This window comes from Ixodes scapularis, unplaced genomic scaffold (genome assembly GCF_016920785.2).
Source record: "Ixodes scapularis isolate PalLabHiFi unplaced genomic scaffold, ASM1692078v2 PGA_scaffold2__306_contigs__length_199485367, whole genome shotgun sequence".
Lineage (NCBI taxonomy): Eukaryota > Metazoa > Arthropoda > Arachnida > Ixodida > Ixodidae > Ixodes > Ixodes scapularis.
The window spans coordinates 61917051-62061229 of NW_024609857.1; the positions used below are offsets into that span (position 1 = coordinate 61917051).

Sequence of the window (144179 nt, forward strand, 5' to 3'; positions counted from 1 at the left end):
GATCGGCGTGAGCCTTTTTAGAACTGTTTTTTCATAAAATTAAGTCTCAACTTCACGTCTCTATGACCTTTCCGGGTTCCTGTGACGTCTCTCCTAAGCCTTGAGCTTCCCCAAAAATAAACGCCGCTATTGCTGCGTGAAAGACTGCCACGGTCGTGCAGGTGACCCAAGCGTCAGACTTTACCGCTTCCTTTTAAGACCTTGGGAAGCGACACGGCGACAAAGTGGATTACTGGAGTGCGATGCATCAAGTAAGTGAATTTTACATTAATTGTTGAAGTGAACGAAAATAGATGTGCAGGCTTGAAAAGTGGTCTGACAGACTCCTTTTTGCAAAATAAGTTATAACGTATTCATACTAGTTTTTTTACGAGTCTCTGAGACAAACCATTTAGAGAAATACAGTAGGAAAAATTGGGCCGATTGTTGCTTCGCTTTGACGTCGAGAATCAGGCGATCAGGTCTTCAAGCGAGATGCCCTTCGACCTGTTCCGGCACTCGTAGTTGTAATTTGGTTGCGACCGCGCGCGCCGTTCGGCACGCGCGGTCGCAACCAAAACCTTTTAAGCATGCAAGTTTTTAAATAGTGGATTTTCGTAGAACAAATTTTTGTTTCGGCTACCAAATTTAATGCTGAGTCTGGTAACAAATGTGACGGCGTGCAGAAAACAGTATGCAATTTTTTTTTTTCTAGAAAAAGCTCATGCGAAGCGTAAATATCCTTCTCACACGCACACTTTTTTGCCTGTCGCCAGACTTGTGCACTGTTCTCTAGCATGGAGAGTTTGGTTCTAATTACCCACATTTTATTCTAGTGTCGCGGGGGCGCCGGGAGAAGAAGAAGACGGTCGAGCAAAGCGCGAGCGGGGGCCAGCCGGCGAGGAAAGAGGAAGAGCGTGCTGCACGAGGCTGGGACCGGGCAGGAACGATAGAGCCGTTCTGGCTGGTCCGGCCCATGTCGGTCCCCGGAGCGTTCCACCAGCGTGCTTCGGATCAGGACCGGCGGAAACGGCGAGCCTGGCCTTATCGGCCTAGTCCATTGCGATGCAGGAGTGGTTCTGCAGCGAAACTCTGGCTGTGATAGCCCGGAACAGCTAGCGTACGCAGTGCGTGGGAAGGACGATCCGCAGGCGTGGACACGGACTCCGACTGCCAGCTATGAACGACGGGCGACAACTAGGGTCGGCGGGTCCGGACTGCCGGCTCTCGAAGACGGGCAACCGGGAAGTACAGTAAACCCATTCGCTGCCTTCTCGTTGCGTTGTGTCACTTCCTGGGAGACGAGCGAAGCACAGACCGATCGGGCGGCGATTATTATAGAGCGACGCCGCAAGCGCACGAAGACAGTTCAAACAGGTGTCCAAATGACAGCTCCAGATTATGCTCTCAACAATTGGACCTGTCAAGGCTCCCGATGGTCTTAAAAAACCGCATAAAATAAAAAGGGACATGGCGCGCACGTGCACACGGGGACTGCTGAAATTGGGTTCGTCGCCGCTCGCCACGGCCCGACGGGCAGGCTAGCCCGTCGGGCCGTGGCGGCAGCACTCTCGTGGCGCCGCCTGGCCATTGCCGGCTGGCTTTCATGCACTTGGCCCATCTTGCCCCAAACGACACTTAAAAGCATGATATCGCACAATGTGAAAGACCTCACTCGAAGCTTCGATCGATCATGACACCGCCTTTGTCGCACTTCCTGAGTGATGACTCATTGCGAAAGGTACGTTGAGGTGCGCGGAGAAATGAAATTCCGGGTGCTGATGAGGATCATGCGAGTCATTTAATTTTATTGCAGCTGTGCGAACGTTATAGTTGACGCAATCGTAAAATTATGTGCCCACTGACACCAACTTGACAACAGGAACCGAAATACACACGAACCTTTCTAGGCCACAGAGAGAGGAGCGCTAGCCGTTTGGAGCGCTTCCCCAACTCCGACGTTACCGCGCCGCCTCGAGGCGCCGTCAGTCCGTTGGCGTCTCGCAGTCTACCGTGAAGCGAAGAGCGAACGCCGAACAGAAACGAAAGCGACCCCCCCCCCCCCCTTTCCTCATACCCCCTCTGCCCTCTACAGCTGGTTGAGACATTGCGGAGGGCGCTGGCAAGGAGGAGCCTGCAAGAACAAGCACCCCCCCCCCCTCCTCCGCCCTCGACAGGAACCGGCGCGTTCACATGGCGAAGGAGCAGGCGAGCGACACCCAAACCAACCCTGAAGGCCCGAACCTCACGCAGTAGTTGCGAAGCGAGAGTCTCCTCGACCACTAAGACGGCCTGGGAGCTCACGTGACCAACCCAGCTATGAATATAGACCTTTTCCACAAGGGCGCCGCCATCTTGAATTGACGTCACTTCCAGTATGGGCGAAAACGTAACTTTGCCGTTGCCACGCCAATAGAAGACATTTAGGATATAAGCCTAACCGTCACACAATCTCGTTTTGGCTCGCCTCTATTTTTTTACTAGTTACAGGTTGAAACGTTTTACTTTTTTTTCGTCGCCCATACTGGAAGTGACGACAATTCAAGATGGCGGCGCCCTTGTGGAAAAGGTCTATACCAGCGCTCACCGCGACTCATCATGGCCATGGTCCTCAGGCTCACGCCATCACGCAGACTAATGCGATCACCGGACTCATATCCACCCAAAGACTCACGTCTTGATTCAGGCTCATGCTCATGAGCCTCGAAACTCACAATCACACTCATGAGTACTTCACTTAGCGCTCAAGCTCACACTCACACTCAAGAGTTTTAAGAACTAACAATCACACTCACGGTCAAACTCACGTTCATGAGTTCGTAGGGCTCACACTCGCACTCACACTCAAAGAGTTTTAAGAACTCACAATCACACTCACGATCAAACTCACGCTCATGAGTTCGCAGGGCTCACACTCGCACTCGCACTCATTAGTTCTCAGAACTCGCGATCGCACTCGCGATCAGACTCACGCTCATCAGTTCTCAGGACTCACACTCACACTCACACTCATAAGTTCACGTAACTCGCGATCACACTCACACTCACACTCACAATTTTTAGAGACTCGCGGCCTCACTCACGATCACCTCAAATCTGATGGTGAGCGTGAGTGATCGTGAGTGATCGCACTCATGAGTGAGAATGCCGAGGTATGCCCACACCGTTGCCTACCCAGATAGTTCTACTGACAGAACCAGCCTGTATTTCGAGCTTTAAGCCGCTAGACGGCGTCGTCGGCGCCGCAATTCTTAAGGTGGCGGCGCCCTTCAGAAAAAGGTGTATGCACCCCCTATTTCTAAGAGTGTACCCGTTATTTTTACCCAGATGAGCGTTCGTCATACCTGGTCAGTTTTCTAGAACGTATGTTGGATCTAGCCATTCGATTGCTTAGCGCAATGTCTAGAGGTTAGTCGGATATGTTTGATAAGGTATAGAGGTAGTCTCTGCACGGACAATGCCAGAACCCTCATGATGAATGTTATGCTGAAGTGTTAATCTCAGTGGCTACATTAGAGCTACATATATTTCAGTGTAACTTGGCAAAGAGGAAACGCTGCGGCCCCTTCAAGTAAATCAGAGCAACGGAGCAAAGCAGGCGACAGCTGTCCGCAGGAGCTTACTCCGACGGTTGTCACGTGCCTCAGCCAAATGTTCCGATTGACTCCCTGGTGCTGTAGCTTTCGCTGTTCACCAGGTTATGGGGAAATACAGTATTTTAGTTTTGTAAAGCATTGTAAGCTGCAGAGCCCGGATGGTGTATGATGAGTCTACCTAGTTACAGTTACAGTTCAATAGTTGGTAGCAAAAGTTTGCGGGGCAGGGGAGCGCCAGCCATATAAACTGGCTGCACCTTCTGACGGCGCCTTACCGCTCTCAAGACTCACAATTTGCGCATGCGCTTCCTTCCTTGTTCGTGGTCATGCTTTTTTCGCTCGCTTCCGTTCGACGCCGACGAGATAACAGGGACTGGAGCAAGCTGAAGCGAAACGTTATCTGTAGCATGCGAGATCCGTCACCCATCGCGGTGGCTGAGGCAGACGCGATATGACGGCTGGCAAAGCGCCACTTTGAGCCGGTGCCGGTTATCTTGTGCTTTTCAGACGGAAGTAAGTAAAAAAGGTAGGACTGTGAGCACGAATGGAAGCACATTGTCGAAGCGTCAGTCTGGAGGGCGGCCGCGCGCCGTCGAAAGGCGCCACCATTCCCTTCGGCTGGTGCTCCCGCGCCCCGCAAATTTGGCTGCAGATTGTACAAATATAAGAAAATGCCCATGCCAACCAAGGATGAAGCTGTATGTCGACAGATTTCCCAGCATTTGGTCTTCGCTTTTCTTCTTGTGGCTCAGATGACGAGCTGGCTCTTGAGTTTTCTCTCCTTATCCCCCTGGTTACTGATGGTCCTTGTCTTGTGTGTCCAGTCCTTGTAGCTTGCCTTCACAATTGCGTGGCTCTCACAGTCTTCTCTGTATTTAATTTTCTTAGGAACCATCATACGGGAACAAAAAAATGTAGCAACATACAGTGAATGTACGAGGTTAGGCTCCTTGCAAATCTGAAAACGAGAAGTAATGTGGATCTTACCACACGACGTGACCACCAAAGAAAAATGACGTCTGAAGCATGTCGACGTAGAGACTCGACCCATGTTGAAAGACCGCTGTGAGACTCCACCATACCCAGAACTTATCCTCATGACAGGGAGAAGGCAAGCGTGAGTCTCAGAATCTGACACGTTCGAGCAACGCGGTTCTGGGGCATTCACTGGATGCCGTATTTGAGTGCGCTGTTTAGAGTGCATGCTTAGAACGAGTTCCCATTAATAGGTTGCCAAGACCAGCAATCTTGAAGGTGTGGAATGCACGTTGCAAAAGAAATGCGGAAGCTTCCATCAGAACGTGCTCAGCGGTCGCGCACACAGCTATAGACCCTTTTCATGGCAAACGCCACCAGGCGGTGCTGTACTCTTTGACGTCCCAGAAAACATAAAAATAATGAACAAGCCCAGCTTAAAGGGGAACTGAAGTCAACACTGAGATCGTCCTTTTGTGGTGACAAGTCAATCTATACGCTCTAAGCATCCCAACAAACCTGAAATAACAATCGTGCGTACCTTATTTGCTCGGTAAAAGAGTGTCCAAAGATCGCGACACGCCCTTTTTGGGAAGAAATTTCTTCCGAGTGAAGTGGTCGACGAAGGGAGCTTGTCGGTGAGTTGCAAGCGATGACTTCGCCAGCGGTAAAAAAGAGGAGTCTTATCCAAACATGTACCTATCAGACACTCTTCGAAGCGAGTTATAATAAAATCATTCGGAATCTCTACGTATTGTAGGGCTTTAATTGGTCCACACAATGTAGTCCGCGAGAAAAAAAGAGTCCATATGTTTTAGAGCGCAGCTCTTAGGGGCCCGTTCCCGGCTTGAGCGGCGTCGGCGTCGCCGTCGCCGTCGCCGTCGGCGTAACCAAGGTCACCCCAAGGTCACGCGACCCCCAAGGTCATCCCAAGGTCACGCGACCCCCAAGGTCACCGCAAGGTCACGTGACCCCCAAGGTGTGACCCCCAGAGGTCAATGTGACGTCACTGATTACCTCACCGGCATCCGCATCGTCATCGTCATAATCGCTGATGACGTCATCAGTGACGTCACTGATGACGTCACCGGCATCCGCATCGTCATCATCACTGATGACGTCATCAGTGACGTCACTGATTACCTCACCGGCATCCGCATCGTCATCGTCATCAGTGACGTCACTGATCACGTCACCGGCATCCGCATCGTCATCGTCATCATCACGAATGACGTCATCAGTGACGTCACTGATGACGTCACCGGCATCCGCATCGTCATCGTCATCGTCGGTGATGACGTCATCGGAGTCCGCATCGTCATCGTCACTGATGTCATCAGTGACGTCACTGATGACATCATCGGCATCGTCACGTGACCCCCCCCCAGGTCACTTCACCCCCCCAGTACCCTTCCCTCCTCCTCCTTCTCAAGAGCTGCGCTCTAATTCGGTGTTACAGGGAGTTGTAAACAGCTATCACTTTTTCTCTTGCCCTGAGATGAATAGGCGGTTTTGTAATATATGACTTGGTATATGTTGGAATTAACACCCTTTAAACAATATAAGATCAAAAACAACCTTTTTCAAAAATGACTTCAGTGCCCCTCAGCGCTGCTTGAAAGGGCGATGAAACGTTCAACCACCAATTCTCCAGGTGAACGCCAAAAGAACGAAGAAGCGCGAGATCTCTTAAAACGTTTCGAATGTTCTTGTAAACCAACTTGCCTCCTCCATGACGTCAAATTGTACAACCGAAACCCCTCATTAAATCTCCAACTTTGTTGTCCGTGTAGCATTTGTGCTTCGTATCACTGGTGACATACGCAAGCTCCACAGGTTGCAAAGACGGAGCGACCGGAAGTCGCTTGGGACGCAAGCGGCGGTTCGTGTTTGTAAACAGCAAAAGGGTCTATAGACCTTACCAAAAAAGGGCCCCTGGCCGGTTCAATTTTCAGGTTTTGTGCGTATGGAGCGTGATTTGCTGGCTTTCCGAAGCAACAAACATGCACGTGCTGGGCTGTGGAGATCGGGCACGCTAGGTTGTTGGATTTGCAAAACATTGGAATGATTACAGCCGCCAGTGGATACACCCTATTTCCTTAGAGCTACATAGTTCCGTCTATCTAATCAATTAAGAGGTACGTTCAATGTACCCAGTCAACGTCCTTACCCTGTATGTAAATACAAGAACTGATAAGTTAACTTTTTATAGTTGTTCTGATTTTTTCAAGTTTTTATTTAATCATTTTAATTTTAATGTATGCTCTTACTTTGATGCTAACTTTCCTTTTATGGTTTGACAGACTGGCAAACCTCAGGTTCGTTCCTGATTTGCGTGATTTGCCACGATATTTCTGATTTCCCCAGTATATTGGCGTGAAACCTTCAATGCGTGCAAGTTGCGCAAAAATAAATAAGCTTGAAGAAGCAACTTATTACGTTCGACCGTTTTAACAATCATGTCTGGCGTATGCCTAAGAAATTAGCCGGGTCATCCCGACGTACAATGCATTCGTTTCGACAAAACACGTTCGTGTCTAGCCGAGCATGAAGGAAAGCACGAACACTTCAAGAAATATTTGCACCCACCGATGATGAACTTAAAGCGGATTCCCGAGGGGCCAAGTGTGCCATCGGCTTCTTGGATTCTTGCACTTCTCGCCTCAGTAAGCCTATTTATAACGCATTAGGCAACTCCCGTGAAACTCACGTGAAACTCACCTGTAACTCACGTGAAATCCAAACACCGAGCGAGGTTCAAACCGAAACAGAAATCACTTGCAAAGAGACATTCACAGAACGACAACACCGACAACGCGAACGGCGAATTTTAAAAACATGTGGCTTCAATTTACGACACCTTCCTTCGGATACGGGGAATGAACTTCTAAAAGCTAACGGTCTCTACCCGATTTCTCTTTCCATATTGGTTCCCCTCTACAAGCGGGCTTCTTATGTATTGTATAAATAACAATATTAGCGTACTCTATTAATTATATTGCGATTGATTTTACATTGTCTTTTTTGTTTATTTTTGTATTGTTTTTCCCATCCAGTTCAACGGGTACAACTTGAGGGGTGCTGTCTATGCGCGATTACCGGGGTTAGCCTTAAGGGGAACCACTGTAAGTCATTTCACTGGCTGCAACCTATTTTTTTGTAGCTACTTACGACCAGAGAACACGCTGGCGCCATCTATCGTCAACGTTGTTTACCAGGAAGCCTTGAAACACTTCCGGTGTGCGCAGATTTTTCCTAATTTTGTTTGATACCATTCTTTCCCTGTGGGCTTAATATATGACAACGTTAAACGCAACCATTTCTTATAGGTACCGCGTAGATTTAATCTCGCAAATGCTGCATAACTTTCAGTCCAGTTCAATACCGGAAGCGTTCAGGTGCTACTTGCACACTGGCGCCACCGTGTTTTAACTCCGCGCAACTCGTCGCAGGGCAACGCAAGGAGTCCTGGCGCAGTCGGTCACGGTCAAGCGTAAGTGTGTGAACCAGCCTCAACGGAACACGTGAACTGTGTCTTATATCTGATGGAAGCGCAACCTTTGATCGCACATATGGCGAAGTGAAGTTATCTAGACCCGGAAAATCGACCTTCAGCACTTATAAGGTTACATGTGTGAACATTTTACTATCATTGCGTGGTACAGATGCACAAAAGCATATTTAAACTTTTTTTTTTTTTTTCAGCACAGAATGTATTTAAGGCCGGGTCCCTGATCAAAGCGTGACGGAACGCCACGGCAATTGTTACGTGCTTCGGAGGGCAATCTGTGCAGAAGACTGGTAAATGGAGAAGGAAGAACAAAATTTTAAACGCGCCCCATCCGAAATCGAGTCAACGGCCACATCATTGCGAGCTCGGCATTTTACTCCTGCGCCAATTAGTAGAGTATTTTTTATTGCGTTAATTAGGGGGTACGCGCAAAGCTAACTTGGTTTGTCTCTACCACGGTGGTCTCTATAACTGTTCGAACTCGAACGCCGATCGCAATCGTTTCGCCGGCGTCCGATGTTACAGCGTTAATCCAGGATGGGATTCCCATTACATACAAAAAGGACAAATTTTCGATTAAAACAGCATGTTATAACCAAAGAAATAAACAACTACAACGTTCACCGCAAACCTCAAGGAATGCATGCCGTGGAAACTTATACTGTGTGACGAAAGTAATCCCTCGAGAAGGGGAACAAGGGAGACAAAGGACAAACACAAATCTCCAAACACAGCTAGGTGACTGGTGCGCGACCGGAAAAATCCGCCTAGTCCTGGTACCTAGGCCAGGCGGATTTTTTTTCGGTTGCGCACCAGTCACCTAGCTGTGTCTGGAGATTTATGTTTGTCCTTTGTCCCCCTTGTTCCCCTTGTCCAGGAATTATTTTCGCAATTCTTGTCCAGCTCGCAGCACCTTTGCATTTAATTGCATTATAAATCATAACATACTGTGTATCCTAATATTATTCGTAGGATCAAGGCAAATTATTTTTTTCTTCTTCCGCACATTTTTTTTTTTTTTTTATAATTCTGAACTTTGTACGGCAACACACAGTATTGCAAATGACGCTTTGCGTCACCAAGAACGAAAATACGCTAATTCCGGCCATGGACTTCTAACCTGCGCATTCGTGCGTATCCGGAAAGAGATTACGGCACACGCGGGACAGCAGCGCGAGCGTAGCGTGAGGCTATACGGGCGTAGTGTGTAAACGCCGTCCATTTGCGTGCCCATGGCCCGCGGCCGTTAGGCCCCTCGCTTTCCCACGCATCAATTTCAGCGCACGCAACGCGTCTGCGCACGATGCCACAGCTTTTTGTTCATTGCCCCGCGACAGCAGCAAGTGGGCCGCAACGAGCCATCGACTGAGTGATCACACAGGCAGCTAAACCGCACGGTAGGGTTCGACCGTCGGGCGTTCCGGTGACGTCGACTGCCCCCGAGGGCTGTGGTCGACCCGGAGCACGTGACCTAGAGCACGTGACCTGAAGTCGCACACCTGTGGGCAGGATGGCCAACGGACTTTTGTGTCCTCGCTGCTGCTGAGCTCGCGGCTGTGGGGGAGAATTGCTCGTGCTGGTTTTGCTGTTTCTCGATTTTTCCCACGGTCAGTGGGTTGTGACACGCCGACTCCATGATACCGGGTGGCGGAGGCTGTTTGACGAGGATGTATACTGCGCGGAAAATACCGTAACGCCAAGTGGGTGTCGATATGGCTGTCATTCCGATGTCTTTTGACGTATTGTTTTAATTCAGCTTCTGAGGTTTTAATTCAAGCTACTCTGAAACAGATCCCTCTTCAACTTCTTCAGTTATTTGTTGTTGCAACGTCCTCTAATAGGTCTAAGTAAACAAACAAAATTATTGTAAAATATTTTTTTTGTTGTTGTTGCAAATTTATTAGACGAGACAATTTCAGTGTTACCCAGGGCTACACGCTTTGCGAGCGACCTTAATTAGAAGCTGTCGTGGCACGGAATCGAGGAAGAAAAACAAAATGAAGGTTACTTTGATTGCACCGCTATCAAGCTCGCAGCTGCCTTTGGCAGCAACCGCACGGGAAAAAAAAAAAAAAAAAGAAACGTAACGCACGCGTTATTTCCCATGAATTTTCCGTAATAAGCATAATTACTTTATGTCAAGTTAAACAACAAAGCATTTATTTCAGAGCCTCCTCCCCCCTCCCGGAAAATTCTTATCTGTAGTCGGTGACAGGTTAAGAATCACGTACTACAAGCTCCTCGACCTCTCTCTAGCGTTCGCTCTGCTAACGTGGAAGAAGATGGGAGGAGCTTCCGCATGTTTTAACCTGTCACCGACTATAACACAAAACGGCCTGCTTTCTCCTCTATCCTCTCCTTCTCGCACGGCTCACTGGATGAGCCGCAGTCTTCACGATGCAATGCAGGAAGAAACAGGGGACTGAAGAGATAGGTGAACAGAAGCAGCGTCGCGCTAAGTATAACCCTGCTCGAGGTACCAGAGACGCCGGAGGAAAGTTGGCTAGTGGAATGTAGCCTTCACATTAGACAAGCAATGTGCATTTCGACGCAATATGCAGTAAAGCACCGCAGAAACACCGCCCGCTTTCAGACCAACCGTCTTCCTAGGCCGGCTTGCTAGAGTCAGCGTCTTAGCTTAATCGCGGCGAGAAGTCTGTGTATCGCCGCCTGGTGGAATTATTTCACAACCCAGAGTGAGAATACTTCAACTTTCTCTGCTGTGCAAGCACGTGCAATGCCAAGCTTCTATGCACTATGAAAATTAAAACATAACCGTGTAGGTAGCACGTGCACTACCCAGGGTGAGGAAAACAGAAACGCCCCTAGAGAGGTTCTCACCGCGAAGGGTCTCTGTGTGAAGGACGGCCTGCTAACTTCCCTACCTGCATGGGACGCGCGATTACTTGAGACTAGATTTAACGTGCCACTCCGCTCGTGCACTAGCTTTGGCGCGATGCTTTCTTTCAGTCTGAAGGTACGTACGTTTATACTCCAACGTAACGTCGACGGGCGCGGCGTAGCGCAGCGCGCACAGATATTGATTGGTCGCAGATATCGAGTTCCTGGTTACCGGCCAATGAAAGGCGCGCGTTCTGCGCTACGCTGCGTTCACTGCGCTCAATGTCGGAGTATAAACAGCCCTTTAGCCGAGACGTTGATTCCAACAAGCCGGTCCTGATGTCCAGGTGAAAGAAACAAATGCTGCCAAAGCTTTCCATCACTGATGAGAGAAGGTCGGGGGCTCATCTATTAATTTCTCGTTTATACCAAATAAACTTGTATAAAACGCAATCAGAAGAGTTCTAAAACAAATCGTGATCTCTCTCTTTTTCTATCAACCTTTTTTTTTTTTTTTTCTCTCTTGTAGCTTGCTTAAGCTTTCGTTGCACACTCATTATCGTGTTTCCCGCCTTCTTCATCGTCTCCATTCATCGCGTATAGTCCAAGTCATGTCTCGAAGCGGTTCCAGCTCCGTTTGCGTTCCCCCGGCGGAGCCTGCCCCAACGGGAGCTGCGTTCTTCTTCCCACCCAGAAAGCCGTCTTTGCGTCAGACCTTCGCTCCTGATAAATCTTCACACGGCCGAGACAGGCGCCGCAACGCTGGGCGGTACAGGTCAGAACTCGAAAAACCGACACCACCGCCAGGCTGCCTTGCCGCCGCCACTCTCACGAAAAGCGGTCCGGTAATTAATTTAAGACGTCTCCTCTGAGAAAACGGAACGGTTACACTTCCCGATTCACCTCACGATGGAGCACAGCGGACGCTCGAGCGCCGTGACCTTGTGGTCACGTGACTGCGCTCCTCGTGCGACGCTGCACCCCCTACAGGATGCCACGTGACGCTCACACTGCATTGGATTGGCTTTAATTACTCGTTGCGTCCTCTGCCGTCCGTAGTGAGATGAAACAGAGCGCACAGGTACCGCAGGTCCGTGCCACTGAGTTTCACGCCACGCCGCAGCGGTTTCGGCCGAAAAGATCGAAGCAATCAGGCCTGGGGAGGAAGCACGGAGGCAGAGCATCTGCTGCCACCTATTGAGCAACCGCCGCAACGGAGACTGGATGCCGTGCGGCATCTCTGCATGTTCGCGCTCGCTCGGGTGTGGCGGCGGCTCGCATGCTAATAGTTCTGGTTGAGGCTCTTTCGCTTTCAAGTACGCCTTTCACGCCGCACATATGGCTCTTAATTTCGCAGCCTTATTAATAATCGATGGAAAGGGTGATTTCAGAGGCTAGGGAAGGGGGGGAGAGAGAGAAAGGGGGAGGCGCCGTTTGGAGGGCGATTTTAGAGTGTCGAAAGGCCGCTCGCTTCTAATCTCAAATCTGCCGGGGCGGCAAAATAAAAATAAAATAGTAGAGCGTAATATTTTGTTCCCACGATTCCCAAATCATTGAAAAAGGTGCGTTACCTGGGTCGGCTAGTGACAAAGGCATGAAGCGAGACAAGCGCATCTATGTTAACTATAATTAAAGTATTTACGTGGTACTATGCTACCCATTTGGTGGGATTGAGCACTAACGGAGCACGAACAAAATAACGGGTGGTGACGGCACTGCTCATATAGTCGTGCGCTCATCTTCCCACTGTCCTTGATCGGACTGTCCCATGCGAGAATTTGGCTCACGCGCATTTTATGCCGAGGTTACGGGATATCTTGTGACATACTCTGGGAGTATCGCATGTACGCTGCGCAGCAAAATAAACGTGAAACTGAGGCTTTTTTCTCGTTTTTTTAATTTTTATTTTTGACGCTCCGTGTTTATTAGACATTTCGAATCAGTTTGTACGCTACATTTAAGCACTTGCGACTTCGCGTTCACCATTACTGTGTTGACCTGTATAATTTCGAATGTCCGCGCTAGTCTGTGAACCGTGTAACCAACTGGCGTGATACATGCTGTCCTTTCTCCCATGGAACTCTCACTGGTGTTCTCACTGTTGCAGTTCGAATCTATTATAGCTATTCAATTCGCTCATTATTTCGAAACTAAATATTTATTAAAGGCCTACCGAAGTAGTGGAATCAGAAACTTGAGTCAATATGACCGCACCGCAAAACAGAAATTTTATTTATGTAAATGAAGCCAGAAAGATCATCCATTTCTTTTGCTGTATTTAATTTATTTTTTTAACTCAAAGAGTGAAATATGTAATATGGAAAAGCAATTCCTTCTGAGTGCATTGATTTATTATAAAAATATATCCCATGAACTTCTAAGAAAATTGACAGAACTTCAGGGATGTGTTGCCCGAGCATTGAAGCCCAGTTGCATTTCATTAAGATCGGTCGTTCAAATTTTTTTTCAGCTGCGATGTAGTTGAAATCCGCTTTATGGAAATTAGTAAACATCATAACGCACGCGTAATTTATTTACAACTGCTTCGTTTTCGTTTCATTTTATTGGCCGTGTTTCTTCTGCTCGCCAATCCCCCATAATGTTGGCCCTTTCAATCACCGTCTTGGGTGCATCCAAAATAAAAACAAAAATCAATGTAGGTACGAGTAAGGTAAACAAACTTGCTCTTCACTTTTAAGCATGAAGCCTCATAAGCCCCTTCCCTGGCTACGCCACTGACTGAAATGGATATTCGAAAAACTCAAGCGAAGTTCTGACAAACGCAAGATACCTTTCCTGCATTGCACCGGAGTGCGGCGGAGCAGTTGCTTTCTAAACGCGACTCTTATTTTTAGTTATATTTTATTTTTTTTTTTTATCATGCGAGAATAAAGGTTAAGATTAGTAATAAGTTCGACTTGACAAGTGGCGCCGTCTTATGGGGAAGCTTTGAAACTGAGACGGCCCGCGGCCGCATAATTTAACCCGACCTCGAGCTCGAGTCTCCGAGCGCTGTTCCGAACTGTGATGTAGCGTTCGAGTCCAATCGCTCCGTTACATCGCCTTCCCAAAGTTGCTCTCTTTGGTCACCATCCGCGCTGACTGGCAATCGACCGAGGCGCCACCTGTTCACTGCAGTGAGACTATTTCAAAGCTTTATTTGAACACCCGTTACATAGCTCGTTCAATAAACTAATCTTGGCTACAATTTTAGCCTTTGAAGTTTGACAGAAGCATAATCGGTATCCCATAACTGCCGACAGTTCCGTACATTTTTTTTATATTTATTTTTTAATCCAGCATTGATCTGAAAGTGGTCCACGAAGAGTGCATTCCTCGTAGCTATGCGGGCAGAAATTGAGGGAGAGGGAGGGACAAAAGCGCGCGTAGACGTCAGAACGTGGAGCTCGTTAGAACGCAGAACTCCGGCCTCCGGCGTTTGGCCTTCGCCTTCAAATGCATTCGAGCATTGCAGTGGAGACAAAGGCAGCCAGATTTGCGTCTACCCACTATTCGTTCCAACCAGAGCTCGGTGTATACCTTCACTCTTTCTTTTCTAGACCCGAGCTTCGACATAACGTTAGCTCAACGTCAGGTAATTCTTCATTACATAACCACCAGTTGCCCAATGAAATATTAGCTAACTCGTGAATTCTAGGATGTGTATTTGTAAAAAAGAAACTATTTAATCAGCAAAAACAATGACTAATGACTAACCTCACATTAGTTCGCGACGCTTGATGAGCCACCAATATTGTACTCTCTCTTTCTCTCTTACACACACGCACACGTACACACAATCTACGTTCACCCTCCTTCTGTTCCAGGTTTATGGCCACGGTTAACGCCGTCGAATTCACACCACGAGGAGCGTCGTTCGCACGCGGGCCTCCTTAACGAGCGTCGTGTGCCGTACGCCGGAACAACCCCAAAAAGAGGACCCGAGCGTGAAGAAAAAGAAATAGAAACTGCGGTCTAGAATTATTGATAACTAAAGTGCGCTAAGAGGCTTTCCATCTGCCGTTCCTTCTGGCGCCGCAAGCAGCAGCAGCCCGGAGGTGGTGGTCTGCGAGATGTCGAAAGAGCACCGTCTGTGTAATGAGTCACGATAGAGAGGGGGGGGGGGGGGGGGGGGGGAAGCAACAACCCTGGGAAAGCAAAAACGACGTTAATTAATTTTGGTCGGTTAGTTGTAACCCAGAAACGTCTGACGCAACGATAACGAACGCTCGTATAGGTACGAGCTCGGGCGTCGGGCATGAAGCCAGGAAATCGGAAGCGAGTATAGCGAGCGTATCCTTCGAGGAAAGCAAGCCCGTTGATGTTTCCACGCCGGCTTGGTTCCTTCTACTCCGTGCACGTTAGCTAACTTCTGCCTCCCCGGTTCTGCGTACACGAGAAGCGCCTCGCTGTGAATCGGTTTTCTTGGGAGCTGATGGCGGGGCCCTCGTTGAGGGTGTCGTTATTTACGAGGTGAAAGAATCTGGAGTGAAGAAGTGCAGCTCGCTGGTCGACCATTATCGGATGGGCCTGAAGACTGATTTGATCGACGATCGATGGAGGCCGTCTGGCAGCCCTATATCACCCTCCACTCAGTTTCGGCCCCCGACATGATGCATCGTCATCGCAATCATCGTGATGTCATCACGTTGTCGCACTCGCATTCATCCGTCGCCATTGGGCAATTCATACCAGCCGCCGCTGTAGTGTGCATACTCCGCTCAGTACTGGGTGCGAAGCATACGTAATAGATCACGGTCTGTCACACTTCTGCGTTAGAAAGTACGTAATCATACAAACGATGCCGGCTCCATCGTGGTACCACATATTGTTTGCGTTGTTGATTTCATTTTGTGAAGAACAATTGGAGTCTCATATCACAAAGCATCCAGGCATCCTTCTGCTTTATGCCCAAAAAAGCGAAATTTGGCCCTCTGATGCTTTCATCGCTAAGTCAGCGCGAGTGTTCGATTTTTACCGCTAGGCATAATAAATTAATTATTTATAACCACCCCGCGCATTGCTTCAAACCATTGTTTTCCAACCGTGGGTCGCCTTGGGAGTAGATCACTACGATAATCTTGACCGCTAAAACATAGTTTCTATGTTATAAACAATTGATTGAGATTTGAGAACATATATTTTTACAAAAGTACGAATGCGTGCATGGTTATTCGATGCCACACACAGCGATGACTTCTCATCTTGTCATCTTGATTCGCCCGTCTTGGCTATATCAGTTTTCATTTTGATAAAGCCTGGTATAAAAAAATATTTTTTTTTTTACTAGATGCGAATCACTGTTGCGAGCAAAATATATATAGTAGCGTCGCAATCATATTTTTATTGGTTCATTCGATCAAGTGCGGTTCATACATCGCCATATTGTTTTATTATTTCCTCTTTGGAGACCAACGATGATGAGAAGTGCCCGTGATACATTCAGAAACGCTGCTCTTGATTCTCGCGGCTAATGATAACGTGTCTCTAAAGCTCATAAACAGAAATACATGTACACGTGACGAGACAAACAATGATAGGAATTCTGGAGCACAGCGAGCGCGTACCATGTGCCAGTAAGCGTCGTACCTCGTTCCACACGGTACGACGCTCGCTCTCAGTGGCATTAAATCCCATGAAATTCTAGATTCTTCTAAAAAAAAAAAGCTGTCAGGTTTTCGTGCTTTTTTTAAATGGCAATTTCTTTCACAAAGAAAGTGAGCTATCAGATTTTTTTTTTCTAAAGTTGTTTAGTATATTTGGTGTGTTTTGTAAACATAAAATAAAATCACCCAAAGAAAAAAGTAATTAAAACAAATAAACTTTCTTCAAGCATCCCACACAAGTTCTGAAAACTGATAAGACTATGCGTTTTTTTTTGTTTTTTTTTTTACTTTTATTGTAATTGTGATTGTGATTTCAAGGCAGTGTCTAATCTTTGCGATTAACTAAATAATTTTTGAATAGTCGAGATATAAATATCTTAAAACTTCAGATTGGGCGAGTTGGTTGTTCATGTTGGTCGACGTTACATCGCGGTCCGAAAACTGTCGCTCAGGCTTTCAAACACACAAAGAACAAAACTCTCATACGGCGCCGCACTCACAACTCTGCATTGCGTCATAAAGTTCTGCTTCTACTTCTACTTCAATTTAAGACCATTTTTAAATAAAAAGACGAAACTAAAAGGCACATATTTTCTTCTAACGCCTAGACAAACTTGTCGCTAAATAAGCAATATCTTTTTGTGATAATATTATAGACGGCGTACTAACACATTTTCCTCCAGTTGTATAATGTTTTCGGCTTCTATAACTTCCCTTATTAGGCTGGTTGACACTTTCGCCTAATACGGTGCTGTTGTCGAAATTCGCCAAACAACCACAATCCCAAGAGTGAATTCCTAAGTGGCGAGAGTTGGCGTTGAGGATGTTGTTGTTATGTTTATGAAGGCGGTCATTAAGACACGGCCCAGTTTTTCCTGCATATTTTCTTCCACAGGAAAACGGGAATAAATAGCCCCCCCCCCCCCCCCACACCCTCTTTTAACGCAAGGCACAAAGTTCGTTCTATGCTTCTGGAGCAGCAGGTTGCTTGATTTCAGAGTGCAGTCACGTTTTTGGACAGGCTGGAAAGTTTCTTGGGAGCTGAAAACACGACATCAAAATTCACACATTCACTCTGTTCGCTGTTTTCTTGAGGCCGTGAGAAAACTTGTATACCGGACAATGAGAGGTCTTCTTGTCCTATAGCTGTGGGTTTGCTTGACACAGCCTCCTTGTTTCACTCCTTTGAGGATATTTTCAACCACTGACACCAATAAGAAAACAGGGTACCCTGCGGATTCAGCCTTGCGATTTGCCCGTCGAAACTCTTTTGTACTAAATCTGAGCATGATTTTGTGATTGAGTTTTTAAGACATCACCGCACTATGCCTCTCTCGACGAGTTCCGAGTTCGCAGAGTTGAAAAGAAGGAGTGTTTTTTTCCCCTCTGGGTTCATAGAACCAGCAGACGTGGTGGGGTAGCTCTACCAGTCGGAGATCCAAGAATCTTAAGGATCCTTCCACCGGCAGGTCATGGATGATTTCTAAGGGATTCATATAATGTTTAAATATGGAGAGAACGTCGTTCACCATGTTGGAAAATTGTTTTCGTCGGCGGCTACGACAATAAAAAAATTGTCAACGCATCGAAACACTGGCACTCCTTTTGTTGCATCTAACCTGTGGTGTAAAATCCTATCGAGGTGTGCGAGATCACTGAATACAAGTGCAAGACACGATTCTATGCACACTCCTTTTTTCTGTAAGTAAGTGTTCCCATCCCAAGCAGCGGAGGTGGATCTTAGATAGATGATGAACAAGTCCAAAAACTTACTTTGGGGCACGCCAGACGCATTCTCAAAGGCAATAGCACCAGAGGTGTCGGTGCTGTCTTCAATACTTGTTAAGAGACGGCCTTAGGGTGGTTTAGAACTTGTTTTTGTTTTTTTAAGTTGCAACGAGACGATGCGCATTTTGAGGGGAGAAAGTAATGGCGCGTGCATGACCGAGAAGGAGCGCTTCTTCTCCATACGAAGATTCGTGTTAACTCCTCCCCCGACTGTAATAGATAAGGAAGCCAACGTGACCTCGCCGAGTCAGTCTCCCCAGAGCTCGACGCTCAAACATTGTAGGCGGAATGTTCGAGATGCCGAGTGTATACTTAGATAAAGGAGCCCAGCGTGGACTTGCCGACTTACACTCTTGACGATGAGGCACTCTCGCGCGAGCCAGCTCAGCTGTCACGCCGACACTGCGACGCTCGTCATTGCTTCCTCCACGCTCGTTCTCTCTTGTTTCTGGCACAAGATCGCCGATTAAACCTCTATTTTTAGTTTTACGTTTGTCTATACCTTTTTCTATCCCGCTATAGTATTACTGACTTCTTTTTAGAGTTGCAGTGTAAAGAGCTGAGAGCGAACATTAATTCTGCGTCAAACTGAGCAAATCTGGAACATACACTTTCGAAATGAACCATCATGCTAATGGGAAAACAGCAGTGAGTCGTGCGAGGTGTTTTGAGTGCCCGCCCTTCAAGAAGGTAGAACATCACTAGAAGAAGAAGAGAATTTGGGGAAGGTCCGTTATGCACCCCTTTCTCTTCCAGTAATGGTCTGCCATTCTTGAAGTGCGGACGCCGCTCAAAACACCTCGTACAACCCTCTGCATTTTGCCATATGCCTGCTGGATCATTTAAAAAGTGCCTGCTCCAAATTTGCCGAGTTTGACGCAGAACTAATGTTCGCTCTAGCTCTGGCTTTCAGTCCATGCTAAAATCGCCATTACTCGTGCATGTGGTCACAAAATATCGCGTAGAGAAGCTCCAAATATGCACAGAACAACGCCCTCTAGCATAATGGCACATGTGTCAAGGTCCCTGCCTTCGACTACTGCGAGCGCATCACCGTGCTACCTTCTCTTTTTACGTTACAAAATTAGTCTAGGTACGTTTTGATCGCACCTTGTACTAACGTATTCTATAAGTAAAGCCTCAATTACTAACATCTTAACTATATCAATTACTATTTTACGGTTTCGCCTGCCAAATTCTTTACTCGTTTGCTGCGTGCGTGGAGGAGCGGAAAGCGCACGCGGCTGCCATGCGTAGGAACGGGGTTCGAAACCCGCTCGGCATGGTTCTTTTGTTTTATCTATCAATGTTCTTCTGAAAAGGTCCAGCTCAATTTCAGGTGCCATCGTGCTTTCTGGTTCAGAACATTTCTGAACGTATACCGCGTTTATATAGCACGCGGTGTTTACAAACAAGACCCCACAAGGTGGGGCCAAACGCGCAGTTCCCCGGTGTGGGCACTAGCTGCGCCCGCGTAGCTGGAAACAGATTCCCGTGTCCGCATGCACCATGGCGATACCACCGCCACCGCAGCAGCAGTTGTGGCGTATAAGAGCAATTACAATACGCTGCTTGGGAACAGGAGCCCGTCCGTCGCTGGCGCAAGGTGGAACTTTTCATTTTAGTTTGTTTATTAACTGTTCATTTTCAGTTACACATTTATCTCCTATTCCTATTCGTGTCAATGTTGATATAAAGTAGTCCTATTTTTGTTTTAAAACATATTATTTCTTATTGTTACGAGCGCACAAAAAGTGGGAAGCTGCTTTATATGTAAAGCACATGAGGCATATATATATATATATACATTAATATGCCTTACATATATGCGACGCAGATGATGTCGAAATAGTGCCAATTAATGATTTAACGTTCCAGGGCATGGCCCCAAAACAAGTCTCAATGCTGCTTTCTGACGGAAGGTATGCAGCTTACCTCGGTATCTGTTTTGTACACGGAACTTTCTAACAAGAAGAACCTCATCCTTCTCGAAGATGACTGCCGTTATACCATAAAGACGCAATCGCCTCCCTGTGAAGAGAGGCATCTGCGCACAGACCGCGGGAAACAACGTGTCGCCGCGCATGTGATTTCTCTCCGTGGTAACCAGTTCTTGTTTAAATATAACAAGGATTATTGCTGCCTCCCATAGTCGCGCGTGTACGTCACTGAGTCATTAAATAAATAGTGGTGTTATTCAAATTATAACTATGTTCAATATATATATTTTAGAACCCTGCAAACGTTTCATTGTTGTTGGAGCTCGTATACCCATGGCTTAGCGTTACCAAATATGAGAGAGTTTTAGGGAATAGTTTTTGCACTTCCGATACTGTACTCCGGTACGAACTGCGCATGCGCTACAACAGAAGACTCGCACATGCGCAGTGCGTACCGGAAAGTCCATCTTACCGTATCGGACGTGCAAAAACGGTTCCTTAAAGGGATACTACAACGAAATTTCGGCGCTCATTTTTTGGTCCATATGTGTTCAAAAAAGCACCATCAAATCGAACATACCAATATCTTGTTAAAAAAGTCACGAAAAGGAATTTTAAAACGAATTAAACGATTAGCAAAGAGCACCTGGTGGATGTCGCTAACGCCTCGCTTCTAATGCCCGTCTAGCAACCCTGGCAGCTAGTGACGGAGGTTGTCTCGCCTCCGGCCATGACGAGAGAAGAGGGGCAGGAGGAACTCCCCTCTTCCCGAGAATGCCTTTTGTGTGTCGCAGAAGTCGCTATTGTCCCCCTACAAGATTATAGAAGATTAACCCGTCGTTCAAAATTTGTACAAAAGCAGCCGCTTCGGTGGCTGGAACGACTAGGCCATCCTCTCGACGTCAGCCTCGCCGTAGCTTTGCTCGTCTTGAGACGACCTACTTCACGATTGCGTTGGATGTCACGTGGTCTCCGCTGGGCCTTCTCCGAGCGCTTGCCAGAGTGGGCCGTTTATAACGAAAAATACAGCCACCAGGCTCAAAATACAAACGTGCAATTGTCATTTACGGATATTGTGGATCATGTTCAACCTATTTTTGAACACGACGGGAATATTTCAAATTTCGTTGAAGTATCCCTTTAAAATGCTTCAATACTTAAATCCAAAGTAACGTACCAGCAACGCAAACCTTTGTTTCGTTACTGCCAGAAAGTAACGATGACGGTAATTTCTTACATTTGCAGGACGGTATGCGATTCCTCCGTAACGCGTTAGGTTTGAACGGAAGAGCTAGTAATTTTATCTCGTTACTTATTTTTCCGTATCTGCAGATTACTGATTAAAGTAGAAGTTTGGGCTAGTTGGTATTTCATGATTAAAGATTAAAACAGCGCAAGGACACGGACAAGAACAAGAAGGTAGACAAACAAGGCGCTGACTTACAACTGAAGTTTATTCGTTCTAACAGCGAGTATAAATACTGTATTGTCACAACAAACAAACATGAATAAAAAGCTTGACCTGGATGCCACGTGCTCACTAGCCATCGCTATACACTGTCACTGTTTGTCTAAATAGGAACGTTCCTTATCTGATAAAGATAATGACGGAATGCTGACACAGTTTTGCCCCAATCTTCCAATTTCCCGCGCCTCAATGATTTCCCGAGTGAGTTTGTCTTTATTTTTCCTAATCACTTCACATTTGTCAAAGACGGGAGCGCAGCAACAGTCTCGGCAGTGCAGGCCAAGGGGACCTGACACAACTCTAAACACGTTATACTTGTGCTCCCGCAGCCGATCATTGAGGCATCGCCCCGTTTGCGCAGCGCAGCAACAGTCCCGGCAGGAGATACGTCGGGCAAACGGGGCGATGCCTCAATGATCGGCTGCGGGAGCACAAGTATAACGTGTTTAGAGTTGTGTCAGGTCCCCTTGGCCTGCACTGCCGAGACTGTTGCTGCGCTCCCGTCTTTGACAAATGTGACGTGATTAGGAAAAATAAAGACAAACTCACTCGGGAAATCATTGAGGCGCGGGAAATTGGAAGATTGGGGCAAAACTGTGTCAGCATTCCGTCATTATCTTTATCAGATAAGGAACGTTCCTATTTAGACAAACAGTGACAGTGTATAGCGATGGCTAGTGAGCACGTGGCATCCAGGTCAAGCTTTTTATTCATGTTTGTTTGTTGTGACAATACAGTATTTATACTCGCTGTTAGAACGAATAAACGTCAGTTGTAAGTCAGCGCCTTGTTTGTCTACCTTCTTGTTCTTGTCCGTGTCCTTGCGCTGTTTTAATCTTTAAGCAGATTACTGCTTCATCATACCCAAGATTCTGGGACATCCGCTCCTTGCTGTTTTCAGGAAACCATTGTGAAAATTTTATTTCATTCGAAGAACTGCAATCATCGTTATATTTCCCGGAAGAAACACGGACGACAATATTGTTATATTAATTAATACTAATTAGAACACTAGGATCTTTTTTTATTATTCTTATGCTCGATATATTTGCTTTTGCGTTGTCTTCTGGAAACTTTTTAGAAGAACTTGAAATTCTGCCCACCATGATAAATAACCGTTATATTCCTGAGCAATGTATAATAGTGTCGGTCTCATACTACGTATGTAAAAAAATATTGTTTCCATATAAACTTTTTGTTACCCTGAAAATGACGTGATGTACAGTGATTTTGCCTAAGCTGAAGCGGGGTTTAAATAATTCCCAAGACTATCCGAACAGCGACAATTCACTATGTAGTCCCGCAGAGTCGCGTTGGGCGACTATACGTGCACACATTTTCTTCGACGACTCGTTTTAGGTGTGCCAAGGGTCATAAAAGTCATTTCGTGGATTTTACTATAATTTTACTAATTAATATGTTCTTCAGATGGCCTGCTGCCCTACCAATATTTCGTACAAAATTACTTTAACGCGGATATTGAGCACCTGATTTTCGAGCAATAGATGCGGTTTCAGTAAAAATCTCACCAAGCATAAGTACCTTGTAAGTGTCCTTCCAATCCCTTCCTGTCCCGGAATCTCCTCTCAATTTTGTTTTCTTTCGATGAACTGTATAATTCCCCCTCCGCTCCCTTTCTAACCTTCCACACGGGAATACGAACAAACTGAAGCGGGGACATCGGAGGAAACGACAGCAGCTACCGTGCATGGCGGGCGAGACTGCCCTCGTGCCCGCGCACTGGAGCACACGCCAGGTGTGTACAGAAGCCTCAAGAGCCCTCGGGGGCGGGAGTGGGCGGGAGGGATCACGTGTACGCTATAGATACTTCAGTTTCTGCCTCGTATGCCTGAACGGAGATAGGTGAAGGAGGGGGGTAGCTCTTCTCCGCTTCATCGCCCCCCCCCCCCCCCCTTACTTGTTTCGTGCCACCCGCACGTCCGGAAGAAGCGGCCCGACGTAGGTGAGCGCCACCTATGATTTCTCGCTTCCGGCGACGTCCTCTGCCGGCACGTGGCACCCCACGCGACCGGAAGGAAGCTCCCGGCGTCTGCACTTCCGGGCTGCGCACAGCGACGTACGCTCGTGGCGAGCTTCCGTCCATCTACCGAGCGACGCGCTCCATCGGAAGTAGAGCGGTGGCTGTAATGGTGGCGGCCGTAATCTGTCCCCCCTAACGACGGACCGCTACGTACGCTATGAGTTACGGGATCCAATCCGTAGCTCGGAGCATGTCACGTGACTCACGCTCCAGGGTCGCTTCGCCTAGATAGAACGCCACGTGACGCATCCCGAGCTACGGTTTGGCCTTGCTGGTTCGTAGCGTCCGTTGCAGTTCATTGCAGATAGGTGAAGCGGAGAGAAGCGTTCTCTTTGAAAAGCGGCCAGCGCTGTGTGGACGCCGTCCATTGATGGTCGTTTCCTTCCTCCCACGTGTACGTACGTATGTAGCGCGGAAAGCTCGTTCTCGCGGCGGAACCGGCTGATGGATCCGAGAAGACGCGGTGACTTCTTAGCGCTGCACTTCCTCTGGCCGAGGATGCGCTCTTTGCCGAGACCGGATGGGGTCCATCGCTCGCTTCGTTTTCCGAGAGGAAGCCGGCAGCGTGGGTCGCGATTTGGGATGGCCCCCTTCCCTTGCAAGAAGACCCCCTCCTAATTGATCGAGCTAATGGGGCTGTTTGGGAGAATAGCTACGCGGAGATCGTCCCGCTCGGCGTCCTATTCTTCGTTAACGTGGTGTCATCTTCAGTGTAAAATCAAGCAGATAGATCATCTTTCCTGTTTTTTTTATTGTTTTTTTTTCTTTTTACTTGGGACAAGAAAGGACAGTAGTCGTTTCCAAGACCACTCCGTTGTCCTGACGGTTCGCTCAGGGAATCTGGTTGTTTAGAGATTTGGTGGTTTGTGTATATTAAAAAAAATAGATGATATTCGAAGGCACTACCAAGACGTGCTTACATCCGACGAATACAAAAGAATTAGACTGTGTAAGAATATAGAGCATAAAAAGTAATTTTAATTTATGTTTTCACTTTAATCTAAGGCGAAACGAATTCGTGTGTGGCAGTGATTCCACGAGACATCTGCCGCCATCTCAGGGTATAGTCCTACTATTACAAACAACCAGCGCGCCTCACTGACATAATGAAAACAAATATGTACCGTTTGTTCCTGAATATGTTCTTTCTTAATTGGTCAAACTCGGGCGTAAACAGAAGGTTGGTAACGAGGTGTCTTGCCATGTCCGCGTACACTGTTGATGTGCAGTTATCGTAGAACGACGAAGTCACCAGTGTGACGTAAAGTCCCCAAAGGGGCGCCTGAACTCAGAACGGCTTTCAAGTAGGATGCCTCTTCACAGCAGGTTATCTGGCCAAACCCAGGGACTCTCAAGGCAGCCTTCTAAGCAATCGTTGTTTCTGTGCCTTATGTTGAGCATATTTTCCATCAAAGTTCATTCGAGATGGACTAATTCCTGTTGTCGAGTGTAAGGCGAGAAAGGGGAATATTTTCATTAATGATGAACTTTCTGGAGGCCGACCTTGAAAGGCGCTGTCACACTTAGGAAACAGTTGGACAACTGGGACCACCAACACGTGGGAAACATGCTTTCCGCGACCTTTCACATTGCGGCACACAACAACTGTCGGGAGACATGTTTTTTGTCGCCAAGTAACCGTGTTCGCCGATTTGTTGTTCGACAGTGAAAGAACACCCTGTCACACTGCGCTGACGGTGCTGCCAACACGGGGAACACTCCGCCATCTTGACTATTTACCTTCGTTCGTGTCCGGTGCGGCGGTTCTGGAAATGTTACTCTGCAAAGTGCTATAGTGCCTTCGAAGAGCCGGATATGACCACGGAATGACATCAACCAGTGACTGTGATTAGAGAACATGACAGGGGGGGGCACTTTCCGCTCTTTATTTTATCAAAATGTTTTTCGGTCGCTGACGAGGCCTTTAGGCCTTAACCGAGGAATATGTGATCGGTGCTATATGTTCGTGATTTACGCCATCGTATGAAGTGTTTCTGTGCAGATTTGTTTTTCTTGCAGTTCCTATTTCTAGTGTAAAATCGAGTTAGCACCAACAGTACCCCCCCCCCCCCCCCCCCCCCCCCCGATGTCTTTTGTAGCGTGGTTTCGAACTGACCAGGAAGTGTTTAAAAACTGCGACACCGACGGCCTGCAGCACTGGAATAAATATTTTTCAACACCGTTTATTTGCCTTTACCGCCTGCTATGCGATCGCCCCATTGCCCAACACGTCCTGAGGATTTTTAAAACAATTCAGGTATCTGGCACAGGTTGTTTTCAAGTTCATCAACAATCATGTTCAGAGGGGTCGTTTTCATGCTTTAATTTTCGAATTGTTTGCTTTCATGGGTGATTTGTATTACATTTTATGAACGGCTGAGTTGGCGTGTCATTTTATTTTTATTTCACAAGCAGTAATCTGAGCTGGTCTCCTCTGCAGTTCGAATTTCAACAACCGTTTGAGGGTTCATGACCACAGCTGTGACCATATAGACAAGCGCTTTCCGAATTTACGCGGTAAAAACATTAATAAAATTATTTTACCTGTCCGCCAGCGTTAATTGTTAAATAGCGTTTTCCAGGCCTTTATTTGAGTAAACTCTTTAAACAAAGACACATTATTGATAGGGAACTCTGCCATCGAAGCTATGTGTGTGTTGTCGTGTCGACGGCACAAAATTCACTTGACGCGTGTTGCCAAGATCGATGGTTATAACTATCGATCTGGGCAACACGCGTCGTCCAACACAAGTTGCTGCTCTTTTGTCGCCGAAAGCTGTCATACCAAGACAACATTGTTGCTGGCGCCTGCCTTTTTGCTGATGATCCCGTGATGTGAAAGGTGTGTCATTCAACAGGGCCACCGAGAACAAAGTTGATCAACTGCTGATTAACTTCTTTTTGTTCCCAAATCTCGAGCTTTTAAGATGTTGAATGTTTACCTGCACGCCCTCATTTCCTCTGTCAGTTATACGTCACCGTTCGATGTAAACTACGTTTGAGGCTGGTAATTTCTCTGAGTTTTAATTCAAGCTTTTATTCAATAAGTCGATAAAACATCTCAAAGTTCAGAAGGGCTCCAGAAACCCTCATACATCAGATTTATGCAGAGTCGTCTTGCTGAGAAGCTGTAGTTTAGAGCTTCATATTCAGTTGTCTTCAGAGTGCGGCACGGTTAACACCAGCAAGTTATCAGCGATGTGATTCCCCCAAAACACAGTGATAGTCAAATCTACTGCTTTGGTAAAGTCTGCTTATCCGATGCCTTAACGCAGCCTAAAATCTGTGGGTCGTCACTGCTCCGTCAAGATAAATAATTTAGGAACGGTAGCATCCGGTTCGCACCCAAGCATTGCGCAAAACTTTCTTCTTTTTTTTTTTTTTTTTTTTTGTAAATTATCACATAATCTTAGGCGTTTTCTAGCTGGTTTTGATCGCTCTTTTTTTATGGGTGCTTTCATTTGAATTCGACCAAACTTGTGGGGGGTGGGAAAGGGTTATTTTTAAATAAATATATGTCTTTGCTCAAGTCCTGTGATAAATAAAACTGTGCTTTAAATATAATAAAACTAGAAAGTTTTATATAGAAAACGTTCTAGTCTATTTTTATAAAGAAAAATATTCTTTTTTTTTTCAACGTTTATGGTTACTTCTGTTCAAAATCGCAAACTTGCTACCCCGAGCAATATTGCTTCTCATTTAGATTGTCACAGAACTAAACGGATAAGAACTATGACATAAAACAACCATCAGTGCGTTACTTCAAACATAAGCTATCTGCAGATATATTGTTCCTGTAGGTGAGTTTTAATAAATTAATTATATCTTGCTCCCAATTTGCTCAAAAGAAAAGGAAAAATGATATTCGAAACTTTTCTTCAGGGACATTTTTTTTGTGTGTGTCAGTTGCCCATGGCGTTAACATTCCCGGGATATAATTATTGTAGTTTTGACGTAGTTAAATAGGCGACCATTTTGCTACGAACTTTTAGAGATCTTACAATAGTCAGTTATTTGTGTCGATTTTTTAATACAATATATACTTATTTTAATATTTTCGTGGATTGTCCGCAAGGTACATAATCATCACTTCATATAAATGTTAGTTTACCTTTTGATATGTTCTCGGAGCAACCAGCAAAACAAGCCGCCTTTTCACTGGACATTCTAGCTCGGGAATGCTGGCTTCACCGCGACGTTCTTGGTAAGCTAAAAAATAGCATAATTAATTGCAATAAAAAACAAACAATTTATTATGATGTATTTTTATTAAATCTTTCTCACAATACCAGGTGTAAGCCCAAAACATCATCCCCTGCTACAATGAAGCACTTCGCCTCAATTAGGTCGCCCTTAATGACAGACCGCGTGGCGAGTCGGTTTTCAGGCATTTGACTCTGCAGGAAAGTATTTTTCTTATTAGAGTAATCGCTGAAGTATCACGCGACAAGAGGTAATGCATAAAATGGAGTAAACATTAATCAATCAATCACCATTGCAGTAGGTTAGCAGCAGTGTAATGACCGTGCGCCACTTACGTGCGTCGGATTGAGCGTTGAATGTGAACTTGCTTGAATAACAAACATGATAACCCGTTTTCTGAGATAAATGACATCAAAGTTATGTATCATATGGTAAGCCGTAGAAGAAAATAACATTCTCCTTAGTTGCGTAGGACAAACTTTAATCTGAGAAAGAAATTCACATTAAATTTGAATAGCCAGAGGAAACAACACACTAAGTTCCATCAACCATGTCATCGGATATATCGTTGTACAGCAGTAAGTGAAAGCCATTTGGCCGTATTTGGTTCCTGCAGGTAAACAAGTTAACAAATGCTTATATATTGATTTGAAGTTTCCAAGCATTTCTTCTCTTTGAACTTTTTCCATCTACGGCCCACTTTGTTTAAATCAGGGGCTATAAATATTGCTTTATAATTTTGTTTCATTTTTTTTTCTAATGGATATTTAAAACAGACTGCCGCATGTAAGCCTCAGGCTCTAGCATAATCGCTTCAGTGCAGCGTTGCGAATAATCACAGGAAATAAATATTAGAAGCACCACAAAAAGCTGGTAAAAGCACATCGGAATTTTGAAATTAGCGTGTTTTTACATCAATTGGAAAAAGTTTATTCATACAATATCCTGTGCCTGCTTCACACCAAAGCTTTTATTAAAAACAATATTTTCTCAAGGGCCACAATTGCTCGGAATAGAATGCAATGTGTGATTTATGTTGCGGAAGAACCCCTGAGATCAACTTCCGGGAAGTTTTCTTTATAGTTGAATACATGTTTCAACGATTATGTCACAAAATAGTATAAAAATAGATCACGAAGATGATTAAAAAAATCACGAACATGGTAAAAAGAAATGATAAATTTAGTGACTGTAAAATTGTAACACCAAAGCAAGGTCTGGAAGGACTAAGCTGTGGGGAAAGTTACATATCTGAATCTGTGAGTCAATGAGCCTCTCAACTGCATTCCATAAAACACATGGGGGTATTCGAATAAAAAATGTTATCGCAACCATTCAACGATTCGGGAGTGGATAATCAGTGAATAAAAAAGCGTGTTGTTTTTCTTATTTTTTTTTTTTCGAGGTTTGTTTGGGATTTCATGAACTGCTCGCAGAAAGAGGTTTTGTGGAACTCATTCGAACCGATATAAAAAGTTACGCTAATTTAAAACACAAACAACAGAAAAGAAAGGGGAAAAAACGCCGGCGAGCTGGTGAATGACATTTATAGTACATCCGAAACAGAGAAATAATAACAAGCATTAAAAAAAGAAAAAAAAAACAGACAGAGAAACGAGGTTTCAAGCATAGCTTTGAAGTTTATTCAACAAAATTCGTCTCATATATACGCCCACTCCTCCTTCACAGATTCAAAACATATCCTCGCCCAAACTACATAGTTTGACCTTGCCAAGTCTGGTGAAAATTTCTTAATTCGAGGTTTAATATTTTTCGTTATTTTACGGGTGGGCGTCGATTAAAATTTTAAACCCGATTAATCGATATTATTTGTTTGGTTAATTAATCGGTTATTCGGTTGTGTTAAACTCCAGACAAAATATCTCATAGAGTGTAAAAACTCCACCTTTCCCTTTTGACTAATTTTTATTAAATATTTTTAATTATTAATTTAATTACCATCGCTCTGGCTGACATTTTAGGGAATGCTAAAGAGATTTACCGTGAAAGATAACAGCCTCTTAAAAAGATATGACTTAAACTTAATAAGATATAAATTGTTGGCACCACTAACTCAACCAACTAACTAACCGGTTCAAGAATGGCTCGCGATTAAAGCATTAATTGAATAGTTGGTAGGTTAATCGACCAATTGAGGAGATCTAGATTTTTTTTTTTTTTTGCACTTTTTATGTGTTGGGGTTTTAGTGTGTGCTCTATCCGTATTGCTTGGAGGTTAGGTCCGCTGTTAGGTTTGGGCCAGGTGGTGTTTTGAATTTGTGATGAAGGCATGAACGTGCATATAAGGCAATTTCTCTTAAATAAACCTCAATGCTGTGTTTAAACGTCGTTGTTCTGTCTTTTTTTTTAAATTATTTCTTTGTCTCGGATTAAATATGATTGATGTACTATAACTAGATCTTTGCTTCAATTGTTTTCTTTTTCTTTATATTGATTTCAACGCTGTGTTGAAGTTATTATGCCGGAGCCTGAGGTTCACAGACGGCACCGTAGAGCTGAATTTAGATGCCCCTTAGAACGAAAAAAAAAGGTTCAAATAATATTTACAGCTCGTTAACGACAACGTGGGCAATAAATTGAAAAAGTTCAATCAAAAGTTGTTTTTCGAGGAACAATACTTCAAAAGGCTTATTTTAAAATGATTTTTAGGAATTTATAAGCAGTATTTACCTCATACTGCCCTGTTTACTTCATAAACAAAATAATAAAAAATAACCTTAATTCACAGCTGCGCACCGACGTTTCATGGCAATGGGCTTAGCCGTTAGCTTCCTGTCGCCATTCAAATTTAATGCAGTCTTTACACCTGTAATGCAAGTAAGCTTGACGTACGCAACTAAGGGGTACATTATAATTTTTTTAACAGGGTAACGAATAGTATTTAAGATATTAAGTTATTTATATCACAAATCGCGTTATCCTACGTGTTCACCTAAGTGCCGCACTTAAATGCCGCTGCATAGGTGATTTAAATGAGTTGATTCTTGCTTCTTCTACGCATTTCTTGTCGTCACGAAATATGTTGCCGCTTAATATAATAAATAAAAAAACCTCTCGTCAGAGTTAGAAGTATAAAGAGTGGCTCGCCATGGCTTGTGATTACATGCATGCAACCTAAGTGAACAAAGCTTTGCTTCATTTCAGCTACGGGTGATATTTTGAGGTTACACCTGATATTGTGAGAAAAACATAATAAAGAATATATTACAGCAAGTGGAACATAGCGAGTCAAGTCAAAAGGCGACTTATTTCAATGGTCGTCCCTAAAACACCAAAAAAACAAATAGAACCAATATTTATATTCAGTAATTTTGTATCTGTGCAATCAAGAAAAGGAAATTACTTAAATATTGAATTTTTGTTTTAATGTCGTGTTAAATAATTTAAAACTTTATGTTCTAAGTTTGGAGAGAGAAAGCCTTAACTGGTCGTCTCAAAAATACAGCAAAAGACTTAAACCGATATTTATATCCGGTGAATTTTAACGTCATAGGAAACCAACACAAACCTTAAAAGAAATTAAAAAAAGAATCACCTAGAGGATCTCAGAATTTTATATTTGTAGCCTTTTTGGTGCAAGATATGATAAATATAATAGATCTCACCTACACAAGTATTTATCTTTAGATATTTTAAGTTTGAAGCTACTCACTTATGTTTCATACCATGGTCCTTACTGGTTGATCAATTTCTAGGACAATCTGAACTTGAAGCGGAATTGCTCGACGTAACAAGTTCGCGATTTTGAGAAAAATAACATAAAAGATAGCAATAAGCTTTTTCTCTGCAAACATAGCTCGTATTTGTTTTTAAATGTTTAGAAAATAACAATAGCGTGAATTAACTCTACAGTCTCTAAACCACGGCCAAATTTGCACAAACATGAAATCGAGTTTCTGACGCATTCCACCAGGCGGCGCTTTGAAATATTTTCTACAACACTTTTGAGTTCTATGTTTTTAAAGCGTGGTTCCCCCCGCGCGGGTTAGGTCGAATTCAGATGAAACCAGCCTTATACATATACTTGCGAAAAGGTTTCGAGTTCTCAGTGCCACAGGATGCTCAGATTATGCAAACCTTTTCAAATTTCAATTTTAATGTTGCCCGATCTCGAAATAAACACGCAAGCACCCAAATCGTTTTCTAAAAAAAAAAAAAATACTTAGCTGGGTCATTATGAACGGCCCAACCTCTGTCACTCCCTCCGCAACCCACCGTCCGCACCGAAGCAGTTTGACCCTTTCACTTAGCACGCAGACACACTTCACTCAAAGCCTTTCCCTCCCGATAGTTAACATCCACTTTGTGTCCCTGCCCTTCCTTACCACGGAGACAGCCCCATCCCCAAAGATTGCTGTCTCTAGTGCACCTCGACGGCGGGTCGCCCGCCCTAACCCTTCACCCGCTCAAAGCCACCCAGCCTCCCGAAGAACAATTTTCTAAACCACGCGCTGGGACTGCAGCAAAAAGCACAGCCCCTAGTCCACGCGGTTCCACACACGGCCGACGCACCAAGCACGCGTTACAGCCTGGTATAGTACATACAGTGCGTTTACGGTCGTTGGCTAAACTACACATAGGTGTGCGTGCGTGCGCGTTGGCGGCTGTTGCGTCCGGTGAAGCGTGGCCGAATCACGCCGGGCGCATCTGCCCCATAGTCGTTGGTCTGCTTCCGGCGCTGGGAAATCTCGGATGGCCCAGCACGTTGGTCCACAGCACCGGTGGCCTGATGAATGGGTCGTCCCGCTGCGAGGACACCGGCCTCTCTTCGGTGGCAGGGTACGGCACGCGGTGCGGTAGCCGCGTGTGTAGACAGCTTCGGGAGTTACCGCTGCCGCGCGGACTGCAGCGTGCGATTGCTGTTCCGCTAGTTCGACGCAACACGTGCGCGGACGGAAGTGGAGACGCATTGATGAGCCGGCGGCAACTGTCACGGAGCACCGTCACGGGCGGCCTCTTTGCTCGTCTACGGACTGCATTGTCTTTGGGGGGTTTGTTACGAATAGCTTACGAGAATACTGTGCCAGACGGACCGCGTTCTGGATGTGACAATACATTTATTCGCGAATGTTCGTGCCTTTGTTCATGGCCGATTTACATTTACGAACAGGGATGATCAATTGTACGTACTGGAAGTGTTGATTCGCTTCATATCAATTTAAAAGATAAACTAAACACTCACCCTTCAGCAAATTTGTGTAACCTTAGCGCAGGGGTGTATTTAGGGGTGGGGGGTTGCGCAAAAAGATGTAACGTCACGGACGGATATGACATAAGGAACAAAGGTAATGGACCTTTTCCGAGAAGCGTTCTGCGCACGCGCGAGCGCCCGATGCCAAGCGGCGGAAGTCGGAACGAAAAATCGAGGAAATTCGGAACGAGCCTGTGGATAAGCGAGTAGAACAGGTAATAGCAGCATATATATAATTGGGTTACACAAAAAAAGAAAGTGGACGGAAGGATAAACACAACGTTTGGGCGGACGCCACGGATGCCCATCTTTAAGCTCGCGTTGGGCACGCGACGCAGCTCGGAGGGCGAAGAAACTGGTAGCGTGGCTCCCGGTATCGATTGGTAGTGCAGGTAGGTCACTTCCTCGATTTTTAGTTCGTGCAGCCACCGCCTGGTGGTGCCGTCGGTATATGGAAAAGGTCCATTGACATTTCACCGAGGACGGCGGATTTCTTCTTAAAAACAAGAAGCATATATACCACATGTTCTTCTTTTCAATATAGAAACAAAATCGCCTCAAGGTCGCCGTCCCCACCCATCCCTTTCCTCAATGCCACCACTGTCTATGCGCGGGAAGACAGACTGAAAGCTCGAGTAATAGCCGCACCTTTTATGAACGAGGCCCTTTTGTGTACTTGCGTGCAGAGCACACACACAGCCAAAAGTCGCATTCTGTGTAAAAAATGCAGCGAATACCGAGGTCGAGAACACGATTCTCCGCAAAATTCCGATCTGAGCAGATATCATTTCCTCGTAAAGACGTTTTCTCTGTATCGTAAATCGCTGCCACTTTTCTGCCTATCGCGGTTATTCGCTATTCCCGCACTCCGCGGGAAAGCAGACCAAAGGCTTTGTTCATAAAGAGCGCGGCTATTACTCGAGTAAATACGGTGATTGCACTCGAATTTTGAACGAAAACAAAATGGCTGATATTGTCTCGGTGGGCTCCGTCACAAAAGAAGCTTGTACCCCTACTAAAAATCGCCTTAAAATGCTATCATCAGCTCTTCTGATTGCCGTCAGCGGCAATCGGAAGGGTAATTTAAAATTTTTGTGCAACTTTTAGGTGACCAGAGTTAGGGATATAAGGGTGCATTCCATGTCTGGTAACCTGTTCTTTTGTTGTAACTGTAGAAGTGTTTTTCTTTTTTCTTTTTTTTTTAGTGAAGTTTAGTGATAGCAGTAGTCGGCCTTACATTTCCGGGTATATGAGGATTTGTGGAAGCAAAGAAAGTGACTGAGTTTGAGACGTCCCTCTTTCTGTGTCTTTTCCTTCGACTAAAAATTTTGCTTTTTGTACCACAGTCTCGGACAGTGAAAAAAGAATCAATGTCCATTAGCTCTCTTGCACCCGACAGTTACCAGGCGAAGATGCCACAACATAAACCCTAAGATAAATAACAACAAAGTTAACGAGATCCTGCTCTACATAAAGGTATTGTTTTTATACTTTTTAGAATTTCTCTCTTAGAAATAAAATAAAAATAACCCCATTGGTCGAAAAAAAGGAACGCCTTTCCTGTTTTCGTTCCCGTAAAAATGTAACAAGTTCCCGTTCCAGTTCCAGCTATCCAAAATAAACGACGGCGTTCCTTCGTTCCTCCTAGAAGGAACGCGCTCCTGGAACGCCGTTCCTTGGAACGCCGTTTCGTACAACACTGCTGTTTCTAAGGGAGCCTCGAAGAAGTGCCGAAACAGACTGGCTCTTCTACACATCGGAGTATGTTTACGAGAGGTGTCGGGCACACGTTTCCTCGGGCCTCGTGGTTGTTGCGGCGGGCTCTTCGATGCATTGTTTATCTTGTTGATCGGGGAAAGGAATTAAATGCGTGCGATTTCTTCAGATCTCTTGACCCTCGGACGTCATCCAGTAAGATCCTGGCGTATGGGCCTCCTGCGCTGAAGCTTTGAACAAACTGTAGCGCCCTCATTTTTAATAGTACAAGCTCACCTGATTGAGCCTCGCACTACTTATGGCACGTTGATTGAGCTTTTTTTTAATTCTGTGTTGTGCTGAAGAACGAAAAAACACCTTTGGACGCCAGAAATGGGCCTGACTCAACGTTGCAAGACAATTGAAAGTGCCAAATTCATGACACCACCGCTAGGGCACGCGTCTCTTTTCTCTGGGTGGTGACGTCAGAACACCTGTGTCGTGACGCTTTCATTTTGTTTTCATTTTCATGTCTACTTTGGAACGCGTGAAACGGCATCTCTTGACTCGCTCTTAGCGTCTTAGCTTTGACGGCGTTCGAATTTTTGTTGTTTCTTTGTATTTTCATCGCGATCTTGCGCTCCGCAACAGAGCAGGCACGCTTCTGCATGCGTGACAGTTTGAGACTCTTAAATGTGTACTACCCAAAACAAGTCCTAACAAGTCCCTTTTCGCAGCACCCCCTGGGCAACGCAAGAGGCCTATGGGCCTTGTTCCGAACAACTCCGGTTCGCTTTAGGTTGATGACCCAAACTCGCTCTAGAGCCGAGTGAATCTAGTTGACGCACTCGGTGTCGCCGGTCGAAGTATTGCTTTTGTCAGTTTCTGTTTTCTTGCTCATAGTGACGCAGTTCTTTTTGGTCGGGTAGCTTTGGTTCCAGGAGCTGAGTGACGATCGGCACGGTTGTACGCATCCTTCTCCCCATGAGAAGTTCTGTCGGACTCTATCCGTTGAGCAGAGGCGTTGAACGGTAGATCATAAGTGTCTCCGACGGATCTTCAGTTTTGCTGAGTGATCTCTTTATGATCTTCAACGCAGCCTCCGCCATCCCATTGCCCTGCGCGTAGCGAGGGCTTGATGTGATGTGCTTGAATCCGTAGGTTTGTGAGAACTTTGTGAAGGCTGAACCTCTGGTTCCCGCAAACTGAGGACCATTATCAGACAGCACTACTTTTTGGATGCCATGCCTCGCAAATATCGATTTGCAGTGCATTATTACGCACGCTGCTGTGAGGCTTTCCAGTCGGGCGATTTCGGGGTAGCGAGAGCAGCAGTATAAACGACCAGCCACCATTTTCCGTGAATGAAGAAGAGGTCCATCGCCACTCTCTCCCACGGTCGACTAAGAAACTCTGACGGGATGAGGGGAAGCTTTCGGTTCTGGCCAGTTTGAATGCACTTTCCGCAGTTCTTGATGCAGGCGATCGATATGATCGTTTATCCTCGGCCACCACACCGATACATTTGCCCGTGCCTTGCATTTTCCTATGCCCATGTGTCCTTCATGAAGTTGTTGCAGGATATGTGGACGGCAGGATTCTAGTACCACTATTCTAGAACCATTCATGAGAAAGCACGGCAATGTGAGGACGGTACTCGTATACTTTCAGGTCTGTTCCGAGATCTTGACGATTTGGCCAACCTTTATTGCTGTAGCTGGCGAATCTTTGGCAAACATGGTCTTCTTTCCTGTTCTGCCGATAGCCATTGGAGACTCGTTTGCGTTGCGGGTAGGGACGTCTCTATTTGTCGAGTGAATTCGCAATCGATTTCTTCTTGCATCTCTTTGTCTTGCCGCTGTGGCAGAGGGCTTCTTGACAACGAGTCAGTGGCTTCGAGTTCCTTGCCCGGAACGTGGACAACTTCGAATGAGTAGCGCATTAGACACATGCGCAGTCTCTGAAGACGTGGGGTTATAGGTTGTCCAATGACTTTGATCCGAACAAAGAAATGAGAGGCTTGGGGTCGGTTTCCAGTACAAAGTGCGTTCACACGATGTAATCTCGGAATTTTTCGCATGCCCACATGAGTGCCAAACCTTCTTTTTCGATTTGGGCGTACCTCTTCTCTGTTTCGGTGGGTGTTCTGGACGCTCACCGAGGGTTGGAACTTCTGACGTTGATGTGTAGCCGAAGGGGAAGTACTTTGAAATATACTTCAAATACTCCGAATGACCCGCCGTGGCCCGTGAGTAGGTTCTCTTTTAGAAAATAGTTAGTTTTCGTAGATCGTTAGCGCCACCCCGCAACGCTCTCGGCAACCCGCTACGATAATCGGAACTCTGCAATCACGGACATCGGCGCGCAGGCACAGTAGCGGCTTCTTCGTTGCGGAGGGCTTAGCAGAGGGGAAAACGCGGTCTTCGAAAACTCCTTAATCACGTCATACACCGATTACATTTTGTCCGGTCGCGCGCTCTACTGACGTTGTTAGGGAGTTTTCGTAGACCGCGCTACCCCCTCCGCTAAGCGTTCCGCAACGAAGAAGTCGCTACTGCGCCTGCGCGCCGATAGCCTTGACTGTGGAGTTCCCGCTATCGTAGCGGATTGCGGAGGGCCTTGCGGGACGGCGAAAACGATCTACGAAAACTCCCTGTTTACTCGACATGTACCGATTCATGCAAAATTAGCGTAACTTCCTGCGCGTACTCGGGAAACCCTTGTCCATGTGTACAGCACTTCCTGAATGGCGAAGACGATGCGGAGTTATTCGCGAGATAGTAGAGAGTTTTAGTAGATCGTTCCGATGACTCCCAATAATGACACCCGATACTTCCCCGCAACCTTAGCTGATGCATCGCATCGTTATCGGGTATTGTTATGGGTAGTCTTGGAGGTATCGGAACGTCTGCTAAAACTCTCTAGTGAATGACTAAGCATCAACATACACCCCCATCGAGCACAACACGGAAGAAGGGTTTGAAAGGTTGACAGGAGCAGGCACGAAACCTGTGACGCGGGGGGGGGGGGGGGGGGGGGGGTTGTTGACTGGCACACGGAGGGAGCCAGCCAAAACGGGGCTGAACTTGACCACAAGATAGCGCAGCTCGAGATAGACAAAAACCGTGGGCATAATCGGCCCCAAGCGCAGCATCTCGCAAAACGGTCCCCTTCCGCTATGGTCCGAGCTGCATGGTCTGCACCAGGGAGCGGCCCGAGGGTAATCCCAGCTCGACAGACTAATCTCCGCTCAGTGTGACCCGTGGGGTAATTTGTCAAAGGGGAAAGGACTCCAGGCTCGGGGATTAACGAAAATATGGGGGGTCAAGGGGCTTCCAAAGCTGGCAACAGAAGAAGCCATACCGGCTGACACACCTCCGAGCTGGGCAAGGAGCGCGGCTTGAGCGGCCACAATGGGTCGAAGTCATTAGACGGGGGGGCCAAGCCGCGCGGGAAGACTCGGTAGTTATGCGCTCTGCGGACTTCTAATGGACTGGTCAGTGGTTCTGTCCAGGGGGTTCGAACGGGGGCGAGTTCGTGGCTGTTGTGGTCGCGTCACGTTGGGGGTGGGGGGCTGAGTGACCAGAGGACAGGGTAATCGGGGCGCAGATGGCTCTCGGGGTCTGCGCGAGAAGATCGGCCGAGATTCCGCGACATCGGCGCCGTCGTTGACGGGGAACCATGGAGCGTGTTTGTAGGGAATTTTAGTAGTTCCGATACCTCCGATAACGATAAACGATAGGACGCACATCTAGAGGCGTCGGCGCTGTATCGAAAATTGTTATCAGAGTTATCAGGACGACTTACGAAAACTTCATAGTGGAGATACAGTATGCTGCAATCCGCCGTTCGCTCTATAAGCTGGTATGGAGTTGGGTTTAATGGAATTCGGTTCAACAGGTAGCGCCTCGAGACAGCCCTCTGCCGCATTGGTCCGTTCACAAGCTCGAACATCCGAGTGTCCCGCCGAACTGTCACACAGCAGACCTGCGCGGGTGTTCGGTATAGCACGGCCTGCCCATAGTTGTCCTTTTTGGCCACCTGCCGCGCCTCCCCGTGTTCTGGGGCGCTAAGGAGGTGCAGAGTTGCCATTCATACGAAAATAAACAGTCGGTCTTCAGGCGCTCCATAGTGACGTCATTATGGAAAGGTGGTCATGGCAGCTGGCGCGCCTCATTTAGCTTTTTACCCCGTTTGGTATACATGGAAGTGCGCACGCACGCCGCCACGACCACCGCTTCATGACGCTGTCAGTACGAAGCGGCCAATCGATCGCACGTTGAACTTGCTATGAATCGCGACTGAGCGCATATGGGCGTCCTATGCATCCTAACAACCGGACGAGTCGACCGTTCGTGGCCGATTTCGCTCGTCGGTTGAAGTGACTTCACTTATGATTACAAGTTACGTGAGAGTGAGGCATCGTTAGGAAGTAAACAAAATACTTTAGAAATTAATAAATATTTTGTTAAATGAATATATGTTTTAGTTTACTAGAATTGGTGAAAGTTTAAAAATGCAGCAGATGCTCCGCCTCCAATGCGATTTTTCTCTTTTTGATATCACTTCGTCGCAAGTGCAGCCCAAGCCCGGCGAATGGCAACGTGTGCTTACCGAAGGCAGATTTTTCGTTCTAAGCATGTCACCGACTACAGAGAAGCCTGATTCTACCCTAGAAGTGCAACAAAGTTAGCCTCCTATAACTTTCAGTCCGATATGCAAAGTCGAAGATGCTATCGGTGGTTTGAAGGAATAAAAACCGGCTATGTTGTTTGATATTCAAATGGTTTGCTGTATGATAAAAATAATACACGCACGGCATGGAGAGAGAACTCACAGAAATGACACGTTAAAACTGAAAGTCGCCTATAAGTAAAAATTCTGGATTTTAAAATATACACAAAAAAAAAACACACACATTTAACTTTTGTCAAAAATGAGACTGTTCTCTAAAAGACAAAAACGCATAAAAAGTTAAAAACTGATGCTGCCTTTTGGCGTCCTTTCTTCTTCATACCGCTTGTTCAGGTTCAGAAAAGTAGACGAACGTATAAAGAGTTCCTTTTTGGCGTTATGAAATTCGAAACAAACTTGAAAAAACTATTGCAATAAAAAAAATGTCGTAGTGAGAATAGATCTCGAGAGTTGTTTGTCTCGCCCCTCACAGACAGACTCTTCGGTACTCAAGAACGTTTCGACATGCACATGTTTCGGCGTACGGCGTTTCAGTGCAATGGTCTGTCGGAACACGAACGTTTCGGTGCAGACGATTATTCCGAAGCAAGAGAGATTATTGCTCAATGTAGCAAGTGTGGTAGACACCTGGGACTCAGTCTTGTACGCTTTACTGAAAAAAACTAACCGATTACGAATACAATTACTTTATTGAAAAATGTAACTAAATACAGTATTCAATTACCCCATCACATAAGTAATGAAAAATTATCATAAATTAATTTATTACGTTTTACGTTGCTTGTTTTTAATTTCTTATTCCGAAATCAAAAATGCATACTTTCATACGTTCAAAGTGGTTAAATTTTGCTTTTTTTTTTTTTTTGTCGCTCACACATTGTTATGCTTTAACAGCAGTTTTCGTTCAAAGTTCTCGTCAGTCATCATCCCAAGTTTCCTGGTGAAGACACCTGCCGCGACGCCGAAGAGCCTCTCTACGGATGCGCTTGAGGGAAGAGCGGTGTTATAGCGCACAAAACAGTTTGCGTTCCAGTTCGTGGTTGCGCAGTGCAGCGACGGACGCTTCCGAGACCTCTAGGAAGCGAATCGCATTACTGTTGCGACCCCCCTGTTGAAAGCGTTTCAGGGGAGGGGGGGGGGGGGGGGAGTGAAAAAAATTGTACATAGGAAACAAGGCACTCTCGACAGCTCGGCAGTCAAAACGTTGCTGATTCCGTTAACGTTCTAATCTTTCTGCTATTTTGGTATCTTCTTTTAGTTGTGTAGGGGTCAAAAAGTGTCCATCGTTGGTGCAACAGAGGGGCGACGCACGGGCCGACAGAGTGATTTTTTACGTAAAAAGCTCAACTGAATCATTTTAGCTCTCCCGGAAACATATAATTGACTACTCCTAACTGATTACAAAAAATAGTCATTAAATTACACCAAACGTTACCACAAAAAAAATAATTGAAGCGTTACAAAGTTACAATAAAACGTAATTGGTTATAAGCGAGCGGTCCAAGTTTCAAGGGTGAGTTTCCCAACTGAGAGTTTTAGTGACGTTGGGCTGCACTCATCGTAGTTTGGCCGTTTATCGTGTCCTTGCGTTTCTTCTAAAGTTTTCTCGATCACAGAATGACGAGTGAACTCTTCCTACATAGCGTCATAGATTCTTTGAATCACCGGCAAAGGAGAAGAAGAATACCCGCCATGGCGTGTAAACACGGCTTGCGCGTGAACCCGTCCCAGCATGCGGGTGGTCATCCATACTTGTTTTTTCTGCGAAAACAAATTGTTTAGTGAAAAAGGTAACGCTGCCGTCATTACGCGCGCAGCAGAAAGGCCACCACAACGGAAGCTGATGTGACGTCAGCGCGAGCCATTTATTGAAAAGTTGTATTACGTTCCGTTCGCGATGTCGCTGCATTCGTGGCGTGCGTCTTGCATACCACTCTTACCGCCTTTCTCTTCCTATCACAGATGGCTTCACAGGGTCCTCCCGAAGTTTCGCGAACGCGGGCGGAAGTCAGCGCGGAATGATCTCACAATTCACGCAGCATTCGCCTCATGGTGCCCGAAAAGCGGCCCTCTTTGCACACCTTGAAAAGGCTTTCTTCAAAGAAAAGATCGAGGCAAAATTCCCGCTGGTTGCGCTTTAGAACAGAGCCACAAAGCCCGCTCACGCTCGTACCTTTCCTCGAAAGGCGCTTCTTCCAGGCTCGCACGTGCGTCTGATCCGCATCACCGCCGCTCGCAACTGCAGCTCCAAAAGACGACTCCCGCGAAACAGAGAACGTTACAAGCATGCAGCCTTTCGCGCGAGCCCGACCACTTGTCAGTCCGCCGTGCCGCCGCCGTCCGCAACCCCCGTAAAAACACGTCCGGAAACACTAGGCGAAGCTGGCAAAAGCCGGTCGCGCGCTCGCGATCCAGGCAGGCCGGCGCTTCAATCGCTGCCAAACGCGAATGTCATTCTCCACCTTTCCCAGATGGGTCCCCTTTTCGGACCAGTTGTGCCCCCCTCCCCTCTTTCGAAAGGGGCCCGGCCCGTTAGAAAGCATGCCCTCTCCCATTGATCCCGCGGCGGAGGGGGGCTTCAGCTGGCTTCAGTCGGGTCGGCGGCTTCGGCTTTTGGCTACTACCTTTTTGCCGCTACCTTCTGGACGGCCATTGTGTCGGCTCGGCCAATGAGAAGCGTCCGGGGGCAGCGCCCTCGGCCGGCGGAGGCGGGCGCTGGGCCGCTCCCCCCCTCATCGATGGACTCCCTTGGCTTTCGTTTTCGCGTGGGGACCTGGGGAAGTGCGGCTTTCTGGCTCGGCAGTCAGTGGCTGGGATTGTGTGTGTGCCGACGTGTGGGGAACAGCGCCGCGCGTCGTCGTCGTCAACGCCAGGTCAGCCACGGGAGACTCGGGCCGTAGCCGCGGGTGCGCCGGCGTCGGCAAGCTGTTGTTCACCGGCATGGCTGCGGGGGTCAGCAAACCGCCCGGGACGTCCAGTAAGTGCCTTTTCAACTTATCCTATTTTCGCCTCTCCGTTTGGTCGACTTTGAGCCAGTCAACCCGTTGTGCCTAGTAGCGGTCGCTGCAGTATACTGTCTATGAGCTTCGAAGACCTACAGTTCGTTTCATTTTATGGCACATACCAATACACCGAATATCTGCGGTTAACTTAAAACTTGTTGTTGGCCTAGTTGGTTCATGATGCAGTATAGAGGTTTTTTGCGCGACACAGGGGACAATTACAAGCGAGTAGACACGGACAAGCGCCAAAAACCTCTAATCTGCGGTTAACTATTCGAATCTCGCGGTTAGCCGCCATGACCAAAATTGTCTTCCCATCACCGCTTCACGTCTTTCAATCCCCTCTCCCCTGCCCGTGCAAATCTTTCTCCCGTTGTGGGAGGATAACCTTTACGCATAGACATTTCCCCTCTTCTTGTCTTCGCAACAGCAATAACTATAACCTTGAACGACGCTTGCAGAAGCGCGCGTGCTTGGCAGGTAAGCGGCGGAAAGCACGAAGCTCGCTCTCGCGCATCAAGTAAAACAGTACAAATACAGTGAGAAAAAAAATTTAAAAAAATCAGAGATGGTCAAACATATTTAAACGTGCTATTAAGAGAATTGGTAATTGGAGATTAAAATATCCGAGGAGTTCTTGGCAGAAATCGGTTGCGTTCATGAGTTTTTGTTTTAGTGGGCAAATTTATACTCCCAGCTATTTACGCTGATGTGATTTGGGTACCGTTATCACTGACAGAATGAGAATAGCAGGGTGTGTCTTACGAACGCCCGGTCTTCAGCATGCACACGCCCCATGCCTTCCGTCGTGCTTCCGCTCAGCGCACACGCTCGAGGTGGACGAGAAGCAGAAGCGTTTCAAAGGAAGGAAGCCCGCATGGAGCCTGGACAACCGAGGTTCTTCCCTGACGTGTTTACCTTGTCAGTGTCTTCCATAAGAAAAACAGTGTCCCGCGTCCAAGATCATGCATGTATAAGGCAGGAGCAAAGCCCCGTTAACTTTAGTTCGCACCCAATATGGCACATCACTCTTCAAAGCAGGCACAGTATAAGCACCAGCAGAGGATCGAGCGGCGTGTGGCACCAAACGCACGCATCCCAGTGGGACATTTCGAAATGTCTACGCAATCGGCTTATGTGCTACAATGAAAGTTCGGCTCATGCTATACACCAACTCATGCTTACAAACAAATCGGAGCGCCCGGAGCGCCTCTAGCGGATGCCACCGGCGCCGCGCATGCGCGAATGGGGTGTGGGCAAGAAGCTCGCCGTCGCCCACAAACAAACCATTAAAATGCAATGTTGTCGGCGTCGGTGTGAGTCCCCGCGCTCTTTTTCGCGTTGGAATTGTTGAATCTACGTCCTCCTAACGATGTCTGACTACTTGAGCGGCGTTAGCGAAATTAACGAGGCTCGTTACACCGCAAAACTTCGCGTGAATAATGTGACATGCGGCGGTTCATTCCGTGTGGACGCCGCAGAATGTACGCTAAAGCCTGATTCACATGATGAGATTTCGCTCGCAATTTTCAGTAGCGACGTCGCTCGGTTTGCAAATGCGTGAACGCAGTCCGTAATCCGAAATGTGAAATGCTGAGATGGTCGACGTCGATACTGAAAATCGCAAGCAGAATCTAACCAAGTGAATCAGGCATAACAAGCCGGTGATAGCTACTGGTAACAATGATCAACATCTCCTTGTATCTACTGTTTACGTCGAGCCTGCTTACCAACCTTCAAACTTAAGTCTTTTGAGGTCTGCACTTACTTCTTATCGCAGTACCCGGGCCCACGTTTGTCTACGGGCCGGTGTCCTCTAAAAGAGCAGACGACAGTTCGAACGATCAGGCGACCGTTTGAACTTGAAGACGCACTGAACGTAATCCGCAGGTGGTCCGTACCACTTGACGGTTTTCCGGCGTTCATTTTGGAACAAAACAAATAAATCTGATGGCCATAAGTATCTGTGAATTCAGCCCAAATTGCTTCTCACCCAAGCAATCGTGGTCCGACGGCGTTTGGTTTCCCCTTTCAGTCACGGCACATATCCACGTTCTCGGACGAGCCGAGCGCATGAAAACTGACCTTCAAACCTTTCTCGACCCTTTTGGTACAGCCCCAATCGCAGCATTTTGACAAGAAGGCAGGTTTTGTCTGGTTCCTTTCAAAACAACGCAGGAATACACGTATCAGATGGGCACTTCCGCCCACAACCCCGGACCGGAAGTGCGTCCGACGCGCCACCACCGCGCCGTGACGTAACAGAGATGAGTTCGTGTATAGACCAGTGGTTCTAAACCACTGAAATTTCGCGGACCCCTTGGAGATGATGGAGGACCCTGTTCTGGACGAGGGGAATAGAAAGGTATAGGTTAAGTATGATAATGATTTAATAAATGTATACAATAATGGCTAGTGTGAACTAGACTTATTAATATAAACACGAGAAAATTTACCCGAAATTTAAAACGTTTCTTCTCAATGTAAAAAAAAAAAAAAAAAAAATCTTGTATAGCTGGGCTTGATTGATAACACAGGGCTTCGCGGACCACGAGGATGCCATCGCGGACACCCCCCCCCCCCCCCCCCCCCCCCCCCCCTTCAGAACCACTGCTATTGACATTCACCGTTGAACACGTAATGGGTGCACACATTACAAGCAATCAAATTACTTGTAATCGGTTACTTTCTGGGGTAGTTTTTTTAATAATTTGGCTACCTTTATTGAGTAGCCAAATTATGCACTACCTCCGCGCCGGTAGTGCATCACTTCGAGCCCAAAGCGCGCAACTGTAATCAAAGCCACTAGAATTTTGAAATCATCACAGTAAATAAAGCGAAGACGCAGATTGGATACGAGCGCTGCATCAGTGCTCGACCGGGCCTCGCGTCATGTCAAGGGACGGACGGCATCGGACTCGGGTCTCATAGTTGAGTTAGCGCCGTCCAACTGCGGTGACGTTCCATCGGGTTGAAGAGGAAGGCGTGTAACGAGGCTAGGTGGTGATACCCTCACCGCTCTACTGTTTGCAAACGCTTCACCTCATGCGAATCCCGTCTCCGCGCACGTCCAGTGCGCACAGATTGTGCGAGCGAACGAAGGCATTGTCTTCGAACAGTGCGTAGAAAATCCTCGCTATTCGCGTATTTAAATAAAGCCCGCTCGTTACATAATTTGTTTGCGACTGCATCAACGAGGTCTCATCGAGAGGTCGACGGGCCCCAACAAAGCGTCGTGGCTCGAGGCGTGGCTCCGAGGGCCCATTCGTCACGCGGCTAATCGACTTCACGCGTGCAGCCCCGTGCACGACTTCCGCCACTCGAACGTCGTCTCTGGCGGTTGTCAGGCGGGCGCCTCGCTCGCATGTAAGGCGATAGGCCGGGCCTTCTCCAGATCGACTCGCCGCCCTGCTTTACGACGCCGGCGCCGTCTCGTAAAACACTCAGTCCGGCTCGGCCTCATTGATTGCGCGTCAGGAAGGACGTCGAGCGAATTCGCGGAGCCACGGACGCGGACTTACCTGCCCCTCGCTCAGTAATGAGAGAAATTAGAAACCAGCGAATAAGTTTAAACAGCCGGCGCCGCTGGCTCCCGGCGGAAAGGGGAAGAAAAAAAGAAAAAAAAAAGGGGGGGAGGGGGGAAGCTCCGTGTAACACTTTTTATTTACTATAAGTGATTGGAAGGCGTCGCGGATTTGTGTGGTTAGCGATATGCCTCCCCCACCCACCGAAAGTGGTCCCTAAGTCTTAACAACTGACCTCATGGGAGACTGCCTGGCATTTCGTCGGATGTCGCAATCTTTGCGGTTGGTCGAAGAAGTTGCTTAAGAAAAAGTCGGAATAAAGGCAAGTATCGCTGTCGCGGAAGGGTACCAGCTCCTGAAGCTTGTGGGGACTGCCAAGCTGGGAAGCGACCTGCGGAATAGGCGTCGGCCGCTTCCACCTCCGTTTCTCTGCCCACCACCAGGATCGCGGCAGGCATCTACATTCCACTTCAATAACGTCATCAGGTGGAAATTGGGAGAAAACATTTCAGGACGCAGTAAACACAGTTAGAAACGCTTTCGGGACACTTACAAATATTGCTGTACTACTGCTGTACGTTTATAATGTTCTTACTCGTTCGCTGCACAGTTGACAGCACATATTCCGCCCTTATTCTCGATATGAGTGAATATCGTACACCGGACTGCAGTCGTGTATCACTGACACACGTTTAAGATCCCCTGCTAGCAGTCGTACTACGCTGGCTAAATTTTTCATCTACAGGGTGTCGCAAAAGAAAATTTACAGGGTTTTTTTTCACCGCAAAAATAAACGCATCGCCGAACGCTCATTCTCAGTCCGAAGGTAGCTCTAGAGGTCACAACCAGATGCCAAAGTTTCAGCCCGATCCGATAACTTAATCAAAAGTTATAAGTGATTTTCTGAAAATTTCAATGGGAAAATGGAGCCCGTTTTGCCCGTTTTCGGTTTCTGGTGCCATAGAGCCCCATGTATTCGAAAACTCCGTCGGCCGCCATTTTCCCATTAAAATTTTCAGAAAATCACTTATGACTTTTGATTAAGTTATCGGATAGGGCTGAAACTTTGGCATCTGGTTGTGACCTCTAGCGCTACATTTAGGGGGAGAATGAGCTTTCTGCGATGCAATAAAAAAAAAACTGCAAAAGTTTTTTTTTTTTTTTTTGTGACACCCTGTACATGTGAAGACATTAGATGCCTCTTGAGGCAGACTATGTAGATCCCGGTGCAGAAACATCTATAAAGTAAGTTTGACTGTTTGACACTACCACATTTACGCGCTCGTATGTTTCTGTTTAGCTTCAGATAATGAAGCTTGCTGCATAAGTTTTCTGTGGGAAAGAAAAGCAATGCCGAATTAAATCGGAGCTCTTGAGTAGGTGGAGGGGAGGGTACGGAGGAGGAGGCATTCCTTCGTCGTGGCCTTCACGAGTGACCGTGACGTCACGCTTAACGTCAGTATGGAAAACGTCCCATGATGCAACGCGCGGGTGACGAGTGACCCGTGCTTTGCATTATTGGACGCTTTCCATAATGCAACGCGCGGGACCCTTGTGAGTCACGTGTGACATCCTTATGGGAAGTCCCATAATGCAACGCGCGGGTCACGAGTGAGCCCCGCGCGTTGCATCATGGTACGTTTCCCGAAAGGCAAAGCGCGGGACCCTTGTGACGTCACGTTTGACGTCATTATGGGAAATGTCCTATGATACAACGCGCGGGTCACAAGTGAGACCCGTGCGTTGCATTATGGGACGTTTCCCATAATGCGCCACTCGGTTACGCCGATGCCGTTGGCGAAAACATCCGCATAATTCCGGGAAGGGTGTTGTATATAAGGTGCCGCAAGTGCTTCTCTTCGAAAACCGGTGGATTGACGGCTCGTTGCATACGCGACTCCTGTGCGACGGCTCGTTTAGCGTGCACCGGTACAACCGCCCTCTGGTGAGTCCGGCCTCACGGTGCAAGTTCGGGGAATCATCGCGGCCGGCGCGCTTTGTCCGTCGGGGGCTCCTGGAACCCTCCTTCTGCTCTCGCCGGTCAGCAATATCCCCGCCTGCTGTAGACTAACACGCTGTTTGCAATACAAGACCGCGTTTACCCACACCAGGTGTGGGCAAATGCGCGTGCGCAGATGCCAGTTGAACGTGAGCTTAAGCGTTTGCTAACGCGCTGCGCCGACAGCAGCGCCATCACTGCAGAGGCGTGACGTCATCAAAGTCGGTTGTTGGTGCCCCGCAAAGGGCAAGAGCAGGCCAATGGGTGTCGGAGCGGTGCAGTTGAAAGCGGAACCGGGGGACTGAACGACCCCGGTTCGATGTCACGTGTTTTGGGTTCAACGCTTCTCTTGGCTCACTGGGCCTTGGATAGCCACCGCAGCGAAGTTATGCTCGAAGACGAAGTACCGACGCCGCACGTGATAATTGCATATACAATGAAGCTAGCGACTGAACCTGGGGCTTTGCATACTATTTTTATTTTTTGCCTTTTACCATGGCAGGTGACGCTTCATTACACTATGCAGAATGTAAGGAATTACGCCAAATCCCACTGAACAGAATGTTGCCACTAGTTTTTCAATTTGAAGAGGACGATCCGCCAACTGTGTATACGTTGTGGGAAACCATTTGTCTGTCAAAGGCTACTATATATATATATATATATAGTAGCCTTTGACAGACAAATGGTTATATATATATATATATATATATATATATATACATACGTAAAAAATATATTTTTCTAGGCTTGTAAACATTTAGTTTAGCTCGCCGTAAACCTGAAAAATATTTTTTTTATTAAAAAAATAATTATTAGGTTTGCTGGGCACAATTATCGCATCACCCCGCAGAAAATTAACTTTGCGACTGGCAACTATAGGCTTTTTATATCTATTCTATTTATAGGTTTATTCAACGCCCGATTTTCGAACGATGGTTCTTTCTGAGCGAAATCCTGTCCCCTGTATTCGTCCATATCAACACCCATATATTTATTTATTTATTTACTTGCATACTCTCAAGGCCCGGAGGCATTACAGAGAGGAGTGGTACTATACAGTATAAAATCGTTGGCTACTTTCTTGAAGTCTGTCGCTTCAGTGCGCTTTTGTAATTAAGATGTTTAACCAACTAGCCCAACAGTTAATTTTAATGCAGCAATGGGGGCAGGGAGGTGGTTCCAATCGTTAGAAGTTCTTGGAATGAAGGAGTCAAAGTATATGTTTGTTCGACATGATGGAGTCCCCACCTTAAACTGATGGTCAGTGCGACACGATATGTAGAATGCACGAAGATATAACTGGTCTCGAAGAAGCGGGTTATGATGATAAATTTTGTGGAATAGGCATAGGCGAAGATACTTGCGACGAAGGGCAAGGACAGGTAGATCCAGGGTTAATTTCATTGCGGAAACACTTGCATTACGAGAATAATTAGAAAGAATAAAACGAGCAGCACGGTTTTGGATGGACTCGAGAATGTTTGATATTGAAGCCTGGCCAGGATCTCAAATTGTACAAGCATACTCAAGTTTAGGCCTAACTAGGGATTTTTATAATTGTACTTCGTTTTAAGTTCAGACCACGGTGTGTGGTTCAGACGCAGCCGATGGTATAAGCGCGGGCATGTGGCCCCGAACAGTGCTTGCACTGTATACGAGTGCGCGTGCTTGCCGGGGGCGCTGAAAGCCCGGAACTCGCTCTTGTAGCTTTTGCTACGCTCACAATAAAACTGAGTAGCCTCGGTTTGGTCGGAGCAGTGGCGTCACATTTATGGGACCAGGTGATCGTCTTTTCACTAAATTGTTTCGGGAAGATAAGTTTTCTATTTCTCAACACCGTTTGGAAATATAAAAGTTCGTTACTAACAACTAACGTTCTGTCTAAAGAGTGCAAGATATTACAATTTTGATGATGATGATTGCAGTTTTAGCGGCTGCTGCGTGTGAACGCGAGAGGCGACGGTGTTTCCTGTGCTGCGACGCCAAGTCACCGGGAAAAATCGCCACGTCTGGAGCGGGCCTAAGAAATTAGCGCATTTGGTACGTTTTGCACTACGACCGACTTCAAGACAACCATGTTCGTTTCTTAAACAACACATTACGTCAAACAAAGAAATTCGCAGCTTTTTGGGGCACTGTGCGAAGGAGTGACAACGACAGCTGTTGTCGTGTGACACCCATTTTTACGCATATCCACTCTTTATTTACACGATAACACACGACGCTGTCTCGTGCTCGCTGAAGTATGCAGGAAAGGGAATACACTGCACAGATGCGTCAAGGTATCTGCCTTCGACCACATCGAGACAGGTACTGTTCAGCCACCGCTATGACTGTCGCCGTAATAGCGGGATGTTTGCTCCAGCTTCTCTCAGCTAAGCGTTGAATTACTCTGGTTGGATGTGGTCACGTGATTTGGTTATCGTCACGATGTTTTCGCCCTAGCACAACGCCGCCGCGAATGCAGCTGGGATATCCTTATAACAGCTGTCGCTATGGAACAAACAATACCCATTTCGTAAACACAAAAATCAACGACGACTAATCGGCGCAGCGATCGCTTAATGATTAAACGTCGAGCTCCACGGTATCCGCTCGAGCTCCTCCATGGCACCGCTGTCGGCGTTAGCGGGCTGACTCAATTAGCGTCGGGTCAGGAATCGGCAGCGAAGCTAGCGACTACAGCACCTGCGACAGCAAGCCATTCGTGGAACGTACACCACCGCGTACTGACTGCCGCCCCTCTACGTCCCAGAAAAGGCCTCCTCTGCACGTCACGCCACTGGCACGCCGCGGCAGGTTGACACCAGCCAGGATTCGGCGAACTCGTTCGCGACTCTCAGCCGAGGGATTGTTTCTGCGGTCACGAACGGCGACGATGCCGTTCGGGGAAGACTCCACCCGGGTGCCGCGACAGAAGCCCATTGTTGCTAGACGACTTCGGCGAATTCCCCGGAATAAGTTACGCATTGTTGGAGACGAGGAAAGAAAAACAGAAATAGGTGGGATGTGACACATTGGTTAGCTTGATCGTCGTCGAGCAGGCGAACAACGTTCCCAAATTGCCCCACGATAGAGACGTGCGGTCGGTGCGTGCGCGCTCATTGGCACGGATGAAAGATTGTGACACGTATCTAACTTCTGCAGGCGCGCAGACCGCTGTGGCAGATTTCCGCTAAGAATGCGGGTCGCATGATAATCAGGGAATGAGCTAAGCGCCTTCTCGGAGGCGAACGTGTGGGCCCCTGCGGTGTCAAAGAAGAGGGGCCGATTTCTTCTCGTTAAATTGTTGGTCTCCTTTTATAGTTCGGTTTTGAGGAGGAGTCTCCCGGAAGGAGTGTCAGTCAACGTGTGATACGAAACATCTCTTCTTCGTGGAAGCTTTGAAATGCTATATGTCGGTTAGTGGATGGTCGGCGGCAACTTTAATGTTTTTGAAAGGATTTTTTCGTCTTCTTTTCTTTTGTAATTTTTTTTCTACGCTAGCTTTCGCGTTTTGTTTGTAATCTGATGAACTTAGTTGTTCGATGCAACCGTGGTAACATGACAGATATATCCAGAAAACGAAAGAGAGAAAGAGTGCTCGTGCGAGCTTGGCCACACCTTTGGAGCTCTCAAGAAGTGAAGTAATTAGTTGCGTGAGGACCAAGCAACACCTTAGATAACGAGGTCGTATATAGTGTTGGCTTTTCTACTTCAGCTACCGCGCAGGTCAGCGCTGTGCACAGATTATGGACATGAGTGCTTCATTAGCGTTTGGTTGGGGGCACTCGTGGCCATACGGAATTCACACGAGTCCCAGCCAAGCGCTCATGCAGCACTCGTATATTCTTCAACCTGTGCCCCACTCTGGCCCCCGATAAGTGACGGACTTATACAAACGGCATGGCCCCTTCGACCAAAGAGAGAACCTGTCCTCTCTTTGGTCCAACAGAAAACAGGGCTGTATATTAAGTTGTAAACACCTCAAATCTTTCAGAACCAAAATGGTCTCCTATATGTCTCGCTATGAATGGTTATCGTAATCAGTGTGTCTAAGTCGGACCTTTATCACCAGCTGTTCATAGTGTAGTTTCTTGAATTGCAATATTTTTCCTTTTAAAAACAAAGGCTCTGATGAGTCAGCTCTAGATCGTCTTAATGAATGACCTCTTGCCCGGTTCTTAGAGAATGGTTACCCTGGCAGCACATCTCTCTCGTGACCTCTGGGTGGTGCTGAAGTCCACATAGGTGCCCGTTGGTTGTCTATTGGGTATATAGATGTATCTAAGGTTGTATCCAGCGTGTAAACGTGCGAAGAAGCCCACACCCCTGCAGCTTGTCTGCAAAAAGTGCAAAGGCTCAAATTTCTCCAGTCTCGTCAATTAACTCACAGTAAAATGCAAGGACTTTCAGTATAGTCTTGTCGGCTTGTTTTGAAACAATGTTAGACTTCGTGTCTTGTTCCATACTAAGTTTGTCGACGGCATCTGATTCTCGCAGGCTGAATGAAAGTCACTTTCGGGCGACCTGTAGCATCTTTCTCTGTGCTGCTTGTACACGATTCTTTTTCTTCCTTTTTTTTCAGTCAACAGATTATGTTAAATCATAGATTGCAAATAAAATATACTTCAGTTTCTTTTAAGAGTGTTTGTTTCTGCTGCTGCGTTAGAAATGCAAAAAAAAAAAAAAAAAAAGCCTGTGTGCGCATATAAATGCACCTGGGCGCGGGCACTAGAATCGCGTGACATGGGATTGAAGGTCCTTATATCGCGGAAAGAAGAGAGGGGGCTTGTGATGAGGGGAGGTCGCCAGTTTGATTATTCATAAGGCCAAATAAGAATGCTACGATTATGGAGGAAGATTAAGTGAATGAAACGTTTCATAGTGGTCGGCAGCAATCGCAGTTACTTGAGTTGAGAGACGTAATGTGAGGCCGCCGCCAGAAGAAATATAACGGAACAAAAAAGGTCTGCTCATCGTCATCTTCCAAACCGTGGTAGAAGACAACTCTTCTATGTCGCGTATATATGACGCTAATATACGACACGTGGTGTTAAGAATGAGCGTCGGGGTCAGTGGTCGTTTCAATTCAGTTCAGACATTGAGAATATGGTGTCTTCATTTCTACAACCCCAGCAAGCGTACTCGGATCTCAATTTTTAAACAAGTTTGGAGACAGTTCAACCGGGGCCGCGGGCACTGACTCACCCTCGCACATCATATATGAGAGGGGCAGTCAGTAAGCCGCCAGCGCAGTGCTTTAACGCCTTCCGTCACCCTCCTGCGTTGCTCGGAAACGAATTGTCCGTAAAATACTGGCGCCGGTTCGGAACGTGCGGCGAGAGCAGCAACTCTCTTGGCGAACGCCGCAACTCTCTTGGCGAACGCCGCGGGCAGCGACACCCGCGCTAGAGCTGTACTTTGTTCACCGTAAGCTGACAGTGTAATAGAAACTACGCCCTTGTCGGACCAATCAATCGCCTCCCTTTCATCACCAGTCCCCTCCTTCTTTCTCATGGGTATATGGCCGGGAGTATGATCATGTGACCAAAGATTGGCGTGTTACTGGTTCGACGAGCACGTAGCCTACATCTTACTGTCGGCTTAGCGTTGAACGAAGTACCAATCTGCCTCGTGTGGCGTGAAGCGGGCGTTGCGTGTCGGGCGCAGAGCTCCCCGGCGGCGCCACCGACCCGCGAACGGGCGCACCAGGAATCCGTCCGGCGTGACGAAGTCCACGTGCCACCTGACGTCACCTTCGGTGCCAATCCGCCGAGGCGTGGGAAAAAAGCAGCAGCGGGGCGGTGGCACGCCCCCGCCTCGGTGAGGGCTGGTCGCGTGAACCGCGCTCGTGATTGCCCGGGGAATCGGTTCTAACAGTGGCGGAATTACAATATGAAGCCAGCAGCCCGAAGCGTCACTTGATTACTCCTCTTAAGGCCCGTTCACACTCTTGCAACCGAGTGCGACCGAGAGAGACCAAACCGGTTTTTAAGCCTTTTGCGATCTCTTAGGACCAGCTCCGCTCAGTGCATCCGGTCCCAAGAAGTCTTTCTCGGTCGTACTCGGTTGCAAGAGTGTGAACGCGCCTTTATTGGGGAGACTATTGGCGAATTCGCGTGGTCGCCTCTCTCCTCTGACCTCGATTCAGCAGAGCGCCCCCTCCTCGCCTCCAGAGCTACTCGGGATCTTTTTCAGCCGATCACAACTGCTGGATTCAGAGCGCTCTGAGATTCTCAGACCAGTCACGCAATTCATATTTATTGACATTGGTAATGCGTTAAAAACAACACGATCTTACAGCGTACGGTGGACGATTGAGCAAAATTTACGCTCGCAACGTGATGAAATAGCTGTTGGGACGTAAATTAATTTACGCATCGGCATGTAAAAAAAAAAAAAAAAAAAAGAAAACGGCAGTATCCGAATTGATTTTCGCAGAATGGAACGAAAGCCAACGCTTGGAAAGAGTTGTCAACTCATCGCGGTTTCGTCCGTGAACGCGCAGCGATAGCGGTCATGCGTGCGACCGCATTTTTGTCACGGCGAAATATCGTGCAAGCATCGCCGTGTGGCCAAAATCACAGTGCATTATATTCGGCTCTCCCTTTATTTTACAACACAAACCTTTGAACGCACTTTTACCAAACCTGAAAATTTCTTGAAGCGACCACAAAACCCGGTAAAACAGCGGCGAGCCCTGCGAGCTGTTTCTTCGTCGGTTAGGCTTAGCGGATTCACCGCCGTGAGATGAACGATCTCGTGAAAGCACTGGGAATACTTCACACTTCGACTTTTTCTGTTACGGTCGCAAAGGAATGTCATCCCGTCCGTCGTAATCCTCGCCTCGTCGAATTCACAAGCACTTCGTAGAACCACATATCAACCGCCGTCATGCCGTACCCCGCACACCACCACCGAACCACAGACCACTGCCGGCCATCGTCAACAAAACCACGTGATCCCCGTCCAAGTACCACGTGACGCCTGCGCCACTCCGCACTCCGACGGCTACACACGGAGTGCCAAAGAGCGCTCTGAGAGGGAGAGGCGTCCTCGGAATGAACCACCCGATCAGGCCGCAGCACTCTCTTTCAACCACCCGATCTCGCGCGCTCTGGAAAGAGCGCTCGAGAGCGCGCAGAAAGAACCACGCGAATTCGCCATATGCGAGTGCGACGGTGAAACGTGATCGGTGGAGGCGTCGAGATATACTCGCCTTTTGACACAGAGCTTCGGCCTTTAGTCCGCACTTCTATTCGAGACGACTTCTATACAAGAGAGTGTTGAGAAACGGGATGGCTTGCATTTCTTTTTTAGGGGTGAAGCTCGTCTACCCTTGTCAGTCCGGCGTCCGTGCTCACATCGATATTGCTGGTGCTCGTGCTCGTGATCCTGCTCGTGAGCTCACGAGCACGTGAGCACGTGCTCGTGAGCTCACGAGCTAGTAGGGCAAAAAATAAATGTTTGCGCAGTCGACAGGATTCGAACCTGTGCGAGGAGGCCCCAATGGATTTCTAGTCCATCGCCTTAACCACTCGGCCACGACTGCGGGACGAGTAGGGGCTTTGAGATGTGGTAGTAACTCAAGAGCTGGGTTTTTTTGTCATAGATGAAACGTTGCATGTAGCCACTCAATGTCTATAAAGGAGAGGGCACTGCGGTCAAATGCGTATATAATCGCGTTAAACTTTGCATGCACTGGCTCAACGTTTATAGACGAGAGGGCGTTGCGGTCAAATGCTCAAATGCGTATATAACCACGTTCCATACCACACACTCTCTTTCTGACATGGATAAAAACGAACGAAAGGCTCGACATGCTGCGGCTCAGCGTCTACGCAGACAAGCACCACCAGAGCTTCGCCCCAATCAACATCGTTCACCACGTGAAGATGCGGTCTTTTCTTTTCTTTTTTTTTTTTTTCTTCTTTTTCTTAAAGTTGGCATACGATTTTTTGTGTCCCTCCGGGTATACGGGCGCGAAGTTAAAACTTAGCTAAAGGCGCTGACAAAATCTGTTAGCTCGTGTAAAGCACCTCGCACGACACACTTTTACAGCTCCATGTTAAGAGTTTAGGGAAAACTCCTACCACCTCTCTCCAGTTTAGCGGAGCCTCTGGAAAGGAGGTGACCTTCTCTCCAGCGTTCGCTCGGCTAATTTGGAAAGAAGTGGGAGGAGTTGCCCATGAACTGTTAACCTCATAGCTTGCAAGTGTCGCCATTGCTGCAGGCATTGACGTTTATTTTTACTTACTGGTTTCTTCTAACTACAACTTCTGCGGTGTGCAACGCACACGGCGAACCGAACGCTAGCGGCGCTTAAAATACTGGCATGGCCGCAAATGACGTCTCATGATGCAAGATATATGGGTATTGGCGCAGTGGATATATGCGGGCACGAATAAACGGTTGTACCTATAGAGTCAATGTTTATACCTATCTTTAAACCTCGCTGTATTGGTAACCTGGTGCTGCCATAGCTCTGCGCCAAAGCACGAAGATGAGAACGTACCTGCTGCCGTGACTACATTAATTTCCAAAGCGCCTGAATGCAAAAACATAAATCTCGTGAAAAGTCGTAAAAATATTTCTCCGAAGTTGACAATTACCTTCCGATCAAGAACCAGAGAATCGCCACATGCCCACAGGCCCGTAAGAAGAGATTTATTATATTATGTTCTTGGTTGAGCATTCAGGCGGTATTTTAAGTCAGTTGGTGTAAATCAATGGTTCGAAACGCAAGTGAAAGATGTCAAGAAAACCAAGAGACGACGATGGGAGCTGGATCGTGGTGGAGCGTCGGGGTGCGGTCATGTCCCAAACGCCCAGTCCTGGCTGCCGGCCGCTGGCTGATCCCGACTGTGACACTCTTGCCCTTGTACAGGTCATCTTCATCTATTCTTTTTATCTTCTTCTAATAATATCGACATTTTCCCACAACATCACACTTATACCCTCGCCGTGAGAGAGTGAAATGAACACGCGTTTATGCATGTCTAATGTGGGCACCATGCCCGCTCGGGGCCCATCGTCGCCGTTCGAGATTTTGTTGTCAGTTAGCATCATCTTTCAGCTAAAATTTAAAAAAAAAAAGAAAGAAGAAAAAATAAAAAAAGAAAGCGCGCTTTGACGCGTGTTTTTGATTTCGTCATTCCCGGTCTTGAAAGCGTCGAACGCGTCTCGCTCCATCAGTTGCGCGCGTGGATTGCGCAGATCGCCGAGGCCCGGCCAACCTCGAAGCCCCCCCGTCCATTGAGCGGACCGTCAAAAACCGCGGGAGGTTAATGAAAGGTGCTGCCGCCCAGCGAAGCGCGTCGTCTCCACCACGTGGGCCCCGTATCACGTGCCACAGCTGTTCCACGGAGCGTGGGTTCCCCCCAGGTGCGACGCATGGCCTGTGGTCGTGTTGCCCGCTGGCTATCTTCGAAGACTTCAGTTGCGTCACAACTCCACAACATCTCCTTCATTTCTCTGCGACTCGAAATAGACAGTAATCAAGCACCTAATTTTTACGTGCTCTCCTTTTTTTTTTTCGTCCTTACACTTTGTTTTTTGTTGTTGTTGTTGTTTTTCATCCAAAGAGATAGTTATTTGGAGTTTTGTTTCGGCTAGCCTCTCCTTCCGTATCAAAACTAAATCGACGTTCCGCCTCGCTACACATTCTCACACGTCACCTGCCTGCTTAAAGCTGGTTGAACCAAGCAGACAACTACGAAGCTTGCATAAAACATACCGTGGTATTTAACTAATATATATATATATATATATATATATATATATATATTGCCTCTCTTTTATCCCATGTTCTTATGTCGTCGGTGTTGTTTTGTAACAAGTCACCATCGTATTTGTATCAATAAACGAATTTTCCTGTCTCCCTCGTTTTTTATTTTATGAGCTCGGTGTGATGTTGTTTGGGATCCACAAGCACGTGAAGTAAAGAAAAAAAAATTGGTGTGTGTTTGTTTATAGAGCCGTAATTTAGTCTGCCCACAGCCGGACTATAGACGCTTTGCAGCAGCTGTGCATGGACGCCGCCATAACTGACCTTCAGTTTTTGTTTCCTCCTATTCCGTTTATTTCACTTCATCATTACCATAGAAGGCCAGGTTATTGCCACATTAGATTCAACTGTGTCCTTTTCTAAAGCATCGGCCTTTGTAGAGGATCGTCAACTACCGTTTCAGTGGCTCGGCATCTCGGTAAGACAAGAGAAGGTCACCAATGGCGGCTGTAATTTGGCGCGTGTGCAAAGCGTCTATAGACACACGCTATCGCTTCTTCTCTTGCGGCCTTTTCAGTCGCAGAAAAAAGCATGAGCACCAACGTGGGCGCGCTGCGAGCCAGCTTACTTCACAGCGCATATGCTCAGAGAAAGCTGCTGCTTATTGCATCCGAAGTGCTCAGCAGCAAGGCGTTCAGTTATGGCCGCCGCTCAGTAGTCGCAGTTCTACCCTCCTGCTCAACGGTTGCCTCAGTGATTGTCTATAGTGTTGTGTTCCGAGCTGCCATTCAAACTCGGAGAAGATTCCTGCATGTCTTTTCACCAGCTCCCCAGCGACGAATCACTAAGCAACACGTAAAACAAAAAAGAAGCCACCAAGAAATAAGTTTGTTGCCAACAAGCATCCATCTACGGTGTGTGCGTAAGGTCCTCTATTCCCTTAGCGAAGCGTTCAGCAGATAATTGATTTAATGGCAATTAAAAGAATAAAGAAGATAATGCTCATATAGCTTGCGATTTTTGTGCTGTGGCATTACCTCTGGGACAGTCAGCATTCAGGTGTTCGACCAGAGTTGTAATTATGATTTTTCTAGTGATTCTCAGAGTTCCTAATCAGAATTAACGTTCACCGCCAGTCACCGAGAATCTAGCAGCACCTTACGCATGTGTCGCATTTCCAGCACAACGTAAGGAGTATAGGGCAGAGCAGGCTTCACGATAGTTTCCAAACGATTTACGCGTTCGCTTCCTCTTTGTCGGCTTCCCTAGTTTTGCTTTGTCATGAGTTATGTACTCGTGGACTGCTTTTTGCGGCATTTCCAAAGAGGGGAAGAGAGCACGCCTGCACAGCTTTGATCACCGCTCAAGCGCGTGCTCCCGTTGTCTTCAAGCATAGCACAGTTACACAACATACGGCCACGCTGTGGCGCGGGAAATGTATGAGAGGAGAGCCCTGTGGGCGGGCGCCCCGCTGCTGCGAGACACCGAAACACATCTCTCCCGAGCGATGAAATGTCCGCTCGTGCGGTAGCACGAGCGGACGGGGTTCCTCGCGCTACCCCTTCTTTTCTCGTCGGGTTTGAAGACCATGTTTCGGGTCCTCGCCACTGCAAAAGCTGTGCGATGACGTCCAGGTTCCCCGAGAAATGCTCTGCGCTACCAGTTCCTTGCACTCCAAATCTGCGACCGGGCACTATATGGCTCCTTCGTCGAACTGCCAGGCTTTGTGAGTAGAGGAGGCTATGCCTTGACCATTCTCTGTTCACTGAGTGTGAATGCTGCGTTTCCACGTGCATTGTGGACAGAGGAAATCACGACTTGCATCATACAGAACCATGGATAAGCAAGAACACGCTTCCCCCGAATTCAGTCTGAATCTCGAGGCGAACAGCATAGATAGGATATCATTCTCGTGACTTTGATAATCCAGTGTACATATACGATGATTCAACACTTTCTCGCTGTTATCATCGTGTTAGCCTCTTATAATGCAGTGCGGAGAAAGGGTTCATCTCCCGTCCTTGATCACTCCACAATTGATGTCCAAACGGTTTCCAGCATAGAACTGCGTTTCGTCCACCGTGGCCAATTTCGACGTAGCCGTAAATAATATATCGAATTTTGTCGCGTGCTTCCCTCAATTGCTGAAGTAGCATGGAACTGATGTAAGCCGGCACCACTGGGCAGTTTGATTGTACCGAACTAGGGGTCTTATCACGTTACTTTTTGTAAGCAATTAAGGATATTATTATTTACAGTTTTATTTATTCATTGCATACTGCAGACCAATTGAATGACTCAGGCAGGAAGAGCAGAAAGGGTAAATACAGCAACTTTTTTTTATAAAATGTTCCAAGAACAAGAATTCATTTTTATGTACCACCATTATAAACAGTAGGTATGGGAAAAGGAATGTGTCCTTTGTCGAGAACAGCTTTGATCCAAGTCATGCCGATAGCTATGGCGGCCAGGGATGGAGGAGAGCATTTGGTTAAAGGGACCATGAAATGATTTTAAAATCGAATTTCATCCACCGCACGTCGTAAAAGCTGTGAAAAGGAACACAAAAACACAAGACTAGGGAGCCAAAAAAAATTATTTGCTATAGAACTTTTAAAAGAAAACTGGACTCTTTTGCGACTTCTTTCCTTCGAAAGCTCTGCCTTTTCACTACGATGCATACGCAGAAACGGTGCACGTCAGACGAATCCACATCGCCTATTGGGTAAGAGCCTACCTCACCAGCACCGCGATCGTAAACAATAAATAGCCGGCGAATGTTTCCTAAAAGTTTTGTTAAATAATATTCAGATCCACATTTTGTAGCATAATTAGAGATGTGTGGCGAAAATTGCCAAATTTGATAATGCTGAGAGCCAAGCGCCATCTATCGTGTGGTAAACGAAGCAACTACTGCGCGTGCGCAGTAGGGCAGGGCCAAGTTCAGAACGGTTATTTCCTTTGGTTTCCTTCCTCTCAAAACTCTGACTGACTGAACGTTTATTTTTCTACGTGTTCATCTCGCGCGTGCCGACTTCAAGCAGCAAGAAAGAAATGTACTTAAAACAAACCACGACGAACAAGAACGCTGGATCCACAAACACCCGAGAAGAGCGACAACAGCCGCGAATCCCGCTCCGACGAAGCTCTCACAATATAGGCCTAGCAGGCACTCCGACTTGGCGCAGCGTTGCTTCGTCGCAAGACCGTCTGTCTGCCTGCGACCGGCTGGCGTGCTGAATGGAATATGCCCGCGCTACCCTTGTGGGGTACCCTTGTGGACCCTTCCCGTATAATAGTTTGATCGCTGACCTCAATTTTAGGTTAAGAGGTGAGGTCAATCTCTTCCCCTTGTTTTCCGAGGCAGTGTTGACGAACACTCGTCGAAAAGGGACCCTCGTCGATCCTCTCCTTGTTTTGTGTGATCTAGAGCTGAAATAAACGCTGTATGGATTACCTTCGTAGCACGGTATGTACACTTTGTTATTGGTATGCCATTTTTATTCTGACAGACTGCACGTCACTGTCGAGCTGTAACAGTTCGTGGGAGGTATACGTGCAATACCGGTCCAACCTTTCTTTGCCGAGTGTCGCGTCAGTATCGAGTTGCAATTGTAAAAGATCGGTCCCGAAGCGCTTACCAACAGCGCGAATACAGCACTTCATCAAACGCGCGCGTCCGCTCCGAGTGTGAACAGGTATTTACGTGGCTCTTGCTGACAGTTCAAACGTATCTTTTTTAACGTCGGCTCGCTCCTGCATCTCCGAGACCGCGAAAAACGCCGCGGCAAATTGTTCCCATCTGCACTTCCCAACAGGCATACCGGCGTATGGGACTAGTCCCATGCTGTCGCTGTAGCGCAACGTATCTCATTGAATTTCGCTCAGCTGCGATGCGGCGATGAGAGGCGCCGATTCAGAAAATACGTCGGTGACATCGGCGCAGTAAAACCCACCGGCGCACCCCAACTCGCTAACGCTCCCATCTCCTACTGCAGAGAGAACTTCCGGTTCCGGAAACATCGTACGTCACGGCTTGTTTTGCGGTCAAGAAAAAGTCAATATTTCATTAATTTTTTGTGTAGAAGTTAATAAACCGAGAGGAAAACGGATGCCTGTTCGGCATTCAGTGAACATTGACGGTTTATTGTAAAAGTTATCTGGAAAAAGTAAAGAAGTCATTTCATGGTCCCTTTAAACCTGATTTCTTTTCAAATAAAAAAGGTTCGGGGCACGTGGCGTGACACCTTCATATAGAATGAAGCAAAAAGACCCGCATGTTTTTTCTTCTAATATTTTATGCGTTGGTACTGCAACAGTCGACAGTCACTAAAACCAAAAACCAAAAAAATAAATAAAAAAGAACGCTTACTTTTTTCACATCTAAGCTGGCATCCTATAAAAACAAAAAGACTTAAGATAACTTAAAATACTGGCAAAACATATAAGTCAGGGGCTTTGGCTCGAAACGCTAACACATAAAGGTTTAGGACGCAGGCGAGCTGTTGCAAGTCTAACACAATAACAAAACAAAAAAAAAAACACTCAAGCTTCATCATTAATATTTTTATTCGCCTAATTACGGGTTTCTTCCTTACCCCGAAATACTTTACGCAACAAGATCCAAAATTTTTTGTTAACCCCTCATGTTCTCAAGAAAAAAAAAAAAAAAAGATTTACGATTGTTTGAGAAGCATCAAAAAGTCAATAAACCAAACTCATCACCGTGTAATAGAAGAGCGTCTGGCTCCTCACAATGGCAAACAGTTTGCTCAGTTAGCGCCCCCCCCCCCCCCCCTTTTTTTTATTTTCGGCGGCCAAACGGCGCCAATATTGACCAAGCAAACCGCGGCACGACGCCCTGTCTTTGTCCGACCACTCGAAAATGCCTTTTTACAATTCCGAGCACCTGCGGCTGTTTATTCGGGAGCTGGTTCCCGTTAGCGAACGCAGTGGCGTAAATGTGGTTGGAGGAACTCGCGGCTCGTTAATTATTCGACCGCTAATTACGGAAGCGCGTTTTTAATTGCTCGCCTATCTTCGTGGAAACGAAAGACGCCCCCCGGTAAGTATCTGCCTTCCAACAACTTTTACGCGTTTTCCTTTCAATCGTTGTTAGCGTCGGACGTTTTATGACGCGCTCGGGTGCGTATATTCATTACACGGAGTATAGACCCGCGCCAAGTTGTGGAAAAAATAGACAAACAAAAAACGCGGCACACACATATATGGAGATATATATGCTTTTTTTTTATTCTCTTTCTTTTTTTTTTACTAGTAGTAATCACACGACTTGACAAAAGAGTGGGCGCTGTGTATTCGAATTTACGAGCTTAGTATAATGCGGCTTGTGGGGTGTCGAGCTTTCTTCGGTAGAGTTCGTGTCACCGGTGCTGTCTGTTTTATTTTTTTTTTCTTGCTTCTTCCGACGAATACGAAACTTCAACTTGGTGTAATATATATATATATATATATATATATATATATATCCTCGCGGTGTGAATGTGTGGGGGTGGCGGCTTAAATTGTTTTGGTGTCCTTTCACGCGCCACATTATCGTGAAAAGCCATCGTGTCGTCCTCTCTGCAGCGTGTTCGTCGTGTCTTTGAAGACGGTCCGCAGGGGTGTCGTGAGCCTCTCAATGGGAAGAGCGCGGGCGCTTGCTCTGAAGCGACTTCTGATTTACGGCCACCCCCACAACCCCGGCGCGCGTCACGCATCTTATACCTTTGATAAAAGTTTGCTTTTGAGCGGTCTGAAAGAAGAGGACCACGCGGCTCGGCTTCGATGTTCGCGTCAGTCGTTCGGCGCCTTTGCTCGCGACGAGACAGACAGTCCTTATTATCGGAGTCGTCCGAGAAGTCTTTCTTTCCCTTGCACTCCGCGGCGTCATTAAAAACCCAGCTATTTCTTCTCCTCAGTGAACGTGTTTCACGCGGCGGCGCCGACCGACCGACCGTCCTATTAACTGGGAGGTGACAGCGTCCGTAGAATGACACGAGCTCTTTAGTTCTTTGGAAGAAGTTTACGCCCGTGCTCGGAAGGATTCATCGTGACCGTGTATGCCGTTGCGGGGAATCCGCGTCAGGGCACCTGCAGTCGGTGCGTCTTTCTGGTTTTTGATGGCGAGTTTCGGGAACGACGAGACGAGAAGTGTCGTTTCGAGGGAACGCCGGTTGCTTCCGCAAGGGCGGCGGTTCTTGAGTGGAAGTCATATAGAATGTCTTTGGTGAAAGGGAAGGCCAATCATCGTTTCAACCTATACCCTTGCTAAATATGAAACAGCGTCGGTTTGTATTGCTAAGGCTGCTGAATAAATCTGGCAAGAATTAAGGAATGTTTGGAGTCTATCATATGTCTTGAATGAGCAAGATCGTTTCCAGCCGTTGCGGGAAATCAAACCTCATGTCATGGTCTTATTTTCACGTAATTGTCTCTGCATTGTCTCTGGGGCCGCGCTTTAGAGTTGCCGGGTTTCTATATACTTCCGTTATCTCTTCTCAGGTTCTCAGGGTCATCCTCACTGTGTACGCATTCAAAGATGTCTCGGGAATCGTTGGAATGTTCGCCTTCGGCCCGCGCCAGACAATTTATAACAGCGGAGGATTTAGGGGGGGAAAGGGGAGGGGTGCGCTGCCCCCCCCCCCTCCCCCCCCCCCCCCCCACCCCGCCAAGTATTATTTTTAAAATCGCCTCTGAATAATAACAACAAAACGGGGACGGAATTACGCTGGTGAATACTCACAATGAATTGGTGAATGGCATGCTCATTTCTCGATCTCCGAATATGAGAAAGGAGTTCAGCAATCTTTTTGTCTTCTCTTCTAGGCCGCATTCTGCTGGATATCCCCTGCAAGGTGTGCCTGGACCACTCGTCCGGCAAGCACTACGGCATATTCGCCTGCGACGGGTAAGCACGCTTTCAGACGTTCGGGGTGTAGCCGTATTTTTAGCTAGTCGTTTTCGGAGCACACGGTTGCGAAATTATGTACGGCGCAACTGTTCCGTTCCGTGAAACCGTACGTAAAATTTAACGTGCTTTATCATACCGTAAAACTCGCGCAACCACGTAAACGACGATGATGATTGAGTTAGACCGTGAGCGCCATCTTCTAGTAAACATCTGAAACGCACTGCAGCGTGCAAACCAGTGGCGTACGGGGCTCGAGTTTCACGGCGTACGTACGACTGATGTAAACAAGACGGCATTTACCGGTCGGAATTTCAAGAGCTCCAGATCTAGATAGGGTCAAAAGTGTGACCGCCATCTAGAACTTGAACGATCGTTCACGCTGTGTGACGTCGAACCAAATCGATTCGTATGCTCGCGGTCGCCGCGGCGGCTCGTTTGCCTGGATTACGAAAATTTACTCACATGCGTAGTCTACAGCAGTCGCGATCGCTTACCATCGAGAGCAGTTCTCGAGATGATTTAGTTCGAGCCTTAATACGCTCGGCTGGACCGGCGAAGTCAGTCGCCGATCCGACCGCCATCGTCTCTCCCGAGTCGTCAACGGTTGTAGCTGCTTCGCGGTACCGACTCCAGCGGCCGGAGGGGGAGGAACGAACAAGAAGCACATCCCGAAGCTCCCAACGAACAGCGCGCGCACGCGCAGTGGCGTCGGCGATGCGTTCGAGGACGAACCGTTCGTGTGTCAAAACGACTCGCTAAAACTCCCTCTATTCGAAATGCACACAAACCAGTTAGTAAAACATAATTCTTTTTTTTTTTATGAAATTTTGGCTAATTGTTTTGGGCTGACTGGAGGACCGCTATCGGTGTCACAACTCGGGAGTTTGCAAGCCCCAGAAGCCAGCTTCCGTCCGGAGGGGAACCTCTTTTTTTCCCACACTGTCCAAAACTGCGCCCTGCGTCCACCGCCCGCTGTCGCCGCTGCGGCAGCTGTCAAAAGCAGTCCTCGTCACGCAGACCTCTCTTCCTCCTCCCCCATTTCGTCATAACATCCCCACTTGGTCCTGCCGGGACGACGCATAATGGCCAGGACCCGACGGAGGGCCCACAATGACCAACTCCTCCCGCTCCATCACGTCCAAAACGGCGTCACTTTGCCCCCCTTTCCCATGAATGAAAGGGCGCCATATTGCCGAGTGGCCCGCATCCCGTCGTCTGCAACGACGGCGTCGCCGACATAATGAGGCTCCATGACTGCGTTTGGACGGGGAGAGGACTCTTCGGTCGCCATTTCGGGACTGGATCCCCTCCTCTTCCTCTCTTTTTCCTTCCCTCCTCTCCACACCCTGATACAACGTTTCCCTTCTCTCGGTAACCCCCTTTGGAGGCCCCACTGACTAAGCAATTTCAAGTGGGTGGAAGCTGGAGCGTCGAGGCTTGAAGGATGTGTCGTCTGCTATTCGGTCTCTGCCCTGGTCTTCTGCTGCACTGGATGCGTCAGTTGGCGGTGTGACCGGAGGTGGCGTTGAGTTTCGATGATAGCGGGTTTTGGGGGGCCTCGAGTGGACGGCTCTTTCACCTCGAATCTTTCTCTTCTTTTTCTTTCTTTTTTTTTTGTAATCCAACGAGTTGGAGCCGTACTTTGATCTGGGGGTGAAGCGACGAGGGGATAATGGGATCGAGCGCTGTAATGACATAATGCCGGGCCCCGTTTTCTGGAGGGACTCCACTCTGCCGCGGCACGTCGACGAGGCGACTGCGAGTGACATATGGCGCGAGCATTGTCCCGCTGAGTAAATTAAACTTCAAAGGCTACCGTTTTGTGATACCGCCAACATAAACGCTCCGTATCGCTTTTTTTTTTTTTTCGTTCGGCATATTTTTTTTTAGTTTTCGAGCAAAATAAAATATTTCGAACATTTTGCTTTTCAACACGCGCTGTATCTCTCCAGCCACAATGCAACGTAAAGTAAACGAAAACTTAAAAAAAAAAAGAATACAGCATAGCACCGCGTGTGCACTTACTACGAAGAAGCCTTTGAACAACAGGGAAAGCCGAGAAAGAGGCAGTTTATGTAGAGCTGCTCAGCACACGTTGTACAGAGGCACTTTATTGTTTAGAAAATAATAGGACAAAGGTCGATTCATTTCCTAATACCAACCCATGGGGGCCTGACCGAATTGAATGCTTTAAAGGGTCCATTCACGATTAATTGAGTGTAGTTATATAGCACCGCAGTGCCCGTACCTGCGGTCTGGTGACTACGGGCTCCCCGATGGCTATGCGCACCTCTCGCCAGTCCACTAACTTCCAAACTCGTAATCATTATCCCGCGCCTCATGGAACGTAGTGGCTAAAACTACCAGTCATTGGAAAAGAATTAATCGCAAATTATAACTTGTGTTTTTCTTTTGATATTTCGAATAAACGACCAAATTTATTTCAAATCGCACTATAACTACCACGGCTTTCGGGTTGTTTTGACGGCTCCTGAGGGAGTTCGTGGAGAACCCGTTTGGCGTCCCGTGCGCCGTGGGTGACCGACTCTGGTTCGCCGGAAACGATCGGCGGCGTGTCGGACGAGAAGAGTCGGGAAATTGGCGCGTGCACGTTGCGGCAGTCTGTCGAGTCGGCAGACGTCTACAAAGAACCGGCGTATAGAACGTGCCGAGAATAACTGCTCAAAGTCGCGGTGCCCCGGTTCGCGACTGTGAACGGCTACAAGTACCCACCCGTACCGGAGCACCTACCGAGGTCGGTGGAGGACCGACTATATGGCGCCTCGACTCCCGTTCATGAGCCTTCAGCGGTTGACGTGGTATAACGAAGACAACCGGGGATAATACGGTTCTCTCATAACCAATTAATTACCCAATAAGACCTTACTCCTTACATTTATAAATGCTTAATTTCCACCATAGTACAGCTTCGCTGGTTTTCCTTCTTCACGAGAGTGGAAAGGCTGAACGTTTTATGTAAAAGCCCTGGCTGTTTCTGGAAGGGCCCACAACTCACTCACCCAATTGCTTCCGCGGTAACCGAACAAAAGCTCACCGGACAAAAGCTCACCCGTTTTTTCACAGACCCAGACAAAAGCTCACCTCATTTCTTTTTTTTTTTTTTTTCTACGCGGGCGAAACACGGGCTGAAATAAAATGCGGACGCGATGGACATTTCAACATTTTTAGGTGATCTTGTACCCCATCCCACGCAAGGGTTTACCACGGTTGATCGAATGCCATTTCGTCGAAACACGTTTTAGAGAACGGGCACTTTGTATTGAAGCACGGTTTAAAGAAAGCAGAGCCTCAGTTTAGAGAAATGCCGTTTATCGAAAAAGGGGACGCTATTTAAAAAAGGCTTTTCTACTTCGCGTGTGTATCTCTGGTGCGCGCGTTAACCCAAGCCCCCTGCCGCGCTCCCGCCGCTTCGCGGTGGCAGTCTGCGGCGGCTCATTACAAAAACGTTAACTCACCTGACTTATCCATACACGCTGCTTCGCGGTGTCCGAATTCGCTAAAAAGAGGCTCATCACCTTTTTCTCTAAACTTTGTTTATCTAAACTTGGTATCCCCATAAGACAACGTGAAATTTTCTCCTGGTCAGCTTTTGTCCGGGTCTGTTAAAAAATGGGCGAGCTTTTGTCCGGTGAGCTTTTGTCCGGGATTCGCTTCCGACGACTACAAAGACGTACAGACCGTCCTTCAGGTGCACGTGGGTTGAACTGGGCGCCAAACGGGCTGGTCATGGTCCTCCTGGGGGACGATGCTCACCTCGCTCACGCCTCATGCACAGCTTAGCTCGCACTCAAGGTTGGTTATGAACACTTGTGATGAGAGACCACACTTGTGCCATCTATCAAGCAGTCCCGGAACACTTCCAATATGCATAGATTTCTAAACTTTTATGTTTTATTTGATGTCATTTTCGAAAGGCGGTCATAGAACGTATTTTATATTGACAGCGCTTCCAGATGACCTCGGCTTGCTCGTGACGGAAAAGCGCGATTACTGTGTTCGCGATGTGAACTGCGGTAATTTGATGTAATGGTTTCATCTCATACAGTAATCAGAGTTGTGACAAAAGAACCAATATCTTCGCATTGACCTTTCGTGGTCTGGGTGCGTAGAATAGACATTGAAGAAACCCGCGTTTTTTTGCCAATTCTCCTCTTTTTTTTTTTTTTTTATGATAATTGTGTGCGCGGTGGCACTCGGACGGCGTAAGAGCCCACAAGAGAAACAGCCTTTTTTTTGAGAATTAGCATCGTAGTATCGCATGGCTGCCATTGTGGTGAATTTGCTTGTATCCGTTTACTAATTGCGATAAAAGAATAAGGACAAGCAAGCCCTTCTATGTAGTATGTATACTCCTCATCTGCGTTTTCTTCGAGAAACGGTTATTCCGGTCCGAAGAAATTAATATTTATGAAAGGCGCAACGGCAACCCCAAACCCTTTCTGTATTCCTGTGAGCATGACATAAATATGAATTTATATTAATATAAAAAATATGCAAAAAATACAAATGCCCTGACTGACGAGAGCAAATCTTTTGATGACCAAAAAATTGGGTCTGAACGAATTCGACTGGCAGTACTCGAAGTTGTTCCTCTTTCCGCGGCTGCATAAAGCCTTTCTAATTTTTCTTTTCGGTTAAAGTCACACGACAGACGACTCACACAAACAAGATGACATATTAATTGAGCACGCAACCAGAGCGATGATATGTGGATCAGACGTATACTTAATCCGTTACAAGTAACGAAATTACTTGTTCTCCCTTAGAGTTCTCAGTAATTTTGTAACGGAATAATTACAAATTTGCTAGAGTAATTGGAAAGTAATTTCCTTGCATATTTACGTAACAGATTCCTTGTAAATCGTTACATTTTTAATTCAACGGCCTCCCCCAACCTCCCCCCCCTCTTTTTTTTTGTTTTTTTGTTTGGAGAGAAAACAATATTGTTTATTTTGGTAAAGTCGACTGCAGTCACGTTGTCACGCGCATTGATGACCAGCGCAAAAGGAGGCTTGGCAATCTTCAGTTCCTTAGGTGATTTCTTTACAACACCACCCAAGATCATGTTTTTTTTTTTTGTTTGCACACTTGTTTAGTGAAAACAGCAAAAAAAAAACCAAATGTATTTCTAAAAAAAAGGGAGAAAAAACAAGTGGAGTCAAGCTGCATCAGCTTTTCTTTTTAATCCCCTCTTTTTTTCTTCTTGCAATCGTAGGCAGTGGAAGGAGGACACCAAGGGATTGTGTGCCTCTTTGAGAAGCTTGAGCCCTAAGTACACATACAAGAATTACCAATGACCCCCTCGGTTATAGTGGATATGACCATTTTCATAATGTCACAACAGGAGAGGACGTTTCGTCTACCCTAAAATCCACTAATGCGATGTGATAATAAGGGAAGGTGTTATAACGACAAGCATTTTTGTTCGTTGCTGCACAAAAGGTATTAAAACGCTTCTCAACATTTCTCAGAAAACAGGATGTATTTTTTTTTTACCTTCTGTTATTTCATTAGACCAAGTTTTAAAAGCTAGCTTTTTTTTTTCAGTTTTAGTTTTAGGGCTGGCCTACCTTATTTGTGAATTGATGCCAGGCTATCTGCATCTCATTCACCCTTCTTGTGCGCCAGCTTTTTGCGAGCACTTCGGAAATAAAAATAGTCTTTTTTTTTTCCCTTTACCTTTAGCAGGCCAAATTAAATCTCAAATACAAATATAAAATAAAAAGAAAGAGAAGTTGGCGTAGTTGGAGATTGCGGGCTTGAGCAGGGAAGGAAACTCGAGAGTGGGTCTTAGATATCTCCTTTTCGCTTCCCTCTGCCTCAACGGACGTCTATCTTGAGGGTACACTGGGGTACACAACTGCCCGCATCATCAAGAAATGCACGCGTTCGCAAACGTGCGTTAACATTGATCTGTTTTAACCGACTTTTTCATTAATTGTTTTTGGGAGTGTACCTGCAGTTTTTATTTCCTTATAACTTATATTTACATCGAAAAGGTTTTATTATCATGTTCACCAGCGTCTCAACCAAGGCTCGCGACCTGTTCACAGAGGAGGAAGCATATAAATCGAAACCTTATTTATTATTTAATTATTACGTGTAACTAAACCCTGTCTTACTAAATCCGTATTCCGCCGTTTGGCAATATTTGCCGGTGTAGTTGGATGTGCAAAAATAAATTCTCATTTCAGGTTTTGCCAGTTGCACCAAAATCGCGAAACACAGTTTCGCGATTTTTGCAATATCAAGCACTGCAGCGACGAAGCTCTGCTCTTTCTTCAGGGTAAAGAGCACTCCTGTTACTTCGCTGGAAAAGCACAATGCACTGCATAAAGCATTCGTGAGGAAAAATAATAAAACATTTAAACCTGGAAATAGTAAGAAGAATAGAGGAAGACAAAACGAGACTTGGGGACGGTTACCCTTCTATCCTACACATATTCTATTGGCGTGACGATAGCAAAGCAATGTTTTCGCATGCATTCGGCTTGGATTACGGGCTACAAACAAAAGGCTAAATATTCAAGTTAAATGCTTGCCAGTCTAAAATAATTTGAAGATTTCAAAGAGCAAAAAAGAAAATATTAAAACCCGCAACCGAAGCCTAAACAAAGAGAGATAGTTTGAAAACATAATGGTTGCAATTTATTACTTTGTCACTGTCACGATAATCTGCGTATATTGTTCGAACCCTCTATTTTATAGTTATTCTCTTTCTAAGCCTGCTGGCCAACATGTCTAAAAAGATAATACATTGAAAATAAGGGGTTCTAACTGCATACACAGGTCATCGCGAGAGTAAGGAAGTAATATATTGCAATAATGATATTATGACGCAGTCTCTTTTGCCTTTGTTGTTTAACTCCCATTTCTAAACCTTATGACGTTAGGGAAAGGGAGCGCTGGAAAATTCCATTAAACCGCACGAACTATGGGTTTGAAATGTTAAGCTATAATCTTCCGCTTGTCTTAAGTAAAGTTGAAAAACAAAATTTGTCAAACATTGAAAAGCTACATCTAAATGAAATTCGAGAACTCTGTTTTCACAAATAAAAAATAAATTGTCTTTGTGAGCTGTAAATACGTCCGTTTTATATATTTTTCTTTCCTGTATACATCCAGTCACTAGATGCTGTCGTTCTTCGATCTTTGTGTAAGAGGTCAAATCCTTCCTCTAGCAGCAAATAGCGTATATAAATGTTTGTTTGTTTTTTCCATGTCGGCTGTCTGCTTGTTTTCCCTTGATTGCTGTTGTTTGTTACAGTATGCCAATTGTAAGGCTGCAGAGGCCTTGTCAAGTCAAGACTGTTTTGACTTTTTGCCTCTGCAGCCCACATCACTACTTGATGATGATGTAAATAAAAAAAATTGATTGATTGATTGTTTATGCTTCAGGTGTGAATTTACATTTTTTTTCTCTTGTACACGGTTGTCTACGGCAGCCAAATAGAAACTGAACAAATTGAAATAATTTTATAATCTAGAGATTAACTTGTTATCAATTACAACAATACAGACAAAGGAATTGTGGAAAAAAGCTGACAGTAACATTCACATTCTTTGATAATTTATCCCTTAATATATTTCAACAGTTCGCGTTGCAGTAAATGGTACTCCTCCCAGTTTCTCAAAGAAGAAAAAAAGAAAGACGCTGGTTGAGATAAGACATGAGCAACGAAAAGCAGTGCATGTCCATCTTGACTTTTATAATGTTATGCGGAATTAATGCCTTCTGCTCTCTGAGAGATGCTGAGTAAAACAAAACAGCCCACCTAAACGGTATCAGTGTCACATTTTCTTGACGACCTTGGTGCTAAACCCATTTTCGCAAACAGATTAAAGCTTGAAATCGCGATAATGGTATCCTGGCTCCTACTCTGAAAAGTACCCTTCCCTTTACCCTCCCACGTTTTTTTGTTTTTTTTTTTCTTTTTAGCAAGGATGCGTGGTGAAGAGGGAAGTAAACTGATTTGTTCGAAGGCAAGGAGGAAACTACAGCGACCATTGTATGCGTAGTGGGTGCAACGGATTGTATGACTTAGCGGTTCAAACTCGAAAAGAACTGGGTCACCGGGGGCTGGAGGCAAGATCCGCATGGAAGATATGGATCACGTGTCCTTGTCTCAAAAGACTTTTGAGTCATGAACCCTTCTTCTTTTGTCGGGAAGCGGTCAGTTCGCAGCAGCCACTCGTCGAGAGCAGACCGTGCAACATGGTTCCCACTCTAGTTCTTCTCGCCTTCGTCGCCGTGTCCACGAACGCCTGCCATGCGCCAGAGGCCCCCAAGAACGGGAGAACCACCGTTGCGCAGTCGGCGACCAACGGGACGCAATTCTCGACGGGTACCACCATCGCTTACGTCTGCCTGGAAGGATTCGACATTCTGGGACCACGAACTCAACAGTGCGGACGGGACGGCTCCTGGCATCCCAAAGACCTACCCATGTGCCTCTCAAACGTGGTAACCGACCGGCCAGCCTTCCAATCATCCGGTTCTAACGTCAGCGGCATGGCTTTCCTCGCCCTGGACGGAAACAGGTATGCAGCAAAACGGATGTCGAGGCGTCCCCCTGGTTCGCTGTTGACCTCGGGGAAACTCTTCCCATCGCCGTCGTCCAGCTGGACTTCCAGGAAAGTATCGTCCCTTCAGCCGTTCAACTGACCGTTCGCGTCGGCGATGTTGACGGGCATTACGATGCGAATCCGGTCTGCAGCGTCTTCAAGGGCGCTCTTCTGCCCGGACGTTCTCTCTACCTTCCGTGCACGCCCGGAGGCGGCGGCCGTTTCGTCAGCGTCCACTCGTCCGGCCCGGCGTCCCTACTATCGCTCTGCGAGTTTGTAGCATACTCCGAGACAGCGGCCTCAAAGGAGCCGACGACCAGCGCAGAAAGGCATACAGGGGACGCTTACGTGCCGTTCTACTCGTGCATCGGCCTGGAGGGCCTCGTCGCTGTCTGCGTGGCGGTGGCCCTCTGCCTCGTGCTCCTCTGCGTCTGTTGCTGTCTCAAGAAATTCAGGAAGTGCTGGTTCAGTGAGCGCGCCAAGGTCCGCTTCCCCACATTCCTCGACGAGACTCCGCAGGGCAAGTTCCACTACGTGGAGCGCCCGGCAAAGTGCTATGGGCCGACCTGGGCCCAAACCTCGCAGGAATTTCCCTTGCATCCCGGTGAGGAGCTCCTCAAGGGAAGTCGGCAGACTCGAATGGAGTGAACTCTGCTTCTTACTTTGCCTATCCCCGGTCCTATTCAGTGTTTTATCTTGTTTGTTACTTTCATAAGAGCTTTACTGTTTTGGTGCAAGTCTTTTATCACGGTAAAATTAATGTAATGCTTCTCATGTCCAACGTGCCCTTTGCTCATTTTTTTTTTCTTTCACGATTTAGGACATTTTTAGGACCCTTATTAATTTCACATACACGTCCGATGTATCATTGTTTTGGTTTCTATCTGCCGTCTGCTGGTCAGACTGGGTGAGTTATTTATTTTCTCGGCATTTAATGTATTCATGATTGTGATGTTTGTAAGCTGTCATTCTTTTTTTTTTTTTCGTAGTTTTATATTTGGCAATCTCTTATTTTCACCCTCTGACTTTTGCGCTGTAAAGCCATTCGATTCGTTTTGTCTGGGCTTTGTGAATGCGGTGTGATTAAAGCATTGCATATACGTCCCCAATATATTGTCATTGCTGTTTCCGAAAAAAAAAAAAATACTGAATCACCGTTTTATGGGTTTCCAACCTTTCGTAGAATCGTCGTCCAGCGTTTTGCTTTAAAGGACCCATGAAACGAATTTTGGACTGAAATAAATCAATTTACATTGGGATTTTACTATACCACATCGTTCAGTGGGCCACAAGAACAAATGTAACAGACAGAAGCCTGACCTTCGGTACGAAAATTTTGAAAACTCAGCGGACTATTCCTTACCTCCTCCCCTTCATAAGCTCTCTGCCTTTTCACTGTGATCCATCCGCGGACCCCGCTGCGTGTCACTGGGCACCCGCAGCGCGTCACCGGGCCCAAACGCACGTCACACGATACCGGACCTCACTTATTTCCTTCACCCCTAAGCTGACATTGTGGTGGAAGTTACGCGCTTTCCGGACTGATCAGCCGCCTCTTTTTTATCACCTGACCTCATTCTCTGCGGGTCGGTATGCCCGAGAGAGTGATCAGGTGGAAAAAGTGTGGCTGGCCCAACGAGCACGTAGCTTCGGGGCGATCGGGGTGGGGAAGGCAACTTGTCTGAATTTTCAGCGACGGGCTAATCTTCTAGGGGGACAATGGCTGTGTCCGGCTACACAAGCGAGATTCCGAGTGAGAGGGGACTCCCCCCTTTCCGTCTTCTTGAACTGTTTGGTAGAACGCGCAATTTATGAGTTGAGGAGGAAAGCTAAGTTCGAAAAGCGTTTCGTGATCATTTGTACAATGTTTCATTTCTGAGTTTGGCTGCAGGAGAGGGAACGTATGCGCTTGCTTATTTCGAACCACTGGGAAAGGCACTAAATGACTGCAAGCGTTCTTTCATTCTGAGATTAGCAGTGCTTGCGAAGTGTTTTCGTACCTTAACTAAACCTAGAAAGAAAAAAAAAAAAAACTGCACGGGCGCCGTCTGTAGCTCGGATAAATCGTGGTCAGCCACCGGTTTGCCTACATTGTCGCACATCGTGTGTGCTCCGGGCATTGCATATGCACGCACAACGTGGGAAACTTTGGACATCTATTAAAAAATTTGCTTAAGGTTTTTTTTTTTTTTTCGTCAGAATATTCACAAGCGTTTGGTGAACAGTACTGATATATTTCGTCACATTTGAAAATAATGAGTGGCTAACGTTACTTGTGGACCCTTTGTTACTGAAGAAGCTCGGGGTACTCCGAGTTCAACTCACGCGGCTCGCAAGAGTATGAACGGGCCTTTACGTCATCATTAGTAGAACCCCGACCACGGTGTAAGATAATACTTGACCCCAACTCGCCCCAAGCGGCAAACACCCCAACGGGCCACGTCACAACTGCGTCACATTCACCGGCGGCCACAGATGAGAGCGAGAGTTCATTGCAACGCGCACGCGACACCATCGAGATCGCCGGTCCTAGCAGCCCATTAACGTGAGCCCGTGCGACACCGTCAAGATTGCCAGTCTTAGCAGCCTAGTAGTGTGAGCTCGTTCTGAGCATGACCATTGAAGCAGGCGAAGGAGCAGGCGATGTCACTCGTCCTGGTGGGCGTTGGGGGGATCTGCTAGGGATGACGTTTAGAGGAGGAAACGCGCAGGCCATGTGTTCTACGTGGTATTGGCCAAACTGGCTGGTGATATCGGTCTATTATCAACTTCGGATAGCACGAACGCCCTTGTTTTCTCGCTGCTAGACGCGAGAAAGGCGGGCGCGAGCGTACCTGATTGCCGGCCGCTCGCCTCGTTGCCCGCCGGTGACGTCACGTTTGGATGACGGAGAAGAACTGGGGAGGGCGATGTTTCGGTTTCGACAGAGAACAAAATATCGCTTTTTTTTTTTTATTAACTCGAGTGAATCTAGGGGAAAAGGATAGCATATCGGTATCAGTAGGCCATCCGCATTCAGATGATGTCTTTGGATCAGATAGCTCAGCAATCGGCAGAGTCCCCTTTAAGTCCAGGCGTAGCCGACTCTTCGAGCTGATGGGATCAACCAGACAGCGTCAAATTAAAGCGCCCCATCATGGTGCTCACCATGTTTCTGTACGTGTTCTATCGATCATCGCTTAACCAATGATAAGCAGAGAAGGCCCAGTGACTTGCGCATTTGACGCTGCTTGATTGGCCCCATGAGCTCGTAGCGTCGGCTGCGTCTGTACTTAATCTGAATCGTCATATATTTACCAACTTAGCACCAGGAACGCGACAATTAGATTCCCCACCCTATGCCCGCCCGCAGTTGTAGCAAATACGATATAGTTGTAGCCTTTTCTGCGGTTCCTTACGGGGTCGGACGACCGTATCATGGATTCACCGGCAGTTTGATATTCCAGCGTGAGATAACACTTCGCAACATGAGCTGCGAAAGCTCTCGTCATTTATAAGAAAAAAAAAAAAAAAGAAAGCATGCAAACATGTGCGTCAGCGTCCAGGTACGGCGACGGCTTCTTTGATGTATAATACTTCATAATAGGGATGTGCGAATGCAGCTGATAATCAAATAGCGCTGCTTCATTCCCAGCTTCGACACTGCAAAATGAGGAGCCGGTACGTCGTGAATTTCCCTCACTGTGAAAAATACAATTCAAGCACTCTCTACGATACGAATACTTCGGATACGAATACTTCGGATACTTCATAACCTTTTCGATTGTCCTTGTTCTGTAACAATATGTTTCCTGAAAAAAAAAAAAAAAAAAGGGAGGGGGCTACGTAAAATTGCATATGCAAGTCAGTCTTTCCTACTTAGAAAGTGTCTTTAATAGTAAAGGGATACCGCTGATGTTTATTGGAGTTTCCATACTGTTACACAAGAAAGTACTCCATTACTTTGTAAATTAAGCGCATAATCGGGTATCCGACCCAACATGTGTCGCTAACCTTTCGTTTCTTTGCTTTTCAGGTGTGCTGGGTTCTTTAAGGTGAGTCAAAGTTCGGATTTTTATTTCTACTTTACCTTGTGCGAATTCGGAACTTTCGCGATACCTAAGCATTAAACCGAAAACTCCCTAGCTCCTGGATGACCAGCTTAGGAATGAAGATGCGTACTTGCACATTCCTGACGTGGAAATGCGACGTACGACACCTATATTGCTCGTAGTTCACAGAACTAGAAAGAAGAAAAAAAAAACAAAAAACATGCCAAATTAACTGACATGGTTTCCCAAGGTTTAGTTTCTTTTATGAATTATACGATGAAAAATATTAGGTGTGCTAGAATTTTTTACGTAATTATATCTCTGAGTAGCAGAGCTTCTCTTTTTATCAGCATAACAAGAATTGACGTTCGTTGACTAATTTGACAATTACTTCATAATTTTATATGACCCTTCACTTAGAAACATGGCCCATGACTGACTAATTTTTTTTTTTTTTTGCGCAAACTTTTTTCAAGAAGTTGCTTCCAAGCAAAAAGAAAAAAGTCGTTCGTCTAAAATCTTAGACCGATAAAATTGCGCCTAATTGATGTTTCGTAGTAAACTTCGAGAAAGAAGGAGGAACAAATGCTCGTTCGACTTTACAAATAAAACTCTGTTAAGCGGTCATTTCGGTGTTGTGCATAGCTTTTTATTGTCTATTTCTAAATTTACAATTTTTATTTTATTTAATAGTTTAATCTCTACATTTTCAAGCCTGGTATCTAAAAAAAAAAAGTAAGTTCGTTGTGGCTGTTTTTTTTTTTAATTTATTTGAACGTCGGTGCAGTAAACGAGGCTGACGTGCTTTCGTTCCTGCCTTTGCGAGGGCAGGACCGGAGTATGACTGTGCGTGTCCTTTCTTTCCGACCCTGTGGGTGCAGCGCTCGATTCGGCGCAACCGACAGTACGTGTGCAAGGCCCGCGGGGCGGCGGCCAACGGGTGCCCCGTGGATAAAACCCACCGGAACCAGTGCCGCGCCTGCAGGCTGCGCAAGTGCCTCGAGGCAGGCATGAACAAAGAAGGTACTACAGGGCACCGCGCCCCCGACCCTTACTGATACTCTCCGCCTTGCTCTGTTCCGTGGCATTATAGCTGGTTAAGTGTCTTCACCTTTCTCAGACAACCTTAGTTTTAAATCTCGCGAGTCCTCTCAGCGGCCCTACATTGCGGCGTGCGGCGCGGAAAATTCTGGGGCAGTTCCGATGTACGCTCGGGCTGACCCGTATTGGCTCCCTCCGCACGCCGTCGGCGCGATTTTTTCTCTCTTACGGTTATTAGTGCAGAACACAAAGAATACCTAACAAAGCCGAAACGTGGCCTGTTTTCTTATCGTCCTGCTTTCTCTGTGTTCTTACATTACAAAATGCTCAACAAACACGAACCACTCCTTTGTTTCACTGGTACACTTCCACCATCAGATTGTCGCACTGGACGATGAAGGGTGCTGCATATTTCCAAAATGCTCCATTACTCATCCGGAGCTAACTCAACCCATTGTTCTTTTCGAATACCGTTTTGTCGTGCCTTCGTGTGACTAATCAGTCTAGCAGACATGTACATCTTACGTTACCGCAAAAAAGTAACTAACTACCGTTACCCGTTACTCGCTCCAAAAATAACTAAGTACGTTACTCGTTACCGATTCCCAAAAGGAACGCCTGAGTTACCTCAAAAGTAGCAATTGAGTTCCTTTTCGCGTTACTTTGACGACCAAATGCACAGCTGTTTTTGTTTCATGGTTTATTGTTTTATTTTTAGTAGTCGTTGCACTTAAGAAGTAGCTGCCTCTCGAAGCTTTCATCACTTATGTTTCCCCGCTTCTTTGAAAATACATCTCCGACGACGCTGAAGAGTCGCTCTACCGACGCGCTCGAAAGAACGGCAGTATTTTGCTTCAGGAAAAACTGATGAATCTTCAGAAACTGCGCCTTCATTGAGGACAGCGTGTAATGGGCTCTGTGCCTTCCCGTATTCGCAACCTCCGGGTTTACATTCGGTCCGTAGTCGGTTTTAGAAGGGTCTAACCGACGAACCTTATTGTGTTCGCTGGGTGAAGGACACTCCTATAGCTGTAGAGTTGAGTACAGCAACGTTTATCGCTGGACACGCCAGTCGAACTGTTCGACTGACGTGTTCAGCGAGATACCTTGCTGTGCTGTCGTACTGTCTAGTTGTTTTTCTGGTTGCCCACCTACCGTTCTCGCAATAGGCGCATACTCAGGTTAAAATAAAAACAAGGCAGCTTAAGCGGTGTTGTACAGGTTTCTCCTCAAAAGAAACGAGATACACCGTTACTCGTTACTTGGCCTTAAAAGTAACTAAGTACGTTACGCGTTTCTTTTCTGGAAAATATACTAAATACTTTACTCGTTACCGAAAATAGTAGTAGAAGTAACTCGTTACTTGTAGCGTGTTACGTGCATGTCTGCAGTCTAGGAAGCACTTACAGTTCGTTGGCCTCGATATATGTGGTTTAGATCAGGGAAGCTGAATAGGTTTTTAAAAAACACCTCTTCCGATAGGCAGTTAATTCCATTATTCCACTAACGAGAGCGCAGACGATATATGTGGATGGATAGGAACATTGCAGGCGAGCAGTTCCTCAACAGCAGAGAACTTTTCTTTTCCGCTTTTGCCACTTATTTAAATTCCCGTGTTAATTGTTTTAAAACACATAGTGATATATATTTTTAATTATAAACAAACAAAAACGACCTACGATGGCAGCCACAGCGCTTTCCAACGCTTATCACTGGTTGAAAAATGCCGTGTATTCTTCAACCAATTGGCTGCGAAAACATGCGTGACGTCTGATATTCCGAGGTTATTTCTAGGCATTCTTACCGCATTCCACAGCTCATTAGACAAATATGGCGGCGCACATTGTGTCAAGAGGTCTACGAACCCGGGCAATCGGAGGTCTTCCGACCGGCCCGTGGCTGGTCGCTGTCCTTCCAAACAAGCCCGGCCTGTGGCCCCGTTCCTGTAGCAAGCCTTCTCTCACCGGCGGAAACGCGCGGGAAAAAGAAACGGAGCCGCAAAATAAATAAAGATAACAGAAAAAAAAAACACAAAAAACGAGAGAAAACTGTTTATTGTAAGGCGTGCCCTCTCGCCCTATTATATTGTTCATTGGGTGTCGTCATCAGCATCATCCTCATACTTAGTCGCCTGTTTCATGTAACTACGAATCTTAAAATTACTTTCTCGTTCCCATGTACTATATGTTATCATTAGAGATCCGTTCTATCTATTGTGCATATTTTCCGGATCAGTTCTATATTTTTCCGTTCTTTAGGAACATGCCAAAGTTCCCATGCGTTTTGATTTATTTCTCGTGTATCTTTGGGTGCCAATTATTTTATGCCATTCATAGACGATATGAAATTTTAACATAAAGTATATGTATTCACGACAGGTTTTCTTCTACTTTAGATTATAGTATGTCATTCTCCGCATTGGCCTTTGTAAAGGCTCGTCAAAGCCCGCATCAGTTGCTCGGCATCTCGGTAAGACAAGAGAAGCTCAGCAATGGCGGCGTACACTGGCGCGTATGCCGCCAGCTTGACACATCGCCAATTCCAGTATGGGCGAGAACATAGCTTTGCCGTCGGAATGCCAATAGGATAAAGCGTAGCCACCACCCATTCTCGTTTTGTCTCCCCTCTATTTTTTTTTTTTTTTTTTTTACTATTTGCAGGCTGAAATGTTTTATTATTCTTTATTATTAAACTGCCCAAAATATGCACAGCAATTGTGCCGTAATTTGGAAGGTTTATACTGTTTCCTGACATTCTTTATTCCGGCCTTGGGTATTTGGAAAATACACAGTTTAGTGTGAATTGTCATTTCCAATTAAAAGAGACACTGCTGCAGGTCCCCAAAAGCTTCCTCAGCCTCCAAACTCCCTACAGCTGAACCCTCTGACAACAGAGGAAAGCAGGAGTAAAAGCAAGCTAGCATTCGAACGGCTGTCCAGTGGTAGATGCCGCACTAGTAGCAGAAAATGTGGAACCTGTGAAGGGCGACAGTCTGCGTGAGAAAAGCTTCTGGTATTTTAGCTTCATGACAATTCGATTTATGTAAATTCTCAATTTTAGGGCTTAAGGGACTAATAACGGGTCAGACACCTTCGCTTACGCTTGTTATACGTTACTTGAGGGTTGATATAAACAAGTTCACAGATACCACCCGTGTAGTCCATTAAAGTACTATCCGAATCCAGCAAAGGTCAAATGCGAGCAATGTATGCAATAAAAGTTCCTTGTTTTTTTAGTTTGCCCCGGCACTTGGGCTGTCTTACTTGTGATTCTCTCCCCATGGCCCAGACTGTATTTAGTATGTTGCTCGAGCAGCATGCAGCTTTTCTGCTTCGGCGATCTTGTTTAAAAACAGATACAAAAAAAAATTGGTATACAAACCTGCCAATTTATTCAGACCATCAGCAGCATGTATTGTGCGAGATATAATTATATAGTGATGCTCCTGCAATTGTGGCCATATTTCTTTATTTTCATATACCAGCTGTGATTCATGCGTTGCCTGCCCTGTCAACCATGCTTAAAGGGACAATGAAGGCAATTTCGGAGATCTTTTTGGCGATTGAACTGGGTTCCAGGCACGTCTCAGGCCACGTTGCCCAAATTTCAGCCGAAACCGGCGCTTGTGTGCCGCGCAAATCAATTAAACAGTCGCGGTAACAATCGTACCGGGATCGACTGGGGCGACGCCCCAAGAGTTGCGGGAGAAGTCAGGAGAAGCGGAGCTCACGTGACCGATGCGGGGCCAAGGAGCGCGACGTCACAAGAGACGCGTCAGCGATTGGTCGAAACGGGAAACGTGCCCTCGGTCACGTTTTGGTTCGCGATTTTTAGAAATACTGTTCTACTTTCCGCTTGAATAACCATCAAAAGTATAAATCGGATCGGAAATGATTACTAAACCGTATATAAAGCAGCATCGTTGTTTTTTTTCTTTGCTACGCTGGGCACGAAACCGGCAACGAGCAACTATGGGACAACAAATAAAATTTAAAAAGAACACGGTACTCGAAAGATTTTGCAAAATGGTAGCTGTAGATGGCTGTTCTAACGGTCGACTGAAGACCAGTATTCGTTCGGGCGACGCTAGTTTTCACGTGTGGGTAGCTGTTCGTGTTCTTTGACGACGAAAAGAGGAAGTCCGCGGAGGAACCGGATCCCGGAACGGCGGGATCGCTGCCGCTTTCCCTTCGGCATCTCCCCCGCGTCCGTCCTTCGGCATGCGGGCCGCTCGTTGCCGGCTGGGCGGTCTCCGTCGGGTGATGGCAGAGGCCGCCGCACACGTACTCCCGTTCCGTTGGTGTTCGGTCACTGAACGGAAGCTCGAACTCGCTCGCGAGAGCGGCATTCGTCCATGTTGACAGAGTCGGCGCAACGACCGCGCCACCGCGCTGCTATAACCCACCGCGGTAACCAAAGTCTTGATCGCCTAAATACTACCGATACCGACTATTCACACTTGACGTCACTCCTACGTCACCTCCGTTTTCGGAGGCCCAGAAACGATACTGGAGATGGTTCAGTTTCGGTTTCTTTACTTCTTTCGTAGGCACATAAATACGCGTCATAAATGTCTACAAAAAATTGGGCGGCATGCTATGTTTCCAGAAAGCATTAAAACACCATTTAAAAAATTAAATAAAATCGTCGTCATTGTTTCTTTAAGATGTTGGTTGATGTTTCGCCTGCAGCTACAGGCCATACCTCAATAAAGGCACATATAAAAATATACACTTCCTAGGAGAAACAAGTTAAAAAAAAAAAGTTAAATAGAAACGAGCGCGCCGACAGCTAGCGTCGCCACAACCTGCACAGGGCGACCGGGGCGAGTCGGGGAAAAATTCTCTCCTCGCCGTGACATCACCCCGGTTCGCCGTAAGGGGGCGCCATGCGAACTTCTCGGGGCTAATACTTGATCGAACAAAAGAAATGTTATCAAGCCACCAAAAAGACAAAATCAGTGTCTTCGTAACCTTTGTTTCGTGCGATCAAGTCATTCATCCGCGTATTTTCGAGCGTACCCAATCACGATATATCAGCGAGCTGTTTTCTGTCGGGCGTTTCGCTCGGTGGCTCCCCCTGTGAGGCCCCCTCGATAACAGCCCAAGGCCCTCGCTGCCTTCCAGCCGTGCAGCACGAGCGGGGGCCCCGCAACTCGACCCTACGGCGCCAGGTGGCGCTCTACCTGAAGGAGGCGACGTCGGCGGCGGGACTACGTATGGCGCACTCCGCGGCCTCGTCCCAGGTCTGCGGCCCGCCCTCCGGGGCCCCGGGCCCTTCTCCGCCGGGGGCCCTGGGCAGTCCCCACGGCCACCCGATGCCCTTCGCCCTGCACCCGGCCTTCATGGGGCCCGACGGCGCGTGTGCGGCCGCGCTCTACCAGTCCTCGCTCAGGCCCCCCGCACTGACGTCGGCGGCCGCAGCCACAGCGGTGGGACTCTGCCACCCGACGCCTAAGGTGACAGCTCTTATTCTTTTCGCGCTCTCGTTCACTCCCCCCTTGTTCCGACGCCACTGGCCATGAAACTCATGCAATATGTTTGCTCTACAAATAACTCGCAGGAAAGATAACTTTGTCCATGGTCGGTGGACGGTGTTTCCTCCCGACTGAAGTTGTGGTTGATTATTTAAAATGTATTTCTTCTGTCCGCTTTGCTTCCGATATATGGAATTATGGCAGCTTTGGTGGGAGTTGACCGCTGAATTGAAACCTGGGGTGCCTATTATGGGCAACACTTGCGGTCGTCACCTATTCGAGGTGGCCCATGCGCCGATGTTTCTAAACAGAAATCGACTGCCCATCCTTCACAGATGCCCGACTTTTGCGATTCTCTTAAGCCCTTTAACTGTCCTCAGGCTTGTGTATTATCGTGGAAAATGTGAGCTAAAATAGTCTTTTCTGTGTGTGTGTGTGTGTGTGTCTGTGTGTGTGTGTGTGTGTGTTTCTGTCTCAAAAATTTACAGGAATGGAATGCGAAGTTGATGTCCCATCATCTCGGAGTATTTCACAAATTGTATATAAAGCTTCTGGGTACCACAGATGGAGAAAAAGGTCGAATCGGGCTTTCAGCTCCTATTTTCTGCGGGGTACATTTCCGAGTCAAATATCGCCGTGTGAACTTCGCCGCACGCAGCAATATCTCTAAACGTAAAAAAAAAAAAAAAAAAAAAAAAAAAAAAAAAAAAATTATAATTTGCAAAAAATAAAAAAGTTGCAGTTCACATTCAGTTGTTCATTGTTACGGTTGGCATCTGTCTTTTTTCTACGCAACATGATTCAGTTTTCATTTTCTTTCCACGAGTGTTGACTTACGAATGCCATCGGTCGTGACTCGTGGTATAGCAAACTGCAAGGTCTATTTCGTCCATAAATCTGCATAAAAAACCGTTTCACGCAACCTAGGAGAACAGCAGTGTTGTTGTTAGAGCTCCGACCTTGCCAAACCGAAAGCCCTGGCCCTGTTCGTCCCAGCCCGCGGGCCCGGCCCGGTCCCGGCCGGGTAGCTAGCGAGCATTGTCCTCGGGCCCCATACCTGCTTCGGGTTTAGCATATCTAAGGAGAAAGTACACAGAACACTATACATCTCCTTTTATTTTCACTCAATAATCTGGTTTAACATGCTTAACCCTTCTGGCTGAAACAACGGTCACGTGCCTAGGCACATAGTTCTATTTTAGGAGACGTTTCGCACGGTAACGTTAGCATCTTGTGCACGCACCTTTTGTTTTAAGTTAGAGGCCGGTAAAACAAAATGATTTTTAACAAAACCCGTCCGCCTGTCCATGTATTTTCCCGCTAAATTCAACGGGGAAGTTTACGTCACGTGACCTGACATCCTGTGACATTTTTACGAATTCAGTTTCCCCGCTACATGCAGCGGGGAAATTGAGGTCACGTAATTTATACACCAATTGGGTTTCGCCATTAAACTTGGCGGAGAAATTGACGCCACATGACCTACATGTCAACTCAACCTCCTCGCTAGATTTAACGGGGAGATTTTTAAAAGGTATTCGCGTTGAAAAGTTTGGGTATCACCGCCTGGTGGAATTTTTTCACAACCCAGAGTGAGGATAGTTCAACTTTCTCTGCAGGTGCAAGCACCTGCAATGCCAAGCTTCTATGCACTATAAAAATTAAAAGCATGACCACGTAGGTAGCACGCGCACACATAGTGTCGTGAAGGGCCATGGCCGTGAAGTGCTTTAATCGAGGCACTTTGAGCCGGGCCGGGCCCGGGTCGGGAAAGACTGAGAGTCGAGGGGCCCGGCCCAGTTCTTTCGCAATAGTGCTGCGTGAAATCTGTCCTTTGACGACAGCCAGCTAAGCGATACTGTCTGTCCGCGCATGCGCAGTACCCGCACGAGGTCCTGGCGGCCTACCCGGAGACCATCTGCGAATCGGCGGCCCGGCTGCTCTTCATGAACGTCAAGTGGATGAAGACCGTCACCGCCCTCACGGCCCTGCCAATGAGAGACCAGGTGGGCGGGGTTCCGTCTTGACTTTCCGCACCCTGGCAACCGCCCAGAAACCGGTCGATTGCTCGACGCGCTTCGCGGAAGGCAGCTCGGCCGGCCGCGAGGTTTCGGTTTCGCTCGCACGGTGTGTTGACAGAGAGGGGGCGAATAATCCTCGTAAAGGAAAGCTTTTTTTTTTTTCTTTCTTTTTAATGGAGCAAGAAGCATGATCATAGTAATCCACAGCCTGCGTTTCTTGAGCTCTAATCAACTATACGGCGAGCAAGTGTTCCAATATGAGTCTTTCGCGCATGTGAACGAAGGGAGGGCAACGCCAATCAGAGGACAACGCGCGGGGAATGCTCAGTGACCAGGCAGCCAAACCCTCGTCCTCATTGGTTGAGGTCGGGGGTAAACAAAAAGCACGTGGAAGCATTTAGCGGGTAAGCAAATGCACAAAGTGCGCAAAAACAGACAAACTAGCACCGCAGTGTGTAAATATATAAATATATATATATATATATATATATATATATATATATATATATATATATATATATATGTGTGTAAATATAAATATATATATATATATATATATATAAAAATTTAAAAAACCACCGAGGTTCAAACAAACTTGGATAGCTTAATCGGACGTTTCGGAGGGGGACCCTCCTCCTTCAAGCGTGACTTTGGTGGCTTTTTTACTTATATGCGAACGCCTCGGCTCCCCCACAACTTGAAGATGTCATATATATATATATATATAGAAGCATGTATATATATATAAATATTACATTTCAGGTGGTTTTTATTGCGCCGCTCTGTAAGGAGAAGCCCTAAGAGCATACGCTAACACAAGATAAGACGTATCGTGTTCATGTCTGGTAAAAGTGTGTGGGGGGGGGGCACATGTCTTCTATTTTCGAAGTGATAAAGGCGAGTTATGACTTGTGTTGAAAACATAAATGATATTACAAAAAAAAATAATATTCGGTGGACGCCTGAATATGGAAAATCCCTAAACAACGTGTGGTTGTGAAGGGACAGTAAATATATGAAATTCGTTCCGTGCATGACCCGGCAAATTCAGGCGATTGACTAGTTTGATCTTTTCAATTTTTACTAAGAATTGTTTACAAATTTAAAATCGCTCGCTGGGAGGCGCATCACCCATTATACGCCCATTTGGGTCCGCAAAACTAAACATACAAATGGCAGTAACTCATAGCAGATGCTCGTATACCTCATTTTTTGGGACGCTAAAGTGCCACCGACTATGTCCATGTAAGTCTAAGATCGCGAGGCGGCCTCGAACGTTTCGCGTCGACCGGGTGATTAAGAAGGCATTTAATTGAAACGACTGCGGAAGACAGCCACCGCTTCTTGCAGCCAGGTATTTTGAGTAAATATTTGTTTACTGGTTTATAAAATTAAAATTAAGAGACCAGCACTCGCACGCGCGAGACGTTCTCGAATTTCGCTTTCTTATGTTTAATTTCTTTTTTTTATTTTTAATCTTGCTTGGGCCGGATTACTGGCCTGGAGTATCTTGTAAATAAATAAATAAATTTGATGAGACATTCCTTTCTTAGCTTTATTTTGTTTGAATCACAATAAAAAATGCACCCTATTCGTTGTGGTAGTAGGGTAAAGCGCTGGATATTCTATTTTTATCATCAAGCTTTTTGTACTGAGGTATAGAGAACAGCACACGACCATCTCAACACTTCAACGCCTCAGCGCCAAATCTGTACTACGCGTGCTACGGTTTCAAACTTTGGTAAAATGTTCTACTAAATATATCACTTCACGAAATAAGCACAATGCGGAAACAGGCTTTGCCGCGCCTTACCCAAACAGCGCATGAAGCGAGCTGACAAGCCGAGGGATCCAAGATCTGTGCGGTCTGTCCCAGTCTGTCCTACCCGTGACGTCACAAACGATGATGATGATAGCTAGAGAAGCGCCCCCTGTAGTTCGCGCACGCCGCCAAGAGAAAATTGCTGTTGCAATGCAATTGCTGTCTGCTCCAAAGTCTCAAGATTGAAATGACATCGCAGCGCCACTCAGTATACATGAACACCATTTTTTGACGTCACGAGAAAAAAAAAGAAGAAAAAAAAAACAGCTAGCGTCAACACCATTTTTTTTTTTTTTTTATCGGTCCCCACCAAACAAATTTTCTCCCGTTGCTCAGTTCGCCTCGTCCCAACAAAAGGAAAATCGTTTTTTTTTTCTTTGAGGCTGATTTATTTGCATGCCCACTTCCTAAGTGGACGTGGGTCAAGGGTGTGCGTTGGAACCCACACAATTAATTGTTAAAGGAGAAGCGCTCTTTGGAAGGGGAAGGGTCCGTACACCTTTAAATTCTAAACGAATGCCCTCCCCCGAAAGATCGCCCTCCTCAGATCTTTGTCTTCACCGTGAGTTCAATGGGAATTTTGCGGTATACGTTTGCCTTTTTGCGGGAGGGCAGCTTTCCCTACTTCAAAATGTCACAAAATTAAAAAAAAAAGGATAAAAAGGGGCAAGGGGTTGTCATGTGCTGGAGTTAAGCACGTTGATAGGAAATTGCGCAAGAACGAAAAAAATACATAAAAGGGGACGACGCAGACGGTTTGCAACAAGAACGTTTACTGACTCGAAGTTGGTCGGCAATTCTAGTGGGGTGCATTTAATCTCCTTTCCTCCGTGGAACATTTCGGCCGCCAGGCCTTTTGCTATATACACTAACTCGTCTCTGTTACGTCACGGCGCGGTGGTGGCGCGTCGGACGCACTTCCGGTCTGGGGCTGTGGGCGAATGTCCCCATCATGAGATGTGTATTCCTACGTTGTTTTGAAAGGAACCAGACAAAAAACGGCCTTTTCGTCAAGACACCGTGACTGGGGCTATACCAAAAGAGTCGAGAAAAGTGTGAAGATCAGTTTTTGTGTGCTCGGTTCGCCCGAGAACGTTTCCGTGAAAAGGGAAAACCTGCAGACGCCGTCGGACTACGATTGCTTGGGCGGGAAGCACTTTGGGTTGAATTCACGGATACTTGTGGTCATCAGATTCATTTGTTTTGTTCGAACATGAACGCCGGAAAACCGTGAAGTTGTACGGACCACCTGCGGACTACGTTCAGTGCGTCTTCAAGTTCAAACGGCCGCCTGATCGTTCGAACTGTCGTCTGCTCTTTCAGACGTTTCTGTTTGTCGTCTGCTCTTTTAGACGACACCGACCCGTGGACCAAATGTTGGCCCGGTATTTGCGATAAGAAGTAAGTGCAGGCCTCAAAAGACTTAAGTATGAAGGTTGGTATCTAGGCTCGATGTAAACAGTAGATCAAGGAGATGTTCATCATTCTTACCAGTGGCCGTCACCGACTTGTTATTCCTGATTCACCTGGTCCGATTTTCAGTATTGACGTCGACCATCTCAGCTACGGTTCACAATTTTGCAGCCCGAGCAGCGTCGCTACTGAAAATTGCGAGCGAAAACTCATCATGCGAATCAGGTTTTAGCATACATTGCGGCGTCCACGCGGAATGAATCGCCACATGTCACATTATTCACGCGAAGTTTCGCGGTGTAACAAGCCTCGGTAATCTCGCTGACGCCGCTCAAGTAGTCAGACATCGCCAGGAAGACGTAGAATCAACAATTCGAACGCGAAAAAGAGCAGGGGGACTCACACCGACGCCGACAACATCGCGTTTCAATGGTTTGTTTATGGGCGACGGCGAGCTTTTTGCCCACACCCCCATCGCGCATGCGCGGCGCCGGTGGCATCCGCTAGGGGCGCTCCGGTTTGTTTGTAAACATGAGTTGGTGTATACACCTTTCCAAAAAACACTCGGCCCCAGAAGCAACAAACCGTTTTCGGGCCCAGTCACTGAGTTTGAGGCTAGACTCTCACCGGCGTCCCTCCTAACCCTAACCGAGTGGACTGTGATTTCAATACTGCTGCTGGCGGCAAAATTCGCGTCTTTTTCCGCTATATTTTGTGTTTCATTGTACATGCATTTTCCCGAGCGCCACATTTAAAGAAAACAAAAAAGCAAAAAAAAACAACAAAAAAAACTGTGAATTATTTTTGTTGGGTACGCGCACGACAGAACGAATGCGACTGGAATGTATAGTTCTAGTTATTTATTTTTCTTGCGATAAGCTTTGACGGCGCCGCGGGATTTGCCGCATGTGAAACGACAAAGCGCTTTGCTGCCAAAAATAAATTGCAACAGAAGAGGGCCGAAAGACATGCATTCTTCACGCTCACAAATGACGTGTTTACCGATGGACAGGATCCACGGACCTACAATTGAGGAAGTGTTAACATTCGAACAATATATCGTACGTACCACACGATGCAGCGTTATCTGTAAAAATTTATTTGAAAAAGGTCTAAAATAACACAGTCACAGCCGACGACAGTCACATCTTGACGATCGGACGGAATCCGAGATGACTTCGTTTTGGGGCACGTTTTGGGGAGAGCTTCCTTTTTTCACAACCGCACCAAGGCAAAGGAACGAACGCGACAGACCCGTTTCTTACCTAACCCGGAAAACTATTTTAGGAGATGACTGAGGATTCTACGCGGATTATCTCTGGGAGGGGGGAGAACAATGTTCGCAAAATCGCGTCGAGGGTTGTTCGACGTCCTTCACCTCTTTCGTTTCCCGTGAAGGTCGAGCAGAAAAGCTCGAATGGCAGGCACTTACCAGCCTTATTTCTCACAATGGAAGATAACACCAAAAAGGGTACGCAGCACGCATAAAAAAAAAAATTAAGTGGAAACTTTCAAGAAGGGCGAGAAAACGTCGAATGCAAAACCGCAAAAACGTAGGTAGAGAACCGCGCTGAGCGGGTCTTCACAGTCCGAGAGAGTGGCAGAAAATTTCTAGCTGATAGAGGGCGCGAGTCGCACCAGCCGCATCAGCATCAGCAACATGTTGCTGATGCTGATGCTGATGGCCTAGGAGCGTTTTTTTTTTTTTTTTGGGGGGGGGGGGGGGGGGGGGGAAGGTGTTGGCCGCACCTCCCCGCTTCTCTGCTTCACGTCTTTTCCACTAGGCGGCGTCGCCTCCTCCGGAGTCGTGAACAGCGCCGCTTTCTTCGGGTGAACTGATGCCGCAACTGAAAGGAGAACTATTCAGTTTATGATGAGTCAACAAAATTCTCTCGCAATTCCCTTCCAATTTTACGAGACGTGCGCGTGAATCTGTGTGATAATTGATTGTTCGCCCGTTCTCTTCGCAGCTCACGCTTCTGGAAGAAGGCTGGCGAGAGCTGTTTGTGCTGTCAGCGGCGCAGTTCATGTTGCCCCTCGAGGTGGCCCCTCTACTGGCCGCCGCAGGTAAGCCAGTATTTCTGCAGTCTTTTACAGCCTCGAGCAACCTTCCACAGCATCGATTGTTGACACTAATGTTCCGTTGATGCTCGGGGTTCTAACAAGGTGTCCACACCCCAGCGTTGTTTACAAACAAGTTAGCGTTTGTAAATGTTTCGCGTGAAGCCTCCGCGCATGCGCCGTGCCGAAAGCAGCACTACCGCAGCGGCTTGACATCAGAGCCGCGAATTGGTGTACAGACGCTTCCCGGTATCCTCTGAGCGACGCCATCTTGCTGCTGGTGTATGCACTATTCTTAGTCAAGTCTTGCTAAGGCGTGCACCTTGCTGGCAAGAGTGGCGCCCAAAACAAAGATGGATGATAAAGGCTTTTTGATACCGGGAAATAGCTTGCGCTAACTGTATCGTATAGAAACCAAAAGCAGGATTCCTCTCCTCGCCCGCTTCAGCCAATTTCCTTCCCATCAGCATTTTTGTACAATTATCACAAGACAGTATGGCGAAGAAAACTAGAAAAACATCATTCTCGCCTTTTCCCCTGGCCTAGCCTCGTCGGCGTTATAAAAACCCAACACTGGGCCCACTGGGAGTATAAGGTTGAGTCTTTGGACCGGAGCTACGCGGGAGTGAATCCCGATTTTCCTCTGTCCCGCTTGTCCCCAGCTGTGCTAGTTAGTTGTACATCATTCATGTTAATTTCCATCAATCTTCTAATCTCCTTTTTGTTGTCAAGCCACAACAATCAATTTCTTCGTCCACGGGGTCAGACTAGCGTTTGAAACGCGGCTGCTTGCAAACGTGTATAGACCTTTTCATTTCAGTAGTTGCCTGAGCGGCGGGTAGAGGGCGCTGGCACACTCGGCGCCATTAGGTTGCTTCAATTTGGTCGGTTTCGGTTTCAACGTACACGCGATTGTGATGCTGTTTCATGCCACGTTCAATTAATTTTGCGATATGAATTTCTTTCTAGTAGCACACAGCGAATGAAACAATAGTATTGAGCCACTTTGCAAACCACGAAGTGGTTTCGAGCCTAAATTGCGATCTTTTTTTACTAACACTATATGCGTCTGATTCCGTCCATCATTAATTTCGGCCAGGTTCGGCGGTGAAACAACTGCGCTGATGCACAGGGAGGAGCACCATTGTCCACGGCCGTACCCGCGGACACTAATTTCAAGAAGGAAAAAAGAAATAAGGAGCAGGACAAGCTCCTCCTGCAGCGTGCGCTCGTTGCCTGCCACCGTGTTTTGGCTGTGCGTGCACCGAGCGGTACGGAAGTATAGCTCGCGCTTAAGTCAGATATTGAACTGATCATCTTATATTGCATGAGTGCTTAGTGAAAAATCAGGTCGACAACATGATTAACAATATGCTGAATCACCAAGAACAGATGAACTGACGAGTTTACTGTTCGATGTTTGGTTTCCGTACACCAACCTTTTCTAACTTCGAGACTGGAAACGTCTTTTATAATGACTAGAAAAGTTTAATATAATCACGTAGATAATGTAAAAAAAGTGATATTGTCTCGGCCTGTTTTATTTAAAGAAATTAACGTTCGAGAAATATTTTGATAGACCAGCCTAGGCTGATTAGAAAATTTCCTTAACTAAAGTACTCATTTACAGCATTTCAAAATATTGGCCTTATGAAACAAACTTTTTGTTATATGGACATTTGCTTACGACGTTCTCAAGGTATGAGAATGGTAAGATAAGTGAATTCCAGGCTTCAAATAAAGTCTGATAGTCATCTTCCGTAAAATTTGCCGAATAAAATTGAAGATCGCAAAAGAAATTATCTCGGATAAAAGATAAGTTTGGCTGAAGTCGAACGCCAGGCGCCACCCAATGGACCTTTGTAGAAAGCTGTTCACTGATTTGAAACGATTCGCTTTGCACATTTTGACGTCGCCATCTACTGAAAGTAACTCCCTATTCGAAGCCGACAACCGGCTACACTCGGGTGATTTTCATGCAGAAGAATTCTTTTCGGCGTCACATTTTATGAATCATAGGCACTATCAAGTTGTCTGTGGCAGTTTCTTACGCGGGGAGTTCAAATATTTGTGTTGAAATAAATTAATTGAAACTGCAAGGTTATATCAAGAAATGACTTAAGCAACTGAAAGACTATGGACATATGGGACCAAGCAATATATACAATTCCGTAGAATTCATAAGTAAACCGATAAAGCGAATGCTTATATCACACACGCGATTAAGAACGTAAAACAGATATAGGTGTGATATTGCGAACAAACAAGTTGCCCAATGTTAAGGTACCATTATTTCTAGCATTAAAAATAATTCAAACTAAATGTTTGTTCCCGCGCCTTGTCCACTAGTTCCTTGGTGTAATCAAAAGAAACTGTTTTCGATCTGTTGGAACTACAAAACATTATGTTTTCAGGAAAAACACGTGGCTAATTACGCTGAGTGTTTTTGTTTTCTTCCTTGACACCAATGCGCACTCATATATATATATATATAATAACATTGGGCTTCCTATTGCAAATGGTCCGCCCTTATTAGTAGCCAAACCTCAGTTCTCATAAGTTATTGGTATTTGAACCCTCGAAGCTCTCTTCAAGTCATATGTATTCAATGTGCGCAAGTGCTAACGCTGATTCACACGTATCCCGCACGCCGACGGTAAAAAATATTCAAAAAGTGTTAAAAAATCAATTACAGAAGTTGCGCGCATAATGATGTAATGCAATTGCATGGTAAGTAGAAGTATCGGACGACACTTTACGGAGTAAGGCAAGAGACGCGGTGAAACGCGACGAAAAACACGAATTGAACGCATCCGCCAAGGCGCGGACGGGAGAGCGGAGCAACAAGTTGAAGCAACCTAATGGCGGCCGCATCACGTGATTCCAAGATGGCAGCGCCCATGCGGCGGAGGGTGAAAAGGTCTATACTACTCGACGTTTTTGCTTGCTGCGTTTGTTGTTTGTTTCCCTTTTGAGACGAGGCCCGTATACAGCACGCTGCTTACCTGACGCTCTCGCGTTCCCGCCGAATAATCGAAGAGAGGGAGCGCAATTCACGACTCGATGACGCATCATGTTCGCAGGGTTGAGCTCCGAACCGTCGACGTCGGAACGGGTGGCGACGCTGGTGTCCGAGATCCGCAACTTCCAGGAGATCATCGCCAGGTTCAAGGAGATGCAGGTGGACGCCACTGAATACGCCTGCGTCAAGGCCATTCTCCTCTTCAAAACCTGTGAGTGCTAGTCGACGAATTGCATGGTATACTTCCGGTAACGCGGATTTCTTAAGTTCCAAATGTTCAATAGGGCAAAGAATTACTCAGTGGGCTCATGTCACGTACAAACAAAATCGACAATAAAAACGGGAACTTTTATTCGAGCCCTTATTGACAACAGCCCTTTCTGCGGTTATATATCTATTTGCCTAGCTCGTGACCCCCTTTGTTAGACAAATATTTATCCGCAGAGGGCTGAAGACTTGAGTTTCAGATTTTTTTCCTTTTCGATAATAACCAATTTCCCAACTGTGCTACTCTACCGAAAAACCCTGAATAATTTTATGGTATCTGGATTATAGAAATGGAAATCTATCTAGATACTATTTGTATTTTAGGTTTTAAAAAATTATTCCTTTGTCTGCAATCTGGATTTCAAGTTTTCAAAAATTATTCCATTGTCTGCAATCTGTATTTCAGGTTTTCAGAAACAGATTTCCAGCTCCATAATCCAGACAGTAAAAAGTTATACTGTTTTTTTATGTAGAGTCAAGGCGGATTTATGGCCCAGGTTTGGGGAGGGGGGGGGGGGGGGAGGGGGGATTCGCAAGAAGATGAAACTCTATGATGCAAGCGTTGCCAAGATCCAATGACGAAACATTTTAATTGCGCCCCTGACTGTGCTGGAATGCGCATTAGTATGCGCCACATCTACGTATACTTTGTTCAAGCGCGTGCTACCCTTGTTTCCTGCAGCCTTTCAAGGACAGACGTCGGAGACACGCACCCTGCGGGACATACACGCTGCTGCGGCGCTCCAGGACCAGGCCCAGTTGACGTTGTCCAAGTACATCCAGACGGCGTACCCCACGCAGCCCTTCCGCTTCGGCAAGCTCCTCCTGACGCTGCCGTGTCTGAGGACCGTGTCGGCGACGGCCATCGAAGACCTCTTCTTCAGAAAGACCATCGGCGCCATCCCCATCGAGAGGTTGCTCTGCGACATGTACAAGTCCGGAGACTTTTGACCGAGGCACCCGGAGCACGAAAACAAGACACGCCATGAGCTTCATGAAGAATAGTGCGTACGCGAGACCCACACGAGGGAGTGACCATGAGTACACTCGTTGAGACACCCGGTTAACGAACTACTGACGATGCCTCCTTACCTCTGCCAAAGCACCGAACCATTACGAATCATTGTGGAAGACCTGCCCTCGTCGCTAAGGTGATCATCTTTATTCAGGCCAACATTCTCTTCGTTGATCTCAATTAATCAGTCTTTTTTTTTTTTTTGCGTGTGATTGTGCGTGTAGTTTGACTAGACCTGGGTATCTTCGAGGGAACGCCCCTTCTTCTGGACACATTGGGATCTTCACTAAGAAGCTTACAGCGGACTTGTCGTTCCTGGAAATCCAAGCCTCTAAAACAACCCCGAGCCTAATACCTGACCTTATATTGTTTGCGGCAGTTTTTTGTTTCCCGTGTGTTCCAGAGGATTCAATATGAATACGTAACTGGTGAAAAGAAGACATTACCGTGTTCATCTGAGCAGTTCGTTGATAGGTGCTACGCAGTGAGCGTGTCAGAAAAAAGCGTCCTAGCGAAGGTTGTCACCAGAAGCGGCCACGGCAAAGCCACTGACCGTCGAAAACTGCGAGTGGAACATTGTATAAAATTGTACAGTAGACCAATAACGTATGTAGGATTCTATTAGAGTGGAATTAGTATATTATCTAAGTTCAAATCGAGACATCATTTAAATACTTTATATTGCGTTCAGTGTGTGTTTGCGTGAGCGTGTGTGTGTGTGTGTGTGTATAATATGCTGTAGGTTATCGCAAGATATTCTTTCACGCATTTCATAATAATTTTCGCGATCACTCAGTGTGCAAATTTAATGCTTATTGGAGGCAGTTTCCCCAGGATGACAACTTTAATTCAGTCATATCATGTCTCGCGAGCAGCTTTGCTTAAAAATTCAAAATTGATTTCTGTTTTAAAATGTATCAATATTTTTATCATAAGGACGAGCTACTGTTTCGGATATGAAAATCAATACTACACTGAACCCAACATGTCGTAGAAACGCCTCACCTTTGCAACTTTCTTTTTCTTTTTTTAGGTGAAGTTGAAATAATAACTTAGATATGAGCTCCTCCCAGTTTATCGCAGTTTTTATTTATTATATATAAGCTAGCTAGTGTTTATATAATTTCATTGTGAGAGGAGCTGCAAATTTTTGTTTTCAACAACATCTAGTTGCTAGCTATTTTGAAGATTGTCCTTATAAAAGGGGAATTTACAACTATTACAACTATACCGTACAGGCTGGTTCACTGTTGTAACCGGCTATGATCGAGTCCAGCGTAACGGAGTTTTAAGCCGCTTGCGACCGCCATTTCTGCTGTGCGGCACGGTCCTAAGCCGTCACCAGAGTCTAAAAAACAGGATTTTTTCGGATTTGGTTGTGGTGGGTTGCAACAGTATGAACCAGCCTTAAAGACCAACGACCAGTTCTCGCTTTCCACTTTTTCCTGGCTTCCTCCTCTCCCCCTTCTACCCTGTTCATCGCCGTTTGTTTCCTCCTCCCCCACGGTGAGGAGGATCTTCTGCCTTGCAGAATCTCGAGTCTGGCCGTCGGCCTTTAAGTAACGATGCTATGCCCACGAAACTGTAAAACAGAAACCACGTGGCTGGTGTAGTGTCGACCGAAAAGTGAGTAGGAGCCAGAAACTTTGTGATAGCTTCACGTTCTTGAGCGTAGTTCTGTGAAAAATCGTAAAACGAAAAGTTTTTTTTCCCCTTATTTATGAATCTAAGTATAAATGCTTTATATGAGAAACGCATCACGACATAGTGTGAGCACAGCGTGTGTATTATGAATGCAACGCAATGCACCGGCGACAATGAAACCGTCCAATTTCTTTGCCCAGGTAATAAGGCTTCCCAAAGCGATGTTTTTATTATGATTGTATTTTATTTAATTATTTGGCCACAACATATAATATATCGTTCCGCTGGCATTGCCGTCGCTTTAGCAACCTGCCTGAATTTGTCGGTTCAGTTTTCACTCATGCTGGGTAACATCTGTGATGGTTTCAGAAAAGTTGTCTCCAAAGAATGTAAAAAGTGTTAATAAATTTGATTGATGGTATAAAAGCTAATTGTGGTGACTTTATATCGCATGAATCATATTTAGCTCCGCCATTTTCCTTGTGTACTTATTTGGGGCCCTTGCAGAATGCACGGCCAGTGCTTTCTTGTGCACTGACATAAGGAAACGTTGGCTTGGCTACTACTGGATCTTTTGGTGCGTGGTGTTTCCAGACTTGCTATCTTATTTGAGATAACAGGGCTATAAAACAAATAATTCTACGTTCTTTTGTGTGTGTTCTGGTTTATGTTTTATGCATGTTACTTTAGACCCCTTTCGAAATACTGCCCTCTGTTGCAGGCACATAGTCAGGAGGGGGGGGGGGGGGCGGCTATGGGGCCCGCCCCCCCCCCCCCCCCCCCCCCGAAATTTTTCATTTTGAAGGGGCCTCCTCTCCCCCCTCCCCCTCATACAGCATTTTGTCATACGCTCCCCCCCCCCCCCCCCCCTTTACAAAATCCGGACTACGTGCCTGCTCTGTTGACAGCGGTTGAGTTGGATCCCGGCACAAAGGTGACCAAAACCGCAACGTAACGGCACACTTTATGCGTTTACTTGGAGCAGAAGAAAAAAAGACACCCACAGAAAAAGCTGATGAGTCCAGTGACCTTGCACTTTCGACGCGGTTTGATTGGCTCGTCGGCTTCTAGCGTTGGCCGCGCTCTGACGTTTGCTATCGTATGGCATGACTTGCACGTTCCACCATGTCAGTTGTTCCGCCATTGTGCGGGGATTCCGACCTTTTAATAATCGGCACGCGACTTTCGAAAGGGGTCTATTGAAGCAGTTCTGTAGTACATCCTCAAGCTGATCGGTCGCGGACGCGTAAGCGAGGGCTTGTAGATTTGAGCCTTGTCATGGGCTTTGTCCACTGCTTCACGCTTGTAAGCACTGGTACAGCGAAGCAGTGTTGATCGGAACAACGTTCCAAGGAATGACGTTCTTGACACGCGTAATATTTTGGAGCAATGCCTCCGTTTTGTCTTGTATCGGAGTAACCGGAACGGCAACATCGCTACATTTTCGAATGAACGGAAGGAGAAACTGGGTTACTTTTCTTTTTGTCTATACATCTGCAATTTTACCTAGAAACAGTAGACATCTTGACTTTTTAAAATCGACTATTTTGACCTCCGACTTTAAGGGTTGGGGAAGTGTCTGAGAAACAGCCAAGAATAAAAAAACTCGAAAAAAAAAAAAAGTAATGGTGGCGGCACGACATTTAGTTCGGTGTGGATATCTTCAGTTGCTTGCATTATTTTATTTACGAACTATCAAGTATAATATTTAATTTAAATCCGTGCAAGTAGCGAGAAGTAACGCCATGTTTCAACCATGGAAAGATAACGGAAACGCGTTCCTTTCGAACCACCGGAGCTTGTACCTGTAACTTGTTCCAAGCTTGAGAAAAACACAAAGAGCGGGATTTTGTTCCTGTTTCGGAGGAACCCGTGCAACAATGCAGCAAGGATGAGGTCGAATGATCTTCATGGACTTCTATGAATTGCTACATTGGATAGCTTATAGCTAGGGCTCCGTGTTTTCGGAGTTTATTTTTCGTGAAATTCGGAGGGTGTTTTTTGGAGTTCATTTTTTAGCGAAAATTCGGTGTTTATTGGAGTTTATTTTTTGTAAATCCCCAACTCTCCGAAATTCGGAGATTAATTTCGCAGTGTTTCTTATTAAAAAAATAATAAATAATAACCGGATGTAAACGTATGCCAGATAAAAAATAAAACGCGCTCGTATCAATTAGGATTTCTTCAGTTGAATTGGGCGTCGGTGTCATCGGCAGTACTAATTTGTCCCACGACAAAAGTCGCACACAAGTGTGGCTTCGATAAACATTGATACCTTGAAATCAATAAACTGCCGGAGGTAGCCGCAAGGAAGCTCGTAGTCATCCCATCAATCTATCCCTCGGCCGCGCGAGGTGGAGTGGTTAAGGATGTAATAGAGAAGTTTCAACTGCCCCTCTTCCCTATTTTATTCAATCTCTATGGTCCATAGCTCTCACTGTTACCCCCAGAAACATACCCACTCCTTTCTCTAAATCCCAAACCCAATGGCCCAAACTGGAAACCAAAAGAGTGGCTTTTGTCGTGACACGAATGGTACGATGACCTGTTTCCCTGAACCAACCTTGACGAGACAAGCCGTAAGACCTCCTTTTGAAAACGGTCCGAAGCTTGAAAGATAATTGTGGTGTCTTTTTCCCAGGACCATTAATCCTGCGCTGCTCAAATTGCAAAAAAAAAACAAAAAAAAAGTTTTTTTTTTTTTTTTTTTTTTTTTAAAAAAGAGGGGGGCGGGGGGTGGCATGGGCACATAGCAATTCGGAGTTTATCGAATAAATCCGAATTGACAAAAATTTTACCGGCGGGTGTTTTTCGGAGTTTTTCGGATTAATCCGAAAACACGGAGCCCAACTTATAGCGTTAAACACACACACACACACACACACACACACACACACACACATATATATATATATATATATATATATATATATATTGTGATACATCGAAGCCCCTCAAAACGTCACATGTACATATTTTCAGAAAGCTTCTCTTTTTTTTTGCAGCTGTCTCTCAAGCACTCCCTCTCAGCTGGTCACATTACGAGATCTCGTGTTACCGGATTCGACCACGCCGTTGCTTGGTCGATTGGAGCAAGCAAGGAAACCCGAGAAACGAGGAATGTTTCGCTCTTGCAGATCAGAAAGTCACGGACTGCATTCCGAATAGGAGACTACTTATTGTGCATGCTTGCCAGAAGTTAGCTCTAGAGTGGTTCGAATTTCAAGCCGCGGCGACTTTGGGAGTTCCTCTAAAGACGCGGGAGCTCGATTTGGGCAAGATGCTCTGAAGATCCGTGATCCGGGACCGCCCTGTCTCTTGCCTCGACTTTAAAGAAGACGCGGTCCTTTCATGCTCCGATTCGGGGGAAGGAAGGGGAGTGGGTCCTTTGATGGCCCGATGAGGAGTCCTCACGAACAACAAAAGTTGTTCGGGGGGTCTGGGAGGAAGGGGCTCTCTTCCGCAAAAGGCAACGAAACACCCAGGTCCTCAGCGCGAGCGGTGCCGCCAGCCCGCTGAACAAGGCTTTTCAAAATCATATACTATAAAGAGGAAAAGAAAAAGGTGCCCTTTAAGAACTGCCGGTTTCTTCACTCTGGTCGGGGGCGTTTTGTCAACGGCACAAAGTCCGTCATGTCTTTGGCGCTCCCCAATGACTCGCCAATCCAGTCGTGTACAGTCAAACCCGTTATTGTGAACCCCATGTATTGCGAACAAGAATTAGAACTCTCGTGTGCGTAATAGGTCTTGCGTTCTATACGCGAGCGGTTTACACTATAGAGATAGTGTTTCCGATTACAGAAAAACGCAGACCGGCGTTGACGTCATCATGCCTGACTGCGCACATTTGTTCTCCAATCTATACCACAAAAACGAGCTGGGTTTATTTTCTTATTTTTTATCTGTTTTGTCCCCACTCCCCGCTTTTTTATGTTTTCTCTCATGAAAGTCTTCGCTTCAGGAGTTGAATATAACAAAAGCGGTTCGAGATAACTTCAATTGTGAGGCTGTTTAGGAAGCATCACCTGCCCTTATCGTCATATTACCATATTTGTATACATACATACATATATATATATATATATATATATATATATATATATATGTTTTTGTTTGTCTTTCTGTTGTTGGTTGCACTTAACGCGGTTCGACATTTGTGAGTTCGCCATTTGGTCGTCCGCCCATCTGTCATAATAGGTCAAGTGGGACTTCAGATGGGCAAAAGGAGAGTTCTTCTAGATCCTCTCAACCCATGCCCAGCCATAAAAGCGCGTAAAAAATATTCGACAGAAAAGAATGTAATAAATACCAACAAATGTATATTGTGAAAATTACCGAGACAAAAATTGCTATTACAAATTAGAATGGCAGAGTCAGCGCAATCCATATTTGAAAATCGTGAAATAACATTTGCATTTTCTTGTTATAAAAAAAATGGCTTTGAATACGTAAAAAAAAAAAAAAAAATAACGATGTTCGCCAGCACCAGACATGTACACGTTCTCCAAAGAAGTAACTAAATACCGTTACTCGTTACTTGCTCAAAAAGTAACTAAATACGTTACTCGATACCGGTTTCCAAAAGGAACGCGGCAGTTACCTCAAAAGTAGCAAGTTACTTTTCACGCTACTTTGACGACCAAATACACAACTGTTTTTGTTTCATGGTTTATTGTTTTCTTTTTAGATGTCACTGCACTTAAGCAGTAGCTGCCTCTTGAAGTTTTCATCAGTTATGTTTCCCCACTACCTTGAAAATACATGTCCGGCGACGCTGAAGGGTCGCGGTTCTACCGACGCGTTCGAAAGAACGGCAATGTTGTGCTCCAGGAAGAGCTGGTGGATCTGGGATTCCCCGGTCTCTCGTGTGCTCGCTACTACTAAATTTTGAAGTTGATAATGGATTACGTACCTTCCCGTGTTGGCAACCTCCGGGTTTACATTCGGTCCGTAGTCGGTTCTAAAAGAATCAACCAAAGAACCTCATTGTGTTCGCTGGGTGAAGGACACTCCTAGCTGTAGAGTTGAGTACAGCAACGTTTATTGCTGGACACGCCAGTCGAACTGTTCGACTGGCGTGTCGAAGGATATCCCTTGCTGTACTGTCATAGTGTTTAGTTGTTTTTCGGGTTGCCCACCTGCCATTCTCGCAATAAACGCGTACTCAGGTTAACATAAAAGCAGGACCGTTTATGCGGTATTGTACACGTTTTTCCTTAAAAGTAACGAGATACCGTTACTCGTTACTTGGCCTTAAAAGTAACTAAATACGTTACGCGTCCCTTTTCTAAGAAAAGTAACTAAATGCGTTAGTCATTACCGAAAATAGTATCGAGGTAGAAGTAACTCGTTACTTGTAACACGTTACATACATGTCTGGCCAGCACTTTCTTAGTAATATTGCGGCGTTTAACTAAGTCGATGAGACGTACGAAATCAAACGAAGTCAAATTTGGGGTTTTTACGCGCCAAACCAACGAAGGGCATCTGGCACGCCCCAGCGGAGGACTGAGGATTCATTTGGACCACCTGGAGATCTTTTAACGTGCAACCGAAAGCTCGGCTACACGGCGCCCTCTCCGCAGTAAGCCTCCGTCAGATTGCGGGCACCTCGACCGGGATTCAAGTCCGCCACCTGGGGACACGTAGGCAGCGCATTGTCTCGGTGCCACCAATGCATTGGTATGCGGCGGCTTAAGTCGAGAATATGTACCGCGGGTGCACTATGCTGCCAATTACGAAATAGATTCTCAGGTCACCGTGAACGTGTGTGTTGCTGTTGAGCACGTTCAGGCAGATAACTTTAAGCAGATTTATGCTGCCGCGTAAAAGCTCTTTACTATAGGGAGAACAAATCACTTTACTCGCGGCTCGTGCCAATGACCACACATCAGGTGAGTGCCTTTTGTGCTAGCATAAAGTCACGTGACGGAAGGCCGACAAGTGACTGCTCCCGCCTCAGGCAGTTATCTGAGACGTGACTTTTAGCTTGGGGATGACTAGTCTCACATCGTCTTTCGTCTTTACGAAAACGATATGAAAATGGGCGTGTCTCAATCATAGTGATAAAGTCGCGAGACACAAAACGAGGAACGTGCGGCGAACTGCTCTGGGTGTATATCCGCGGATCACCTGCGGATAACCCACGGATATCCGCAGTAAACTGGCGGATGCGGATAAAATTGAATCAAATTTGGCGAATATAGTGGATCGGATGCGGATATACGCGAGTGAGAGTCAACATTTATGCGGCTCATGAACGTGTGCGACTGCACAGCAGAGTGAAGAAGTGAGTGATACTATATGAAATGCATCATCGAATGTATTGCGGGAGCAAACTACTTTCCTAAAACGTGGTCACGCTGCTCATACATCATGAGTCACCGCAATATTCCCGGTTCGAACGCTGCACTCCAATTATTGATTACTTCTTGAACTCATTTCCATGCGGCATTCCAAGCATAGATCTCACGCTGACTCGCGTTCGAATCTGTATGCAGACTGTCTTTTGTATGGCGTATAAGCAATGTGCCCTCGGATTTAGATAAAAGGTGGCAATCGCCGATTGGAGACAAAATTTTTCTTTACGTCAAGAAAGATTTGAGTCCAAAGGTTTATTTCCAAAAAAGACTTTCACCGTATTCTGACAAGAAAAGTTCTTTGTACAAAGGTAATCAGACGCCTTGTAAAATATCATTTGCACGTTCTTTCTTTTATTTTTCGTCATGCGGTTCCGAATTTCGCGGATGCGGTTTGGATACGGATACAAATCCTCCGGATGCGGATCGGGTGCGGATGATCAAACTAGAGACCGAGAGTAACCCTAGATGTTGATATATTTAACGGAATTTAGCGTCAGAGTAGGGAGATTTCATAGATCGTTCCCGCAGTTCCCGCAGGGGGTACCACTGTCTATGAGAAGTCCCTAATAGATATTTCCCGCTGAATATAGCGAAAATAAAAGCTTACTGGGTGATTTCAGATAAGATCGACCAAAGGGTGGCTGGTCGACATTTTTAAATCAACTGATGTTTTTATATGACATTGTCTAGTGTCTGGTATAAACGAATCCACACTTAGTTTTGACGAGAAAAAAAATTTGGAGACAAGAAAAATCGTAAGGCAGGGAGAGGTGGACAGTTGCAATAACGCGCACTGATGGAGGGGGCAAGTTTGAAAGTGAATAATTAAAACAATAAAATTAGGAGAATTTTAAAACTTTTTACAAACAAACTATGGGTACAACTTGCTTGTAATATAAAGTAATAATATTTATTAAAAATTTATTTAGTTTTCTAAAAATTGCCAAACATGCCTGCTCGAACGACAAATGGTAAACTTTGGAAATCTGTATCTCATAAAATAATTTAATCATTATTACATAACTTGCAAACATTATTTTACTAATATATGGCTATTATTGAAAAAATAAATAAGGTATTTGAGTGACACAATAGTTACAATATATTTAGGCAAACATGGGAAAAAAATCAAACAAAGAAAAATTCCAATGCGAATAAAAAAAAACACCACCTTCGATTTTTTTAAACTTTGGGTACCCTGTTATACTCTATTTCGGCATTCATTTCTATTAAAAACATGTTGCATCATTGCACTGTGAAAGAAGAAACAACTCCACAAAGTAGGGTCCTTTTTCAAAGCCTACACTTAGCAGTGTCCTATACAAGAAGTGACTCTGAGTTCCAGTTTCATGAAACTTGCACAAATCTTTTATATACATTTATTCAGATGAGGTCATTGATAAAAAGAGCGATCGGTCACACAGTAAAAGGGAGGAGAAACTATATACAGCATTTTACATAAGCGTACAAAGTGGTATCATATTAGAGACTAATGATTTGAGAAAAGATGATGCAGTGTGAAGTTGTACCTTCCGGTATATTTTACATCTAGAGTAAAATAAATAACTTTACTTCCACACACAAAAACAAAGATATAATAGTAAGATATTTAGGTTGGCTGTGTATTTACGATTACAAACAATTTCAGGTGACGGATGCCATAGTGCCTAACTGGAGCACCTTCGATGCTCTCGGTGTATGAATGAATCGTGGCAAGCCGATATATTTTATCCTGCTCGAGGATAACATTTTGGGATTTTTTTTTTATAGTGATCAGATAAAAATTATTAGTAACCACCAACAAAAACAGTAGGTTAAATACCCCGTGAAGAAAAATGTGATAAATAAGATGTCCCTGCATTCAAAATGAGCAGTCCTTGGGAAATCAAATTCGGCACTTTACGCTAAGGTTTTCCTCGCTGTACCCATTTAATAAAGTTGCTTCCAAGCAGATCCGACTGTCCGTGCTACATATACGTCACAGGTCCCTTCTGTTGATGACTTGCTGAGCCGCCACGCGTGCCAAGACTGAATGCCAGGGAAGGCGCGCACCGTCAGCCACTCTTCGTTTTTTTTGTTCACGATACCGAACAACCTCATTTTCGTCCAGATATACAAGATGCACGCCTTTCAGTTTCTTTGATAGAACGCTCACCATTGTCCTGGCCGTCTGAATTGCGCTTACTGAACGTTCTCTCAGGTTGTTCAGCGTGGCCTGGTGCTTCACGAGTCCGCCAACTCCGTCACATGCATTTTTCCCATGTCCGCTGCAGAAAATAACCACTGGGCTTGTGGGCAATCGTCCTTTGCAAATTGGTGAAGCTGGTAGCGATTCTTGAAATGACTGGCGGCGCCGTCACTTACGTACGTCACGTACGAGTATACCGCAACGTTGTCTTCAACCCACTCCTTCACTTTTTCTAGAGCCAAGCAAGCGTGAGCGGCGTCTTGACACAGGTCCTCACTGATGATGGCAAAGCTGTTTGTAGATTTTCTTGTCGTCACTACAAATGTAAATATCGAAACTTGTTTTTTTTCCAGTGATATGCTTGCACTTCGTCAGGAAGCACGATGGTCCAGTTTTCAGCAAAGTCAAAATGAAAGACAATGCTCCCGCGTTGCATGCATGCACTGTTTTTCATCGTAGATCGCTTTACCTTGCGTTTGCCGGATATGGTTGTGAAGTACCCAACTTCCAACCGTCACTTGGATGACTTTTAGGAAAGTCTCAGGTTCCAAAGTTTTTTCACAAGGTCGCCGGACTCCCATGTTGCAAGCACAATCTCTTCATCCTCCGGAATATCAAGTTCCTGGAGTGTAAGAAACTGGCCTTTTGGGCAGTGATCACAGTCTCCTTGAAGGCACAGTTCTGTTGCTGGGTCGCACAGAAATGCCGAGTTCATTTCACCAGTGTTGAATGTTGAGCCTGTAACGTTCTCTAGAGCGGCAATACAAAGATAATAATTGGCGCAGCGCACACAAACGCACACTTCCTGGTGTGGAATACATTGGACCCACCTAGGGCGCAACGAATAAAATTTCGTTAGCCCAACGCCGGAATCGGGATGCTTGTCTTTGTATATACGGAAAGCCTCTCGTATTGAGCGTGTCATGAAGCGCTTTGGCACGAACGTTTTCTCTCCGTTGAGCATGACAGAGATGACGTCCTTCTGGTTGGGACTTTGGCGCGAACATTGTAGCTCGTCTTTCGTGAAGTACTCTAGGGCAGCAGACAGGTTCTCAGGGCTCACCTTGCACCTCGTGTAAGGATCCGGCTCATACCACACGCCATGCTTTTCCTTGAGTTTTCGGGATTTACTGATGAGGTACATTGAGGCCTGTGGAATCATCTTTTGAACCTCATTCTTCGTCAGTGTTGACGGCAGGAGTGTAAGCAGTTGACAACGTTCCCGGAGAGAGGTGGCGGTTTCAAAGCCCTGCCGAAAGTTGTCCACCCACTCAGTGCATGTGGAGCATGTTGGTTCGGACGACCCCGATGGTGCGTCCCTGTCGTACGCAATACGTAGCCTTGAGCGTATGTTCTTGACAGCAACCTGCTCCAGTTCTGTCTGCTTTCTCTTGACATAGGCAGGCCTGTCCCGACTTCTTACGACGCTTGGTTGTCTCAGCGGCGACACATCTGTAGGTAGTATGCTGCGATTTAGATCTTCAATTGCTTCTTCAGCTGGCACAAATATGTCAGGGCACTGCTCTGAGCTTCGCATCGAGATCTCCTTAGTGATGTGCATGAAGCAATGGTAGCACAGGTAGTCCGTCGCACTCACTTTGGTGGAACAGTCAGGCGGAAGAATTTGCTTCAACGAGTTTAGGTCCAACTCGCCAACAATTCGAAAATTCCGCTGCTTTGGTATAGTCTTTTTGTGTTTGCAAAAGTAATCTGCACAAAACACTCGTTCGGAGCTCCAGGACGTCTTCATAATGTATACATAAATAATAGAAATTAAACCCCAACTGATGGCATATAATTGCCAAGTGAAAGAACTACTGGGTGCACAAGTGACAAGTCCGAGGCTGAGGAGCTCACTCACTGCAAACGTACATTTGAAAAGAGAGGTCACAACTGAGGCTGTCGGCAAAGCTTGATCCACGTCAAAGGAAGAAAGAGGGAAAGTCTCCAGACAAAAAATTGTGGTCAGCGCGGCCTTCGAAAAAGACTTTCCGGAATCGCACTGTCGTCCCTCCACGCGCTGATATGAAAGCACCCGAGCTTCTACCACGTGGTTCATGACACAACCTGAGCCATGTCGGCGACCGGTTCGCGAGGGGTTGGCGGTGGGGTTACGTTGAACTTGATGGTCACTCGGATTAGCCCTTGCTGTACTGAGCTACCGCCTGCAGTGCCTTATCGCCGGCTGGTGTCAACAACGAGAACACACACACCCTGTCTACACCAAAACTACAAGCGTTCACCGCACACGCGTCGCCGCCGCTTTTAAGCTTTTGTGAAATTGCTTTCTTTTGCCGCGGAGAACCGCCTTATCTTAACTAGGCGCCTGAAATCCTTCCAGGCGGGCGTACACAATATCAAGCGTTTCGAGAAATGCCCGTGGAGTAGAACTATGGGAAAATTCGGAGCCCGCGATGTCGATATCGTCGCCGTTGTGTTAGTACGCCGTCGCGTACTGCAGTCCCCCGTTGGGGGAGGGGGGGGGGGGCGGTCTTACTACGATAACATGGCGACAGCGTTTACACTCTATGTATTTACGCGAGGCTCGAGTATTTGGGGATAATGCTGCCGGTTGGTGTGCCCCTTTGTGCCTGATATTATCGCCCGTGACGCCAGCGAGTGAGATGGCGACAGGCATGACTGCTCAGTAAACAAGCGTCGGCGGCCATGTTTTGCTGGTTCAAGCGAACCCCCTTGTCCTTGACAGCGAGCGGGGAAATGCGAAAAAAAAAAATTGTATCGGCCGTTTTGCCAGAACTAGCGACGAGTGTCGTCTGCGGTTTCCGGCAACTATTTTGCCATAATCGTGAGCTTAGCGAGGAAATGATTTTTGCTAGCCACAGAACACTACCACGCAGAAAGGGAATGCTTGAACATGTTTTTGTTCTGGATATATATCAGGGATATATATGAGAGAGAGAGAGAGAGATGAAGGTAGAGCGGAAGAGGGAATAGCATATAGTGTCGCAGGAGAATAAAGTAAACAAAGTTCCTAGTGGCCGATGGCTGCATGATCTTTTCTCGGATCACTAGTCCGTAATATCATACCTCTTTGTACACAGTAGTTTCTCCTTAATTTAAGTGTCTGAACGATTTCTTTAGTTATCATTGGCCTCATCTGAATAAAAATATATAAAAGATGTCTGTTGGTTTCATGAAACTGGAACTCAGAGTCAGTTCTTGTATAAAACACTGCTAAGTGTAGGCTTTGAAAAAGGACCCTACTTTGGGGAGTTGTATCTTCTTTCTCAATAAAATGATGCAACATGTTTTTAATGGAAATGAATGCCGAAATAGGGTATAACAGGTTACCTAAATTTAAAAAAAATCGAGGGTGGTGTTTTTTTTTTTATTCGCATCGGAATTTTTCTTTGTTTGATTTTTTTCCATGTTTGACTAAATATATTGTAACTATTGTATCACACAGATACCTTAGTTATTTTTTAAATATTAGCTATATATTAGTAGAATAATATCTGCAAATTATATCATAATGATTAAATTATTTCATGAGATACAGACCTCCAAAGTTTGCCATTTGTCGTTCGAGCAGGCATGTTTTTCAATTTTTAGAAAAATAAATAAATTTTAAATAAATATGATTACTTTATATTACAAGCAAGCTATACCCATAGTTTGCGCCTAAAACGTATTAGAGTTCTCCTAATGTTATCGCTTTAGTTATTCACTCTCAAACGGGCCCCCTCCATCAGTGCGCGTTAATGCAACTGTCCACCACCTCATGCCTTACGATTTTTCCTGTCCCCAAGTATTTTTTCTAGTCAAAACTAAGTTTGGATTCGTTCATACCAGACACTAGACAATAACATATAAAAACATCAGTTGATTTGAAAATGTCGACTAGCCATCCTTTGGTCGATCTTATCTGAAATCACCCTACTGTTAAATGTAGCAGAGCGTGTCCACTAAATTTAGTGCGTTCCACTGACGCGTTAACAAATCCGGGAAACTTTCTTTTTTTACGAGGCCGTATTTTTAAGACACATTCTGTGCGATTAACCGTGTGAAAAACTGTTGACTTCACTTACTGGCTCGCCCATACGACATAAACGCAAAGTCTCGATATATCAGGCATCCCGGAAGCCTCATCACAATCGGCTGAAAGAAAAGACGGGCGGCGAGCAACAAACCCCCCACGCTGTATTTACCTGCGGGCATCGCCCGGTCCTCGAAATGAGCCCCGAACACAAAAGCGCCCAATCGACGCGTTCCTTCCGCCAACCATAAGCCGAACCGCGAGAGGTCTGTTCGCTCCTCGGCCCACCGCACCACCCCCTCGACGAGCTTTTCGAAACCCGAGAAAGAAACAGCTTTTCGATGAAGTCGTTGGGAGTTGGAGCACCACGGCGACGCACTGCTCCGCGTCCCCCACCAAAAAAAAGAACTCAAGTCGCACCAAGGAGTGACAACAGCGCCCTGCTACAGCCTCACAAAGGCGTCCGTCCGGCTCAACCAACAAGTGAGGTGTGAATTTCTTTTCTTCGGAGTCTCAGCGGCTCCCGGTGTGTGTACGTCTTTCCATTCCTTAAACTACGCTCTCATTTTTTTTTTCTTCTATGGAATTCTTTGTTGGTATTTGCCGAAATTCCGCGAGAGTAGTGACTATACGACGTTTTGCCTTACGATGGCACGCAGGGGACGCTACAGGCCGTCCCAGCCAATGCAGAGCTGTGAAGCCATCACGTGACCAGACGCCCGGTGCGTCGCTGCGACCCCTTCCGTTCGTCACGTGGCACTCACGTGGTATTGGATTGGCTGAATGACTCGTAGCGTCTTCTGCGATCCGTCCGAAACGGAGCATAGTCGGGAGAGGGAAGTTGCCAACCGAAAGATTTCCCCGCCCGCGAGAACGAGCGGGGCGAGTGGTGAGGTGGGGGTCGGATCGAGCAACTTCAATGAACTTCGGCTGCCTTTAGGACTTCCCGAGATGAAAAGAAAAGTCCCGCCTTTTTGAGGGCGCGCGGAGTGTACGCCAGGCAGCGGCTTCGGATTTGGCTACGGAAGGGCGACACCGGAGCAAGTCGACGACTGCTGTTTGCCGGGGTGAAAGCAGGCGGAAAATGGGCGCCATTTGAGTCGCACCCGGTCGGCGGGCTCCCCCGCAAGGCTCGCCGTCAATGGTGCCAAACTCCGTGCCCTTTTTGTCCACGCGGCTCCCTGGACGGGACAGATTTGTAGACCCATTTGTCGCGCTTCCCCGAGGAACGACTTTAGGATTTTATTTTATTTCTTCGCCTCTAGCTGGCTTGGTTTATGATTTTTGAAGGGGTTGGTATATACCCTTTCTTGAAAACGTTTGTTCATCGGTTTCCTCGTGGTTTATGGACACCGAAGCTTGCTCCACTGCTGCGCGATGTTTGGGATCTAAAGCCTCTGCAGCGCGCAAAGTTAGTTGCCGCCATGTGTGCGTGGTTATCGGTGTTCTCGTGTATTTGATGGCTTTGTGACTTGCCCTCGTTTCAAATCGTCAATACAGATTTGCGCGTTTTTTTTTTTAGCAATTTATGTTCGTGTTTTTTGTTAGAGCACATAGCAACGAGGTCATTGTTCGCTTTCATTCATCGTATCGTTATATTAAAATAAAAGTAATTTCATTTTCTTGCACTTCACTGTAAAACTATTGCAATGCAGCATACATTTTTGCGATAATTCTACTATACCCTCCTAAACGAGCTAAATATAAATCCAATAAATTAATGCGCAAAGATTTACAAAGAAAAATTGTCTAAAATATTTGTGCTCCTGCTAGTTATACCGTATATATGACGGTTATCTCTCCGAGAGATCCTGGAACTACCTAAAATAAACATTTTGCTCTCAGATATGAAAACGCGAGTGCTGATCGCTCTGGAAGGTGAGCAAGGCTCGCACCTTAAGCACGAACACTGGAACTGCCTCTCGAAAAAAGCCTTTTCTTAAAACGGTCTATAGACATTTTCAGTGTTCACTAACTTACAGCCCCGCAAGCACAAGTGTGTCTTTTCCAAAGTCTGTTTTCAAACAAAGCGACATGAGTTCGGCGGACAATGGGCACGCGCAGTGGCCGATCTTATGAACGGCGCAGCGTTATGGCGTGTGCTTGCGACACTGGCTTGTAGGAGCTGTTCGCTATGACATGTATGGGGGCAAAGCAAGCAATAAATGGATCCACACGTGCTATTGTCACTTTTCGTTATAAAAAAAAAATATGCCCACACAACTTTCTAATGTCAAACATATTCTGCTCTTTCTTTTTTATTGTTTTTATACCAGTCTCAGTAAAGGTAAAAATAAATAAATTTTAGCCGGCAATTTCCGAGCTAGCTGCAATCAGCTTCGGATATCCCCAAGAATAAGGGATCTCACACGTGCAATACTTCCAAGGCTGAAAGCTTCCCGCATCAATCAGCGCTTCCAACCGCAACGGTTTCCAGTCACTCATAAAATGTCTCGTCACGTTTTGTGAGAGGCCCACGCAGAGCCCGAGCTCCAATACCCGCTCGCACGGAGATCCCGGAAAAAGCGCAGCGGCCGCTCGGCGAGCGCGCTCCCCCAATTACAAAACGCCGTCCCCGAGGCAGCAACATATCGAGCCCGGGAGGCCAGACGCCCTGCCTCCTCTCTCGGACCCCGGGCTCGCCCTTTACCCTCCCGCTCTCTCCGACGCGCGGCAACCCGGCCTGCTTTTTGGCTTTGCCATTGTGCAGGCGCCTCGGCAGTAGCGGCCGACCAATCGGCGCGGCGGACTGTCGAAGCGGCACAAAGGAGGCTTGCCCGACCGACTCTTTTTATTTCCCCGTCCCAGCGCCGTTGAAAAAGTCGCTGTTTCGGGAGAGACCCCTTGCCGCCGCCGTTTAAGCCCCGGATAATGGTTTCCCTTCGAGCTGCTATTTAAATTCAGTCCGCTATTTTATCCCGGCTCTTCGGAGCTGGAGCGCACAATCGGGTCCACAGATGGCGCTCGGATTAGTGGGCCGACCGAACGGGGGGAGAGGGGGACACACCATCGATGACAATGGCGGACTGCCCTGCTTTCAGCGGGCCTCCGGAAGGCATGGAGGGGGTGGCCGCCGCCATGTTTTGTGTGCCCCACGTTGGGCGCCAATGTCGGTTCGGTCGCCCCACGTCGGGCGCCAGACTTTGGAAACAGCGCACGTCAAAAGCCAACAAAAGGGAGTGAAAAAGAAATAAAGGCGTAAGGCGGACTATACGGTACGAGAACGCTAGCTGGCTTCGAAAAATTTGTTCGCGGGCACAATAGAGTGGTTTGTCGTGCCGAGATCATCAAATTCTCCCCGTCGATTTGTTGGCAAGACGATGCGCTTTTGACCGGATAAGAGTTTTTGACTGGCGACGACATTTGATGGAGATGCAGCTTGGAAAGCCTTTGATTCCTTCGCGACTTTATGCTTTGTGCGAGTTCACCTCTTTGTACTCCGAGAGCTGAGACTTTCATTTGGGGTGTAGCCTTTGCCTTCTTTGGTAAAGGCAAGTTCGGTCTGCAAACTTCTTATCTTGATTGTCTCAAAACCTTCATGGACGCAAAGCTCTTAAAGTTGGTCATCAAGTTTCTTGGCCCTCAATTTGGCTTTGGCTTAAATGAACAATCACGTGTTGCGAACATAACACGTGCCATTGCACCCAATCAAATTGTTACAAGCCGAATATACGGAGCTTGTATGACTCCGGAGTTGGAATGCAAGGTTCGGCCAACAACTATATTAAAGCGAAATGAAGTCTATATTGCTTATAACGAACCCCAATATGAGCCAATTTTAAATTACGACAAGTGAGAAATGTGTCAATGAAGACATCTATTAACAAAGAGTAAGCTGAATGACGCAGAAGGAGTGTGCTCAGAAGCCCGCTTTCACGTAGGGCCAGCACAACTTCATCCTCATCTCCAAGCGCTAATATGATGTTTTAAACAGCGTTTGCACTGTACCCGTGCGTGCGCGGCAGTAACTAAATTATGACCAAAGTACGGGAGATCACATGCTTGTAAAAAATAAAAGTCGAAAAGAGAAGAAGACAAAGAAAAAATGACCGCATCTCCACGTGGTGCATGATGTTGATTGGGGCGAAGCTCTGGTGGCGCTGATGATACTGATTTTGTTCATCGGTAATGCTGATGGTGCTGATTTTTTTTTCGTCCATAAACGCTGAGCCAATGCATGCAAAGTTTACCGTGATTATATACGCATTTGACCGCAGCGCTCTCTCCTATATAGACGTTGAGCGGCTACATGCAACGTTTCATCCATGACATCCCCGGCTCTTGAGTTACTACCACATCTCAGAGCCCCTATACTCGTCCCGCAGTCATGGCCGAGTGGTTAAGGCGATGGACTATAGAAATCCATTGGGGTCTCCCCGCACAGGTTCGAATCCTGTAGACTGCGCAAACATTTTTTTTCTTCTTTTTTTAAGAAGACAGATGGGATGGCAATCGATGTGAGCACGGACGCCGGACAAGGCTAGACCCTAAGGAGCTTCGTACCTAAAAAGAAAAGAAGAAGCAGTTGTCAACAGGCTGGTGCACAAGTCCATTGGAATGTATTGAGTTCTCAATCTATTGTACTTACTTGCCTTTTTGTTCAAAAATGATGGCAGCACAGCCATTTTACTTTGCGGTGGCTTTCTATTTGTTCTCGAAGTGTATACGCTTGGATGCCTGGTAGCGAACTGTGACGGCTAATTGAAATGCGTACCTTTAACTTCAAACTCTGCTTCCCCCGTATACAGTGACGCCCAACGCAATGAGAGCTTCCGGCGATTTAAACAGGCGTCCGTAATCCCCGCTGTACTTCAAGTTTAACTAAACAGATGCTATTTTCTTTCTTTAGCACTTTGCGCGTATGTCTCGAATTTGTCGACAACTGTGAGCAAGGGGGAAGAGTGGTTCAGCTCTGTGAAATCAGTGCATGGCACACAATCCGCCGATCATGAGTCGTTGAGTTCAGCAGTCTTACCAAGGAGCCGACAGTCTATAGAACTTTACATCGCTTATCACCTGGCCGAAAAATGCCGATTCCATGAGCTGCAGTGGACGCATGCACAGCGTCTGATATGCCGTACAGCAGAGCAACAGCGCATGTTCAGAAGGCGTTTAATAGCCCAGCAGACAAAGATAGGAGCGCGCAGAAAGCGATATTTGGAAAGGCTTTATCACCCACGATCTTACTTGCTGACGTATAAAAAAACCCTGACCGTCTCCAGATAGCACTTGATATTTGTTATCGCGACGCGAAGTCAGCTTGTTCAAGCGGGTCACAAGCTCCACGCAGTGAAGCGAACCCTGAGTATATAAACTCAGCCTTTACCAAGCTGCAGGGCCGTATACATGTGCTAGATCTTCAACGTGACATGATAGGCTATCACAGGGCGCTAATTGGACACGAGCACTGCATCATCGTTCACGTCGGACTCATGTTCAATCATCAAGGAGATGATTACCATGCCGAATACTGACGCCAAAGTGTTCAGCTTGTACATAGCGCCGACCACCCCGCGTGGATGACGTAAGAAACCCATCAGCATTGCTCTGGGTTCATCCACTTGAAAATGTCCCGATAAAATTAATCTACGCACGACTCACTGTGATAAGTGACCCCCGCCCTCTTTCCCCCAATCGCGTGGATCAACCAAAGACGGAGTCTCGCACGCGTGTCCCTACACTGCTGGCATCTGTTTGCAGGACGCGCCCGCATCTTTATTCGATCGCGCTGTTGGAAACTGTTTCCTTCCGGTGGCGCCGCGGGAGGCGCCGCTGGTGCGTGCAGGGCGGACGCGTTTATGCGCCGCATTGTGCCTCGGAACCGAAATAACACGGCCGATTATATGCGTAACAGAAAAAAAGAAAAAGAAAAGAGATCGCGGCTGCACGCCGGGTGTGAAGAACGCAGGAGGGAGGCGGGAGGAGGCTTCGGTTACGCCAAACCGCGAGACCACGTTAGATCCGAGCTTTGATATGCAAATCGCGTGGAAATGTGCGCCCCTCCACCCTGTTGACGCCTGATTCTCCACGTGCGCATGTGCTTGTGTGGCGACCCAAAAGTGATTCGCTTTGCTGTAGCCTTCTTCCTGTCTCGCTTCTGTTTGCTTTGTCTGGTTGATAGAAGATTGCCTCGGTTGTTTACAGAGGGGCTGTGATTGAGACTTATTTGAGGCCCTCCTCTTCGTTTCGTCAGGCGGGTCATCCCTAAAGCCGGTGTCACACTGCTTGTACATCATACAAAAGACAGTCTGCAAACAGATTCGAATTAACGCAAGTCAGCACGAGACCCGTGCTCCGAATGCCGCACGGAAACGAGTTCAAGGAAAAACTTGGCACGTGGAATGCGAACAACGGATATCGCGGTGACCGATGACTGCAGACTGCCTTTTGTATGATATATAAGCAGCGTGACTCCGGCTCAAGGCACTGTATGCAGACAACACAACAAACATCGCAATGTTACCCTGGAATATTTTAGGTGGCAGTCATAAAATATAATTAAGCAGTAATTAAACATTTGGACTCGTAGAGTTGTTATTTCACGGCTCTACAAATATTTTTGTATTAAATCCCATGGGCTACATTCACAAAATTTTCAATTTCTGTTCTTTTTTTTTACAAAAAATTGAAATGTTTCCGTATACTGTAATTACTTGGATATCATAAAACGTAAATCAATTATAATTTTGACATTTCCTCAGAAACATTTGTTCCACGTCACGTCCCAGAAAGTTGGCGAGGACCTTCAATTATTCTCAGAAATTCGCGAACTAAACACACGAAGAAAATACAAAAATCAAGAGCCCCTTTTCGAGTGCCCAAATGTGAGAAGTAATGTATCAGTCTTACCTGCAGTAAGCAGTGTTAAGAATTGCCGCGAGATAAGACCAAGGTATAGCAGCAACAATACTCTAAGAAATCCCTGCGCGTCTACTCACCCACGAAACACTCGAAGAGCCAAACTCTGCGATAAATCAGCTCAGCGAATGATGAGGCGGAACATCCGTTTAGACCTAAAAATGAAGTCTGCGCTGTGGCATTACGCAATGCAAGCATGACGCTCTGCATTGCGTAATGCCACAGCGTAGACGTAATTTGGAGGTCTAAACGGATGTTCCGCCTCATCATTCGCTGAGCTGATTTCCTAGATCGCAGAGATTGGCTCTTCGAATGTTTTGCGGGTAAGGAGACGCGCAGACATTTTTTAGAATGAACAGAATGTAGTGGTGTGATCCTGAGCAGACGTCCAAGGACCCTCGACGAAATCAACCTTGAATGTTGACGCAGAATGAAAGAAACAGATATTCCATCAACTTCAAATAAGCAAATAAGAGCCATCTAACTTCGTCTACAGAATAATTAGACATTTGGAAATGTGTGATCATACGCGAAGAAAATGCCGTGAAAACAAAATACTTTCTACCCTGATTGAGGGTGGTAACATAATTATACCTTATTCCATGAAAGGCTACTGTTGCTTGCTTGTGAAGCACAGCAATAGGTAACTCAAACATTTATATTCGTAACTTCAAGATAACGCTACCTTTTACCAAAATAATAAAAAAAACATTCGCTAAATAATATATATATAGGGTGTTTTTTTATTCTTACACATTTGCTTAACAAATCCGTGAAAGCTACACTAATTCGGTTTGTGCAGGTGGGTTATACGGCCAGGCGGACATTATCTGGGTGGCTAATCTTTGCGATAAGTCGGCTACTTAATAAAAATGTGTTAATTAACTTTTTAATTACTGAATATAAACATATGGTTTCAATTAGAAACTTGTAGAGCATCATCAAACACCACTAAATTAACTATTTTGGACTGAATATAAACATATGGTTTCAATTAGAAACTTGTAGAGCATCATCAAACACCACTAAATTAACTATTTTGGACTGAATATAAACATATGGTTTCAATTAGAAACGTAGAGCATCATCAAACACCACTAAATTAACTATTTTGGACTGAATATAAACATATGGTTTCAATTAGAAACTTGTAGAGCATCATCAAACACCACTAAATCAACTATTTTGGACTGAATATAAACATATGGTTTCAATTAGAAACTTGTAGAGCATCATCAAACACCACTAAATTAACTATTTTGGACTGAATATAAACATATGGTTTCAATTGGAAACTTGTAGAGCATCATCAAACACCACTAAATTAACTATTTTGGACTGAATATAAACATATGGTTTCAATTAGAAACTTGTAGAGCATCATCAAACACCACTAAATTAACTATTTTGGACTGAATATAAACATATGGTTTCAATTAGAAACTTGTAGAGCATCATCAAACACCACTAAATTAACTATTTTGGACTGAATATAAACATATGGTTTCAATTAGAAACTTGTAGAGCATCATCAAACACCACTAAATTAACTATTTTGGACTGAATATAAACATATGGTTTCAATTAGAAACTTGTAGAGCATCATCAAACACCACTAAATCAACTATTTTGGACTGAATATAAACATATGGTTTCAATTAGAAACTTGTAGAGCATCATCAAACACCACTAAATTAACTATTTTGGACTGAATATAAACATATGGTTTCAATTAGAAACTTGTAGAGCATCATCAAACACCACTAAATTAACTATTTTGGACTGAATATAAACATATGGTTTCAATTAGAAACTTGTAGAGCATCATCAAACACCACTAAATCAACTATTTTGGACTGAATATAAACATATGGTTTCAATTAGAAACTTGTAGAGCATCGTCAAACACCACTAAATTAACTATTTTGGACTGAATATAAACATATGGTTTCAATTAGAAACTTGTAGAGCATCATCAAACACCACTAAATTAACTATTTTGGACTGAATATAAACATATGGTTTCAATTAGAAACTTGTAGAGCATCATCAAACACCACTAAATCAACTATTTTGGACTGAATATAAACATATGGTTTCAATTAGAAACTTGTAGAGCATCATCAAACACCACTAAATTAACTATTTTGGACTGAATATAAACATATGGTTTCAATTAGAAACTTGTAGAGCATCATCAAACACCACTAAATTAACTATTTTGGACTGAATATAAACATATGGTTTCAATTAGAAACTTGTAGAGCATCATCAAACACCACTAAATCAACTATTTTGGAAGGATACAAAACGCCGGGGAAGCATATTTTACGGCGTTCTGTAAAAGCGTTCCATTTGGACGCGTTTCTAAATTTCGGTTTCTTATCGGACCGCATCAACCCGTCCGTGGTCCTGCTCCCCAGTGGCTAAGACGCGCAACACACGTGCGCCCTACTCCATTCTAAGAGGGAGGCGAGGGGGTGGCTTCGCGGCGCGACCACCGGGGAGCAGGACCACGGGCGCATAGATGCGCTCCGATAAGAAACCAAAATCTAGAAACGCGTCCAAATGAAGCGTTTTTACAGAACGCCGTAAAATGCTGCCCCGGCGTTATATCCAGCTAAAAATAGTTGATTTAGGGGTTTTCGATGATGCTCAGCAAGTTTCTAATTAGAACTATATATCTATTTTCATTAATAAATAAGTTAATTAACGAATTTTAATTAATTAGCTTACTTATCGAAAAGATGCATATGATGTCCGGCTGGCCGTATAACCCGCCTGCACAAACCGCATTAGTCTAGCTTTCACTTTTTTTTTTTATACAAATGTGTAAGAATAAAGAAAAAACACCCTTGACTGTCGCGCTGATGGTGTAGGTTCGATTCCAGTCAGGCGACTGTCTTTGTATTTATACTTTCAACTTGGCCTTCTCACAAGTTCGAGAACATTCTCGTCTGATCAAGTTCCGAAAATTCTACGCACCGAACGTTCTACGCCGAATGATCCAGAAATCCGCGAAGGTACCTAAGGGACTCCGCGTGGCAAGCCGGAGTCAGTAACTCCCACGAAAAATGCCGCGCGCGCAGCTGGCCAAGTAGGCAGCGCGCGCGTGGCCTAACGGTTATGGTGCCTGCCTCCCACGAAGTTAAAGAAGCCTCGTGGTTCTCCAGCCAGTACCTTGCACTACCTTCCAGCGAGAAGTAAATGTTCTGCAAGCACTGTTCAGGTGTCCACCCGTTGCCACACGTTCATAGTGTTGCAGCCAGTCCTCGATGTCCTCGTGGGCGTCCTCTTGGAAAGGCGTCGGAGTCCGGGGTGTGACGGGCAGGTAGATGACGGCAGGAGCCGCCGGGGTCTGAGACTGATTGGCCATCGTCGCCTTCTTGTGCCTCGGCTTGTCCGGCAGCAGACCCAATTTATGGGACTGACCTCTGATACGACGGCTTCTTTGGACTTCGGCGTCTTCGGCGAAGGGTAGCCTTCCGGGACTGAGCACGTCGCTTGGCCGAGATGTCCTTGGAGGGGTACGATTAGCGGGCATAGAAGGGTCTACCCCGCACCTCCACCAAAATGTAACGGGTGGTGACCAAAAAACAATAAATAAACAAGAAGAAATAAACGTTTAATGTGGCGAACTTGTGCCAAAAATAAAGGGGTTCAAAAGATAACAGAGCGTCGCGGGCGTCCAAGTCGGCGTAGCAGCAGAGTCTAACGCTGGGGCGAAATTAACTGCGGCTCGCCACGCGGAGCCCCTTGTACATGCGTGAGCTTCTGGAATAATTGGCATAGCATGTTAGACGCGTAGAACATTCGGACATCGAACAAGCAACACGATACTCGAATTTACCAGAAAACTAAATTGCAGGGTTAACAAAAGATGAGTCGCTCCCAGGAATCGAACCCTGGCTTTTCGCGTGGGAGGCAGGCACAATAACCGTTAGGATTTTTTTTTTTTTTCACGATAACCGTTAGGCCACGCGCGCGCTGCCTACTTGGCCAGCTGCGCGCGCGGCAATATATATATATATATATCAGGGTGTCGAACCGGAACCGAACCGAACCGAAAACCGGAACCGAACCGGTATTTTTTCCGGAACTGAACCCGAACCCGAACCGTTATATTGTTATCGCGATGAACCCGAACCGGAACTGAACCGGAAAAAAATAACGGTTACCGGCTCATGTCAAAACGGTTCGGCCACGCGCTGTTGACAATGAATGTGCTATCAATGCCATTTGTTTTTTAAGTGCCGTCAACTGACACACACCTCGCTTACATATTTTTCTTCTCCACTCAGTCTTAGGAATATAAACGCTCCATCCATGAATCTTGACAAACGCTGCATTCAAGAATCTTGACATAGGAACCAGTATTGCGCTGGTCGCGGCTTGCACGGAAAAAAAAAAAAATTAAAAAGCTGTGCAAAAAAAAAAAAAAAAAAAAGTCGCGTCACGGGATTTAATTTTTCTACAATCTCGTAAATCCTAAATGCTGCTGTGTGCTCATTTCATAACACGTTTCTAGAACGCGCGAGTTCTTGAAGTTGCTTCCATCGGAATGAGAGAAGAAAAGGCTGTGGAGTTTGATAATAATGCATCCGGTTTCGTATAGGCACTTAGAAGCTAACATATTTGTGAGACAGCGAACTCTCCTATTTTAATATTTATCCTATTACGACCTTCTGGCGTTGCTTTCGGTGAAGTGTTTTTCATATTCCGCATCTTGTTTAATGAAAACTTCTTTAAGGGTCTAATTTGAGTTACCGAAGTTTAGTTCAAATAAAGAAAGCTGTATTTTCTCCCACTGCTCCTTCAGTTGCTTACACGCCGAGGTGGCGGGATAGTTAGCGAGTTCTACTTGTAAGTGGGTTTGTAAGGAGGTCGCGGATTTTACAGCTACTGCGTCGGACCCAATAAGATGAAGTCCGAATGCGTAAACGTCGGTGAGGTAACCTTTGAGTGCACATAAAGAAACCATTCCTGGTAGAAATCCCTGAGCCTTACACTACGATGTATCCTGTTTAGTATGTGCTGATTTCAGATGTTTTATTTGTAATTTATTTTGATGTTGCAATTTCTCATTTATAATTTCCGAACCGGTTCGCGGATCGAATTAATCGAACCGGAACTGAACCGGAACAAAATAAATTTACCTGAACCTGAACCGTAACCGAACCCGTATTTTTTTCGGTTCGACACACTGATATATATCTATATATATATATATATAGAGAGAGAGAGAGAGAGAGAGAGAGAGATAGATTCTTGATTGTAAAAATCAATGTTTAACGTATTATATTACAATTATCAACGACGTTGGGAATCAATCGCTGCGGTTGGCCACTGGTACGAACCAATACCTGATGGGCTCCCGCTCTACAAAAAGATAGGATTTTATGCGATCGTTTAATGTCGGACGCGACGCACCAACGGTACAAAAAAAGTAAACAACCTAGGTGTCCTTCTTTTAAACGTATACAGGCGACCCTCGGGACTCGATACACATGGCGACTTCACGCTATAGCCTCCGCTGCCCTAGCCACCGCTCCTCCCCCCCCCCCCCCCCCCCCCCTTTCCTCCGTCTTAACACGTACACCAAGAAATTGTAGAGCCAATCCACTTCACGTGAAGGTGGAGGACCAGACCAGCAAAGTTGTTATCTTTACGACAGCTTTACGACAACTATACGAAATCTAGGCGATTTACAAATGATTGCAATGACGACACGTACACGACTGCGCTGTTTAATTGTCTTTATTTAATTGTTAGTGACTAAAGCAATCATTGCCTTAGGATCAATTATGGACAATCTTTAAACCCAACTTTTCGAGGCACACTTCAAGGACAGTATTTTTTTTTTTTTTCGATTGAGCCCGTTTTTTTATTAGCTTGGTGGAAACAAAAAAAAAAAAAAAGAAGGTTAGATCAGCGCGTTCTGCCCTCAACCTCGTCACAGCGCACTCTTAGCTGAGATAACTCTGTGACCGTAAACGATAAAAAGGGCCTCACTATCTAATAATGCTAAGGAAGGCTGACTCACGCGGGTTGCCCCATCTTTTTACTTATTTATACTTGCCGCGACCAATCGGAACGGGTGGAGCACCGTTTAAACGGGAATTTTTCGTTAACATCCATGGGCGCATTTTTTTCCAGATCCTCGCACATAACAGCTTCGCTGTAAAAGGTTCCTGGCTACGTCACTGGAAGAACGCATGTCAATGTTGTAAATATGCGCTCTGCGCTCGTGCAAGCGCGGGTCATATAAAATTCTTGCTATTTATCAAGTTCGATTTCCAAACCGTCTGTGCGTTCACGCCACACACTGATTTCATCGAACGATCGACGCTTTCAAACATGCAAACATGTCTGCCAGCCATTTATGGCGGGGAAGACGAGATCGCCTTCCGGACCGTCACAGCGGAAGCTAATTCTATATCACCCGGACACACGAACTGGACATTCGACAGAAATCAATGCAGCGCTCTTAGTGACCTTATAAGATGAGATTGAGCAGAGCAAAACAATATAGAACGCTTCTTCGTTAGTACACCTCATTCGAAAGTTGGAGTTCTACGAAAAAAGACCGTTATAGGGCTCGTTTACACATGCGGATCTGCAGGCTAATTCGCGCGAAAATTGACGCCGGGAGTTGGAATCGGCGTCAATCGGCATCAATCGGCGACGGAATATTCGACTGCGAAAGAAATCAGTCCGAAACTGATTTTTCCTGCGCAGAAACAGTTTCCACGCTGCCGCAGTCAGTTAGAACGCAAGGAGGAAATGGAGTTGGGGTTGCCGCGGAATTTTTGGAGATCCCAAGTTGTGCCAATGGCGCCATCTCTCTGGTATTGTTGTATCGAAAGAAATACTCGCTGAGACCATCGATATTTCAACCTTGTTCGACAAGTTTTCTGAAGAACGAAGGCAGTGTGCACAAGGAAGATCTGTGGAATAAAATGAGCGTGAGCGGAACGTATTGTACACAAGTTGTCTCTGTTTCCTCGTTGTTTTATTAATGCATTCTCGCACCGCCGATAGAACGCTGGGCACTCTCTGGGCACTGCGAGCAAAAATTGTCTGCAAGAGTCAATGTGCAAGAACAGTTTTTCGAACACTTCTCGAGCCAGGGTCAGTCTGCTCTGGTATCCGCGAGAATCTGGAGCGAGTGGCAACAAATGTGAACGGCGCGGTTTTTTCCGCCCAGTAAATTGGGTCGGCGGCAAAAGAGTTTTCTGCAAGTGTGAACGAGCCTTTATATGACCGGCTAAGTGGCGTGAAGCCCGCTCCCCGCCGAGCGGGCGGTCATCCACGCATGCGCGATGAATGACGAGCGCCTCACGTGTCATACGAAGAGACCAATTTGCGCTCTCCTTTGCGCCAATCCAAGCCAATCGTGGCTCTCAAGGCTTGCACCCTCAGGGAGAAAACATTTCGCTTGCTTTTAGTTCCAGCGTTTAGAGCTAATAACGCTCGGAACGTAAAGCTCCTTCATGTTTCAAAAATAGCACAAGGTGCGTCAATCCACGAGGTACGTGCCACGTGCAGCCTTTCGGAAGATCATGGTGGCACAGCGCAGCACTGCACTAGATTTCAGACGCCATGTTCTTCCCAGGAAAGCGCGCGGCACCTGTCTCCGAGCATTTCCATTTTTTCAAACATCTACAAGTTACTAAAAAAAGTAATTAGGTTGAGTTACTGAGTATTGGCTTCAAAAGTAATTTGAGGAGAGTAGGAATTACTCAAATGGGAAGTAATTAAGGGAATTACTAATTACCGTAAAAAGTTGCGAAAAACTTTTGAAGTTATTTCTATATGTCTTTTTTCATGGTAACAAGAAAGTACATAGGTTTTGATTCGTTAACGAGACTGTGCTAGCCAAATATGAATCGGCTTTCTTTTTTTTTTTTTTCACAGAAATGCTTTTAATATCTGGTTCTGCTTCTGCGTGCCAAATTGTTTTGTACTTTTTTTGTTTTTTGGTGAATGATGTGCTGCGAGGGCATCATTTCTACTTTGAGGTTTAGCACAGCCTGCGCTTGATTTTTTAGACGAATTGGCTTGTTTACAGTATTGAATAAAGTATACCTAAATGTACTTGAAGTAAAGTACAAAGGTAATGAGAGGTTATGTACTTCCAAGAAAAGTACACTCTCAGAAAAAAAAGGCACATTCTTGCACCCCTTGTCCCATATACGACGCCCCAAAACTTCAGTTCGACGTACAACGCGCTGACGTCGAACAGATGGCCTCAACCTTAACGAGGTGCCTGAGAACAGTGAGATATACCTCACTAAACAGCTAAAGTACGTATCACAGAGTACGGAAAAGAAACACTGAGGTTTTGCAGTAATACCAAGAAAAGCCGAGTTACTTTTTTTGTAGTCAATAACTTGTACGTTAGCTATTTCAATAAGTTGTACCACTCGGCTATCAAGCAGCCTGTGAAGGTTGGGAACGACGGTACGACGTCCGCGCGCGGTACATCGAACTGAAATTTTGGAGTGTCGTATATGATGCAAGGGGTGTAAGCATATACCCTTTTTCTTCTGAGGATGTAGTAAGTATACCGGGTGCAATGTATTTGAACTAACGTACTATAAATGCAATATATTTCAAGGTAAGGTAAAGTACTTTTTACACAATCTTTCATGATGCCCTATCATTCCCTATACAGTGTTCTTTTAACTGGTATGCATTGCTCGAGGCGTAATCGGAGGTGCATCCGTTTTTTTACGGAAATGGCAGCAAACAAAGTTAAGTAGTCAGAGAGAAGTTTTATTTTCGCTGACAAGCTGTTTGACGCAATCAACTTACAAGGAACCTCTTTCTGTCTGTCTTATAGCCGCCATTACTTCACTCAGCGAAATACCAGATGACGTCTCGAAAAAGCGCGTTTTCACACGATATGAGATTTTTTGTTTCCGAATTTGGGGTATGTACTTTGAAGTCGGGAGTTTTACTTTCCTGTGAAAGTACCAGAAAAAATACTTTGGTAAAGTACAAGTACATGCTCAGTAAATGTGCTTCGAGTAATGTACAAATTTTCTAAACAGTTGTACTTTAAGTACCATACTAAGAGAGTACTTCCCAACACTGCTTGTTTATTATATTTTATATAAAAACGTTGGGGGAATTATTAAGTTTTCTCGAACGATCTTTGAATCTTTGAAGATCTGCATATTCTAAGTTCGGCTCGCGATTCTTCCAGATTCTAAGTTCGGCTCGCGATTCACAAACTACGAGAGCACCAGATGAACTTCAGAGCGGGTGCTGTATTTTTGTTGCCTCCTTCAAGTGAGGATGCCATGTGTACACCACACCTCCTGTAGTGGGCGAGAATTTCTACGTTGGACAGAATCGGAGAGCAGCCCTTTCTTCAAATGGGTCAAGTCTCCTTGGGCTTCGGAACACACAGAAACTCCAGTCTTCGGTGCTAATCCCACAATTAGTCGGCCTCTCTTGCGTCGTGTCCGTTCGCTCCCCGCGCCTCATAGCAGTGCTGTTGCAGTGGGGGGCCCGTGAAAAGCTTGGGGGGTTTCGGACTCTCCAAAACACTTTCTGCCCCCCCCCCCCCCTTTCCTACACCACATGCTTCCCCCTCTTTGCAAATATCAGCTGATCTTCCAACATCTTATCTATTTTGTGCAAAAATTGTTGATGTTTGTTGATAGACAAAACAACCACTAACATTCGGAAGTAATTGGTAATTTGAGTACAAGTTACTAGCAAAAAGTAATTAAAGTAAAGTACCAATTACCGACATCAAAATGTAATTGCATGTTAATAAAACTATTCAGTTATACTACAGTAACTTGAGTCGAGTAGTTGAACTACGTACAAGTCTGCACTTTTCCCAGGATAGAGGGACTTTATCGGAAAGGAGACGAACGCGCCCCTCGCGCCATACTTGCGCTAGAGATTAAAGTTCGCCGTTCCTTTCTTTTGAAACACTTTTTTTAAAAGTGTATCATTTACCTGTATGCAATAACATTAAAGCAATTATAATATTTATCCTGAAAACTTAAAATTGACTCATAAAATAAACGTGTCTGTATTATTTCTGTCTGCGTCATGTCTGCATTCTGATTTGTTGGTTACGGGGAGCTTTGGGTGGTTTCATATTCTTTGCACGCCCGAAACACTGATGTGTTCCCCGGGTTAATTTAGAATGATTGCGACAGGTTAAAATTCGTTCAGGAGTTGAGCGTGTGAGACGTATGCTTTATTGAGAAGTTTCCACGCGTTTTGATTTTTCCGAGATTTTGTTTAGCGCCTTACTAAAATACTAAAACGCTACCATTAGCGTTTTAGTATTGCGTATACGAGCAAACGCAAGCGCTATATGCGTTTGCGTTAGCGTTGCGTGTTCCACGCTGCCCATGCGCGAAGTCGCCATGCGCCAATCCAAGGCGCGCGGTTTGGGCTCCGTGCACGCGCAGTGTGTAACACGCAACGCTAACGCAAACGCACAGGGCTTGCGGTCGCTCGTATACACGCAACACTAAAACTCACTATTGTCTGCTATGTGAACATGACATTATACTTCACTGTGCCCTTCTTTGCGTCGTGAGATAACGTGAGCAGCTTAAGTCATGATTTGGGAGCTTGCTGCGCTCACCGACCTCCTCGTGCTATGCCAGGCTCCCATGAGTTATACTATGGTGCCTGGAACGCGTCTCCGACTGGTGTGTTTACCGCGGCTAAAAAAGTGGTCCCTCGATTTCCGCCGGATGACGTCATAAAAGTGTCATGCTGTCGCCGGTCGCGACCCTGGCGGCGTCTCAACAGTTGTGGTATAAGTGGCAGACGCCTGTTCTGCTGCAGGTCGCTTTCCACTGTGACAGTTCACGGAAGCTAGCGCAGCCGGAGTTGGGACGCCTAAAGGGACTCCGTGACGACAGCGACACTCGCGTTCGCTCGTGCTTTTCGCCAGCATTTCTACGGCCAACCACCAGGATCGCGACAGGCAACAGCATGACATTCGCGTCATTTGTTGCCACATCGGGACCACTTTTGATGTATGGGCGGGATAGGGCGGTAAACACACCAGTCGAAGACGCAATCGAGGCACCATAGTTATACTATGTCCATCTTCTTGAGCTTCCTTTCACCCCCTCCTTGTGGCGCAGAGCAAAGGCGTCGGGCAGTGAATCCGACGTTCCGGGGTTCGATTCCCGTTTATCCGGTTGGTAAAACTCCCTTGCTTAAATTCAGTGGCTAATTATGGCTTCTATATACGTTAAATGCATGTGCATTCCCTGCCACAGGCTCTGTATTCATTATGTTACCTCCACGCGTGCACGTAACGCTTTCTCGTCACACTCGAGGTTAATGCTTTTCGCATGAAATCCAGCCCATAAACACATTCCGAGTTAAAAGTAACGACTGCGTGTTTATAATATTGTTAAAATTTCAGAGATGCGAATCCCATCCCTTGGACTAGGGCCAACCGTAGTTGGTTCTGATTACCATCAATGAAACGTATTCTAACGCACTCACACTTCGACATTTGTCGCAAGCCTCGACGCAACTATATGCCACTGTCACTGACAGTTTAAAGGGGTACGGGAACGAAATGACGTAACCGTCAGCTCTCTCTTTACCTCTTGTTTCAAAGTCTACCAGCGAGAAGCGCAATGCGTATCGCGCTCATAACATCAAGAGTTCTCGCACGGCAAAGGCAATTGTAGTTGCGAGCGTTCCCGCTTGCTGGCGTAAACGCGTGACAATTTCGCCTATTAGCCCCGAGAAGTTCGCGTGGCGCCCCCTTACGGCGAACCGGGGTGACGTCACGGCGAGGAGAGAATTTTTCCGCGACTCGCCCCGGTCGCACTGTGGAGGCTGTGACGACGCCAGCTGTCGGCGCACTCGTTTCTATTTAATCTTGTTTTGGCGTGTTTTTCGTAGGAAGTGTAAACTTTTATATGTGCCTTTATTGAGGTATGGCCTGTAGCTAAAGGTGAAACTTCAACCAACATTTGAAGCATGGTTGACAGGGCAGGCAACGCATAAATCGCAGCTGGTATATGAAAATGAAGAAATATGGCCACAATTGCAGGAGCATCACTATAGATTTACATTTCGCACAATACACGCTGCTGATGGTCTGAATGAATGAGCAGGTTATGTATACTATTTTTTTTTTGTATCTCTGTTTTTAAACAAGATCGCCGAAGCAGAAAAGCTGCATGTTGTTCGAGCAACATACTAAATACAGTCTGGGCCATGGGGAGAGAATCACAAGTACGACAGTCCAATTGCCGGGGCAAAGTAAAAAAACAAGATACATTTATAATATACATTGCTCGCATTTGACCTTTCTTGGATTCGAATAGTATTTCAATGGACTACATGGGTGGTATCTGTGAACTTGTTTATATCAAGCCTCGAGTAATGTATAACAAACGTAAGCGAAGGTGTAGGTGTCTAGATTGTTATTAGTTCCTTAAAGGAGCGATGCAACAATGTTTGTACTTTGCGCAAATACCGCTTAAAACGGATCCCTAACGTTAATGACCTAAGAAACACGCGTTCGTTTTTCACCCCACGCAATAGAAGTCCCAGAAAAAAATTAAAGAAAAACGAACAGCGTTCACACCCTCAACTCGCAGCCAAAAGAAGCGGCCACGTGATCTGGAGCAGATTATATGCCGCCAGTGTTGATCATAGCCACGCGCTGGGGTTGGCAAAGCGCAGGACACGCGCTGAGTTCCAGACATTGTTGTGGCTCGGCTGTTGTCGTCGTTGCAGCGATTGGACACAGGTCACTACCCGAATGCTTCTCGAGCTAGCAATTATCACGAGCCCAAGTCGAGTGCCCACGCAGGGCTCGGGTCCAATCTATGAACCGCATTCAAATAACGTCACTTGGGTGTTCTGCGATCCCCACGATACGTCATCAAATTTTGCAAAGGAGAGATTGAACGAAAATAATTGCTTTTGTTCTTGAAATTTCACCGCAACAAAGGAGTTCCTTGGCCAGTGGCGTTGCGTGCGAGTATCCTTGAGTCCCACTAGTGCCAGTAAGCTCGTGTATAGTGAAAAACATTCCAACTGAATATCGTTGCACAGCTCCTTTAAGCCCTAAAATTGAGATTTTACTTAAATTGAATTCTCCTGAAGCTAAAATATCAGAAGCTTTTCTCACGCAGACTGTCGCCCTACACAGGTTCCACATTTTCTGCTACTAGTGCTGCACCTACCACTGGACAGCCGTTCGAATGCTTGCTTTTACTCCTGTTTTCCTCTGTTGTCAGAGAGTCCAGCTGTAGGGAGTGTGGAGGCTGAGGAAGCTTTTGGGGACCTGCAGCAGTGTCTCTTTTAATTGGAAATGACAACTCAGACTAAACGGTGTATTTTCCGAATACCCGAGGCTGGAATAAAAATGTCAGGAAAAAATGAAAGCCGCTTACAACTCCCTGTAACGCCGAATTAGAGCGCAGCTCTTGAGGAGGAGGAGGGAAGGGCACTGGGGGGGGGGTTAAACTAACCAGGGGGGGTCACGTTACCTTGGGGGTCACGTGACCCCCAATGCCGATGATGTCACCACTGACGTCACTGATGACGTCATCAGTGACGATGACGATGCGGGTACCGATGACGTCATTAGTAACGTCACTGATGACTTCACCAGTGATGATGACGATGACGATGCGAATGTCGGTGACGTCATCAGTGACGTCGCTGATGACGTCATCAGTGATGATGACGATGACGATGCGGATGCCGGTGACGACATCAGTGACGTCACTGATGACGTCATCAGTGATGATGACGATGACAATGCGGATGTCGGTGACGTCATCAGTGATGATGACGATGACGATGTGGATGCCGGTGACGTCATCAGTGATGATGACGATGACGATGTGGATGCCGGTGACGTCATCGGTGATGATGACGATGACGATGTGGATGCCGGTGACGTCATCAGTGATGATGACGATGACGATGCGGATGCCGGTGACGTCATCAGTGATGATGACGATGACGATGTGGATGCCGGTGACGTCATCAGTGATGATGACGATGTGGATGCCGGTGACGTCATCAGTAATGATGACGATGACGATGCGGATGCCGGTGACGTCATCAGTGATGACGATGACGATGTGGATGCCGGTGACGTCATCAGTGATGATGACGATGACGATGTGGATGCCGGTGACGTCATCAGTGATGATGACGATGACGATGTGGATGCCGGTGACGTCATTAGTGACGATGACGTCATCGGGGGGTCACGCGACATCGGCGGGGGTCACGTGACCTCGAGGAGGGGGCCACGTGACCTCAGGGGAGTCACGTGACTTCGGGGGGTCACGTGACCCCCCACGAGGTCACGTGACCTTGGTGGGGGGCTCGCGCGGTGCATTATGGGACATTTCCCATGATGCACCGCGCGGTTACGCCGACGGCGACGGCGACGGCGACGGCGACGCCGACGCCGACGGCGACGCCGCTCAAGCCGGAAACGGGCCCCTAAGAGCTGCGCTCTAAAAGTATAACCATTCCAAATTACGGCACTATTGCTGTGCATATTTTTGGCAGTTTAATACATATCATACAGGCAACTGGGGGCAATTCAGCCGTTTTTGCTGCTACCATGCAAACTAATTTCCAGTAACCGTGCATCTTCTAAGAAATATGCCTGCATACGTGTATAAACTATATAATTAATTCATGAAGAAGCTACATTTATGTAAAACAACGCTGTTCAACGAGCACTTCAAAGATCATCAGACGCAGGGCCTTTAAAACATCTGCGAACCAGCGCATACAGAGTGGTAGCGCAGAGTCGGGGTCGCGAGCTAATTTGGCGACCAGCCAAAGGCCCATGATATAAATGCCACTTCAAATGCCTTGAAAGCGGGATGTAATATCGTCCTAAATCATGAACATGGAAGGAACAGAATTCTAGCGTGTGAAACACTTGCGCCACCGCTTCACCGACCCCTCGCAAGATTGCCGTGTGTCTAGTGGACGGACGAGGAGGTTCATCGGCGGAATTGCCTCCGCCGATAGCTTTCGGGATTTGTAACCCAATTTTAAAGGTAAAAGGGACAAGCAGGCTTATAAAATGTACGGAAGCACGTCAATATCGGCCTAACTCAACGTCTTGTACACCGGGTAAACGAAGTCCAGCTCCTCTAAGAGCTTGCGGCACACAACGCCAAACCAGGAAACCGGTACTGGGAAGCGAGCCGATGCGAGATCGCGGAGCGGAGTACTCCCCCTGACGTCACGGTGCACCTCACCCAATCAGGGCACGGCGACCGCAGCGACGCTTGTGTTCGCTCTCGGGGCTAATAGTTGGTGACAGGTCAAGAACGAAGTGAAAGCTCCTTCCACCACTTTCCACGTTAACAGGGCGAACACTGTAAAGGAGGCCGCCTCCTCTCCATCGTTCACTCTGCTAAAGTGGAAAGGGGTGAAGGAGCTCTCCCTCAACTCTTAACCAGTCACCTATTGTAACAGTAATATCCCATGACAAAATGCTGTATGAGATAAAGGGGGGAGAGGAGGCCCCAGCAAAATGCTGGGGCCTCCTCGTGCCTGAGCGTGAACGTTAAGTTGTAAGTTTCAAAGTTAATTATCCCCCCTCCCTCCCTTTTGCCTTGGCCTGTGGCTTCGCAGCAACAAATAACGTACTCGGCTTCAGAACGCTGCGTCGACTCTGCACGCAAGCTCGTCTGTGATGTACGCAGCTTCCGAACCAATGCGCTCGATTTTCTCTTCATGACGTCACAGAAGTTTCATGTTGTCGCCGGCCTCGACCATGGCGAAATCGTAGGACTGGTGGTTAATGTGGCGGGCGCATGCTCTGCAGCAGGTGCCTCTCCAGCTTGGAAGTTTCCGAAAGCTTGGACAGCCCAGAGTTGGGACACACGCGTTCTCTCATGCTTTTTTAGAGCGCAGCTCTTAAGCGCTCGTTCCCGTGTTTTGCTACGTCGGCGTCGCCGTCGCCGTCGTCGTCGTCGTCGGCGTAATTGGAGGTAGTCCGGAGGGTACGCAGGAGGAGGAGGGGAAAGTATGGAGAAGGGGAGGGTATGAAGGAGGAGGAGAGGAGGAGGGGAAGGTATGGAGGAGGAGGGTACGGAGGAGAAGGAGGAGGATACGAAGGAGGAGCAGTACAGTAAAAGGAGGACTCGGAAGAGGTGGACGGGGCAGAAAGAAGGTTACGTGATCACGTGAAGTTACGTGATCACGTAAGCACGCAAGGTTAGGTGCAGTGTATTTCTTGCGTTAAATGCCGACGTACACTTCGCCCTTTCCACTCTTGCCCGCCTCCTTCTTGCCTATATCCTCTCCACTTTTTACCTTGCCGCAACTTGACTCTCCTCGCAGCTTTGGAGAGGGGACAGCTGAGAGGATTACCTTCCCTGCAGAAAACTGAGGTAGTATGTCGGCCATTAAGCACACATGCATGATCCACGCCAATGTTACTAGTGGAAGACTTTAATGCAGACCTAAAGACAAACAAGCACTTCACACCACTCAAGCAGGAAAACATCCCATTTCTCTCCCTCGTAACTCGTCCCACTACTGTCACGACCTCTCGAAACACATGCACGGACCTCGTATTTCAAAATCGGCCTTCGTCCAGCACCTCGAGGCTCGAACACATATCCTGCCACATCTCAGATCACAAGGGTTGCCACAACAAGTGCGGAGAGTGGTCTATATTTCTACATATATATATTTCTTTCTCAAAGTCTTTAGCAGGATATATCGCAAAATCAATATACCTCAAGAGCTACGCTCTAATTTCGGATTACAGAAATTTCTAAACGTCTTTCATTTTTCTTTCCAAGAACTTTTATGCCCGAATTATAGGATCGCGACGTTCGACGGCACGACTCCGGTTTTTGTGACGCCACTTGTGGCCACTTCCTATCACCCCTTTCGATGCATGGGCGGAATAGGATGCCAAACACACCAGTCGGAGACGTCTTCCAGAATCCAGGCCGCAGTGCGGGTGCCTGGTCTTCAAATTCCGCACCAACAAGAGAGGAGGTTCATATTGTCAACAAGTACAATTGACTGAACAATAACGAATGCCCACGCCATCGAACAACAGAGCTCGAGGCTAGCCCACGCATCCACAAGTGAGTTGATCTAAGTATGTCAATGCCCCTGACGCTCCCGCCACACGAAAACAACCGTGCGCAACACAAAATTCTGACCCGTACGCGCACCCGAATGGAGCGCCTGACCCCTCCTGCTTCCATATGCTTACAGACTTACAGATCGTTGCATGTATACATCAGCGAGCTGCGATTTGCACACGTTGTTTGGATAGCTTGTCCGCATTTGTATATGAAAGCGGCGTAGATTGCTTCGGCTGGCCTGACTCGCCGCAGTCGATCAGGAGCTGGCATTGTGGCTTGAGTCCGTCCCTGGACCCGGCCGAGGCCGCTAAGCCGGCGCTCGCTCTCGCATGCAAATCCGGCCGGAGGCGTTCAAGTTCCCCGCCGCGTTCTTTGTGGTGTGTAACCGCGGTCGTAGGGCCCGAGGCCATGACACCTCCCAGCGGGCGTTGGAGGAGGCGCGACTGTTGCGTTGCTCGAGAGAGTGTCGCCGAGCGATTTGGGCAGTTTCCACCGGAAGCGGGACCGGCCGCGCAATAACGAACCGAGGTCCGGCTTACGGTGCAGGACCCAGCGGGGTGCCCTCATGCATGAGCGTGGGACACAAGAGGTTGACTGCAGGAAGACCGCATCTTCATCGCGTTCCCATGACAGGGTGCCGGCGATGTACTTACCAAAGTTTGCTAAGCAGAAGTAATTCGCCACTGCGCAGTTTCAAAATGCCTATCCTTGAAATTGATTGTTTAGTTTCAATCACGCCGAAATCTAAATACTTCAAGTAATAAAATAAAAAAATAAACCTTTACAATTTAGACAGTTATACTGGTCATTCAAAACTGAAACAGAATTGTAGTCATAACGTCATGAGCACACAAGGCACATAGGCTCTGGGGGCCTGGAAAGATGTGACAGGCCCCTGCGTTACGGATGACATTAGGGAGTTTTCGTAGACCGCGTTTCGCCCTCCGCTAAGCCGTCCGCAACCCGCTATGATACCCGGAACTCTAAAATCAAGGCCATGGGCGCGCAGGCGTAGTAGCGGTTTCTTCGTTGCGGAGTGCTTAACGGAGGGGGAAACGCGTTCTGCGAAAAAACCCTATTATAACTGTATCGTATAGCGTGCTGCGGTTCGCTTCCACGAAAATTCAGCGAGCCAGAAAATGAGCTCCACGCATAACTTGTCCAACTATTCTTTGCCTTCTCTAGCGTAAAAAAAAACCACTGTCGGGGACAACGTAAGAACTCAGTAGATGCACTCCCTCAAGCGGCAACTTGTTGCCTCTGAACTTCGTCGCACGCGCATCCGAAAACCGGCGCGAAGCAGCGAACGCGTTAACATTAGCATGCTTACAAGCACCATAGCAAAGTGCAACTATTCTGCTCAAAAGCACAAGCAGACAGATAATCATAACAAAACTTTGAAAGAACTAGCATATGGCATTTCTTGGTTCTAGAAATGGACAAAGATACTTGCAAAAACATAGTGAAATGCAGATACAAAATACTTCGACAAAAAAAGTTTTTCATTACAAATTCAAATATATATTCTAGGAGAGTATTTAAATACAAAATAAGACACAACGATGGTAGTTTACTATCTCTAAAATAGTCTAGAAATAGATTTTGTACTCATAGACAACTCAGTACAATTAGAAAATGTCACTTATAAACATTTGGGCATTACCATCACATCTACTTTAAGCTGGTCTGTTTACTTAGACAACATTATCGCAAAAGCGTCTTGTAAGCTGTGGAGTCTTTGAAGGACTATGCGACATTGTACCCCGGAAACTAAGCTTGTTGCGTACACTACTTTGATTCGTCCATTATTGGAATACGCAAAAAAAAAAGCGCTGCGATTTATGTATAATGCATACGGCATGCATACGTCTGTGTCATCCCTTTATGCGTTATCCGGGTTAACCCAGTTATCGACCCGCAGAAAAGTGAAGCGTCTGAATTTTTTGTATAAATTAATACACGATAAGATTGGAATGAAGTTCGAAGACTATTTGATTTACAATCTCAGTCGAGTCACACGGCAGAAGCATGCCAATCTTCTTTGAGAGTTTCAATGTAAAAAAGACATTTTTAACTACTCTTTCTTTCCGAGAACTGTCCAAGACTGGAATGGCCTGTCTCACAACGTTACAGGCAGTGCCACCCTCGACTCGTTTGTCAGCGCCTTAGATGGAGTTTTAAATCCATTTGATTAATCATTTGCCAAGTGTTAGCTCTGTTTATCGAGAAGCGTTTGTACTCTATGCCTTTTTACTTTTTCTCAACTATGTTTTTTGAAGCCATGTCAACTAGAGCTGTGCTGTTGTATATGTCACATATGTACTCACATGCCTTGACCCACAAAAGTAGGCCGGCATTATTATTCAAATAAAAATAAATAAAAAAATGAAATTATCAACTTAAATTTGACTCTGGATAAAAAAATCACCGTCAAAAAAAAAAAAAGAGTAGAGTTTATATAACTTTTATTTACCTTTATTTCATTTCATTTATTTTCTCTCGGGCCCCGAAGGTATTACAAAGAGGAATGAGTTTTAACAAAAAAAAAAAAAGAAATCATGAGGCATTCCCCTTGTGAAGTTAGATGACCAGCGAAGCTGTTTAGCACACGATAAAGACGTGACACAAAATTTTGAACAAAGATACGAGCACATTTATTGTCTTGATCGGTGGTCATCGTGACGAAAGGTACAGTACGCACACGCATTTATTGTTGTCTTGATCGGTGGTCATTATTTCGCGAGGACTACTATCGCCGCCCCGAGGAGCCGAAGGGAACTAGACACGCGCGACGGGACTGCCACCCGGCGGAAAGTAGACACGCGCGACGGGACCGCCACCCCGGGAGAGCTGAAGGAAACTAGGAAAGGAAACTTTTATACGGGGAAGGCGTGCGCGTGCGGCGCGTGCGCGCGGTGCGAGCGTAGAATTTTTGTTGGCGCACACGAAAAGTCCACGGAACAATAGCCATAAACAGCTTCGCTGTAAAATATAGGTGTATAACAACAAACAAGGCAAAAATAGGAACAACGGCTAAGGAACAACAAGAAAATTGGTAATTGCAAATCAAACAAAATTGGTGTGTGTGTATGTCTACACAGCATAGAACTTAGCCTGCCTCAACGGGCGACTTGTCTTTCAGCTGTAGATGAGAAATTTAGCTAGTGCAGTACAGCCGCTAGACTGGGGTCTTTGACGTGCACCACGTGGTAGTGATACACGACCCCACGTCGGTACGATACTCATCCAGCTCGAAACGGGCAGGGCTGGGGATTGAACCAAGGATCCCTGGGTTCTGCAGCGCGAGCTTTCGCCTTAGATGCTCCGAGCTGGTGTGCGCAAACCCAATCGGCCATCGATCCCCCATGTCGCAATTTTAAAATCAACAGCATCAGTTATTGAGACTATGGCTGCGGGAAGGCGATTCCAATCTATTGAGGTTTGGGAAAGAAAAGAGGTACTAAATGAGGAGGTGTTACAATGGAGGATGCCTACCTTTAAATGGTGATTTCTTCGTGATGTAAAATGGTTGTATAAATATTTTTTTTTCCAAAGTGTGGGATTAGAGTGATAAATGTTGTAAAAAACAAAAGACATAAACGAGCGATTGTTTTACAAAAAAGAGGTTAGGTAAAGAGAGAGATGCGTTCGTAGATGTGACGCTGGCTGCGCAATGATAGTTTGAACGAATGAAACGAGCGGAGCTATTCTGAATAACCTCAACAGCAGATTCAAGGGTGATACCGGGGTCCAAGATAGAGGCTGCATGTTCCAGTCGAGAGCGGACTAAAGTTTTTGTGCAAAAATATGCTTTAGAGACACAGGAGTTAATGAAAAATTTCTTTTGAGATAGCCTAGTAATTGACGAGCGCTTTTAGTGACATATTCGAAATGAATATCCCAGGAGAGGTTATTGCCTAGATAAACACCAAGATATTTTTAGGAGGAAACAAAAGGCAGAATTAAAATATTAATGTAGTAGAAAGGACAGGTGTTGTTTTTACGGCACACTCTCATAGATGGGCATTTAGAAATGTAAAGTTCCATGAGCCAACCGGCACAATGAGGGACATATTAATAATAGTTTTACGGAGGTGTCAGGGATCGTTAAGAATTTCTTTATAAATAACACAACCGTCAGAATACAGCCTCATGAAAGAGAAGATACTGTAGGAAGGTTGTTAATATAAATATTGAATAAAACTGGACCAGGTGCGCAACCAATTGTGGGACACCGGAGCTAACGTGCAAGGGTGATGAACTGGTTCCGTTAGCCTGTACAAATTGGGTGCGGTTTGTTAGAAACGATTTGATCGAAGCGAGTACATTATCATTTATGTTTAGGTTACAAAGTTTCTGAAGAAGAAGCACGTGAGGCTTGTCGAAAGCTTTAAAAACACCCAGAAATATGCTGTCAGTCATGGAATTTCAGTTCAGGGTGCCGTGAAAGTTATGAGTGAAAGTAAGAAGTTTGGTTTCACATGAATAAAATTTACAGAAGGCGTACTGTGCAGAGGTGAAAAAACTGTTTGAATCCACAAAGTTAATAAGATTGGAACACATTACAATCTCAAAGATTTTGCATGGAATGCTAGTAAATGAAATAGGACGAAAATTTAAAGGAATATGTTTATCAGAGTTTTTGTGCAGAAAAATCACCTTCCCCACCTTCCAGACTCTTAGTAGTATATGCTGTTGAAGTGACTGGGTAAATAGCTTAGATGAATTGACGCTGGAATGAATTTTAGTATTCTTGAAAAACTTCACATTAATATTATCGATCCCTGTGGTAGTTGATGCTTTAAGGTTTCCAATAATGTTCCCACCACCTTTACAGTTCACAATAACTGAAAACATTTACAGAAAAACCAAAACTTGAAGAACTGATGTAACAGTAAGAAAGCACAAAACAAACAGAAGGACAAAAACAGACATGTACAGTAGCTCGAGCTAACGGACACTGAAAAATAACTAGCAAAAACATTATTCAATATAGAGGGCACACGTCATCTGGTATATTTACTCCATCACTAATCCTGAGCGTTATATCGGCACTGGTAGTTTGATTAATAACTTTCTAAAATCGATTATTAGCCCAGATGGTAACGTACTAGTATTAAGAAAAGCAGCTTTCGCCTCATCGACTGCTTTTTTGAACAAGCCGGCAGCAAGATCACATGCTGCCCAGCGTTGACAGTAGCCGAGAGCTTAGCAGCACGAACCATTTTTTTATATATTATTTTCAAAGGTGAGGAGGACATGAACACTCATAAATGACGCCACCTTTACTTTAAATAGGCACCAGTTACTTTTAACTGAGCGCTTACGAAAGCCATGCATGTGTTCCTCTAAGAAAACCACTTTATTATTTATTAAGTCAAAGTCAGCTCTGCCATAGTTGTATATTTTCTTAATTTCCTTTCATTTATAACATTTAGGAATATATAATACAATGTGCAATAAAGAATGATCACTAAGACCAGACATATCATTATTTAAAGAAATATTGTTGGGTGATGTTGTTAATGGGAGGTCTAACAAGGAAGCGGTTGATCCCGCAGTACGTGTAAGTTGCGTAGCAATTTGCGTAAAATTAAAATTTAGACACATATTAACAAACTCGCAGCACTCCGAAGAAAGACGACTGCCGGAAGTACCTTCATTTGGCCAAGCTCTGGAAGGATTGTTAAAATCGCCTGCCAATATTATTGATGAAATTGGAAAGTTTACAGTGACTGTGTTAACCGCATCGTGAACAAAAGTGGAACTTGCAGTAAAAAACAATAACAGACCCCTAATTTTTTAGCTGCTTTTTTAATGGAGGTTAATTCACACTATCTCAAGTCTGGAAGCGGTGTTGATATAAAACGATTGCAAATCTCCAGCCACTGGCGTTCAACACGCCGCCAGCTTTTCTTTCTGCCCTGTCATGGCGAAATAGATTAAAACGCTTCAGGCAGTTGAAAATTTCACTATTTCGTATTTTACTTGACTGCCAGATATCGGTGAGAGCAACAATATCCGCGAGAGACGAATCCACAACTGACGACAAATCGTCGCGTTTATGCATTACGCTTCTAATATAAGTAAAAATAACAGAAAAATTATCCAGGCCTGCAACCGCATTGGAGCTGCTACCCCTCTCTGAACGCTATGATAGACCTAAAGCTCGACTGGAAATTGCGACGGTAAGACCAGGTGAGCTCGAAAGAACTCACGCATGGTTTGAAGTTCCGCCGTCATGTTCAGCCAAACTTCAATCTGGCGCAGAGAAGTTCAACTCGCTCAAATAGTCTGTGCTAGGAACACAGAAGCAACATTTATCCCTGATGAGTAGCTTATCAAAACGCAGCTTGAAAGCAGACTTGTGGGTAGTTCAACTACTCTACTCAAGTTACTGTATTTGAACCACTTTTCTGAGTAGTTTAGTAACTTTGAATTATATTTTGATTTCAGTAATTAGTAGTGTACTTTAATTACCTTTTCCGAGTAACGTAAATGCTTTCGAATTTTAGTAGTATGTTTGCTTATAAACAAACGTTGCTGCACAAAAAGAGATAAGTTGGCAAAGAGGGGGAAACTTGTGGCGTAGCGCAGGCAAGGGGGGGGGGGGGGGGGGGAGGAAGGTAGAAATTTGAACGGTCCAAAACTCTCTAAAATTGCCACGAGCCCCCATTGCAACAACCCTGCTATGAGGCGCAGGGAGTGGACAGACACGCCGCAAATGAGGCCGAGTAACTGCGGGATTAGCGCCGAAAACTGGCGTTTCTTTGTGTCCCGTAGCTCAAGGAGACATTTGAAGAAAGGGCTTGTCCGCGCTTCTCCCCAACGTAGGCACTCTCGCCCTCTACAGGAGGTGTACACACTGTATCCTCACTCAAAGGAGGTAACAAAATGCAGCACCCGCTCTGAAGCTCATCTGGTGCTCCTGTATATTTTGTGCTGTCTTTCAATACGTCATATGGTCATCTCTTTGAGTGAAGTAATGGCGGTTATGAGACCGATAGAAAAAAAAAAGTTCCTTATAAGTTGATAGCGTGAAATAGTTCGTCAGCGAGAATAAAACAATAACTCTGTGGCGATTTACATTATTTGCCTCCATTTCCGAAAAAAACAAAACTGATGCACTTCTGATTTTGGCGCCTTTTCCGAAAAAAACTGATGTACCTCCAATTTCCCCTGGAGCAAAAAAAAAAAAAAAAAACGCTTTATGGGGATGAAAGGGCATTCCGAAAGATTGCGTTAAAAATTACTTCTACTTTACTTTGAAAGTACATTGTATTTATAGTAATTCACTTCAAGTACATTGCACCCGGTGTACTTACTACCTTACTTGAAGTACATAACCTTTCACTTACTTTGTACTTCCAAGTAGTTTTTAGACTACTTTACGCAATACTGTAAACAAGCAAAACACTGTCTGCGAAATAATCTCAGGCAGTACTAAACCTCAAAGAAGAATTGATACATTTGCAGTATTTCATTGACCAAAAAGAAAAATAAGTACAAAACAATTAGGCATGCAGAAGCAGAACATGCTATTTAAGCATTTCTGTGAAGACACAAGCTGCTTTATATTCGGCTAGCAGACTTTGGCTAACGGAACAAAACCTATGTACTTCCTTGTTAACATAAAAAATATAAAAGTAACTTCAGGAGTATTTCCCTACTTTTTTACGGTAATTAATAATTTATTCAATTGCTTTCCATTTGAGTAATTTCTGCTCTACTCAAATTACTTTTGCGGCTAATACTCAGTAACTTAACTTAATTACTTTTTTTTGTAATTTGTACATGTCTGCTTAAAAGGCAGTTGTTGAAGTTTCGCAAATTCTAGTTCGGCGGTATAAAGTGTTCACTCACTTTAAAGTGTGTACCTTTAAATTTGTAGGCGGTATAAGGAATCATCTCTTTATCTTTGTCAAAAAAACTTTTACGATTACTGGCCCATGCTTTTTCTGACTGTTCCTACCAAGGTGGTGCGCTCTTTCGATTGATGAAACTTCAATTCCTAACCTTCCGAGACACACGTCAATGACAGCATTTTTCTGAGTGCGCCCAAATTTTCTTGTCAACATCAATAAAATATTTTTTTTGACCGGCTAAGAATTAAGTTTTGTGAAAAGCACATTGTAGTTCTAAAAAGTAAACTTGTTTGTAATAACTTCACAGGCGGGCACGACATCAGGGAAAACAGTGTATTCAGTGTGACATTAAGTTGGGAGGCTGATCGCATGCATCAAAACCTTTTCAAACTACATTTTAATGCGACGAGTTTAAAACATTAAATCACTGAAATCAAAAAGTCAATAACTCTACTGATATCCCTTTCCTTCCTTGTTCTAGTGTCACAAATGTCGGTAGATATTGTTTGCTTTTATTTTCCGTTCGGTCTGAGACGCACACCGGCGCTCGCTTCTCGTTCGATGACTAGAAGCTCTGTTTGTGCATTCGCTGAGCTCCGTTCTGCTTCGACTCAGAATCACCCGAGTGAAGCGTGTCTTTCCAGACAGCTCTCGTAGACGCGGAGCTGTCTGGAATTTTAGTCCTGATTTTTCGAGATGTCTCGAAGGATCATCGTGGGACAACCTTGTCTGCCCGCAAGGTTGGGCTACAAAAACGCCGGCGTTTAGCGGGATAGTTACAGTGTGAGTAGCTGTCTGGCCGGCACTCCGCTCGTCAGCCCTCTGCTCCCGTCGTAAGTTTTGATTCTTCGTTTTGAGAAACGAGACCCTAGTTTTGCCTTTTCGGCGTGTGGCCTGTGGACCGTGCGTTTGACTGCGGGCGTTTTATTTTTCCATTGTTGGGAGCGTGAGGGCGTGTGCGTGCTGTGTGGTGCGTGGTTATTTTTGTCGTGCTTCGTCGGTCAGCCGAGCATCGAGTCGTCGGCTTCAGACCTTGTTACGGCGGCATCACCCATCCGGTCCCCAGCTTCTCTTAACAGTCATACATTCTCGTGGGCTTTGGGTCCTGCCGTTAAGACGTTTGTTTTTTGGGACTTTCATTCGAGCCGGCGAACGCTCGTTCGCACTCGAATTTGTGTTGGGTGGGAGCTAAGACTTGGTATTTGTTCTTGGTGTGCCTTGGTTTTGAGTTTTGTGTTTTTGTTCTTCGTGGCCAAGTGCCCAAAATCCCGTAGCATGCTTTTCCTTTTTCCGAGCAGAGCGCGTGAGAGCGTTTCACCCGTGGAGCTTGTTTTGTAGCCGTGCTAACAAATTTTTAGAGCGCAGGAGTAGCAGGCAGGATGGCCTTGGTGAGGAGCAGGGAGGAGGGGTATACCCTCCCTTCAGTATCCTCCCCTCCTCCTCCTCAAGAGCTGCGCTCTAAATCGGCGTTACAGGGAGTTGTAAACGGCTTTTATTTTTGTCTTGTTTTACTTCTTTGTTTCCTTGTTTTTCTTTTGACTTCATACCGGTCCGTACTTACCATTTCTTTTTTTAAAATGCAATTTATAGTTTTTCAAGCGGAGTTTGAATTTTATTTTTATTTATCCCCTCCGTGACATCTACTATTCCTGTTTTTCTTCGGTTTTTATTAGGCGCAAGCGCAGTAAGTTTCGTTATTTTGCATATGACTCCCATTGCGAAGAGTGCCTACTGTATCGCATTTGATTGCGAAGAAGAGTGCCAAAATTTGTATTTGGGCAGTACTTCAAAAACATGTGTCTAAAACACTAAATTTGCAGTATTTAAATACAGTTGACAAATACATCTTCCAAGATGTAGTTAAATATTAAATACAATTACCACTGCCCACCCCCGCTTGGTGCTTACACCGATTGAGACACGGCCCCGGCTGCGCTACCTGTCCCACCCCACAACGAGGACCCCCATTGCGCGAGTCCCGTACCTTGGCTCCAGTGGGACGACGCATACCAACTCAGAAAGCTCTTAGAGAACTTCCATATCAGCAGTAGGTTCGGATAAGCAGATTTGCCAAGCTCGCTGTTTCACGCTCCTGGGGGCCGTCCACGTGCAGTCGTCCGCGTACACCCCGTGGTTTTAGGCGAACGGGTTGACTTCCTGAGCTGTGTTTAGCCATCGTCCACGGTTCTTTCACGGGGTCTTTGAACGGTGCTGGACAGGTCACCGTCTCCTGTCCAGCGGGTCCGGTGGCGCCAGTCGAGGCTTCGAAGCCGGGGACAAAGGGGCCACGCGACTGGACGGCGACATACAAATTAAGCGAGTCCGGGTCTCTCCGTTTAAAGCACGCATTTCCCCGTGTCGGAATCGCAAATTGGGCTGTCTTTAGACTGTCCACCCCTGTCGATGTGGAGGCGCGCGCCACCTGGCTGTGGGGAACACTTTTCAGATTTTCGAGAGATAATGTGACTTTTGAGTTCTTTCAAGCTTTCTTTTTATTTTCTTTTTTCTACTTATGACTGGGAATTACCGGATTAGTTGGGATGGTAATCAATCTTGAGGAGGTGAGCGAGAGGAGTCTTAGGGGAGAGTGTTTGCCCGTTCGTGTTCTTGTCAATCACCGGCGCAGAGTTCAACTCCCTGCGATATTATTTTGTGTGTCTGATTTACACACCCTGAAATTGGCGGTCAGTCACACC

General features: G+C 46.0%; 1 protein-coding gene and 1 non-coding gene across 2 annotated transcripts; both read left to right on the forward strand.

Annotated features, from left to right (window-relative positions):
- The first annotated feature begins 42490 nt into the window (after positions 1-42490).
- LOC8036703 (nuclear receptor subfamily 2 group E member 1) lies at positions 42491-95391 on the forward strand. The gene is made up of 9 exons (XM_042291410.1): positions 42491-42527; positions 64616-64697; positions 77302-77320; positions 78199-78340; positions 83485-83816; positions 85715-85840; positions 91061-91157; positions 94235-94384; positions 95123-95391. The coding sequence occupies exons 1-9, from the start codon at positions 42491-42493 to the stop codon at positions 95389-95391; spliced, it is 1254 nt and encodes a 417-aa protein (XP_042147344.1).
- An 18576-nt stretch (positions 95392-113967) lies between these two features.
- On the forward strand, positions 113968-114051 carry Trnay-aua. Its single transcript has one exon. It is a non-coding gene; the product is annotated as a tRNA-Tyr (tRNA).
- The last annotated feature ends 30128 nt before the right edge of the window (positions 114052-144179 follow it).

Bases quoted from the DNA above. Each gene is read 5' to 3' on its own strand.
- LOC8036703 (XM_042291410.1), top strand. From the start codon at position 42,491: ATGGCTGCGGGGGTCAGCAAACCGCCCGGGACGTCCA. The intron at 42,528-64,615 runs GTAAGTGCCTTT...CTTCTCTTCTAG, and splicing joins CAAACCGCCCGGGACGTCCA to GCCGCATTCTGCTGGATATC. The intron at 91,158-94,234 runs GTAAGCCAGTAT...TCATGTTCGCAG, and splicing joins CCCTCTACTGGCCGCCGCAG to GGTTGAGCTCCGAACCGTCG.